General features: G+C 40.5%; 2 protein-coding genes across 3 annotated transcripts; one reads left to right on the top strand and one right to left on the bottom strand.

The window, feature by feature from the left end:
* The first annotated feature begins 35,961 nt into the window (after positions 1–35,961).
* ralgapa2 (Ral GTPase activating protein catalytic subunit alpha 2) lies at positions 35,962–93,951 on the top strand. 2 transcript variants are annotated; one of them, XM_055231272.1, is made up of 41 exons: positions 35,978–36,228; positions 42,326–42,433; positions 42,837–42,886; positions 48,189–48,246; positions 48,657–48,700; positions 48,781–48,961; positions 49,046–49,161; positions 49,315–49,453; positions 49,764–49,969; positions 50,140–50,376; positions 50,547–50,729; positions 51,130–51,261; positions 51,972–52,120; positions 52,191–52,302; positions 52,461–52,698; positions 52,771–52,950; positions 54,478–54,600; positions 54,671–54,756; positions 54,860–54,950; positions 55,041–55,214; positions 55,539–55,700; positions 56,226–56,419; positions 56,491–56,589; positions 56,705–56,860; positions 59,924–60,052; positions 61,339–61,467; positions 61,601–61,659; positions 61,732–61,840; positions 63,001–63,111; positions 63,457–63,525; positions 63,698–63,835; positions 65,654–65,831; positions 67,171–67,978; positions 68,602–68,673; positions 68,780–68,903; positions 68,991–69,146; positions 72,361–72,519; positions 73,707–73,834; positions 87,016–87,137; positions 89,789–89,826; positions 91,615–91,753. In XM_055231272.1, exons 1-40 carry the CDS (start codon positions 36,123–36,125, stop codon positions 89,791–89,793), a joined length of 5,820 nt encoding a protein of 1,939 aa, XP_055087247.1. In that variant the 5' UTR covers positions 35,978–36,122; the 3' UTR covers positions 89,794–89,826; positions 91,615–91,753. The 2 variants fall into 2 exon arrangements, with proteins under 2 accessions (XP_033844187.1, XP_055087247.1); XM_033988296.2 differs by lacking the exon at positions 89,789–89,826 and having other exon boundaries at positions 35,962–36,228; positions 91,615–93,951.
* A 1,493-nt stretch (positions 93,952–95,444) lies between these two features.
* Positions 95,445–97,983, bottom strand: insm1b (insulinoma-associated 1b). Its single transcript, XM_033988299.2, has one exon. The coding sequence runs from the start codon at positions 97,776–97,778 to the stop codon at positions 96,354–96,356; it is 1,425 nt and encodes a 474-aa protein (XP_033844190.1). The 5' UTR covers positions 97,779–97,983; the 3' UTR covers positions 95,445–96,353.
* Between the last annotated feature and the right edge of the window lie 10,541 nt (positions 97,984–108,524).

Raw genomic sequence — 108,524 nt, 5'->3', positions numbered from 1 at the left:
CAAACTGCTTCTGAGGAGACATCAATGCAAATAAAAAACAACTAGCAGTGTGGAGGGAAACTCAAGCTCAAGAACAACCAAATTACCCGTAGTTAATACGTCTTCATTACAATTCTCGCTCTCTGCCGCTCTCTCTCGTACCCAAGATTCGCGACGCTAATGATTTTCCGGGTATTAAAGAGGCGCCCACTGCTGTCACTCTGAATATGAAACAAGAAAACAGATTATTGTCAAGATCACCCACTGTGAACACCCAAATGATACTTAAAAAATAATGACGTTCTTAACCATACTCATTAACTGCACAGCGCAGGAAAGAACAATGCACTCCTCCATGCAAAGACAAACACATTTCAAAAAATTAGAGCGTGAAGCAGAGAGAGGCAATCAATCTGTAAAAAACAATAAGGACAGAAACCAGAAGGCGCGGTGATACTCTGTTCCCACACACAGGGATTTGAGCAGCGCTTAAAAGTTACCCAACATTTGGTCACGCTTATTGCTGTAAACTTTCATGTTTTTTCTTGCTCTTTTGTTACTTTTATATCGAGAACAAAAAAAGATAATAATGCATCTCAGAAACTGTGGCTTACATCCAATCTGCGTGAAGCTCATGTACACAAGCACATCAAATCATAGTGCTAATTGTGCTCCCCTGCTGTTCTTCACTGCTAACATCTTTTGTATATGTACTGTATATTAATTTATATCTGTTAGTTTATTCCAGCTACTATAATGAGCTCCATATGGCTAGAACACAAAGTAGCTATTTCCGTAAACATGTGCTGGCATTTTTTATGTGTGTAATTAAAAACTGTACATTTAGTGCTCACAGCTTTTGCGGAAGTTCAGCCTCAACAAGTCTCCATTGACTACAAGTACAAGCCTGATTTCCAAGACATAGGAGCTCTATTTGAATGTCGACCCGTGTAAAAACAGTAACGGAAGTCCGGTCGTCCTATAACTCTAGGCTTGTCATTTCTGAATAGAACAAGCAGGGACACAGTGGGATTGTTCAACGCTCGCCAAACCAAAACGATTCTTTGTCAGCCAGGCATAAATAACATAGTGTTGATTGTTCTGTCAAAGTTAATCTGACAGCCCCGGGAAACAGTCATTTATCTAATGACAGAGTTTCTATGACGACAATCGATCCATGCACAGCCCCAGTGTTTGTGAGTATAAACAAGTGTGTGTGGTGTGTGCCTGCGCTGATGGGGTCTTGTTGTCTTAAAGATAGAACAACATACTGCGGGTAAAGAGAAGCTTCGTGCAGGTAGTTCCAAACATTTCTTAGCTAATTTTAATACAATAACACAGATGGATATAAAATTATTATTATTATTATTATTATTATTATTATTATTATTATTATTATTATTATTATTATTATTATTATTATTATTATTATTATTATTATTATTATTATTATTATTATTATTATTATTATTATTTCTACTGATCCAGTCATGACCACAGCAAGGTGTAATTTGTACAATAATTTAAATGTATGTTGAACCACTGATAAAAACTTCAATTTTTGTATGTAGGTGTAGGTGTGAAATTACATGACTTTAAATATAGTAATATTTTAATCTTGTTTGCTTTTTTATTCGAACAAACTCACATTTAGTTTAAAATGAAATAAACTGTCATAGAGGTCTTAGACGGATATTACGACCTTGATTTGGCTACTGTAGTTCTGGTACAGGAGAATATAGAGCAGACTATTCTTGGAGATGTGTCCTTGAGTCTGTCCGTTAATGAAGAGCATTTGATATGAATTCTTCTTGGAGTCCTCTTCTGGACTTAATGCTTTTCTCCAGACCTAGAATTAATGACGACTGGAGGAGGCCCACAAGCCATTCTGATGATATACTGTACAACCCTCATAATGAAATAGATTTCTATGGCAGGATTGCAAGACACTGACAAATGTATTTGGGATTAAAATGAGTTGAAGGACATTGTGGAGATCTGAATGACCTAGGAGAACTACAGCCGCAGAGACATTAAATATTGTGATAGAAGTTCTGGTGAATCTGCTTAACTCTCATTATTCTAAAGTATCAATTTGAATTCACACTGGCTATTGTTGCAAATTATTTGGCTCCTCCATTAAGCGAGAAAAAGAAGAAACACTCTGGATCTTGATGGGTTTAGCTCATGTCCAAGAGTACTGATACTTTGACAGAAAATTGCAAATAGGTTATGGCTGGAAAAAGAGGCGGTCGGAAAAGAATGAACCTTGACAAATATCATCCATATCATTAAAATAGCCCTTATTGTTATTACGTCCAGTGAGATTAAATTCATCTCATCACATGCAAGTATGACAGGTGCCTCAATAGGCTGATGCCAAGCAGCAAGCCCAGCAGATTAGCAGGGCACTGATATCATTATTTCCGCCTATCAGGGATTCAGCAGGGAGGCAATTGTCATTTCTAGGCTTATTAGAGCACACTCGCAGGAGAGAAAGCCCAGTGATAAAGCTGCCTGTGACAGCCGGCCATTCCCCGCGCAAGTATAACACTTTCACTATGACCAAATGCCTGAGTCCATGTAATCCTATCTAATGGAGGGTAACTCAAAATACACAGAGGTCCCTATGAACCACCACAACAATTCACATTTGCATTTTAAGTTAAGGGCTAAATCAAAGAGAAAACTAAAATATGGTAGCCATTTGTGGTTGAAGAGTGCGTTGGAGCCAGCGACTACATACAAATTCAAGCGCACGCATAACCACATTCACATGGAGAGCATTTTAAAATTGTGTGGAGAAGTGGAGCAGCAATCTTGAGGGTGGCAGGCAGGCGCACTTGGCAATTGGAGACATCTGCCTCTACAGCTTGGGCAGCCTGTGCCAATGGCGGCCCCTGGAGAGGGTCCTGTTCCCAGCACACTAAAGCCCAGAAGTGTTTGTCGAGCCTAATAAATATTGCACAGCGCTTCCTCTTAATCTCATTAATGTTTGTGCATGTCTGTTGGTAGCCGTTGATATAAACAAGGGATGAGCGTTAAGCCCTTAAAAAAAGACAACAGTCATTGACGCCACCAGTCTTCTCCCCAGATATAACACTGCCCGGGTTCTTTTAAACTACTGAGACATAAACAACTGCAAGCATAAAAGTATTACCAATCCATCGGCTCATAAGCACTTTGTTTTATTACCAGTTAGGTCTGCAGATTCATCTGAACGATGTTGGGTGCTGTCGTATTTGGGCCTGATGAAGATATCTGCGCTAGTGTTTGGAAACATGTCACCTTAATTATGCCTAATTTGTAGACCAAATAGCCGCTTATCACTGCCACTGTCTGACAGCTCAATAATCTCTAGCCAGCCTGTGTGTGTGCAATGAGGGAGCAGGAGCGTGACCAGGACCTTAATATGATTTGTGTGTTCTAGTGTCATGCTTTAACAGTTTTATATGGGTGCCCAGTGATAAGTATCATGTTATTAGGGAGTTACATATTTGACTTTATTTTTCTCAAAGGGAGACACACTGTGACCGATTGTATTACAATAATGGCATTAATCAGGGTCTCCAGGGAGAAGGAAGCTAATTTGCATTGCAGGAGCTGACAGTTTCTGTCCGTATCTTTTTATGCAGAGTAGACTCCTGGCATAAGCTGCAGGAAAGGTTACCTTGTAGGAAAATAGAAGCAAAGTGAAGGGTTTGGAGGGCCTTTTTTCAATCCACAAAATGTCAGTGAAGCTATGTGTGAGGACATATAGTCAAAGGGTCTTGTGATTGCTCAGAAAATCATTGAACATTGTTGTTTCCTCTCCTGATGCATTCCTTCTGTCTAGACTGGTAGAGCTGTGATTGGCCATGTGCTTGTATTCATGTTTTTCACACAAGAAGGGGCTACGAGAATGAAGCAGTGGGCGAGAAGGCCTTGATGGCCCTGCAGTGAAATCTGAACTTACCTCTACCAGCTGCAATTATCATTAAGCCTCTGATAGAACTGCTCCACTCCAGAGACACCTAAAAGCTGCTGTGGATCCACACATAATATTGTATTAAATGGGACCAAAAAAATCAATACACAATGCAAATGAAAAGCAGAGGAGTAGGATCCACTCAGTATGCATATTTTCTGTCAAGTACACTTTCTGACCCGCTGAACGCCATTCGCAGCGGAACTCAGTACTTCTGAAAATTACTGATGATCTCTTGTTATGAGCCCCTATCTGGATTCCTGGCTCTATGTGTGATATGCTTGTCTAGCCGTGCACACTAAAAACCTTGCTTGCTTCCTCACTGAATTAAAGAGTTTGTCCATGAACTGAAGAGAATGCTGCTTGTATCCTTTTTGTACACAGTAAATGGAAATGCTGATAAATACCTCCTCCCATGAAGCACTTGTTTTGTGCTGGCTGTGTATGGCACACAACAGGACAAGAGAGCTAATTATGAGGAGGATGAGCTGGGCTAAGGAGCAGGGTGGGCAGCTACTTATTTTGCTGCCTTTCTCTCTATTGTATGAAGATATTATTGTAAACATAGTGTTGTGTGTTTGCATCACTGGAGGGTGCATAGCACATGGGAGAAGCGTTCCAGCAGCAGGATGGCCTGAATGAATGCATGCGCTCTGTTAGTGGAAACAGATAAGTGCTTATCATATACTTGTAGCCAGAAGGTCATATCCAATATAGCCCAGCAATTCCTCCAAGCCCACTTCCGGGATGGATTTGCAATCTGAACAGGTAGGGCGCACTCTCCTATTGTCAACAGGAAACAGGCTACTGGTTCAAGCTATTGTGTCAGAGACCCACCTTCACTCTCAATTTTCAGTCTCTGCTGTGTGAACATATTTTTGATATACTAGGCATATAGACGTACATTAGCCTAAAAAAAAACATTTTAAACTGTTTTGTTTTTTTAAGATACCTTCATCCTACTTAAGCTCTTGCATTATAGTGATTTCTCTTTCTCTTCAATTTCTTCTGTTATGTACATTATAATCTTATCTTGGTATGTACTCCATTTGTAAATTAGTTTTAGGTACAAGCTTATGAAGTGAACTCATTATAAAAAGGTCAGACTACATGAATATATCCATAAATATGACACTAGGCCACTGCCTCAGAGAGAGGCAGACCTCACAGGACGCTGACACCAGTTCCCTGTCTGTCACTAGTCAGGCAATTGTCTGTGCTATGTACTTCACTGATTATGCCCATTGCCCAGACCCCAGTGTGCGTACGCCACAGGGGAAGGGCCAAAGGAGCAGGATTTTATAAGCTGTTGTTTAAAAAATAATGATGCCGGCCTGATGAGCAGGAATCCCTGCTGTTCCCTCTGGAGTTTTGGTTCATGACCTGTTGATTCTTTGCTCTCTAGTGACCCATGTCAAAGAATACCTCGCACAGTAATGGCATACTATAATTCATCACTTGCCCCTCAAACTGACAATTATAATCATATATATGATATAGTCTTTGAAATAAAGTGTGCTGATGGACAGATGGAAGAATATGGCCGCGACAGAGGAATTGCAGTGTCTAGGTTTAGTTACACATTTCTTCGTTTCTCGCTCAGATTATTGTTCACTCACCTCTGTGCCCCTTGAAGAGTCATATCCTGCCCTGGTGGCCAGAGAACACTCTGTGTCTGTATGGATGCTGTCACCCCCCTACTTGTTTTCTTACAATGAGGGGGTTTAAGCTGCCACAAACATGTAAAACCCTTCCCTGTCTGTTTGGGTGAGGGCAGAGACCACCAGCATACTTGGCCCCTTTGCCCCGTGATGCACCCAACACAAAAGTGTATTCAAAGTCTCCACAGTTTTTGTTCCTCCACTTGGACGTACCAGTATCCACAAGGCTCTGAACACACTTCCGGCTGCTTCTCTGTTGTACATCTGTCATGTATTCTGTCAGTGCCTGTTCAAGCTTCAAAATGGATGCTCTTGAATCTTTAACTTTGGGGACAGGCATGGCACCAAAGATGCCTTTGTTCTTGGTTCTGTGCCTTCTCTTTGTGCCTAACCATCCTTTATTGTGCCATAGATAATACAGTGCTTCTAAGAGAGCAGCTCTCTTATGGACAGGCTTTACACCAGCACCATTATATATTTCTGTTACTTCAAAATTTTATTTAACTTGCTAGGCCTGTCAGTCCAGCCTTCATGACTCCACTATGCATGTCCTGCAGCAGGTTTAGCCTTTGTTGGCCAATATTAATAGGATTAAAATGGGTTACCAGCTCAATCACTGTGAGCTTCAACTAACACTAAACAGAAACATCTCATGGGGGTCGGGGGGCATTGTGGCTCTGTCTGTCCAGCTTCTGCAGACCCCCAATCGAAGAAACCTCAGGCCTAAAGGGAGTGGCAAAGGTTTGGCCCCTAGGAAAATCCGCCGGATTATGTCAGCACTCATTACAATGTACACAAAGAGCCCAGGATCAGTGGGAGCACAAACGGAGCAGTTAAGTCAGATAGTGAGGGCCATGGGATTCTGCGCTTCCAGCCTGACATTGATTAGCCTTTGTGCTGCATGATTCCCCATATTCAGGCCACAGCCGCTGGGATACTGATAGGAACGTCTGCTTAGAGCCCAGAAGCGCTCCAGTAAATGTTCTATTTCTTCTGTTTTGTTGTAGTGCATATGACATTTTTCATAAAGCAAAAAAACTGCATTTGAGAGGTACATTGCAGCTGTAAAAGCATTGTGTCCGATACTATACTTAATTAGGCAACAGATGAGAATAGAAGAGAATCTATTGTGATAATGTGAGGTCATATTGTACTTGATGATAATGAAGTTGCATCCATTAGCCATACTGAAGTGTCCAGCATTTGCACAGCCCTGAGACAATGATGTGCATGCATATTATTCCCCATTTGCATATCCCTCAAACAATAACTGTAAATAGATAATTAAAAATATAAAATGTAGAATTAAAATTCTGCCATTAAAACATGCAGAGAAGCATCCTGGGCGGAGCTTGTGTTGACTACTCAGTCCCTATTCAAGGCTGGACACACAAGGGGCTGCTATTAGTGTTTGTGCTCGTTTGAATGGGTACTCAGGGGTGGTGTAACACTCCCATCCACATATATTTTCATTGGTGATGAAGGCACACTCCAGTTCCACAGACACACTGTGGGCTGTGCACAAACACATCCCCTCCATGTATGCAATCATAGTCGGTTGGAGTGTTAAGCAATGCCAAATAGCCACATTTGCTGCAGCTAATTTTCATCTTCAACCATGTGTGATTGTCCACTAGGACCATGTGCTAATGTTAGCGAATATATTAGAAAATATATTACCATTTCTTTATGCATCAATATTCTAGCGACTGCACAAATGTTGCATTGGCTGCAAATGATTGAGGGGATTTTGTTTCCATTTCTGCTGCATCAGGTCATAAAACAATGTACTTGGTTTGCACATAGAGTGCACAGTGATGCCTGTTAAAGCAGATTCTCAGTCAAAATTGCTGAGGTCCTTTAAGAATATTACAGCTATATGGGTTTTCGCTCTACACATATCGGTTTATTTATTTACCTAGATTAAATCTTAAAATTACCCTAAAATTGCTTTTTCAAGAATGCATATAGCATGTGTATTTTGCCCCTATCCTCTCCTGTCAGCGTATTCATGAATGTTGCTAGGAAATTTCTTATTTTAGAAATCCTCCAGATAGCCACAGCCCATTTCCATAGCTTTAAATAATGTCAATCTGGGCAAACCCTGGATTGAAGCCCCTGAGCCGGAAGGCACAATTTCTCCTTTGCCTTCAGTCTGATAATTTTAGAGCTATTGGCAACTTGGGAATTTTGCTGCCTTATCACTTGGGCTCAGTGAAGTTCACTGCCACTAATCTGTACTGGGATCACTCATTTAAGGACTCCATGATCATGTTTTTTTCTTGTGACAGCTGTCTGCACGAAAGCATTAGCAATGCAGATGGACCAGTCTAATAGGTTAATGTCTAACACATGAAAATTAGGTTTAATCCCCAAGCGAAATAATCTAACATTTACAAATTCCTTGATCTGGGAATAGAGACATAGCTTTTGAATCAATTAGGTGACACATGGATCAAAGCAAATTTACTGTGCCCTATATCTCAGCAGTAGCAGCATGTGTGCATATGACAGTGAGGAATATGTCTCTAATGCTGTGGGCAAACCCAGGGTGGCAATAACATCAGCATGACAGGATCTGCTGCTTATTTATTCCCTTCACTTACCTCACTGCTCACATAATGTCAGCCATCACATGTGCGCGGACATGCACGGCCCACTGTAGACGCATGCACGTTACAGAATGAATAGCCTTCACTGTGAAACCTGCCGAGAGGTAATAACTGGTCCGGTGTGAGCAGCCTCTGTCACAGCAGCTCTGTTTTCACTCTAATTGGAACTAAGTAGTGGACACATGTGGGAGCAAATATATGTGCCAATTCATATGCATGTGGTCAGGTTGGGATATATTTCTTATTCAAATCTAAATTGAATAGGGGTTGACTGAATCCTATCCAAATGTAGTGCTAATGTTGGACTGTACCCTGCATCATGTCCTGTCATTACTATTAATAAGCTCGTGCATGTGTACATCGCATGGGCCCGGCTGGAGACTGCACCGGCTGCTGGTCCAGGGCTCTGCGTGTCATTAGTTGTACAGCTGGCCATTAGACTTTTACTGTGCCTGTTGTTTAGCTCCCCAGCACACTGGGTCCCCACTGGTGCTTCTGCAATGTGCTCTTCTGACCACTACTTTGTTAAAGGACAAAAACATTTCCTCATTGTCTCTCACACAAGTGCGTACGAGTGAGGTCGAGACTGATTTATCAAAGCAGGTAGTGTGTAATGAAAGGCACACTCTTAGCCTTCACCAATTGGCAATCGAGAGAGGAGAGAAGACTTAAGAAATAAGCACTGTTTGGGGACAGGAGGCGTCAAAACACACCAATTACTCTCCCCAGACAGTTACCCATCCGAAAAGCACACGCACTGAAATCAATGAGGACACAAACTGAACAATCAGCCAGAACTAGCTATCAACAATAGAGTGGAATATGCAAAAATGCCAATTAAATGTGTTAGCATACGCACAGTTTTTTTCCCTACAATATCCCAACATCTGTGGCATTAGCTGTGGCTCTCTTTATGTAAAATAGAGACAGGGAAATGAATACGCAATCTACCACTGTGTTTTCATCATTAGTGCGCTCCAACTCGCGGCTCGTCTGCCTCCCCAGCCGCCTGAGTGGGAAGCGAGAGGAACATTTGTGTGCCCTCGCTTGCCAAATTAATTCTTGTCTTGACATCTTAATTCTCAGTTCTTGTGTGTGGTCAAATCAGCCTACTATAGAAAAGCAATCAAGCAATTATTCCCAAATTATATTTGCCCAACACACACTGATTGGTTATTCTTTTCTTATTGAGTAAGCTCATTAATTCTGAGCAGCTTGCTTGTTATGCCTCTGCCATTACTCCTTTCGCCTCTCATCGCCTCTTTCTCTCTCCATGTCTGTCTCTCACCCTGTGCTCTTCATCATGCACCCTCCTCCTCCTCCGTTCTCTCTCCAACAGATGCACCCTATCTTCCAGTCCCAGCCTGCTGATGTTTTGGAGATGACATACACTACAAAAGCCCCATGATCTGTGGCATTGTCTATTCGGCCAATTACTATTCCCATCTCTGATTAACTTTGATGTGGAACCTAATGAGATAAGGCAGCTTATCAAGGCAGCAGCTGATAGCAGTCTCATTTATTCTGCTGGCTGGCACCATGCACAGAGTAAGTGACAACAACTAATGAGGAGGAGTTTAGTATGGGCGCTCAGGTCTGAGGCAAGATGTGCAGTTCATCAGCGTGCGTCTCAAATGGCCTCGGTGTGGTTAGCGCGGGGCCGAGACACTCCACATAACAGCACACTGAACAAGAGGAGCTGACTTCCTCTCTCTCTCACGCGGCTGCCTTTTGGCTTTAACAGCTCCTTTCGCTTCTCAGGCTCTAATGGTACAGCTAATTGCTTAGGTTGTTTAGGTAGAATGTAGGAGTGTGTATACAAAGCATCTCCCTTTTGCCTCATCTGCAAGAGGTGAAACCGTCATTATCCTCTTCTGCCATCTGGATCTGTTTTATTTTATTTTCCACACCTTGCTTTCCATGTTTTCTACTTAATGTTGAAGTGTTCAAATTTATTACCTGCACTGTTTTGTTTGCTAAAAATAAATGATTTATATATCATATATTATTGTCTGCAAAAGTTAAACAGTTATCAGGTGATTCATTTAAAAGGCATTCACAGTAATTCTTAAATAATATATTCCAAATACCTGTGAATATCTCCAATTGTACTCTATTCTAATAGAATGACAAAGAAAATATAGCCCGTAGTGAATTGAACTGTGAAATCTCCAGCATGGACTGTGTGCAAAAGAGGAAGAGGAAGTGTGTGCCTTTTGATTTGAAGTATAAAAGTAAATAATATTTGTACATCTAACACATACTCGAAGTGAATGAGCAGCCCCTGAATGTGTTTCTATGAGCAAGTGGAGAGCTCTACAGACTTTAAAGCCGGAGCCCAATTAAGCCTCGCCTCATCGGGAGAGGGAGAGGAGCTGAAAGCTGAATACATAAGATAATGCAGCCGCACTGAAGCAGCCGGCACGCTCAGTGTAAAATTAGAGAGGGGAGAAAAAATCTTGATAAAGAAGAGAAGAAAAAGCAGAGGCAGTAGGGGGAAGAGGAGGAAAAGAAGTTCTATGGGCCTGTTCCCTTTGAAACTGTTTAACCGAATCCAGCTATTCATAGTCAAGACAATTAATAGTGTCTCTTTCTTGTTCATACAGCACTATAACGGGCAGAGGGGAAGAGAGAGAAGAGGATTCATTCTCCCGCCAAATTGTAGCCAATTTAAGGACAAAGCACTTCCCTCTACTTGCCCAGAATAGGAGTCGCACTCATAAAAGAAGACTGACAGTCGACATCCAAATCTCATTCAAGGACACAATTTCCAAATGCTAATCATAATCTGCAGATGTTGGCCACTGATACATCCATTAATTTATTTATTTTGGAAGCATGTCTGCGCCCATTTGGACGGCCTGTGAAATCTGAAACAAAGAGGGAAAATCCCTTCTTTTCTGTTGATTTTGAACAGTGTGTGAGACTAAGCACAACATGGACATCTGCACCATCTTCAGATAGGATGTGTTGGCCAACTGCACACACCCACTGCCACTCATTTGCATGCACTGATGCTCAGTGAAGCGTGAGACCAGCCAAACCAGCGCACACACATTCCCATCTACCTTGTTTTTTTTTTACCTGTCGTGCTCTCTTTCTCTCTGGGTCATTTTAGAGTACCTCAGATGTGTCATCACACATTGGTTTCTATCTGAACCTCAGGGAAAAGAGAAATACTTGACAGAAAGATATATAAAAAGAGGCCACTCTGATTTTTTGACATTCTTTGCACAGCTGCTTCAAAATGAGTACGATGGAGAGGCACGGCAATGCAACTCCAAGATGTGTTTTTGTTTATTTGCTGCCTTTTCTCCCTTTCCTTTTGCAGAGAGAGAGAGGCAAGCGCGAGGCCACACTCACTCATCCTTGTATAGAGGGACTCGGTGCAGGGCCGTGAAAAAGAAATAGACTTGGCTAAATGAATTCTGGGATCTGTTCTATTCAGCCCAACTGAAAAGGATAACCCCTCTTTTTTCTCTGTCGCTACCAAATGCAAGGTGAAACTCAGCTCAGCTTGTCAATTAGATTGCATTAAATATGTCGCTTCTTTTGAAAGGTAAATAAATACATGTTACTGTAGCTACTAACTAGTAATTAGATTTGCTGAAATCAGGTCTGGTGTTGAATCAGCCCCAGCTTTGTTTCTCTGCACCTTTAGATTTGAATTTTTTTTACAATGCCTTCCTTTTACAGCTTTTTTCTGTCTATTTCACATGCTAACGTTTTAATTTATGCAGAATTTCTATCTTTTATAAATCAATAAATAATTGTCCTTGATAGGTAATGAATTAAAACTTCCTTTTTATAGCTGCCATTCAAAGACAGACATTCTAAGATTCTATGTTAAATATGAATATGGCAGCACACTTGAATGAGCGCATTGAGAACATGGCGACCTTAAGCCGTACATGTAGTCTTGCAGCCCTGAGCCACAGCTCATAGACTATATGCATTTTCATCATTCACACTTTGCTTGCTGCTCTGATGTTATGTAGCCTATTCTGGACTCAGTGGGACTCACACTCCACAACAAAAGCCAGTGATTGAGGCCCCACCAGAGAAATTAGCATTCTCTTACTCCTTTACGTCTAATATTTCATGGTGCCTTGGAAGTGCTGTAAAGATTCCTATTCCTTTGAAGCACGTCTTTAGACAGTTCCACGTGACTATTGCTACTGTTTTTGGCTAACTGGCAGCGCTTTGTAGACTCTGTCCTGCCTCTACCCCTCAATTAACAATCCTCCCAGCTGATAGCCTGCCAGGTTCGCCTTCAAAACAATCAGTGCTTGTGCCCCTTCTCAGGCATGCCAGGCTAATCAAAGGCACAGGGAGACAAACGGCGACAAGCAGCTGTCCTCCACACACAAAATCGAGCACTTCCGGGGCCAATAAGTAACACCAAGGCACTGTCCTCTATCCCATTGTGTGTGCATAAAAAGCATTCAGTATTGAACAGTGCCCAATTGTTGGCATACTGACACCCCTTCTAACCAAGCCACTTCCTGTACCTACAAATCATGTCTCTACCTTCATTCATTTGCTTCCCGCTGTTGAAGAATAGGCTGAACCAAATCGTTCTAAATGGGAAAAGAAAAAATGGTTCCAGTATCCACACCCACTCTTTTCCCAGTCAGACTCGGCATGTCTAGCCATCAAAACACTCAAGATGCCACAGTAGTCTGCCCGGGGTCCGCATTTTAATATCCTCCGCACCAATTCATTAACATTCTATTGCTGTGCACAATAGAGACTGGAGAGGCTGTGACCCTGCAGTTCTCCCGATCAAGGTCAGTAACTAAGAAAATAAAATCTGAATTGCTTCCTGCCACAGAATTGGAATCCTCCAAGCCTGACATATCCTCGCCTAAAAAAACAAAATGACTCCCCCGCACTCACCTCTCTCACAAAATCAACACATTCATTGTGCGTTGAGGGTCTCTAAAATGAAAAGACATCAGAAGAAAGTTTTTTTTTTTTTTTATCTGATCTTAGAATATGAAAAGCAAAATCATCCAGGACAATTATTCTGCAAGGTACTCAACCATTGGAGTGATCCTTGTAAATTATAGCACTATTTTTTATTTTTTATTTTTTTTTTCATTCCAACATGCCTTGCCCACACTAAGATAAATTCACCAAAAAAATAGTTCACTCTAGAAACTTTACAGCTGCACTGGAAATAAAAGCCACAAAGGCAGAGCGCATAAATCTAGCTGAGCAGTCGATGATGCGATTGGGTGCTGTGACAAAGGGCGAGCATGTTGCTAACACGTTGGCTGTCAGCAGAGGGGCTATATGTGGGCAGACACAAAGCCTCATTAAAATACATACAGAGGGTGTATGGCTCCGGTGGGTGGGAGAGATGCTCCATCAAGATGTCGTTACTACAAGACCATCTCCTCCCAGTGGCATGTATCTCCCCTAACACTGTCCTCCCCCATGCCTGGGCCGCACAATGGCCAGCTCCTTTATAGCCTCCCTGGGCCCGTCCCTCCATTCCTGGTGAGGTCAGGGCCTAATCCTCAGGGAGTTCTCACATTGTGTTTTAGCGGACTAGGGTCAAACTGTTTCAAATGAGGGGGTTTAGTTAAACATCTATTAGGCAGGGCTCACTAAGATGGGGCTCGCTTGATTTATGTGCAAAGCTGTTGTGCTCCGCTGTTCGCCCGATACAGCCTTCACAAGTCCTGCCTGTGTCACTAGCAACAAAAAACGTCTCCAAGGTAGCATCGCTTTTATACACCCCGACCTAGTGTTTGCTTCAACACATGTCAAAATGTACAATCTATCTAATGCCAGGACCAAGTTTTTAAAAAAGATCTTGTCATGCTTGTCATCTTCTTTGCCACTGAGAGGCGCTGTGCTGAGGAGGAAAAAGCCTGTCCAAAAGAAGAGAATGGAAAAGTTGAAAGTGGAAGGGCTGTGTTGTCTGCTGTAGCATGTAGGCCAACTGCCCTGTTAGTGAGGCTGACATTCAAAGGGAGTTGGGACGCCAACAACAATCCCACAATCCCCTGCTGCGTCAAGACATTTCGCATGGCGGCCGAGCGCTTTGATACGGCTCTTGTGATCCTCGCTGGTGCAGCTTTGAGACACAGACACATGCACAGCAAAGAGCCTAGGACATCACCATTATATACCATTTGAACACCCAGGCTTTTTATTTATTCCAGAATCTTCCGTTATTGTCTCTGCTATACCGGTCACTGTTTGAAATTTGGCCCAGCTGCCTCACTTTTGGTCATTTTTGCGCATGCTATGCAAATGTATGTGGACTCAAATTGTGGCACGTTACAATAGCCTATGTATTTAGAATAATTACCATACATTGTCAACTTCACAGTGTACATTAATAGTGTTTTATAATTGCAAAATATGACTCTCAAATGTAGTAATAGCGGTTGGTGAATCCTTTTAAGTCGGAATGCAAACATGCTCTCCTAATTACCGAGGTGCTATCAAGTCATTTTTCAGTGCAAGGATTACTCAATGGTAGGCTATTACTTCACTCTCCCTCTGCACCAAATGCTTAAGATAATGACCAGTTGCTAATTGGTGCTTATACCTTATATCACTTTGTGCCGAATATAATTGCAGCTATTATGCTCCTAAATAATGATTGGAATTAACGAAAAACTATGCTCAGTGGAAATATGCAGTGTTTTTCCAGAAAGAGGTCTTAGTGTCGATGTGCTACCAGTTGATTTGTCATTAACTGGAGACATCAGGGCAGAGGGATACTGAAAGGTGAAACAAGTACTCAAAACAGTACTCAAGTGAAAGCAGTGTCATATTATTATTAAGGAAAAGTAGACGAATGCAAAGCTGCACAATAAATCCCAAATGAGCAGTTTTAAAAGGACATAATCAAATATTCTCATGAAACAAAATATCTGTTCTGATATTGACTGAGTTTTTGTATTTGTTGGAAGTCCATATGTCAGTGTTCTCTTAAATGTTGTTGCCCCCGGTTGTGTTTAAAATGTGCACTGTGAACAGAATCTTGATTGTAGACTAAATGTAACAGCAATACATCTGCTTGTACTACTACTTTTCCATCACTCTCACTCTTGCGTCTACTACAACTACTTCTACTACATGCTTAGTGTATTATGGCTACCACTACAACTTCTGCTACTACTATTACTACTACTGCAAATATTCTCTACAACTACATACACTTGTCCTCAAGGTCAAAGTACAGAAAGCATTTAAATTTATACAGATTTGAACCTCTGCTTGACACAGCATCTTTAGAGCTAGAGAGCCTGATATACTTACATGGTGCTAAAGGGACATTGATCTGTGTTGAATGCAAATCTAACTTTTCTCAGCTGCTCATTCACAAAAAGCGATAAAAAATACTGTTTATACAATGACTTGAGTAAGCAATTTGTTTGCCATGTAATATTGTAATAACAGTCCAATAGTCGACCTTTATTTACTGAAATGCATGTGTAATATCTAAAATTTTGAATGTTTCTGTCTGCATGTATAATAATGTCTGGCTCGCTGCATTCATACAACTTCATGTCATGCCAGTGTGACAACCACTCCTGTGTGCTTGTTTGAACTGTCCTTTCCAATTAGCTCTAATAAGTCCCTCTGTAAGGATGAGCAAGCATAATGCAGCCAATCACCTCCATGTTATATCCACATAAACAGATTTGGGCACAAAATATCACATACACACAAGCTCTCTTCTCCCAGAAGCTTAGCAGCCCATGAAAATCCCAGGAGCGCAACCTCACTAATAGACAGAGAAAGCCCAAAAGCATCTCGTCCCTGCAAACAAGTGCCAGTAAAGAGGCAAATTAATGACAAGTCGTTTGAGGGGCTTGCCCGGGAATAATTTCACTGCGGTGTTTCACCACCACTGAAGAATTGATTAGATCCCTGCTCAATCAAAGTGGCTGAATCAATAAAGAGCGAAGCAGGCATGCTCCAGGCCAATTTATTCACAGCATCACTCCGACCTGAGAGGCACCGGGGAACAGAGAGCCACAGATCATGGCTGACAGGTGACACTGCACACGCTCCTTTGAAACTCCACACTACCACTGATTGCCAAGAGGCAGGTGTGGCCAGTTCACGACCGCACATTACCCTTATTATACTATTCAGTTTTTGCTTTATAATATGATGTGGGTAGAAAGTTGCTAAGAGAAGTGTTCCAGTTTAGTTTTTGAAAAGACTAGTAGTATAAGAAAGTAAAGTAAGAACTGCCGTAACGACTTGACTTGTGTTTTGCCACCACAGTGACTGAAGGACTTAGTCAAGCTCGGCTGTGCACGCCTGTTTATTGTTGCCTGTCAGTTTATTGTCATGCAGGAAGCAGAGGAGGCATTAAAGGCAGATTTCGCCCTTATTTTAAAATGTGGTGTGGAAGATTAGAGTGCTTGCCAAACACCGTGGAAACACTTAATTGATTTCCTTTGGACTGTTTACCTCTACTGTAGCCCTCCTAGAGCCCACTCGCACACAAACACATAGAAACACACCGAGCGTACAACCCTGGCCCCATTGACGCCAACACAGGCCTGCCAAGAGCCTCATTACTATTCACAGCAGTGGCATTTGCCAGCCTGAGCGTTGCCGTGGTGATGCTGCCCACACAAGTGATGATAAATGGTACTTTCAGCTCCTCTGCCTTCCACAGAGCCGAGCAGGGAGCTGAGGAGCTGCTGGCCAGGACCCAGCCCTGTAGCTGCAGCAAGGAAGGCCTGTCCTAAAACGGGCGAGTGACGCATAACCACACTAACTCAGGGCTGCTCAGAGACTCGGGGGAACGGGGGATTGTGGGTAAGAGAGAGGGGCTGCCGTATGGACGCTGCGTGTGGATATGGAGAGAGATTTAGGTCCCAGTGACCGTTTGTGTGGAACAGAGGGAGGAGGGGACATGTTGGGAAGAAGTGCGTGCTTGAACTTGTTATTGTTGGCTGAAAAAGTGATGTCAGCTTTAGTGTTTCTCGAGAGTGTTTTGTCCTTTGTGTTTTTCATTTGTACGATTATGTGATCACGAATCACAGAGAAAAAATATGTATTGTTACAGTTCCACATTTTGTATGACAATATCTCATGGAGCAAACATTTTGATTTCATAAAAAAAAAATTAAAAATAAATAAAATAATAATATAGAATAATGTGAATCAGTAATAAAATATGAAATAGGCTTGTATGATTTATTGTCATATTGAGGACCTTGATAAATACATACATTATTCAGAAATGACCATGGTAAAATTGTTAAATCAGTTCACACCATATCCAAATCAACATATTTATACTAAGCACTCATAACAAGCCAATAAAACAATTTCACCCTCCAATGACTATTAAATCCACTGTTCTCCCTCTCTCACAACTCTTTCTGCTCGCGCAGGTGTCGCAGCGAGAGATGTTTGAGCCTTAAATCAGCGTAGACAAACAGAGAGTTAAGGTATCTGGATACACTGGCTTTTCCCATCCGCCACCACGCTAAACACATGTCCAGATGTGTGAGCTGTGAGCCCGCTGACACCCAACTCAAATCCCCCTGATCCACTGTTAAACAAAGAACGAGCACCTTAGTCCCACATCACGGCGCTACGCTATCAAACACATTATGAGAAAACGCGCTATATGCTCTCGGACATACATGTATATCTTTAAGATGCAGCTTCTGGTTTTGTGTGATCACCTAATTTATTTTTATTTATATTTTAAACACGTAGTTATTATTTTTGCTTTTCTGTTGTGCATTTAATAGTTACTAGGGGTTACTTACTTGTATAACATAAGCAGCTTAAAATATATAAATAAGCTGAATGTTTCCTGTTTAAAATGTATTTATTTATTCCAGTATTTAAAAAATACCCCAAATTAGCAAAAGTAAAAATTCTAAATAAATCTGTGAAGAATCAGTAAATAGAGGGGGAAATGTGTGCTTATTTTAGTGGTGATTATTATGTCATATTTGTGATTTAGAATTTGTTTTACATGATTTTTTATTTCTGTACTGACCTTTAATCATAACAAAATAATAACATTAAGATAAGATTTGTATTGATTTATTTAAAATAGCCATTTTTTTCCCTTAAAAAAAATGTGTAATGTGCATATACTTTGCTTTAATATTTATCAATCATATTTGTTTTAAATTGTGCATATTTAATAATGATGATCATCACCATCATCATAATTATAAACCATGGAACTCATACATTTCTTAAAATATTGTGAAAAAGTATAGCACTCAAAAATTACACATAAAGAATATTTATGTGTCATTTTAATTTTTTTTTACACTTGTTCCTGATTTGTGTATATATTTTTATAATATATTTTTTTAGAATTGCCGCTGTTGCTTTCACCTATTATGTGTATGACTGATTTTAGGTACTGTATTACAAAATGACAATCATGTTTGGGCAGTACACATAAACGGCACAACTCCGAGCTGAGCGTAGTCCTCCACACACAATCGAACTTGGGGTTGACCGCCTCTTCAAAGATGGCCTGACCCTTCCAGAATCAAGCCTGATTACCCATCTCTAGGACACTAAGAAGCGCCTGACTTCAAAAGGAGCAGAGACAATCACTGGTTGGGTGGTGGCTCAGGGAGGGGTAACTTCTCAAAAACTCCAACCCAGGACTGTGGCGGTTCGGGGCGCACTGAGCACTCCGCGCTCAGAAAGGGGGCTGGAGCTATTAAAAGATAAATGTATTTCTGTGTTCCATTATTCATGATGGGAGAACATGGGGTGAAAGCGTGAAAGAGGCAGAGGCTTAGCACAGCAGTGGACCCCCGTTCACACACACACACACACACCACTGCACCATCAGCCGAAGTCCGAGAGTGCATGATCAAGAGACAGGGCTGCACTATGTTCTAACTAACTGTTTAAAATTATGCTGCTTAAACATTAGCCATTTTTAGATAATAGTCACTTGGAATGATCAAACGTCAACTCACTTGGATGAGGACTAACAATTTTAAAGGGCACAACATTACCATTGAATGCAAGGTTGATCCACAACCACACTATTACACCGCCCTTAGTGTCACCCATAGTTGTACCACTCTATTAGAACTGCTTAATACATAAATTGACATGTGCTTCATAGCTAAAATGATATAAGAATGTATTGTGTATATGCGGGGAAATTACTGCTTTTAGAATGTATAAGAGTAATAAAAGGCCGACTGAAATCAAAAACTTTTTTTGTATTTCCAAAATAGCTGGATGTAACTTCAGACTCTAAAATAAAAATAAATTCAGATTGAGGAAGAATCTCTATAATGAATAAGCACTCAGAGGCTGATCAAGTAAAGTGTTTGGGTAAATATTTTGGGACATATTGGACTGAAAGACAACTGAGCTTTTGTTCAGCTCAGCTGTGAGCAGAGAAAGCAGATTAGGACAACTCTAGTGTCAGTCATTTGAAGATGTCTCACTGTCAAGAGGACAAACCCGGGAGCGACCACAGTGACATTTCATGCTGTTATTGTCATCTTCAGTATATTTAGATTAGCTATGGTGAAAACAGAATTGACTGACAGCATTATAATTGTTTATTTTTTTGAGTTGCAGGCACAACAAAAAAAATACTTAAATACAAAAATACAAAATTGAAGCATTTTATGATTGTTTTACAATTGATTCACATTATAAATGAACTACAGTTTTTCACAAAGTAAACTAAATTTACAATAATCTATTTACAACAGTGCATGTGTCAAATCACAATATTTGGTTTATATGGTTTTTACTCTACTTACTTTTAATTATTTTCTACTTTAGAAACTCAAACAAATGTCGCTGTTTAGTGTTTCCTTTGAAACTTATCTGAGATCTGTTAAAACTTGCTTTTCCCACAGTAGAATTGGCCCCATTTGTCACGTTGTGAAATTCTCTGGTCATTTTAACGGCAGAAAGTGCACACCAGTGTTTGGGAGAGCAGAGTGGAGGGTGGTCTGAACACATCAGTACTCCTGACTCCATGCTGCGATCATTTGTTTGCACACAAGAGGGCACAGGGCTGGGAAGAGCAGCACAGGACTATAACAGGAGATGTGGGAGGCAGCCTGTGTGTATGTGCACATAGACAGATGAGCAAGTGTCTGTGTACTTGTTTATATGGCGGATCACTAGTATTGGTGTTTGCCACTCTACACATTCTGCTGTGAATTAGACACAAAACACAAAGGGCCTAATATTTGTGCTTGCATGTCAAGGATTACTTGTTCTATTGAATGTGTCCTGCTATTATCTGCTTATCACACTCTGTGCTCTTTAATCTCTTTCTTGTCTCTGCTCAATGGCTTCCTCTCACTGTCTCCCCATCACAAATGTAGCCTTTCTCTCCTTCTATATTTTAGCACTTACAAAACTGAAAAGGCCAGGCCTGGTCCGGGCCACCTGGAAACCCCACTGCAGCTTTCTCACAGGCCTGGCTCCCTGCCAGTAGCCAGCTGTAGCATTGTGAGTGGCCCATCTCAGTTAATTCCATGCATTGCAATTGTTGCTGGACACTGTTTACAGCCACCTCCTACTCCGCCTGGGCAGCCTCTCCGATTGTCTTGGGGTCTCCCTTGTTTAATACTGTTTTGCAAGTTATTAAGCTCTGGAAGTCCATTAATCACAGTTCACAGGCTGTGTAAGCCCACACAAGGCAGCCCGAACTGGGGGATGGGGAGGCACACTCGCTTCCCTCAATGGGCTTAGACGGTGGTCCATTCAGATCCCTAACGAGATCATTACCACTAACTAAATACAAACCTGACCCCACGACCTGCTGGGAAATTACGTAGGAGCTCCCTGGTGCAAGACATGAATATACCCGCCTCCTCTGTGATGACCCCTCCTTCTCTGCTGCAGCAGTGCGTGAAGGCCCACCCCCAAAGTCCTGGTGCAGCCCCTCGCCCCCTGTACCCCACCTCTTGTCCATTCTCACTTTCTTTCCAATGGACAGAAAACTAAACCTGTCATCAAAAGAGGTCTAATCACTGCTGTGATTGTGGTAAACCAAGCCTGACAGACATTTCACTGCGGCCTCAATGGCCACAGCAGCACTCCTCCCTATCCTGCCCCTCTCTTTCTCTCAACCCGGCTCTGTCTCTTTTTACCAGGCCCCCGGCCAATGGGTAACAAACACCCAGGGGGCTTTTCAGATTACTTGACACACTGTGTCCACTTTTGGGAGGGAGACCACCTGGTAAGCTCATTTTAATACAACACCAGTCCAGTCTTCTCACTCTTTTCCCCACTCCTCTAATTCCAACTCTCAAGCCAAGCTACCACCATGAATTCTGTCTAATCCAGTGACCCCACACAGCATTCCTGGTTTTGCACTCTTCGGAAGAGGCTGGATTTTGGAGGATTACATGCGTCTAGTTCTGTTTGCAGGTACCTGAGATTGGAGAGAGGAGGAAAGACGGGCAACAATGAAATGTAGAAAGCGACTTAAATTCTGTATAAACTTTTTATCATTTAATGCATTAGGATCCATTCACCTGCTCTTCTTCCCAGTAAGACAAGAGAGGCATAGGCAGCTGCTGTGTTGTCTAAGGGTTAAGAACGATGACAGAGTAGGAGTGATGTGGGAGGAAGAAGAGAGAGAGGTTGTTGGGGGTCTGCTCTGACTTTCACTTTAGCCCCTCAGCTTATGTTAAGATGTTGTCACTTTCACCATCTCAAGTGTTGCCACTTCAGATGCCGGAGCTTAGCGTTTGCAGTGGGGGTACTGGGGGGTGCAGGGTCGCTATAAAGGCCAAGCGGGAGGAAGTCTGGGAAGATTTCCATTTTGAACAAGCACAACTTTGTTACACTGTCACCTGACAAGCACAGGACCTCCTTTTGAGAAGACTTCCTGTCATGTCTTTTCTTTTTTTTCAAGCCCTCTTTGCAGCTCTAAATTCTTCGTCCTGTATAATGGATTCTCACATCACATCCCTTTCAGTTTTAGGCCATAATTGTCTCAGTGTTTTTAGTGCTATGGTGAATATTTAAGCTGTTGCTGTACATGTGCATATTTTAAATTAACAGTAGTATTCCCCTCTTTAATCTGAGATAAGATCTCAATTGTTCTATGATATGAAATGGAGATGCGTTTTGAAGCAGGGTGGAATAAATTGAATCTTAATTTACCTGGATATCACTCTCCACTGAAATATAATAACCTAATAACTGGGCACACTAGCAAATTCTTGATTGGCTTTTAATGAGTGTCATGTCACTTTAGACTTTTGGACTGATGCTGCGATTAGGACAAGACTGCGGGGGCTTGGCTTCAGAAAAAGGAAGCGCATAGTCAAACCTAGGGACAATATTACAGATGATTTGTTGTAGAAAATCGACACTGTCTAACAAAATTCATGACAGTGAAGGCTGTTGGAGAGTCTACCTGGTGTGTCACTGATTGTTTCTCAACACTGACCAATTGTAAGCTCATAATGATGATCTCTGGCACGACAAGTGATTTTAACCTGCCTGTGTGCCGCCTCCGCACGAGTCACAGATCAGCTGCTCCACATAAACAAAAACATTAGGAGAGCGTTCCACATTTAAGAGCATGCTAATTACAGTCATTCCCATGTGAAGTACTTTCTGCTGCAATTTGCTCAGATCACCAAACCTCCAGTCCCTCTCATGTAAACAAATCAACTCTCACGCAACAAAGAGATAAAGCAAATAATAAAATAGACACTGGCGCTACCAGAACTCGCCAGGGGCACTGTGTTTGAAGTAGGCTTCAAATAGTATCATACAACTCTACAGCAGAGTCCTAGCTCTTCTCCACATCCCCAGTGAGGAATAATTACAAGGGCTATTGTTAATGCGCTCAGGAAAACAAATTATTTAGTTTGAAAGGTGAATTATAGAGGGAAACAGTTTTTTTTTCTAATAAAAAAGATGCACCAACACATTCTATAACAGGTGTTGAATGATTGCTGTCTCTTTGCGTTTGCTCTTATTATTGACTACTTAATCACCCGTCATTTAGCTTGCTGTTTTGCTGATGTAGCACAGGCGATCAGTGTGAGCTGCCACAGTCCTCATGAAGCCCTCCAGGTGAGTGTGTTCCTTTGGTGCTGAAGGAAATGAAGCAAAAATGATGGAGTGTTTGTTTTCTGACATTTTGTCTCTCTTCGGCCTCATCAGGTCTGAGCCTTGCAGACGTCAAGTGTTAATTTAGGGCTCCTGCCGAGCGTGAGCCTGTCAGCAGTCAGGCTGGGAGAGGGAGGTGAGCTCTTGCAGAAAATGACCCTTCTGGTCTGATTGTCTTCTGGCCCGCAGACTGGCACTGAGAGGAAAAACAAAGACGGAGGGATAGAAGGTGAGAGAAACCGGAGTGCTAATGCACCTCGCAACAATTAGAGAGGGTTACCTAACTGTGTGAGCACAGCACGCAAGACATGTACACAGAGGTACATTTAGTAAGTTACACACATGACCCCCACTCGTCCCACCCCCCCAACACACACAGACGTGCACACACACACATCTCTTCTACTGGGCACAAGGGCATCTGCTGATAGCAGAGCTCAACTGGCTTGGAAGAATTTTATGACCCTTGTACCTATTCAGAACTACTTTTGGCTCCACATCTCTGCTCTCCTTACTACGATATGGAATTAGCTATTCTAACTCCAACCACATGGGGTCAGTGGAAGAACAAAGTGGTCTTGTGGTATAATGGTGCTTTGTTGTTTTATTGATAGAGAAGTTCCCATCATCACTTTAAAGAGTGGCCTTCTGACTTCCTCTCAGTTTAACATCATCACCTCTACAACATTTTAGTGTATAAAACTTTTAAAATGAGACCGGGCTCTCTAGACATTACAGTAGTACATTTAAACAGTTTTCTTTTGCAGAATAGACTTTAGTCAAAGTGCACTGACATTTTTCTTACCTCACTGCACGTAACTGCTGTAGTGAAATCAGCTGACCAGCAAGGACTAATCACAGAGCAGGCAGGCATTGTGCTAGTGATAATAGGTTTTGGCGTATGATTCTTAAAAGGGTCAAGTTTTCTCCGAGAGCTCTATGCATCAGATTCACTGTGATAAAGGAGGTTTGAAGGGCCGTCACTGTGGAAAGAAAGGTTAATTCTGTAATTATTTCAGTGTGAAAAATAAATAATGTACCCTTTGCAGTTCCCATCGTTTCTTAATTCACTTGGAAATTCATTTTCTTCCCTTTTTCACTCCACCTAGCCCAATTCAATCACTTGAGTTCATCTGTCTGTGTTATGCAAATCTGAGCCGGCGAGATTGAACCCATTTGAATACCTGGTTCAACTGATGAGCAGAGAGGCTGATAGAAAAGATGAATTCTTGCGTCTCAATGTGCCTCCCTTTTTCACCCAGCCGTGCAATATCAAGGCTACATTTTTACACGGAGCTCTCAGTTATTTTAACCCGCTGCACAATGTTGCTCTGGTAGTCCATTGAATGAATCAGGAGAGGCTACTCTGTTTCTCTCTCCTGTGCTCTACAGAAAGGAGAGCTCCGTATCTAAGATCATGGACACGAGCTTTAGGGAACATCATTTTGACAGAATGACAGGCATGCTCTGATAAGTGCCAAACATTAGAAGTCACACATTGCAGGGAAAATAAAACATTACCATAGAAGGAATAAACAAATAAACAGTTTTAGTCAGTTAGTTAGTAAGTACAGTTTGGAATCACAGGGAACCTCACAATTCAATACAATGTACAATATATGACTCATAATACTGAGACCTCTTGATATGGCGTGACACTTATCAATAATTTGCACATTATAACCTGCCATATGTCACTATTTTTAAGAAACAAATACATGTTTACTATAGTAAAATAACTTCATATTTCTCAAATCCATTCATTTTAATAATTAGCACAGTAAAGTTTCCAACAGCATTACAAGCAATAAAATGTGACATTTTTATTTTAGTGAAAACTATATGTAAACACCGATATCAATGTCTGACAATACCACATCACCAAATATATTAATATAAATCTAAATGTTGATTTTTTGTTACACCCCAATTCTGTTCTTATTCCAACTTACCGCCCTGGACAGCAGTAGGAGGCTAATAGACTGCCCCCCCTTGATGCTTGGTGCATTGTGTCAGGGGCTTGTCTACTTCACGCACATTAGGGATCACATGCCACAATTTCACAGTACAGCAGGGGTGCTGGCCCCCGTCCCGCACCCTGATAGGCCAGTGATGCATGTGTTGACAGTTACAAGCCAAGTAACAAGTGGAACAACACAGAGGTCAAGGTTGAGGCTGCTGGTGTGGTCTGGTTAACAATGGAAGGTCTCTGTTGAGGGAAAACAGTTTTGCCAAACACTAACTAGGCATGGAAACAAAGAAGAGGTTTGTCATTTAAAGCCAGGGTTAAAAAGATGGAGCAGCATAGTGCATTATATAGACTACAGAGGCAATATGAAGCATGCTACTGTGTATTATAATATAAAAGAAAAGGGTGCATTTGCATGTGGAAATTGCTTTGTTTCTTCAACAGATAGCCACAGACAATTGATTGGATGCCACATCACCTCTTGCCGGGATTGTTCCGACTGTAGTGTCCTGCAGGAGTGAATTTTTTCAATATAGCACTTCAGGTTGAAGACATTTCTCCCATCATTTTCCCTCAGTACTTCAGTGTAATTCTTTTTCTCTCTTCCCCTCCATTTTTCCCCGGCGACTGCAGTATGTGGCAGGCTGAATTGTGTGTTATTACCCAGCAGGAGACAATATCATTACCACATATTTGCTGTCAAGGGTCTGCAAAGAATGGTGCTGTCTTGGGCCTCAGTGATCTAACAACCTCACACAGGGCTCCAGAATTACCCACTCCTGACTGAGGGAAGTCAAACACTACCAGTTAGAGAAGAGAGAGCTACTGTCTCTCTCTCCACGATTCTCCGTCTGTCCTCTTGTGAAGATGGAAGTGGACACACCTCCTCACCGTCAAAGCCAGGATGCTATTCTCTTAGATAGAACTATATGTTTGGTTCAAGTGCCGAATGATACAAGGCTGCAAGGTAGATGGGCACTGGCTGCATGTATGACAAGTCTGTCATTTCAGATAAAGAGGCAAATTGCAATCTCAGCAGTGTGCTATTAGTGTTGGCTGAGCAGCTCATAATTACTGCCACTCAAATCAAGTTTTCCTATAGCATTCGGCATCGGCATTCTATACACTACAAGTACATGTGTCAGCCAGTAAGCTAGTGAAAACATTCATACAAAAATGTCAAGTTCCTGTTCTGTTTTCCTCTTAACATATCACATTGTGACAGAGGCTTCCACAGTTGAAGTTTAGATATGTCAAATAATGTCTGTGGGAAATAACTTCTTGAATGGGCAAACAATCCCTTTTATGAAAACCACAATTCCGACTTTGTAACAATGTCTTTCTCATAAGACAAATAGGAACGGTTATCATTTCCGTTGACAGCGTACAACAAACAGACTCAATGGTTTATGCATACTGACTGACAAAGCCATCTATTTTCGCAAAAAAATAAAAAAAAATGAAACAGGCAATACACAGCGAGGCAATTGAAGCACAAATGAGAAGCGGAAACTCAAACTTCCTCCTCTATCCTCCGTCATTTATACACGCCATAGAAATATTTGATTGCTCTTGCATATCTCTTACGCTTAAGAAGGCAGCCAACCAAACCCATGTAAACAAAGTCTGGGCCTCTATATGAGTCTATCATTTAGGAATTCAAGCGCATCAAGTTGGCAGACAATCAGAAAGTGGAATGGTAGATTCAGTTTCCAGTTCTTTTGAAGATGTAAACATTGGTCTTTTATTTAACGTGATATGTGTCAGTACATCCTTGATACGAGCCTGTGCTAAGACAAGGTATGGGTCCTTGATTTGTCACAATGAGAGGCAGCCCTTGAGAAAGACACATATATTCATATTAATAAATGAAGAATTTATGGTAAATTAGGAGAAGCGTTTGTATGAGCTTGGGAACAGTTTAATAATAACATGTGAGTACAAAGAGCATATTCCTTTCAATATTTCTACTATACAGACGTGGAGCGTTAATTAAGATGCAGAGAGAGAAGTGTAAGATGAACATGAAGGCATAGAAATAATCGCGTACCAGCAATATTGGCATGTTGCTCACCTAATACAGCTTAAGTTAAACTAGGATACACAATTAAAACAAATTAATTAAAATGATAATTGTATTCTATGTTCCACAAATGATATCCCAGATCATATAAAATGCTATCTGGTATCTACATTCAATTTGAGAAGAACACCAAACACAAAGTACTCAAAGTCATCAGCTGATATGAAAATGGTTTGAAATCGCTGCCACTAAATTAACCTGATTCTAATAGGATTGGAGATAGATAACATGGAAAATGACTGCTCTGTTTTCAAGGCAATATACCAAAATGGAAGGCTCCGCAAAATTGATTTGTGTTTTCCGTCCTGGTGCCTTCTCTTGGCCAAGAAATTTCATAATTTGAGATGAGGAGATATAGCCTTAATGTTTCCCATCTTATCTTGTCACATCATGAAATTATTTGAGAGGACATGATTAGCTGAACAATAGCATGTGAAATGCTCTCTATGAAGGCTACCCAGGTCTTTATAACAAAGAGAGTGGAGAGAGCAGAATACTGATCCAGGAAGCGGAAACAGAGGTAATCAAATGCCCCTATTGCTGGATCTCGATTTGTCAAAGAAGCCATTTAGAAGAAGCCAGGGTTTAGCACAACATGCCTGCCCACCCCTTTTCCTTTTCATGTACAATTAGCATTTTATGATTGTTTGTAGGTCCTCTCGCTAACAGGAAGACAAGCTCGAGCCAATAGTGCAAGTGCAGCTCCAGTGCACCGTGTTTTGGGCCGCTTAAATGCACCATTAAGCCTTTTAAAATGAGCTCCTCCCGTCAGAGAGTAAAAACAAACGTGGCTTTCTGCTATCAATGGGCTCCACTTAGACGAAACAATGTCCTGTTGAGGCCCAGCAGTTTCCTCATCAATGAACATCAAAGCTGAATGAGCCCTGGCTGACAGCTTTGTTGTGAGATACCCAGTGCCCTGCTCACTGTCATCCCGGTGCTGCTCCTCTGGGCCAGCCGAACAGGTGCGCAGCCTCTTCTCAATATAGCGCTTGACAAGGCCTCACATGGGCAGGGTGTGTAAGGGCTTTGGTCCACATCCGCCTTAATCCACCCGACTAGAAAACACATTGAAAAACAAATGTTTGTTTGGATGAAGTCAAAGCCCTGGAGGCTGTGGCTCATCTGTCTGTCTGCCCAGGCTTTTCCCTTTTATTCGTGGCTATTTTGTCCCAGCTCATTTGGGCAAAGCATTAAATAAGACCCAAGAGGTTCTAAGTCTTGGCCATTTCCCACAAGAGGAATACATACAGTCAGCCAATTGCCAATTGTTTGGATTATGATAACAGTGCCTGAACAGAAGAACAGGGGAGAATGGGGTTAAGTCCAATAGTCCTAAACATGTAGAAACAAAAAGTACAAGTAGTGTCAGAATTTACTTAATCTTGAGCACATCTGATAACACATAACAGGTATATACTTTACCTTAGGAGTGATTTAAACTGGTTAATTTCTGAGATGCTCTTTTTGCAGTGAGGCTTTTGTCAGTGCCGATGATAGGCTTCTACTACTTCATGGAGAGATTAGGGCTCCTCCACTCAGGCATATAGAGGGGCCTTCAGCCTGCCAGGGGGAGCAGGAGAGAGAGTGTGTGTATAGAATTTAATGTAGAGTCACACAGATAAGATGCACTGGCAGATCAATCAAAGTCTGGTCCATGTAGTGAGCGGCCGTTACCCTGTGTGCCCCATGGCTTCATTTCTCCACACCCACTATCTCCACAGACTGTCTGCTGGTGACATCTCGCACCAGGCCATGTTTAACCCACGCGCTGCACAAAACCCAATATCTAAATGGGATCACCTGTGAAATTTGTTATGATAAATCTCTCTAGGAAACACCCAGTTTGAATATTTGATATCACATCTGTCTTTAGCTACCTCAGGGGGGAAGCAGCTCTGATAAGGAATATTCAGAGGATTGATGAGATAAAAAGCAGCTAAATTCCTTTTTCATTGTGGGAGATGCATAGCAATAGCATTCTGCACTCTGCCGTGTCTGTGTGACTGAAGCTAAGTGTATAGCTTGCATTCAGGATGTCATTTTTTTTTACTTAATTTGCTCTCCTTTGCATCAGTTGTGGCATTCCGGCATTCCACTATCATCAGATGCACTGTCAATGTGCTGAGGCATCACATAAAGATGAAATGAAAATTCTTATGCTTTTCAGAATCTCCAAGCTGAAAAGTGTGACGCCTTGAACTCCTTTAATTTTCCAAATGATAAACCGCTCCAGCCACAACCGCTATTATGTTTTAAGGGCATAGAAAACTCTCATTGGCATGCCCTTACCAAGATCCTTAGCAATGCATAAGTACGTAGGTGACAATTTCTTTAATGTTATTAGAGGCATTCTCTCCGCCTTTCAGTGTTTATGCTCGTCCTTCACACTATGTATCTTCTCTTTGCTAATGGTTTTGACAAGGAAGACTCCAAATGACAAGCTAATGAGCAAATTTTAGCCAAATAACAGTACAAATAATATTTGTAACAGTAAAATAAACAAAAAGCATTTGTTAGCTAGCAAAGTGTTACTGTAAAGGACAACCACAGGGCTTTGGCTAAGGGTTGGTCCACTTGTGTGTCCATGCGTGTGGGTTGACACTAGGCCGCGTTGCCGAGAACTAGCAATCACTTCATTCAGGCAAGCGCCCGCCTGCCACACAGCTCATATTGTCATAGCATGGTTTAAAGGAACCTTGAGCGGGCTTCAAAGATCTTTTCAAAGCCTTAATCCTAATAGGTCGTGGTTTGTTCTGTCACATCAAAAGCGTGAAGGGGAGAGAGGAGGTGGAGGGGAATAATGCACCGGACAGGCAGAGATTCTTAAGGGCGGAAGATTGGCAGCGGATTTGCAGTGTAGGGAGGACTGAAATCAGAAATATCGGACATAGAATGCCTGCTGTAATAGATATGAAATAGGTCTTCTCAACAGCATGAAAGGATGACATTTCCAGAAAGTTTTTTCATAACAAGGCCCTTTTATTCCCCTTCATCTATCTGCGTTTGTACTGCCACCTTGTCCATAGTGGGAATTCGAAAGTGTCACTCTAGCAGATTATAGAATAGAATTGGACATTTTGGATTTTTTCCCCTCAGCTTTTATTGAATGTTTAGAATTTGCTGTGAGAGACCGGTAAAGTCAGACCCATTTTCGAAAACGGCTTTCTGCAAGGCACTCAAGTTTGAAATTCACTCCCAGAATGTTCCCTGACCTGGTGTAGCAGCAGTCAGCAGAAAACCACACAGCTATGTCTGCTGCGAAGAGGCACTAAATACTTTTACTCAAATGGAGGGGTACATGAGTACATTAGGTGCCCATAAGCAGTAATCATAAGTAGAAGTAAATAGTAGAAATAGTACTAGTAGGAGGCAGACAGTAGAAATAGTAATAATAGGTTGTAGTAGCAGTTCTAATAAGTAGCTTTTTTCATTTTTTTTTCATTTATTTATACTGGCTAATATTGTTTACTTTTAAAGTTTCCTGTTACATGTGTATGTTAAATATTTTATGATTGATGTGGTAAAACATTAAATGCCAAAGTGTAACATATTGTTAGTTTTAAGAGTATTCTTCTTTTTCTTCCTCAGGTCTGACGGCTCATTGTGTATTCCACCCAGCGTCCAGCGGGGATGTGCCTCTGTGTTCCAACTGTGTGCAAGTGTCCAGGCTAATCAGGTGCTTGTGGGAATCTGAGCATTGATTTCCTGTCAGAGTATCCATTCACCCCCCAAAGTAACTGGCTGTTTATCTTTTCTAATGATGCAGCTTGTACCATCGATAACAGCGATAAACCAGACCAATCATGTAACGTAAGCCAGGCTAATCACACTCTACCCGTGGGAACCCATATATTTATGCAATGATTTTAATTGTGCTAACTAGGTAGAGCCGTGGGAAGTAAGTTGATGTGTGGTAAAAAAAAAAAAAAAATAAAAAAAAAGAAAGAAAACAAAAAAATAGGCTGCTGTATTGTAAAAGAAAACATATCTTTTCAGCTTTGTAACGCCACGAAATCCCTCTTGTGCTTGTTATTTCACACTCCCGTGGCTCCAAGTTCGGCTAGTAGTAGTACGGTAAACAAACAAATAATTCAGGAACACACAGCATTATTGAAGTGGGAGGTTTTGCCACTCTTAATGACCTCATATTTACAGTATCTTTTCCTCACATAGAATATAAATAAATTCAGGCTTTTTGTGCAGTATAAACTAGCCTTAGTAAAACTAAGAATTTTAAAATAATCAGTTGCTTCCCATACATCACTAGGTTAAGAAAATCCCATTGTCTTTCATAGAATAGATTTACTGTTTTCTTTCTTGTCCATGCTAGCAAAAAATTTGAAAATAGCAAAAGGCACTTTCCTAGGATTTCAAAATAGCACAAAAATACAAATATTTCTAAATAGCTAGTCCTTTGCTCCCCATACATTCTCAGGCTGCCAGGCACCGAAAAACTGTCATGTATAAATAATGGTTTCAGTATCATACTAGCCCGCGTGCCAACCACCTGCTGATCCAAGCGCACACAGGTAGAGCCAGCGCAGGTGACACCGGGGTCTGCAGACACGGGCATTCAATCTGCCAGCAAACTAATCAGTGAAAAGGAACCAACTCCAGGCTTATCACAAGGGGTCATGCCTGTAGGTGGAGGAGCAGCAGTGGGAGAGCAGGGATGTTTTGCGTGGCCACAGCAGGGTGATATAGGCCCTAGAATGGGAAAAAAAATCACAAATCCTAAATAGGGAGGGTTGGAAGAGCGTAACCCTCGAATAGGTGAAGAAAGCTTGACTGGCTAACACCCACGTATTACCTGAATGTGTCAAAGTCAGATGCGAGTGCCCGCAGCCTGGTTATGATATCATAAACCAACTTTCTTGAATAGCATTAGATTGTATATGACACTGGTAATATTAAAAAATGAATCACTAATTATGTCTAATTAGGCACAAAAACATATTTTTGTATTTGTTTCTGAGCCCTGGACAAAATAAGACTAATGTTGATATGTAGTTTGTAGTTCTTGAAATGGGCAGTGTTATGCATTGCATTTCTGCTTATCATTCAATGATGTTTATTAATGGTATAGTCATGTTTTTGAAAGTGTGCAATTATAGCATGTGCAATTATAAACTGAAAAAATAAATAATTAATTTGGTTTAGTTGTATTTATTTTTTAAATCTGATAATATTATGTTGTTATTATAAACTGCTTTAGATCCCTAGTCTGATACAGAACCTGGCTGAAGTATTGTATTGTCTCTTAAGCACTGCACTGTTAAATCTATTCTATTTCATTGAGATAGATGTCTGTCTTTGAAATAAATGCGCTAGGCCAAAGACTTTTTTCTTTCTTTCTTTAAATGCACCATTTGTTCTCTTTTTCTCAGTACGGGGACACAGAATTGAATGGAGGCATTATTTCAACACCTTAACTGATCACCACTGGAAACCGCTCCTGTATTTGCTGTGAAGGTGCACCACTGTATTTCAGGAGGTAATTTCACATCTTAACAGAATCCAATTAAAGGCATAGACATTTCAATTAAACGGCCCCCGCGCTTGTCACCAAACCGTCTGACCACAAGTTAAATTGCAATCAGATTACGGGGGAGGGAGGGGGGGGGCATTTTCCAGTGGAAAGATCACGCATTTTCCAGATAGGGACCCTTATTATGCACACGGCAATAGCTGTCTTTTTCTATATTACTGATTTCATTCTGTCTTATTATTAATTTCACAGCAGATTACCTGAGAAGATACTAAATGCTGTCAGCAAAGAGTTTTAATTAAGTATGGGGTTTGTTGCCACGAGTGCCTTATGTGAAACTGCTGCCTTATAATGCACTTGTTCTAATTACTTCAGAGTGCTCCCTCATTAACCTCTATAGAGATGTGCTCCAAACTACAGTTCGCATTACAAACACTAGACTCACAAAAATGCTTATATTCTCTCCCCCTGCCTATTTGTGCACTGCAAAAACAATTTAATAAATACATCAATGTACAAATATTTTTCCTATTTATCAAATATAGCCTGAAATTTACTGATTTATATAAAAGTGCCAGAACTTTAATTGTTTGAGCTATTAAATTTGTAAAATTGGGAATTACATTTCCAAAATATATGATAATTGTAGATTTTACAAGAAATTTTAAAACTTATTAAAATATTAGCTCTTGGTTCTGTCTATTTCAAAAAGAGCTTCGGTTCGGTTTAGAGCTCGGTCTGTAACTGTGGGTGGTCTCATAGTGAGAGAAAAAAAAACACACACACACACAGTGGACATTTCCTTTGATTCCATTCATTCTGCCTCCTCTGAATGTCCAATATACATTTAGAAAAATGTCTCTACTGTTGCACCCATTCACATTACACAGACAGATAACTGTGCAACTGACCACCCAAACATCTTAATGTGCTATAACAGAATATATTAGTTTTTAATGGCACTTAATTGTACAAAAAGGAATACTATAACCACATAAGGAGAAATGTCAAGTATTTCCAAGCTCTTTATAAGAACAATTTAGACCAGACAAGTGCTTTTCAAACCTTGGATTGGAAACCATCCGACACCTAGCCCATAGTCCATAAGAAGTGCCCTGTACATTTGTAATGCTCCAGTGCCACCTTTTGGTCAAATTGTAATTTGCACATGCATGGTTAAAGCCAACTCTTACCCTCCAGAAAACCTTATTGTGTGTTTTATAATAAACTTCATATTTGACTAATATACACTCAACTAAGAATAAGTAAACAGATGTATTTAAGTTGAACTGCTTTATGGTATGCCTTTTGAAAATGAGCCAAATCCGGACAACTCCAGGTGCACATTTGGAGAGGCCAGAAAGCTCCTAGAAAGCTATATTTTTTTATTATTGATAGATAGTTGTAGGTCTTTGCCATCTCAGATAATGAGCTGTAACCTGCACTTCAAGAATAGTGGAGGTTTGCCAAGAAGGAATGGTGATTACAATCAATTAAGTCTGATGACAAATCACCAACAATATCCTTGTCTACGTCTGTGTGTGTAATGTGTGTAGGCTCTTTTATTTGTGCATCCTTCCAAACTACCCTGTTTTGTGTAATCAACATCTGTTGTGACAGGCATCCTCCTCCTCTCCCTGAATGGCCCACTTCAGATAATGAATGTCATACCAAACTGCAGGCCAGAGGCTGATTTCACCCCTCCTCTTTAGCCTCCTCACTCACTATTTTCTATTACTTCTGCTGTTATTGAAAAGTATCTATGGAGGAAGCCAATGCAATTTTGTTCTGTTCATTTGATTTTAATGGTGTTTTAATGATCAGTGAAACACCTTACCACATGATCATCTCTTGCATATAGGTTACTACTTTTACTATTTTGGGCACCGTAACCAAGATAGTGATACAACATAGTGGTGCAAATGTAAGGTCAGAGGCTTAGGGATTTTTGAAGAGTTTGAAGTGGAGATGTTTGGCTCATACTAGGCTTATACGTTATGTCGTATTTGAAATTGTTAAAATAGAACCAAGCAGTGACATTTACTAAGCAAATAGCCTAAATGGACAATTGACAGTGTAACTGTGAACATATAACCTAAAGGGGCATGTTTCTTATTTTTTATGTGTAGTTGTTGGACATTATTTAGAGAGGTTTGTTGTTGTCTTATTCATTTAACTATTTTACTCTATACTCGTTAAATAACCGATGTGGCTTTAATTGTGTGTCCATTGTTTCGTAGCTTAGGTTTAGGCGCCATCTTCTGGTGACTATGGCCAACTTCAAACGATGTCTTGGTTTTCACATTTATGTAATTTAGTCCTACACTTTTAAGCACGAGAACAGTCCATTTAACGCAGAGTTATGTGTGTTTTATTATTTACATACACTGACATAGGTGAGGGTGCTGCAAACGTATCTCTGTGATTTTTTAAAAGATCATTAAAAAAGACTTGTGAAATAAGCACATCTATATATATTTATTGGGGGCGATTAATTAATTGATATAATTTTGTCCAACTTTAAAATCAGCTCAGAGGTTCACGCTGAGAACAATTCAGTCAATTCTAGTATGCATATAGTTTATGATTGTTTATTGGTCCAGCAAAACACCCAGATAGGCAAATAGGACTATAGTGGGAGTACAGGTTGAATTTCCTTTTTAATTATACGGAAGGTGCTATTTTATGTTTCAGGGTTTTGGTATGTTGATTGGCTATAGCTTATTTTGCTCGTTCAGGGGCTTAGTGGTGTAACTGTTGCAGAAAACTCACACTTTTCTCACTGAGGCACCTGCTTAGGCTATGCGTACACCAGAGGGCGCTAATGAGCCGATAGAAAGCTGGCTCTGTCTAATCATAAACTAAATTGTCTTAAACTCATAGACTAACTGTGTGTGTGTGTGTGTGTGTGTGTGTGTGATACGCGCTCATCCACATTGGATCTATAGCCTAATTCCCACATTGCTAGTTTAAAACGCCTACATTATTTAAGTGGCCAATAATTGATGAAAATGATCCGGCCGGCGTTAGCAAGAGGTAATTGGATAAATACTTAAAAACAAGAGGGCGTATTTCATCTCATTTGACCCCTCCTCTCTTTCAACCTGCACTTCCGTGTTTACACACCCACAAAGGCAGACTGGAGTCCAGCGGCTGTCGGGCGATGTTTACCCTGCGAGCGTAGAGTGGTGGTGAGGAAAGTGACAGTCACACAGGAGAGGTGCTGATCACAGGTAATTAGGTTCTGCTGCCCTTTTCTAAAGCGGAATGTTCACTCGAAGGGGGCATGGAGATGTCAAGAAATCTACACAGAAAGTTTTGGACCCAAGGAAGGATGTAATGACCCGGCTGAAACACCTTCGGGCTCTGTTAGGTGAGTGAAGTGTCACAAGGCTTTGGATGTGCTTTGGCGACGTTTAGCTAGCCGAAGCGGCTAGCTTACAATCAACCCACAGCTAACGTCAAATAAGGCAATACATTAGCCGGGGGTAGTCACACTTACTTCACAGAGCGATCTATGGAAAAGACAGTTGTGGGAAACGTAAAGTTGCACTTGCACGTTGCAGTACCTATGTGCTGCATCGGTCATGTGTTCGGATTTTTTTCCTGACCAGTATTAGATAATGTTAAGATGTATGCTAGCTACCGCTAGTATTGCTAACTAGCAGCCACTGTTAGCAGTGCCTGTGCTGATGCTGCCTTGTCAGAGCATCTGCCGCTTAGAATATAAATTATATACTAAAAACATGCACGAACTATTCTGTTGTTTTGTTGTTGTTGTTTTTTTTTTACAGAAATGTTATTATGTACTTTTTTCAATTCCAAAATAAATGTAAATAAATATATATATATATATATATATATATATATATATATATATATATATATATATATATATATATATATATATATATATATATATATATATATATATGTGTGTGTGTGTGTATGTATATTTAGCATTTACAAACATTTATAACATATTTAATGTAGTTCAGGATTTTGGATGTTAATGAATCAGTCAGTGGGTTTGCCTTTGTCATTCAAATATATTAAGTTTCTAATGCTATTATTTCGTCTACATACATCCACCTGTACAGTAAATTGGCTAACTTGCACATGCTCTGACACTTGTCATTGTGTCTCACAGTGGACCATTAAATGTCTCGAGTTTTTTTATTATTATTATTTATCAGACAATTTTGATAACGTTAATTTTAATAGAAAGTCTTATTTAGGTGATCTGTTACAGATTGCATGATATAAACATACTTGGCTTGATACCTTTCTGCCAAGACATCCCTTTTCTCTTGAATGCTTCTTTAAACCACTGTTTGTGAACTGTGCAGCAGAGGTTTTCCACTTATTTTAGTGAAATAGAGCTTAAATTTAATTATTATCAGAGAAGTTGAGAGAGTGGCACGAATAAGGCTGAGGAAGCTTTTTCTCTGGTTCTCCATTGAGCAAAATGCACTGTGGTAGGGAGAGATTTGTGTGTGTGTGCTTAACAATCTGTAGTTTGAGAGTAGTAATATTTACTTGAAAAATGTCTTCAATTTGTACATTATTATGTGGCACTGTTGCCAAAAGGGCACTCTGTGGTCTGGACTATTTTCAGAGTGTATTGATTTTCTGCTCACTGAGCAGATCGGTGGATAGAGTGTGAAAGCTGCCTCATGTTAATTTTCTGGTCATGCCTGACTGGATTTGGCTGAGGTTGTTAATTACTGGAGCCCAGAAAACCACCTGATCACTCTACTTTTCTCTTACTAAATGCACAGTGCCTTTTCTACTCCTTTGTCCTTCCAAAACATCCAGAAGTAACTATATTGTTTCTAAAATATTCTATATTGTTTCTAAACAATATAGAATATATTGTTCTAAAATAACTATATTTTATATAAAATAACTATATATTGTTTCTAAAATAACCTTTGAATCTATGGCTTAATCTGTGTCTTAATTGTTGTAATGGAAAACAGCCTGAGGACAAGAACCGTATTCTGTCTATTGCATTATTGAATCAAGGCATGTTGCACAGCAGTTGATGATCACAATACAAAATGGTATTTATCTGAGTGTTGTGGGGTCAGGGTCAGCTCAAAGTGCTGCTTTGAGAGGAAATCACAAGGTGAAGCGGTGCTGGAAACAATGAGGAGCACATTGTGAGGGCTCTCGAGAAGGTCCTCCGTTTGGCTCAAGTAAAGCTCACATCACTCCACTTCTGATTCGGCCTTTTGCTAAACACTTGGCTGCTACTTGTGAAAGACTTCAGCCTCTTTTCATCTGTTCTTCTACACTGTTTACCCATGATATTCATACTCAAAGGGTTGTGGATGACAGGAACAAATCATAACTCTTATACTGCTTTGGTGGTAGAAAGATTTGTCTTTGCTCTAAAGTTATCAGAGTAAATAGACTTGTGTTAGACAGTGTTGTTCTCCTATCACTATTTAAACATATATCATAAATGAAAACAAGTTCTGTGCCACCACAGCCCAGGGATATTAGAATTGCAAATAGTGGCTGGAGCTGTGCTGTGGATGTGCTGGAGCCAGAGCATTCGCTACCACTCCACTGGTGTAAGATTAAAATTGTTTACATTGAATATAGCTCTTACTAAACTAAACTTACTTAGTAGTCAGTTTTTTATTGTTGTATAGGTATTACTCTTAAGCATTCTATATTATTTATGCAGTGGACATTTCTTTCCTAACGTTGCACTAAAGACATCTTGTTTTTTTTGTGTTTTTTGACTCGAGAGTACTACACGCATCAATCCGGCTTCTCTCAGATTATGCTGTGCTGTTTATAAAATCCTATTTTATAAGCATAGCCCAGGTTACTGGCCTTGGATGGTCTCACTTAGTTAGAGTCAAACCTTTCCTAACTTTTAAAACTAACTAGAAGCACTGCTCTGTTAAATTAGAACCTGAGTTTTGTATTGAGCAACAGAGCTTCTGACAGTCTGTCCAGAAAGAACTGACATAGTTGGCACTGCAACAGGTGAAATGATTGAAAAACAGTTGGCTAATGCTATCTTGAAATTAATGTTATTTGAGAGGGATTTGTTTAACAATGCCAGTTAGTCACACTCACCCTTTTTGTTGAAAATCAAGCATGAAACTTAATAGTCATTACTATAGGCCATATAATGAATTTATGTTCTAGAATCTGTTTGCACTTATGGAATAGAAGGTCCATGTGAATTTTATGCATTAGAAAACCTGTTTGGCCAGTTCCTCTGTTTGCTTGTCGTGTCATCTCAGGGCCAAAGCCCTCTTCTTCAGCACTGCATCATTTTACTAATTATGTCAAAGTATTTAAGTATTAGTTCTACTTAATCTTTTGTGGGCACATACAATGCCCTGTTACAAGGGTGGCCACTAGTTGCAATTACACTGACATTAAGGTTTCTCTCTGTATTCTTAGATGTGTCTGTTTTTTAATGGCGAGCGGTGCTTCAGGACAAGACAGCTTGTTTTGAAAACACAAGGATTAGTTGCAAATGTTCCACTCTGTTATGTACATGTCAACACTGATGACAGTTTAGCTCTATTCAACACTGCTCTTTTAAGACATGAAACCATAAAGGTGTTTTTGCTCCTCCGCTCTGTGTTCTAACACTGAGATAAGCCTGTGTAGTGTTAGCGAATGATAAGGTCAGGCTGAGCCCTGACAGTGTCACACTGTGAAGTGTGTCCTCAGACCAATCTGCTGCTCAGTGAGAGACCACAGACATTGTATCACAGAGGACCGCTAATGAAATTAGGCATTAGAGCTTTGGCTATGTGGAATAAATGCCACACTGATAGAGCTATTCATGTTTTTTTACTTCCCAAAGTTGATCTGAATTTTGAATTCAATCTTTGAGCTGTTGTTTTTAATTGTTTTAATTATAGACAATATATTCAATATTCAAATTTTGCAGTATTTGCAAAATGTGTAGATTTTTCGATATATCTTCCACACCTAATGTTTGTCTTGGCTATTACCACACATATCAACTATGCTTTCTTCTGAGAGTCTAAACTTACAGCACTTGACACACAAAATCCTTACATTATTTTACAGTGCTCCTATCGTCCTCCTTTCTTCTGGGTCTACAACATTTGTGATAACTAGACTTTTTATCAAACTGTCAACCATCCACTATTCTCATCTCTCATATTCACCAGCTCGCACTAGACTGCTCTTTGTTTTCTACTTCCTTAGCCCCTATTGCACTGACCAGACTTGTGACCCTGGCTGCTGGCTTTGGGCCTACAGGAGTCCTCTGTCTCACACGTGGCTCTTTCTGCTCCTCTCTGCTATGACTGTAGAGAGGGAGTGCACCTGCAGGAGCTGGCCCAGAGCTATGCAAATGAGTGTCTGTGATCAAAGGGCCCATTAAAGCTCGTCCTAGAGTTTAACGTGGCATGGTAATGACTGTGTGGACTGGATTGTCTAAGTGGCCCATCTTTAAAGGTTAAAGTCAGTTTGACACCTTCAGATATTAATATGTATGTGACAGCATGTGTTGTGTACTCATGAAGTTTGAACAGTAAGTCATGGAGACATCAGCCCAATGGTGAATTTGCCTGTAAATTTACCTTGGACTTTAGCGTGCATGATGACCATAACCCAGTATATAGTGGGACTGCTATTGCTATAAGTCATAACATTTTCTTACAGATTCATTAAATTAAAGGGCGGGGTATAGGTCTGGTCAATAAATCACAATGCATTTTATGGTAACTTTTTGTTTAATATTTCATAATCGTGACCTATTTGTGTTCACAGATATGAGGTTAGGCAGAAAGAGCCTCACATGAGTCTCTCATTTGGGTTGCCAGTTTCAGTGCTGAAATCCAGTTATCCTAAAAGGACTCTCTCTGATCTGAGTCCTGCCTACCTAAACCTCAGCACCTGCAGCCAATGATTAATCTGTGCTAGTGCTGCCTCTGCAGCTCAATGAGTGAATTCAGGAGGTTCTGAGGCATTTTAATGAACATACAATGTAAGTACTTAGAAGGTGCAAAGCATGTTTGTCCTCAATATGCAGGTTAAGGCACTGGCAGCCCAGATTCAGTTGTGGTTTTTAAACCAGCAAGAGTGCAGGCTACATGATCTCCCTTTAAAGCTCACAATATTTATTTGTCACCTCAAGTTGTTCAGTCTAATTTATGTCTTGAGAAAATCGGCTTCTACAAATAAATAAAACAAGTATTTTACTCCCAATTGGATGTAAATCTTTATTTTCAGTGATATATTTGTTTTTTGCTTTTTTTTAAGTGAGTAAGCTTTCTTACTGGTTTTGAGATTTACTGTTTTGATTTTTTTTTTACCATTCCTAACGGAAATATCAGACTAGTGCCAATAACCACTAGTCTGATATTCTGATCCCTCAGCACCAGTCACAGTTTTTCTAAAGATTATAGATGCATTGTTCTTCTCCCCCCACAATTGTTGCATCCCTGTTAGCAGTGAACACTCTATGACCAGCTGGTGTTTAAAAGGCGGCACTGGCTCCTTTTACCAGACAGTTTAACGGAAATTCAATACAATAGAGATCTGTGACATCCAACCTACCCCCTTTTAGCCTGTTAGCCACCTGCTTTATGGTCCAATCACAGTGTATATAATTTACTACTAGTTTTACTACATGCAGCTCTAGATAACACATTTTAGAGCAATATATTGCTACCAAAAACGTCACAAAACTATTGAAACTACTTATTGCCACTGACTCAATAATGATAATAAATGTAAAATATAATTTAAAAAAGAAAAAAATGAAAAGACAGAGCTGCAAAAAAAAACTCTAGTATCTAAATATTAAATATAAATATTGTATTCCAAAAACTATTGTTCCATCTATCGTGTATTGAATGATAAGTTAATAAAGCAATTGTGACATGCCTACTTTCAGCATTTGACACTATTTAAATGTAAAAATATGACAAAATATTAAACTTTTAAATCTGCATTTTAGAACATGTTTGTTGAGGTCTAAACTAAATTTGAGCAAAAGTCTGCCTTGTGACCTTTGCAACTTGGAACCTTTTGGGAATCTAGGCAGTCTATAGACTAAAACCTGTGCATGAGAGGTGTCAACACAAGGGCAAGCTTATATTTTTGGCATCTACCTTATCTGGGATAAGGTAGATGCCTCTTTTTTCTGCTACATGAGACATTACTGATTCTCAAGGGACTTAAACAAATGGGGTATTTGTGCTATGTTTGTTATGTTTTGTGTTTCTTAAAAAAAGCATTTTAGAGGATCTTATCTCACTGTGTACATGGTTTAGACATGTGCTTCTATTTTTCTTCTCCAAAACACCATAGAATTCCTGAACGTGTACTCTTTCTTATCTGCATTCTAGTGGTACTTGGTATTTCAAACTTTACCTGCTGTTCACAAGTTTTAACTGCGCCTAATGAAATTACATGAAGCTAATACTTTGTTGTTTTTTTTTTCTGTTTTGTAGATATTGACAAGAGTGAACTGAAGGCATTCTTTGAGAGTAACAGCTCTCAGATTTATTTTATCTTCTATGAAAATTTCATTTCACTGGAAAGCAACTTAAAACAGAAAGGTAAGCTCTAATTGTACTGTGTAAAACCTCCTTCTCACTAGACACTTGCTGTTATGCCACTTACAGTAGTTTAATAATTAACTGTTCTTGTGCATTACTGCTATTAGAGTGCCAGAGGACAAATGCATGCGTTTGTTGTACTTCACAAGTTTAAAGAGCCATTTGCATACATCAGAGGCTACTTTGAGGTCTACAGAACTATAGATCTATGGACTGTGTCTACCATAAGAATAGGTTTTATTCCCACAGGGAGCATTCTTTCATGATAACACACATCACATCCAGAAGTGGTCACAAAATGGCCCATATGATTGTTCCATTATTCATGAAGTGACTGCAATCTACCCTCTGGTTATGTGATTAAAACTGTAAGTTTTTACTATAAGTCTTTCTTGTCTTTCAGGGAACAAATCTCAAAGAGAAGAGCTGGACTCTATCCTCTTTATTTTTGAAGTAAGTTATCCTGTATCTGTGCTGTTGGCAGTGTAGTTGTCAGTTCCATGTTTACAAAACGCAGTGGCAGCATGGGGCGGGACCACAGTTTCCATGGTGGCACAGTACATCTCCACACTTCCCAAACCTGTCCTTCCCAAACCTGTCCTTCCCAATGAAAACAAGATGACTTTTTCAGAATTGAAATGCTGCTTAAAGTTTGGGCTTTTTTTTTTTACTTTCTGTAAATGTTTAGCTGTTGCCTCCCACTTGTGTTGCAGGTTAAAGTCCCCTACCTTGTTTTCCCGCCTGACTACTAACTGGAGGCAGCTCCAGTTTCCAGTACAAACAGCCGGATCTCCTATTACATTTGCTCAGGGCAGGGCTATCATAATGGCAGCAAAACACAGACAGACACAAAAATGGAGGACAGCGTTTTTTGTCTGGCCCTGTCCTAGTTTTTCACTTGAATATGATAATAGACTTACCTTTGGACTTATGCCAGTGTTTGAGATTAATATTTGGAACATTTAACGGCACATTTGGACACATAGTGACTTCTGAAAAGTCATCTCGTTATAGTTTTACCATAGTTTTTTTATTAGTGGGACATATAAGTCAGCAAATGAGCTACTACTAAAAACGTTAGTAGTAACTCCACTCCTGTGTGATTTCTTCAATCATGTGATTAGTAAATGTGCTTTTATTTATCTCATGGTCATTTTCAAAAGAACTGTTATTGCTTAGCTCTTATTTGTCCCTCTTTAGCCTCTGTTGATGACGGTGTGCCTTTCCCTATGCTCTCAGAAGATAAGCTTGTGTTGACTAGGCCTGTCATGGTAACACATTTTGAAGCATGATGTATTGCTACAGAGAAATATTGCTACTTTATGCCTCATACAAACCAGGATAATCCCATTAAACCATGTTTAAATAATAGTTATCATTAAAAGGCATGAAATGCAACAAATAAACAGCAAAATTAACCAATAATTAGCCACAGAATATATATTATTATTATTATGATCATTATTATTATTATTATTTGTTCAACTTTCTACATCTCAAATCGTACTACAAGGAAAATACCCAAACCTCCTCACTTTTACAAAGAAATTACATACACAATAAATATTGACCCCAATAATTGTTCCAGCTTTCATATATGGAATGATAAGGATTGTGACAGGCCTGGTGTTGACTGTGGTGGACAGCAGATACAGTGTAACTGAGCCAGAGCCACACTTTATACCACATTGCATTAGACAAAGTCAAACACCTGCATATTTACTTTGGACAACTATAGGTTTTGTTTAATACCGCAGTCCTTTGTTACAATTTATATGTAAAACTCCATCTACCTCACACATTATTTACATATGCAGTTAACTGCAATTTTGGTAGATTTGGTATTAATGACTCTCTTAATATGCACCAAGGAGATCACTTTCCTGTCATCATGAGCGGTATGACCTGTTTTATGGTTTTCAGGGGCTTAAACCCCCCCTACTACTGTTCTAGTAATGAATGTGCAGGGGCTCTTTGTGGTGGCTCCCCGCGTGTCACCCCACCCCCCTTTATCATTAGGCACCATCACTGCTCCATGCTACCATCTCTTTGTGCTTGCTCCACATATAACATTCACAGCAATGTGCCCAAACAGAGCTGTCTAGACTATGCAACAACACCCAATTTTATTATGCCAAGTTTTCATGTTTGCCTTTTCTATGTGTGTATGAAATTAATTCTGACATGATTGAGCTTATGTCCACCAGCCACAGGGTCATTAACATTTGCTCAAATGGTAAAGCCTAGTCCAGTGCATTCTACTGTTGTAATAATGCATTATTGAGTGATTTTTTTTTTTTTACACATTCAGAGGCGCTTAAAGCGCATCATACATTCACATCATACACTGGTAAGATACTACTGCACCCACAGCTACTGACAGAAGCAAGGCTCCCAATCTGCGCCATCAGCCCCTGTAACAACCACCAACACTCTCTCACACACACACCATATAGTCATATCAGGCAATGTCGATGTCTTGTCTTGCCTAAGGACACAACAACAGTTTGCACTAGACCACTGCTGCCCCTGTGGCTGCAACACTGTGGCGTCCGGTATTCTCAGCAGTCTCCTATCCAAGTACTAACCAGGCTCTGCCTTGCTTAGCTTTTGTGATTTGATGAGATCAAATATTGACAAGCAGGTCGTGTCCTTGGATAAGTCTTTTCACTCAACTGGCCTAAGTATGTAGTTTGTCAGTGTGTGGTAGTCAGAGAAGCTGTGCAGAGAATTAGCAGCAAAGTATCTGGTCTTTGCTTCAGTAGCTTACAGCCATTGTGTCACAGGGCCTTTTTTGCATACATCAGGACAGTAAGTAGCTTGTTACAATTGGAAGAGCAGCATAGAATTTCCTGTTTGGACAACAAGAATTTTAACAAATAAATAGGTTTAATAATAATAATGATGATGATGACAATGATAATAATAATGATAACGATGATGATAATAATAGAATTTTAGTAAATGGCTTTAATAATAACAATAGCTTTTGTCATTATTATGGCATGTTAGTTTAAGCATGTGCTGAGGCACTAAATCATTAAAGCATTGTTTTCATGGGTTGAGCCATACCACCCCATCTACGGGGTCCAAAGCAGACCCTGAAGGGTACTAGCTCCCAGTGGGGGCCATAAAGTTGCAGACAAATGGAATAAATTCTGAAAATACTAATGATGACACAGAAGTAGTTTTGTGTTTATGCTAGCTTTAGCCACATTTAACTGTCACAAACCAAACGTCTTTTTGTGAATTGCTGAAATCGGCGTTATGATTACGAGTATAATTGAGATATGATCTGCCAAAGGAAAAGTGTCCTTCCACAGGGCTCTCTGTACATCGCTGCTTTGCAGGCACATTTTGTGCATTTGCTCATGTGTTTGCAGTTGTTGCTGCTTCTGGCGCTCGGACATAAAGCAGCATCTTCTGTTGCTGTTGGCCATGTTCATGAACAGAAACATGTTGCTCATAAACTCTGCTCATTGTTATGCCGCTGTCTATCAGTGTTGAAGCCTCTTCAGCACCTGTGTTTTAATAACTGTCCAGGGGCTTGTGGCAGCACAAGCCTACGTCACACCATTGGGTGTCTTGCTGGACCTGTGTCACGCCTAAAGTGTCCAATTGTGACTGGCCTGTGCCAAGGCAGCCCCAAGCGAACTGTGCCAGTGGAAAAGAAGCTTAACATTCAGCTTGATGCATTGGTAAATTTTTTGATTGAGCCAGCAGCTTACTATGTCAGGGTTCCCAAATCACTGTTGATGACCTGTCACTGAGCAGAAGTCACAGGGCTGTGGGACAGGTTATGAGACAGCTATGGGACACATAAGAGTCAGAGGAAAGCCGAAGCCTATCCTTTTCCTCAGACCTCTTTACTCAGGATATGACCTCTCTGTGATCCTTCTGTCTGTCACCCGGACCTGACTCAGCACATACAGTTTTCCTTAGCCCCATCATTACTTGTGATTGGGCAGTTAGGTCGCCAAATCAATATTGCATCATTTATACATCTTCTTTTTCCTTCATTTAGATGGTTAGATCATCAAGAGGAACAGAAAACCGCTTCTGTTTTCAAACAAGCTACTCTGGCCTTTCTTGAAATTGTTTATGCACTGCTGCTGCCATCTACTGGTGGTTGTACTGTATGGATACTGTCAATTGTGCTGTGTACAGCACAATTGTCTTTTTAATACAGTTTTTAAGAAGTTAACAATGATTATTTCATAATCCATTGTGCTTTATAGAAGCTGTTTATATACACATTTTTAAAAGATTTTTTTTTTACATTCAGTACTTCATTAATTACATATTTAATTACATTTTCAATATTACAGAGTCAGTATTGATCTGTCGATATAATCTCTCATTCATCCAGGAGTGTGGGTAGAGTGAGTTGGCACAATGCATGGTGAGCAATAGAAGTCATTAGGATATTAGCAAGCAGGCTAGCCATCAACAAATGTTTATTCTGTGTTTTGCATCTTACCTACACCCCTGAAGGTAATGTCTTTTCACTCAACAAATCTGTTTTGTCCAACCAATTGCATTTTGATATTATAGTCTTCATTAGATGGCTCAAAAAGTTAGTTGGTTTTTTTTTGTGAGTACTCAACAGCTAGTGATACCATATGGTGCATCTGTTTTACATAACACTTTTGTTTGCTGCTGGTCAAGAAAATGGAATTGCATATTCTTAACATGTTAACTACCCCACTTTGTCAAAAAGTCTTTTCTGTTTTTGTTTTCTTAAGAAAGCCCTTGTAGACCACCTTTGAGAAAACGATATTCTTTGTCATGTTCTAGGCTTGCATCCGGAAAGCTAAGTACGGATCATGTAAATGTGTGAAGGCTGCAGATCTACCACAGTAATGCCCCTATCTTTATGCCGGAGTATGGTCGCAGATTAGAGGGACTCCACTAACCTCAGTCTAGCTCTCTCTGCGTTTGCCTTGTATCAGCCAGTAAATTCCTCATTGGGACTATGACCATTACACCTCAGCAGGACGTCTTTCAGAGCTAGCTTCACCATCTCATTTCTACCCTCCCACACTATTGTGTTCACAAATACACACAGACTAAAGCTTAAGCTGGCTCCCCTGTTGTGTTACTGCCCAGCATAATGTGTTGGCTACAGAGAAGAAGACATTCACATCATGTACCGGAGCTGCATTAAATCTAGGCAAGATCAAATTCAACATTCAACTACATTCAAAACTTGTGCTGTTTCAGGAGTCTATGGAGTCTTTCAGGGTCACTCAAGTTGCTAATACCAAAAAGGATACAAATGAAAATTCTGTTCTTCAACTGTTGAGAGAATTGAATTTGAATCTTTTGCTATGGGACCTATCTGGATGGCTGAGAGATGACACAGATAATGCAAAAACGGCTAAATATACTAAATATGGCTGTCAGATTTGTCATGGGTTTTCTCGTAGCAGAAGCATGGCTCAAATGAAAAATAACCTGTTTTCAATATTTTAAGACGCATGACAGTGTTGTTGACAGTAATGTCTAATTTTGTGTACCAGATACAGTCCAGTTACTCTGAAGCTGTAGGATATTTTCCAGTTTAGGTTGAATATTTTTGCAAGGTGCTGACATTTTTCCAATGGCTATTTGATTTATATTATACAAATGATCAACAAAAGTAGCTGCTGTGCTAGTGCTTGGCCAAACAAGGACACGGGTGATGAATTGCCTATTTTTTTATTCATTATGGAGTGATATTAATAGATTTTTTTTGTTTGTTTTATTTTTACAGAAAATTTTGCAGCTTTTGCCTGAGAAAATCTACAATCGTTGGCAATTTCACAGCATAGGTGAATCCTATTTCTTCCTCCCTTTCATTCCTATAACCCTTGAAATAGCACAACATCAAAAATGTAACTTCAGCCACTTCAGTTTAACTTAGGTCTTTGTGTAAAGTACAACTTATTAATATTTGGGTGGTTGCAGAAAAGGGTAATGGGCTCTTAACGATTTTATAACCATAGCAATATTGTGTTTGCTCATGTAAACAAGGTGCCAAGATTATTTCATGTATGTTGCTTAATTAATTGCTAATTTATTCAGAGATGGAAATATTATAGTGTCCGTAATTACCGTTGGCTTTAATTTTGCATATATTATTATTATTATTATTATTATTATTATTAATAATATCTTATTTGAGCAATCTTTATTTTAATACAAGCTAATGCTGCTGTCTCTCATTTTTTCAAACATATAGGATCCATACTTAAAAAACTTCTACACACTGGAAACTCATTCAAGGTAATGGCTATTGATCCAGAGTTACTTACTGAAGTACTATTAAATTGAAGATGAACATTTTTGTAAAATTTTGTTTCTAGATCCGTTGTGAGGGCATCCGGCTCTTCTTGCTGTGGTTACAGGCCCTGAGGGAAAACTGTGCTGAAGAGCAGTTTCTTATCTTTGCCTGTCTGGTACCAGGCTTCCCTGCAGTGCCCTCCTCTCGAGGACCCTGCACTCTGGACACCATCATCTACAATCCTTTCTCTACCCCTCCAGATGGTGAGGCATGCAGTGACAGTGTGTTTTGATTCTTATTTGTTATGTGATATGAACTCAGTGTTTACTCTGTGTATATACAAACAGCAAAGGTGGTGCCCGAGGAGATAACACCACTTGTACCAGCTGTAGTGGGAGAAAAGGTTGCTGACGATCAGACCTGCTCCATTCTTGAAACATTGCTCAAGTTTATGGTCATTCAGGTAACGTAATATGAATAGTGAGATTCTGCCAAACAGATGCAGCATTAACTATTTTGTTGCTGACAATCTATTTTCACTGAGTGCTACTGTTGAAAGCCTCCTCTGTATCTGCTGTCTGACCTTGCTGTGTGCTTTGTTTGATCCACCTGCCAGGCAGCCAGTTTAGAATGGAGGAACAAAGAGAACCAGGACACTGGATTCAGGTTCCTCTTTAGTCTGTTTAAGAAGTACTACCTGCCACATCTCTTCCCCTCTTTCACCAAGCTCACCAATCTGTACAAGCCTTTATTAGGTAAGGTTATTTGCATTATATACTTCCTCAATAATTAAAGGGACTCTATGAAAACACATCAGATCTTGATGTAAGAAAAAAAAATCTATATGCTTTTTTGAAAATTTAATTGTAGAGCCCAATCAATCCTTCCTTACCTTATAACAAATTCCTATAAATTGTATAGTTTTATTGTACATTTCAAAGCAGATAAGAGTTTGCACATAAGTAATTATAGCAAAGGGCCGTATTAAATATAAAATCTAAATCTGAGTAATGGAATAGCATATCAAATTAGATTTTTTTTGTCTCACTTTTGCTTTTTTATTAGAACTGCCTCACCATAGACCTAAACCCCTGTATGTGCCAGTCACCCGGAATAATGAAAGCACCTTCTGCACAAGGGACCAGTACCTGGCTCCTCGTGTGGCCTTCATCACCTGGCTCGTCACCTTCTTTCTAGAGAAGAAATATGTCAGCAGTGCTGCCACGGTGCAGAGCGCCAAGAATGGCACAGAGGTTATTAAACTCATCCAGGTGCGGATTTGTTCTTTTGTTACAATAGAGTTGTTGTTATGTCAGGCTATATTCATTTTTTTCAAATTCTTCTGATCGTTTTGCGGTTTTGTGAACAAAATAAGAGATAAAATTGCATTTCTAAAGTTAGAATGTTCTTTAGCTAGGTCTGATTGTCTTTGTGGTTACAGACTGTCACTGCAGGCAGTGGCAGCCAAGAGAAGGATAAGACTGATGGGGACACAAATGGACCAGTGGGAGAGCCTGAGAAGAGCCACTCCAACAGCAGTACTCTGTCCAACAGAAGACCCAGTGACTCCAGTCTGTGTAGCATTGAGGAGGAGCATCGGCAGGTCTATGAAATGGTGCATGGAATTCTGCTCTCCACCAGGGAAAATGTGAATTTTGTTAATGAGGTCTTTCATCAGGTACGTGTGACAAGAATTGTGACAAGAATTGGAAAAATAAATGGTTGTGCATATGGATGTCAGGCTTCCTTAATTAATTTGATGACTAATATGATACTTTGTTGCCCCCTAGTGGTAGTTTTGTTTCATTACAAGTTATTTTTCACCCTTGCCTTTTATTCCGCTGTCAGGCCTTTTTGCTGCCATCCTGTGAGGCATCTGCTACCAGAAAAGTAATCCGTGTGTATAGAAAGTGGATTCTGCAGGAAAAGCCAAGCTTTATGACAGAACCTGAAAAGAACACACAGGGGGATGAAGTGGATGAAGGCACAGCACAGATCATCACTGCAGATAATAACAGCATGCATGTACAGGTACACTCCTGCAGTATTAATATAACCAAAAGATGTTTTACTTACACTGGATTTTAAGTAATTGATTTAATGCATTTATTTATAGTTATTTTATGGATGTTTTTAGGTAAAACACAAGGTGCACTGTAGATTCTATAATATATTAACATATAACATATTCCTAGGAAAAATTTTACTCGCTAAATTTAAGCTTAATTTCAGTGAAATGTGTGGCATTACTAATTTGTCATCTTAATTTTTTTAATATTTTGTTCCCTGATTCTGCTTTAAATTGCACTTATTGTCTATATGTATATTGTATGCTGTAAGTGGCTAAACATCTGACTCCTTCCGCAGATCACTATGCAGTTCTATAGTTTCATGAAGTTTATTTTTAATATCTTGCATTTTGGTTGTGTAGGTGGAGAATCTTGGCCACAGGCGCTCATCCAGCTGGGGCAGAACATATTCATTTAGCAGTGCCATCAATCGGGGTTTCCTCACTGAGGAACAGAACAGAGACATCAAGGCTGGTATCCAGCCCACACTACAGGTGGGTACGGTTCATGTAAGCATATATTTGGAAATACAGTTGTCCCTCACTATAATGCGGTTCACCTTTCGCGGCCTCGCTGTTTTGTAGATTTTTTTAGTGCAATTTTGCCTGCTTTTTTTACACCGTATGAACACACATTGTGTTCTGCGTCCGGATGTCTATCAACCTCCTCCGTGCCTTGTCTCCTGTACAGTACAGAATGCATTCAGCTTGCCAAATTTACATAAATGTTTGGTTGCTAGCAGTGTGACTCTGAAGTGCTGTATGTTTTCTCCCCAACAAAACCTACAGTGTCAATGAAACGTTCTATTTCTAAAAGCTATCATTTTTATTTACAGTGTAGGAAAATGTTTATATTTTTATTTCTCAAACATGTTTGGGCCTGAAAACAGGTCTTGATCTTTGGTTTCATTTTATAATACTGTATTTTTTTTTTTAATCTACGAAGGTTGGAACTTTGAGAGTATTTAAACAGGAGAGAAATGTGAGAAAATGTTCATGCCCGTCTGTAAAGTGTATAAAGTTCGTGGTGAGGGGTTTTACAGCCTTAAAACATATATAATAATTATAAAAAATAAAGCTGACTTCTTTGCAGATTTCGCCTATTGCAGGTTATTTTCAGAACATAACCCCCGCGATAAATGAGGGACCAGTGTACTGTGTTTTTGTTATTGTTTATTACACATTGCTTTGTAATGTATCTCTAGGTCTTCCTGACCAACTCATCTAATGTGTTCCTTTTGGAGCCTTGTCAGGATGTCCCTAAACTGTTGGAAAACCAGGTGGAGGTTTGCAAAGGAGTTTTAAGTATATATCGCCACATGATTATGGAGCACACGATGAACACACAGACATGGTGATTAACAGATTTGATGTTTGATTCAGTAATTGTTTCAGAGATTCAGAGATGTGTGTCTGCATTTTAGGGAACAACTGCTGCAGGTGTTGCTGAGAATCACAGAAGCCGTGATGAAAAGGCCTCATGATAACCAAAGAAAAGACTGTTTTGCTGAACGTTTAGCATCTATTCTTTTCAGAGTATGTATTCACTTCTCAACTTTTCCTGTTCTATGTTTTAAGATTATTGAATTTCAGGAGGAAAATTTAATATTTGGCAGATTCATGGAAATTACTAAATTGCACTACAGTGGTTCTGCTTATGCTTGGTTTAATGCATTTCTTTAATTTGTTTTCAGACCATCATTGTAGCATGGGTGCGAGCCAACCTGTGTGTATTTATTGCCCGGGAGTTATGGGACGAGCTGCTGGCAGTCTTGTCCTCTCTCACCTGCTGGGAGGAGCTGGTGACTGAATGGGCCAGCATAATGGACTCTCTAACAACTGTGCTGGCTCGAACTGTTTATGGTCTGGATATGAACAACCTGCCTCTGGACAAACTCAGCGAACAGAAAGAGAAAAAGCAGAGGGGACGTGGTAAGAAAATAGGATGAGACCTGTGAAAAGTATGTGAAGACTTATAATGTAATATGTTTTTTATTGTGTCAGGGGTTGGCCATGACTCTCAGAAGTCTGCAGCAGTGGCACGCTCCTTCTCTCTGAGCTGGAGGAACCATGGTGAGCAGAGCGTGCCGGGGGCCCAGGAACCAATGAGAATTCGCTCTGCAACAACATCAGGAGCTCCTGGTGTGGAAAAAGCTCGCAACAATGTCCGGCAGAAAGCCAATGGTAAGCATTATATACAATTTGTGGTGCCATGTGCACTGTTATATTGTACATGTGCCATTATTTATCCATGCATTAACAGCAACTTTTATACGGCAGCCAAACTGGCATGATTATTGAGACCCACACTTTGAAACACATTGACAAGTACATATGTACTTCTGTCCAGGTGCTGCTGAAAGCACTAAACCTTTGGACAAAGGCCAGCAGATGGCCTATATTGTTCTTATCTCGTGTTCCAGACCATGTTTCCCTGTCAGCTCCATTAGTGTACAGCACAATGCCCTGATGACATGTAAGGGACAAGCTTTGGCCACTCATTGTTATTAACTCAATTCCAACAGGGCAAACTGCTCTTAACTTTGGTACTGGCCGGCTAATTAGGAGTTAAACTGGCAGTTCAATGGTTTCCTACTGCTACCACTAATCTGATATTCAATGCTTTCACCGGCTCTTTGGTTATTGCTTATTTTCTCTAGGGTCTGTGTCTGATCTGTGGTGGGTGATGTTGACTTAAGTGTGGATGTTTTTGCACATTGTTTGTGCATTAACAACACAGAACACAACATGCCACCTTCTCAAAATTCACTTTTTTCCTCTAATTGATTTTCCATCACATTAATCTTCAAAGGCCTGGTAGCCCTCCTTCCCACTCTTCAATGATACAAAAAGACACATCAATAGCACCCCAGTTTTTGATAGTTTCATTAAGAATGTAAGTAATGCTTATTAATATGCATACATATATGTGGGTGGCAGCACAAATTATTTATCTTGCTTACTAAAAGACTTAAAGTGCGCTGAAAGGAAAGAATAGTCTTTGATTGCATTCTTTGAGAGAAACTCAAGCACTGTCCAAACCCAACAATGATGCATCTGAATTGAAAACTAACAAAGCTTCCTGATGCAAAAACAATAACAATAGCTTGTCTTTACACAAGACTGAAGATGAGACATTATATTTCATTATTTATTATGTTCCAAGATCGGATTGAAAGGGGGGCATATTTGGTATTTCTTATTTGCAAATCTGTTAGGATTACATTTTTACCTCCTTGTGTGGAAGAATAAAAAAAAGTTAGTTGTTGTTTATAGGGTGGTATTATATTTTTGTCAGTAAATCTCTGTTTTACTATTTACTTTCTTTTTCCTATTCCTATTCCCCCATCTGAAGCTAAAAGAAGCCAATCTATCAGCAACTGTGTTCATCTCTATGAAGCTTTGCCCACTACTAAAAGTGTTCCTATGCTGCTCCACACTGTGAGCTCTTTCTTGCCTGGTATCTCTTCTGGTAACTCTGCTGCTTGCTCTCACAGACTCTCAGGTAAAGTGTATTCTGAGAGCTAGGTGTGTTTGTATGTGCCCTCACCATGCCTCCTCCACCTGTTTCTCTGATTTGTGGCAGTTTTGTATGCTGCACATCATGTCTTATGTATGCATGTAAAACACCTCTGTTTCTTCATCATGTCACATTGTTCATATGGTCACTGTATTGAATATTGTTGGTAATTTAAATTGTATCCATGGTAGACTTGGAGGAGTGTCAGCTATCAGAATGTGGTGCCGAGGAAGAGCTTGAAAACAACGAGAGTCCACTCCCACGAAGCAGCAGTACTTCTGATATCACCCAGCAACTTTCTGAATCTATACAAGGTATATTTAAGAGGCTCACAAATTTACAGAATCAAAGTTATTAAACTGCTTTTCTTCCTCTGTCCCCTAGGCCAGAAGAGAGATTATTCCCCGCCTTCCATAGGCTCTGAAAGCAGAGTGTCTGACGGCCAGAGAGAAAACAGTGACCCACCCTCGGTAAGGAGTGTTCAATGAGCATTACCGGAATTTATCAAGTTGTCTCCAAATTATATAAATTTTAATGTAAAAAAAGCAACTTTTTACTTGTTCTTGTGTCTAGATATTTATTCAACTGAGTAGTAGCCCAGCCGATACAGAGAGCAATACAGATGATCATACAGCTTTTATAAGGCCCAAGCTCAGGGAGAAAAGTAAAACAAATTTAATGTTAATTATAAAATTACAAATTATAGTACACATTTTTGTATGTTTACAATTAAACTACATTTTCTCAACTCAAGGTGAAAGTGTCAGCAGTGAAACATCCAATGGCTACCTCAATGAAGCCGAGGTGACATGGCAGGCCTTTGATGAGGAGGCTGACACCCAGTCCACCCAGTCCACACACATGGATGTAACCACAGAGCCACAGAGCCAGGGAAGTCTGCTCCTCAGCCACTCTGAAGCTCTAGCAGGTAGGGAGCCATGTCTATAGTCTTTTTATTCAGAAATGTTTTCATAATTACCAGTTATTATTTGACATTGTTGATTTCCATACAGATTGTTTAAGATGGTTTGGAATTGCATTTTCATGTTGGCTAATCTAGTGTTCCTGTCCACTGCAATTCTCTAAGATATTTAGGATTAGTTTTATTCCTTGTGTGCATTATTTCCTCCTGCATGAATCTCCCAATTGATGTTTCCCCTCCTACTGTGACATGTGAACCTGTCTGTGTTGCCTTGGTGTGGCGTGTGTGCTTCTCAAACCTGATTTGATCCCTGTCCCTTGTTGTTTATAGGACCTGAGTGTGCTCTCCATTCTCCCTCAACCCCTCAGTCCTTCCACTACCCTCTGAATCCCCCTGCCTCACCTGCCCTGTTAGTGCACCCTGAGTGCCCACGGGACTGCTCCCTGGACAACCCCATGCATCAGTCTGTCTTACACATGCCACATCATTTGGGTACTGCTTTTAAGCTGTTACTCAGCCATTATTTCTATGCTCTCTTCTTTTATACTATACTATACTACTATACTATCCTCTATGGTAGTTTCTACAAATAAATCTCAGCATTATTACATTTTTAATGCAATGTTTAATTGGCAATATTGGCAGTTTAAATTGCAGGAATGTATGCTGGAATTAAAACAAAAACAATTCTTTCAATGAAGTGCAGTTAATATTACAATATACAGTTAGTATACAAGATCACATCTGCAGTGATTTGTGATTTTAGCTTTCTGCCCACTGGGCGGTGCTGTCCTCCTTCAGTTTGTTGTTTGTTAGTTTTTGTTCATTGCATGTACTTCATCTCTCTTTCCATCTCAATTAAAATTAACTATAAATCTGTTCTACAATGTATAACTTTTATATGTTTAGAATAATTCTTCATAAAATATGAAATGTGATGAGAAACAATGGGAAGAAATGTTTGAGCTTGTGTTGCTTAAGCTTTGAAATGTTTTTTCCTCTTTATGTCTCATACAGACAGTAGTGAATGTTTAACTGATGATGTCAGCATAATTGCTGGTGGTACTCTCACTGGTTGGCACGCAGATTCTGCCTTCGTCCTGTGGAGAAGAATATTGGGCATTCTCGGTGATGTAAATAATATTCGATGCCCTAAGATTCATGCCAAAGTCTTTTCTTATCTTTATGAACTTTGGCACAAGTTGGCAAAGGTAAGGTAGAAATGTACCTGTCAAATGTACAGTAGTTTGTTTGCACTACTAAATTTTAATTTCACTTGAAGATTCGAGACAATCTTGGCATTAGTGTGGACAACCAGTCTTCCCCTCCACAACCACTGTTCATCCCTCCTCTCAGAATGATGGCATCATGGTTGTTTAGGGTAACAACAAAACAAACCTGAAATATATACATTTATTGCAAAACATGTCTAGACAAAAATAATGACACAATCACAGGTGTAATTCACTTAAAAATGGTTATGATCTTTCTTACAGGCAACCATGCTTCCAGCAGAGTACAAGGCGGGGAAACTGCAGGCCTATAAGCTCATCTGTGAGATAATGACCAGGCACCAGGACCTGCTTCCAAACAGTGACTTTTTGGTGCATCTTTACTACATAATGCACAAGGGTTTTACAAGCGATGACCAGGTACTGACACTAGGTGGCCCTCTTTCAGCAATAGTTTTGTAGCACCAGGTGGTGCTGTAAACAATATCAGAGTATTATATTCAGTCATTTTGAAAACTATTCTAAATGGGTAACTTTGTTCAAAGACACCCTAAACATGTAAATCTCAATCAACTGCTATATTCTGTATTTGGTGGTTCTGGATTTAATTGTTGGGGACACATTTTTTAGACAACTGAACAGTTAAAGAAGAGTAATAATGTTTGCCTCACCAAATTTCAGTTTGTTGCAGCTCTGTTGCTATCAAATGAAGCTGAGTGGAGATGAATGGAATCTCTAAAACAAAGACCCAGGACAAAAGCTTGCGTGCGCGCGTGTGTGTGTTGCCCTCCTGGCTTGATTCTTTAGCGTCTTGGCAGTGCGACAAGCATATTAGAATGTTTTCCTTGTTGTTAAATAATGTTTTGAGCCCCCGCCGCGTATACGTGATTAATTAAGGACTGACGTCTGTCGTGCTCCGTTAGACTGACACGTCGGCTGTGGGCCCGGAGTACGCTGGGCGCTTTGACTTTGTCTCTGATTGTGTAAAGGAGCGGGAGGGGATCTGTCCAGGGAGCGTAGAGTAGAGCAATGAGGGGGGCACACTGAGGGATGAGGCAACATTCTCCAGCTTTTGTTGTGGCTCTGTATAATGCGTCGGGGGCCAGAGCCAGGCTGGCCACTGAAGCATGCTCAAATTGGCTGGAGAAAAGAGTCCTCACGCCACACAATAGAGGACAGCCGCACGCCTGCTTAACATAAGAAAGTCCTCTTATTTTTCCCCTCCTCCTTCACCCCAGCTTTCACCCCTACCCCACAAAAATGCATATACATTATCAACAATTTGTAAACTCTAAATAATTTGACACATATGCATATGTTTAGTTACTCATTATATGTGCATAACTAAGCACAATGGTCGAAGACAATATTATTGTATTTAGATTTTATTCTTAAACTTAAATTTTCAACTTTTGAATACTGCAATAGTGAATACACTACTACTACTAAACACATTGCAACAATTCAAACATACTATTTATGTGCGTTACTGAATATCAAACTAAATTATGTCCCTTTTACTACAAGAACATTTCAAGACGATTTGTTTCAAATTGTGTTAAAATACAGAGTGGAATGTCCATCACTATAAATTATTACTGCTCTATTCATCTAAGCTTAAAGAAAATAACAGTTCGCTGAGAGGTCTTATTTCAGCTGAAAGAGTGCCAAGGTCGGCGCTATTGTCCTGATTGTCTGCCTCTCACTGGTCACTGGTCTCATGAAGGCACGTCCATAACACAATAGTGGTAATCCACCTAATAGGTACAGTGTCTCCTCTGCTTTGAAATTACTGTATTTTTATTGACACAGCACAAAAAATATCTGCTTAAAAGAAATTTGGAATGCATTTTGAAAGAGCCATTAGAAATACTATTTTAATAATTTATACACCATAATGCTTACTTGGGGAAGTAGTTTAATTACATTAGGGGATAGGTATTGAGGATTACATATAACACATATACATTCACTAAGCAGAGGCAGAATGTTCTAGTGTTTGGTAAATGATGTAATGTTGGAGTGAACTCTGTCACCCCCGGGGTCCAGCAGGTGGACAGCGTGTGCTTTTCTGGAGATGAGGCCAAATAAAAGGCCTGAGGTGGCTCTATTCAGACTTGCGTTAATGCACCTTTTGTTGATGTAGGGGCCATTCCTACTGCCAACACACAGCCACATGCAGGGGTCTGTTCCCATTTCTATACACACACCTCAATCCAGGTTCCCTCTACTTACACGCACAATGGAAAACACTTTGCATTTTATATTTGTGTCTTCCTCTAAAATGCTCATTTCAAGCAATCAAGCAACAGTTTGTTGTCTGCTAATTACCTCTGACTGCACTGCACATTATGTTTCAGAGGTCAATTACGAACAAAATGATGGTAAAATAGGCCCTCAGTCCCGGAGCTCTACCCACCAATTTTCAACATCCATTGCAGTGTGTTGGTTTGACTTCCTACTTATTGCCTGTGCGTGTTTATTCTATTTCTCTTTTGTTGACCTGCGTTCCCTGTTTACAAAGCCGTGGGTTATTAATGTCCCAGATAGACGGGTAGTACAGTGTGTGTATGTGTTTGCTTGAGAGAGAAAAGGACCAAGGAAGATTTGTGTGGTTTTGTGTTTGCTAAAGTGACCTTTAGTTTAGCGAGGAACGGGCTTGTGTTTGAACTGGACGATTTACACATGTTTATGGCCAAGGAGGCAGGTGTTTGGAGGCTGGACCTTGCCTTTGTACACAAATGTCAACACAAACGTCTAAGATAACAGCCAGAGTAATTACTTAAAAGCTACATTGTCATGCGATTATACTTGTTATCATAATATGAGCATACAGCATTTACTGTAGGCTATATCATTTTAAGATCCAAAAGCAAGGGTGCTATCACTGCATTGTAAGGAGTTCAATGAAGAAAAATGTCATTGGTAATTGGTCTGACTCAATAGGTGTATCTTTGTGTCCAATAGATTTTAAGTCTTGTGTAAATAATGGATTTGGCCAAATATGTGTTATGGAATTTACATATCTTCTTACTTGGCTTTTACATATAGCAGGTTTTTCACTGATGACTTCTCTCACACTGCTTGCTTACAAAAATTTTGATTGAGCACTGAATTATGAATAGGTGTGCCACAACAATGTAATGTGATGCAAAAGTGTGAAAATTTGCAACGTGAAAGAGTCACAAAGTGAAATTCTCATTCAATTAATTGGCTCTCAATTTCAGCCAAAACAGCTCACCTATTTACCCTAAATATATATATGGGCTTATGGATTTATTAAATCTATAAGAAATAAACAATGTTTTGTTGTGATTTTTCTTTTTAGAAAACAAGTTAAAACAATGAATCGTGTATAAACCATATCACTGCTTATTTTGTTACTCTACACTAAAAGCAGTTTCAGAATTGCCACAAAAAAACTGCATTGTGTCTTTAGCGTTCTGTCTATTATTCATGCTTCTCTTCTGTATGTGTCATCAGGATGTTTTGAACACAATCATTGGATTTTGTTCTCCTCGATTCTTCTTTCTTGGACTGCCAGGCTTCACAATGCTGATTGGAGACTTCATTATGGCTGCTGCTAATATTCTAGGTTCTGACTCCCTTGAGGTACCCTTGACATGGGCTTATATATATATATATATAACTAAAATATTAATTATTTGTTTTGTTAACTGTACTATAAGTTCTGCTGCCTGTTTGTCTCCATGGGGATGTTACTGATTTGTCTGGAATCTTCCACAGTATGACATTAAACAGGTCAAGTTACAGGTCAGCTCTGTGGAGAGGTGACCCTGCTCACAGTTCAGTTCATGCATATTTTTCAAGGTGTTTTTCAGCTATAAAACACCCGTGTTGAACAAACGTTAGATACACTTACTACCATACTTAGGAACATTCTGGTCAAACTTATAACATCTCTAGAGGGACAAGCAGATGGCATAAATAAGAGGTGATCTGATCAGTTTTTTTGAGGCTGGTACCAATACCGGTCATCTGAATTTTTGATTGGCCGATAGCGATGACAACCGATACCGAACACATGGACATTGATATTAAGATGCTAACTACACTGCCTGGCCAAAAAAGTCACCACCTGGATTTAATTAAGCAAATAGGTACAGGTTGCTGCAGTTGGTCAGGTCTTGGTTCAGCAACAGTCTGTGCTCAAAGAATGAGGTCAGCTGACACCTGAATACACTGAATGACCAGATTAGTCCATCAATGGATTTTTTTTCTTTCTTCATGGCACGGGCATATTCCAAGATGACAATGCCAGGATTCATCGGGCCCAAATTGTGAGAGAGTGGTTCAGGGAGCATGAGACATAATTTTCACACATGGATTGGCCACTCTAGAGTCCAGACCTTAACCTCATTGAGAATCTTTGCTGCACAAAGCCTTCTCCAGCACATCCCAGTCAGACTCTACCATCATCAACGCAAGATCTTGGTGAAAAATGTATGCAACACTGGATGGAAATAAATCTTGTGACATTGCAGAAGCTTATCAAAACAATGCCACAGCGAATGCATGCCGTAATCAAAGCTAAAAGCAGCCCAACGAAATATTGTGTGACCTTTTCTTTTTTGGTGGTGACTTTTTTTTTGGCCAGTCAGTATATTTATTATTTGAAAAAAATTATATAATCTTTTGTTTATATGAAATTCAACCAAAATGGGCAGTTTAAACAAATAATGTGCCTCTAGTTGGCCATCAATTACCTATGTGGGCGATCAGTATGGCTGATTGGCCATGAAAAGTGAGTGATCAAACTGGGCCAATCAATCAGAGCACCTCTATAAACTGAAAAACTATACTGTAAAAAAAAACTACAATTTATTATAATTATTAAAAAATAGGTTTGTATAAACCTTTTTTTTCCCTCTCCTCAGGCGCCCAGGGTGGAGGCACAGACAATCTTGGGTTCCCTTGTGTGTTTCCCAGACCTTTACCTCCAGATTCCAGTACTACAGAGTATCAGAGGCTCAGATGATATAGTAGTTGGGAAAGAAGATATCAAAGTTAGCAAACCTAAATTGCTTATGTGTCTATTCCACATGAAAATACTTTTATGTTTATGAGCTCAAGTACTTATGTTATAAGATTCTAATGTGTTTTTTTCATAATTTGTTTTATGGAAATTCTACTTTTCAGGATTTTCTGGTAAACATCCTTCTAGAGTCTGCCAGAAAGGAGCACTGTGAAGGAGCAAGGTAAGTGCATGCATTTAACATTAACATTAAAAAAGACTTCACCTCTTTTTATACCTTCTGTCCATTTTCCAGATGTATTGCTGTGTGCAGTTTGGGTCTGTGGATATGTGAGGAGTTAATGCAAAAGAAAATACACCATCAAGTCAAAGATGCCATCAACGTTTTGGGAGTAACACTAAAAGTACGGATACATTTACATGATGTGCCATTTACAAAGATGAATATGATTAAGAACCAAAATGATAGATGGCTTTTAAACTAATTGAATCTTTATTATAGTATTGTCACTGATGTCCTATAGCATTTTGCTTTGAGAAAGATTATGGTTGATTACATTTAAGGACTACAGAACTATTCTAGTGTAATGAAGGTAGAGTAATGACCAGTCCAGTGATGTGACTTATTGGTGTGTTTTAAAGCTGGTGTCTTTCTCTCTGACTGAAGAGATGCAGAAAACCAGTGGTGGCTGTTTGTTTTGGGATTTTTTCCGTGGAAAAGGTTTTGGGCGGTGGTGTAATTTCCAGGCTGCTCACTCTCAGTAGATGTGGGCCAATTTAAGTAGCTACATCTCCGAGCTTCCTGCTCAAACTACCCCCCACCCCCTTTCTCTAATGGAGCCGTAATCACTCCCCTGTACAACTTGACACACGGACTTGGCCAGTCCCAAAATAGTGGGTATAGGCTGGGTGGGGGATCCAGGGGGGAGAGTGGCACTGAGAGACTCTTTTCTAAAAGCAGGTGCTGAACTCTCAGGGCCCCTTTTTGTGTTTGGCCATTTCTGCACTCCCCACATTGTCTGCCCTTGTTACATGTTGAGAGGCATTCAGCTGGAAGAAATAGGAAATTCTATTTCTCCACAAAGAATTTCAAATCACTGAAGAAATCCACATTTGAAAGAAAATTGTCAACAGCTCAATTCTTTCCTCCAATGAGCCCAGAGAAAATGAGCCATGGCTTGAAGTGGAAATGAAATTATGCTGATTATCTGCACAGTAAGTGAAAAGCTGAATTTAAAGAAAATTACACAAAATTTCATCACACTTGGCCTAAACCTTCTCTCTTGATCTGAAGGCAGTAATGTTTTCTACCTTTTCTTTGCCAACATTCTTTATGTATTTGAAGAAAAGTCCTATGTCCCACCCCTAGGGAGTGTTTCTTCCTGTAAATGGCAAGATTTCACTGATTATTAGTTCTTAGTCTTGAGAGGGCAGACACTTTGATGAAGTTCGTTACCATATGATATATATCTTGCGACATTATTTTATAATGTGTAAAAATCTGATTGTTTATGCTCGCCTCTTAAATGTACATTTTAAATGACTTTTGCTCTGTCTTGTATAGTTTGGGAACAAAGCTGTTGCACATGTAGCCTGCGATGTACTGCAGTTGCTCATCTGTCACTGGGAACATCTCCAGAAGTTGGATACTGCACTGCCAAAGAAAATCATTGAGGTAGAAACGAAACACACACACCAACAAACTGACACAAAACATTATGCTAAATTATACTAGTTTATTTTAAAATGCTGAATAACACAATAACAATAAAATATATTTCTACAGTTTCTTTAGTATATACCTAACATAAGTATTTGACATGCTTTTATTTGGTAGAAGGTTGAGGCATAAGAAATTCAAATCTTCATATGTTTTTGATTGTTTATATTATTATTATGTAATTATTCCTTATCCTTATGTTTGTGTGGTATTACTTCCAGTATGATTAGGTGTCTTGCTCTGCTGATGAATAGGAGTGTGTCATCCAATTATTTTTCTCCTTGTTTTGTCCCACTACAGATCTTTGTGGCCACAATAGCCTTTTTGTTACCCAGCGCAGAGCACTCAACAGTGGAAGCAGACAAAAAGGTACCCACTTAAAAGGAGGGCATGTAAAATATCCAAGATCTAAAGGCCTTCATAGCGATCATGGTGGAATGGTGCATTTGTAGTGGAATGTTTCTGTTTTAGTCTTTTCTCTTTGTAGTTTTTTCCACAATTAGTTTAACTGTGGGTTTAAATCTCAAATATTCTTACACAGTTACTGGTGTCTCTGTTGCTGTGTCTGTTGGACTGGTGTATGGCTGTTCCCCTGAGCCTGCTGCTTGAACCCATCACCATGCCAACATTAGATGAGTGCAATGCTCAGAAGGCCCCCATTTTGGACTACATCTACAGGGTAGGTAACCACACCAGCATTTTAATATGCTTTTAACAGTTTTTTACAGAACATTTTAAGAACTATTTAGTATGTTTTTGCAACCCCAAACTTCACTTCACAAATGTCACATTTAAAAGAAAAAAGTGATTACATTTTTGCTACAGGCCATTTATATTTTTCCCTTAATTTTATGGTCTGACCCTGAGGATAAGGGCCGACACAAATGAATGAGGTATTATCCAATCCCTCCTCTCTGGACAAATGCGGTCAACAGCAGATCTTTGTAAGGATGTCACCCCTGATAAGAAATGGTCCAATTATTCAAACGGGACCTATTGTCCGGTTGATAAGCTCTGGCTATAAATGCTTGTCCTACAGATCTGAATGGAATATGTTTTAATATGAGAGTGACTGCAGCTGTTACAAAAGCAAAGAGAATTAGCCATGATTAGTTATCAGAACACCAAAGATTTTGGCCCACCAGGATTTACAGGAAATGCAATCAACTAGCATAAAATGTGGATTAAGACATTCTTTCATTTTATTGTCTATTATAAGTCAAATGAATTATTGTGTCTGCACATATAGCTGGCTGTAAACATTATGTTCCTCATCGTGAGTTCATACAAGTTTAGTTCAAGCTTGTCCATCTGCTCTCTCTGCCTCCCTCAGTGGCCAGCTGCATTACTTGTGTGTGGAGAGCTGAGGGGGGTGGGTAAGCTAAATTAGTGCACCGTACATCTATTTTAAAATTGGTTGATTTTTGTTTTCACATATGTTTACTTATATATTGATATATTGTTCTGTCCACTGTGTTGCTTTTGCTATTTGTTACCTTGCAGGAACTGTTGCTATGTGGAGTGCAGTGCAGTCACTTAGTTGTCAAGCACAGCCGTGCCCCCTCCTCCCCTCTGCCTCTCCACCTCTCCACAGAGGAAGCTCTTTGGGCTTTCGTGTAGCAGCTGTTTGGTTCAGGTCTTTTTAGCATCAAACCTCTAGCCCCCCCCCCCCCCCCCTCCTCCAACCCCCACCCCATGTGCTCTGAGGTCCGCTTGGTAGAATTATCCATACTGTCTACATTTCCCCACACAATACAGTTTCAGATGGCAGGGCATGCCTGCCTCTCTGAGCATCTCTCAGCCAAGTGTAAGCGCATGGTTCTTTTGAATAGGATTAGCAAGTGCATGGCTCTACCCACATTGCTCCTCCCTGAATAAGAGGCCCCTTCATTTACATATGTGGTACATTTATTTTGCCCCTTCAAACTTGTGTCTAATGAGTTCGGTATGCAGGTGTTTCAGACTCGGCTTATTGGTGCATCTCTATAGATGTTTATGGCTGAGGACATGGATGATTTCTTAATTAAATCAGTGTAAACCTTTAATCAACTACCCCAGTGCGTCTTATCTAGCCCTGCCAACGGTTGCTTCACCATCTGTTGTGTTGATCAATACACTTACACATTTCAGGAGCAATGGGTTGGTAGGTCCACTCCTCTCTCTATTGCTCTATAAACATATACTGCAATACCGCACCCAATCTTGAATTATAGATCTTGACTTAGAATCTTAGTCAGCACCAATCTGGAGAATTGGCTACCTATACATGTTTTTTTAAGGCTGACTAGGGACACACACAGATACTGACAACATGCAAACAAGGACTTCACACGATTTAGGAACCAAACTTGGGACCTTTTTGCTGTGAGGCAAAGATGTTCTGTCAGTCACTGTGAGATGAATGTTACAATAAAATGCAGTAGACATTGGATTTATGATTAAGTATCAAAAGTTACTGATCAAGTCAGTCAACAATATCACCATGTTCTTTTATTAGGTACTGCACAGTTGTGTGTTCGGTTCCAATCTGTACACCCAACAGAGCCACTACCTCCTGAGTTTGTCAGACCTGTCGACTGACTATGACCTCATGTTGGGTCAAGTTAAGAGCTGTGAGCCCGCACCCTCCCAGGCAACCACCACAGATTTTGGAAATCTACTGACTGTTGCAGAAGGTAAGAGCATGTGAAAATTCTGTGTTTGTACTATGGGAATAGTCCCTGCCTCTAGTGTATATGTCTCCAGTGGTGAAAAATATACCTTTGTGCTTATATTGAATAAAAGTAGTCAGGTTTTATGTGACTTACTAGCATACTGTATTTTTTATATATGTTCCCTGGACCTACTGAAATATTCTACAAACGAAATGGAAGTCCATTTGGAGCCTTTCCATTAAATGTTAATGTCTTATTAAATGTATGAAAAGGAAATCAAGCATCAGAGGGAGAAGGATTCACATTCACATTAGTGCTCATCCCTTGAGAGAAGACCCATTATGGGGTTTAGATAAAATGTGATTTTTTTTTTTTTTTCCTTCTCTTTGCGACCTTGTGATTCCATTAGGGAAAAGAGTATATTTTTCTCTATGTAGTCAACTTCTAAAATACATTTCTCACATTGTTTCAGTGGTGCAAGCATGCACCATGTAGTTGTACTCAAAAGATTTTAAGTATTGCTTTTAGCTGAGACATTTTACCACATATCTGCATTTTGGTACACATCTGCAGTCTTAAATGAAATAACAAAACACTATCAAAAGGGCAAACCAAAGAGTGCCGACTTGGTTATATTCATGCCCCTACCTCATATTGATCAAGTCACATCAAAAGGCCAGTGCATCTCTAATGCAGCTTGGCCTGCTTTCTGAAGAGCTTTTTCCACTTTGATGGGGATAATGGTATTGATAGCACTGTCACAATGCAGGAGCGCATCTTGTTTTTCCACATCTCTGCAGAATAAAGCATGGCACGATGTTCACTTACGACAAAAAACCTGTACATTTACATAAATGCAATTCACTAAATCCTATTCATAACCCCCCTGTAAAGACGGTGGTTCTCATTAGCACTCAGCCAGTCTTTGAAAAGGCTCTTGAGTTTTTCTACAATGAACATATGTAAAGTTATATTTCTGTCATGATTAGATGATGCTCATTTGCCTAATGTTACCCAAGGCCCATACTACTCATAGGGCAAATCTCAAAAATACATATTTCTACACTTAACAATAACATTGAGTAAACTTTTTAAGACGAGACACTGAGTGAACCTCGGACCAGTTTTAGAAAAAAATTTAAAGCATATTTGCGCAGTTTATCTATGAGGATTCTAATTTATTTTTTTATATTTGTCAATCTACAGGAAAAAACTGATATCTTCTCATACTTTTTTCATGTTCACCTGCAGTGTCGCAAATAAAAATTAATGACACACCATTTACCCTAATTTATGTTTTGTTTATTATTACCCTGTTCTCCTCTTGCTTCATTGTCTTTATTTCTGCTGTTTGGGACAGAAAAACGTCGGCGAAACATGGAGGTGATTCCTCTTACCGCTCGCATGGTCATGACACACCTGGTCAACCATCTTGGCCACCACCCTCTCAGTGGTGGCCCAGCACTTCTGCACAGCCTTGTCAGTGAAAATCATGACAACCCGTTCGTGGAGTCATCGGAGCTCTCCTCTGAGGTCTTCAAAAGCCCAAACCTGCAGTTGTTTGTCTTTAATGACAGCACTCTGGTGTCCTATCTACAAGTCCCTGCGGACGAGCACACCATTGGCCAGCCCCCAACTTCCTCCTCCCATGTACGGGTAATTGTTCGGGATATCTCAGGCAAATACTCCTGGGATGGTTCAGTCCTTTACTGCACTAACTATGAAGATTCTGTTGATATAGGCACTATAAATATCCCCCTTTCACCCACTACTAGACTCAGTCAAAGTTTGTCTCATTCCACATCAAGAGGAAGTTATAAAAAACAGCATTCATTTTCGAACTGTAGTGACGACCAGGAGCTAGACATCCTTGATAAGCTTTTGGAGGATTTAGGGTACACCAGCCCAGAGTGCCTGCCCCACCCGCAGCTTAAGCTCAATCAGCCTGCTCCTTCACCCTGTGGCATGAATCTGGAACAAGAGGGAGCCATTCTAGAGGCCATTCTTAAGCAAACTCAGCAGGAAGAGGACCAGGTGAGAAAGTGGGATGCAGACGTAAGCTATAGGGCCGCCTTCCAGAGAGAACCCTCCCACCAGGAGCCCAAAGCTCCTTTCTACTTCTGCCGGCTGCTTCTCAATGACCTTGGCATGAACTCATGGGATCGCAGGTATTCTATACAGCTTTGATATTATAATTAATCTAATAAAGATTTTTTTCAAAGGAGTTTGTGCAGAAAAACTAATTATACAAAATAACAAACTACCTCAAAATTCAGTGGATACTTTTGTTTAATATAATCACTTTTCTATAGTTTTTTTGCATAGTTGGTATCTATGTTATGAATGATAACCGGAAAAAAAAAATACTTTAAAGTTTTTGTTTTTTTCTTTTGCTAAATTAATTGTTTTAAAGAGAAAACTCAGAAAAAAATATGTTTAGCTAGTTTTATTTAATATAACTGTCTCTTTATTATATTAGAAAGTCAGAAAAACAAACTGCAGTACTGCTGTTACATTTGTTTTTTCATGGCAAAAAGAGTAGAGTTGAAAGCCCACTGGAGAGATTCTTAATCTTCTCTCCACAGGGTAGAAGTGCCCAGCTGTTTTTACTGAGGTCTAGCAGAGCCACTCTTTGCCATGCTTGCCCGTAAATTAAAAGCTTACACCTCTTAATGGTGATAGTCAAGCAAGTAAAAAAGGAGGTTGCTGGTTGCACCTGAACCCTTTTGTCTTTGATTATCTAGGGATCTTTGGGATAATTTAAATAATTTTCCATTGTTTTTTTTTTAAGGAAAAGTTTCCATTTGCTAAAGAAAAACTCCAAACTGTTGCGGGAATTGAAGAACTTGGATTCAAGGCAATGGTAATTTTTTTTCACTAAAAGCTTTGTAAAGTCCAATAAGAAAACCGAGTTTATTAATCAAATCATGCGCATATTTAATACTATTGTTTAAATTTATCAAATGCAGTCGTGAGACGCACAAGATCGCTGTGTTTTACATCGGTGAAGGTCAAGAGGATAAGTGCTCAATCTTGTCTAACTGCGCTGGCAGTCAGGACTATGAAGATTTTGTTTCAGGCCTTGGATGGGAGGTATAACTTGCCTTAATGTGAAGATCATTTTGTACTATTGTCAGACTGAAATTAATTGTTTCTTGTATATAATGTTTCCTATCAAAGGTGGACCTAGCCACACACTGTGGCTTTATGGGTGGGCTTCAGAGGAATGGCAGCACAGGTCTAACAGCTCCTTACTATGCTACCTCCACCATGGAAGCCATCTTTCATGTCTCAACACGAATGCCATCAGATTCCGATGATTGCCTCACCAAGAAGGTACATTTTCTATTCAGTACTATTTTAACTTTTACATCACAACAATTAACAAAATTTCTAAAAATCAACTTTTTTTGCCTGACCAAAACCTTGTAGATTATTTTTGTGTTTAGGTGGATAATCTTAAAAAAATAACTTTTAGAAATAGTACAGCTGTATTACACTGAAGGGATGTTTATGCCTTCCCTCTAACTTTTCTTTTGTCTGCAATATATTGGCAGCCCTAGTGTATCAATCAAAATGATTTAATTCGACAGTTATTACAGTTGCTCACAATTATCAAATGACAAAGGCTGTGATTATTTAGTAACTGAATGTCTTATCCAAAGATCTTGTACTTGAAGTATAGCTCTTTACAAAAGTGTGTGAAATGCATGGGATTCTTGTATTAGTTTTGCAATTCATATTAGGGCCTGATCCATATGGATTTTTGGGGGCTGATACCAATATAAGGAGTGTTGGAGATGCCGAGTGCCAGTATATTTAGTGATGTAATAATATATTTTAAATCTTCAATTGAGATTGTTTAGATTTAAGTTATTTATTTAAGTTGAAAGTTTAAAGTTATTTTTGCATAACACTCTACAGTTGACTAGCCTAAATGAACAACGTAATAGGAGTGGTAAGCCTAATGCATGCATGCACGTGGTAATTAATATGCGTCAGCTAGATTTTGATTGATAACCAATATTTCCCCAAGTTCCCCAATATCAGCTGATAATTTTGAACAATCAAGATATTGGTTGGGACATAGTACTATATTTTAATCTATCAAATGTTAATGCTCCTGGAGTTGTTTGTTTACAATGTGCACAGAACAGAATCTGACTGTTTAAACAAATCTAAACGCAATCACAATATTAGTTTAAAAAAAAATCTAATTGCAATTTCCCAAATTTGTGTTACCCTACTGTACATTAGTGTTAAGGCTTTACGTTATATATTATACATTTTCAACAGGGAAAAGTTTGTTACCATAAATGGATGTGACTTGGGGGCTGTGGGTTTAAGAGGAAAAATGCCTAAAACTCCATCAAATAGTAAAGCATTCAATTCAAGACCAATGCAAGATAGAGTTCTTTTTGTATGCAGTGAAATGGCTGCATAGTTCAAAGTCCTGTGTTGCTGTAGGCTTCAGTTCTGTGTTAAACTGTGGTCAGGAGGTGTGACTCTGGAGTGCAGGCATTGATTAGTGACCCTGGCCAGGCCGGCCAGTGGAATAGACAGTTGCAGGCGCATGAGTGAGGAGAGGGCATGTGCTGCTGTGGTAATGACTATGATTCTGCAAGCTCCTGCCCCCCTCCCTCAGTGCTGTGACCAGAGCCTGGATTCAGCCATTAGCTTTCCCTGCTAGGGCAGGCGCCGGCCGGATGCCGGCAGGATCTTTTTATCCAATTCCTGCTGCCGCCACAGGAACGATCGATTGGGTTCTGCCGTGGGATTCTGAACTGTGGAGCACCAGTAGCAGTTAGCACAAAGAAATGAACTGCAAGGCCCCTGCCAATGCTGCCAATCTTCTCATACAATATCCTGCTGGGAAGGAAAATTCATCAGGCCATGCACCTCAGATTTGTCCCCCTCCTGTCTTTTTAAGCCCACCTTGTTCCCATTTAACCACTATTTTAACTTTTCTAGCATCATCCTTATGCTGTTAACATTTTAGATTAAGTTTGTCCCAGACCCAGTTAGATGCAGAGTTTGCTGTCAACACAGATTAGATAAATGGCACGAAATACTATCTTGAACTTTCGAGAATTGGGTTACCATCTTTGTAGACTTACTTGGCACTTTCACCACAGCAGTCGGCAGACTGGCTACTTGCAGAGTGTGAAGGGGTAAAACTCAATGGGAAAAGAGCAAGCATAAATTCCTCAATTCAATTTTGGGCATCCAGTATTTTATGCTACAAGTAGCAGCTGACTCTCCTGGTATACACACTCAAGCATATCTTGCTAATAACCAACCTATTGTTTGTGCACAGTCTAGTTCAAAAGAGGCGGCAGAGAAGTCTTTTAAATGCAAAAAAACTCAGAGCTAAACTACTGTTTTTATTGTTAATAGCATCCCAAGTTGTAACAATGCATCCTATAGAACCTGAAAGAACAGGCTAGGCATTGTATGTAATTATCAAAGCGTGTGATGAACTGGTCCAAAACACTGACTGAAGCATCAGCATCCTTATTAAGCATATATTTCAACACCTCCAAATACTGAGATTTTAGCCCAAATGAATGCCCTGTAGGTCATTGTTTTCAGCTAATGCGTATTTAACATTTTCTATCAAATTGCCCCAGTGACTGACCCGGATACTGTTGGCACGGCTAATCCTTGGACAGACAACCTGTACTGTTGTACACCAGTCATCAACATGCAGGGGTTTGTTTAAGATTACTGTCCTAGCATAATTAAGGGTTTTAATAGAATGTGCTAATTACATTTTTGGTGACAAGGGCATGTTTTCTAATGGCTCATTAAGACCCAGTACACTGGCAGATGTTTTCTCCTGAATGGAAACCCGCTTGTCATTGTAAAGGATATCTTAGAAAAGGTTAAGCTTTATTCATCAGCCAAATAGTTGTTCAGGAGTATGTTCTGTTTGACTATACAAAGTAGCTCTGTCCATGTATTATATTCCTTTAGAAAATAAAAGCTGCTTACGTTTTTGTTTTGTTTTTTACAATTTCCTGCTATTAAAGTGTATCTTGTTTTGACCAGTCTCATTTGGGTTTCTGAATAGAGTGGTAGTGGGAAGCAATTTAAACTTTGATGGAGGAGTTAATTGGATTTGAATTATTGTTTTAAATGACCAATTTTGTGCATTTGTGTCTGCAATTTGAATGTGTAATAAAAAGGCTATAAAAAGAGGTCAATTGTGCCAAACCCCTTATTTAAATTACTGTTTACCTAACACTGGGTTTCAGTCAGGTTGTTTTTGCACCTGCAGTGTCATTGTCAAAATATAGTGGCATAAATTCAACATTGAAATAAAAAAAATTATGTAAAATAAATGCCAAAAAATGTGTACGCGATTAAAAGTCTACTTAAAGACTATTTACAGTATACTGTGCTTGTTTATGTATTCTCTCTGGGATTGTTTAAACCCTTTGCCTTATCCTTATTGCCATAAATTTGCATTCTTATTATTATCACCATAGAGATGAAAATTACCTGTTTTGCCAGACCCTTGATTAGGCTGATTTTGTTTGTTTGGCAGCTGCGTCACCTGGGAAATGATGAGGTGCACATAGTGTGGTCGGAGCACTCCAGGGACTACCGCCGCGGCATCATCCCTACCGACTTTGGAGATGTGCTGATAATCATCTATCCAATGAAGAACCGTGTGTATTTCATCCAGATAATAAAGAAGCCACAGGTAAAGAAGCTATAAGTATAGACTGTACGTACACTGTGGGAATGTGCTCTCTTGGATGGTGTCTATGCTTTTTAGAGCTACTTTCATCTTGGTCTTTCACTGAGATGCTTTTTGTTTGCTTCTTTGGTTAGAAATAATGGTGAATAGCTCATACATCACTTGTGAATATGGTGCAACATAATTCCTAACATTTAATATACTTTTATACATATAATACTGTATGGTATTAGACTTAGTTTTTCTCATATTTTTGTAATTATTATTCAGTACCCACCCAAAAATGCTCAGTATAATAAAATGCATAACAGTGTATTACTGAATAACTTCAACATTTGCATTAACTTCCAGGTCAACGATCACGGAGCTTCAATGATTAAGGGCCCCTTTCCAATATGCATGTGCCCACACTTAAACTCTGTCTCCAAGTTGCATATTGTCCTTTTGTATTTGTTCAGTTGCTCAATATGAGGACATTGCTTTGTATTGATTGTCATCTTAATTTCTTTCACCTAACGTTGATTGGCATCAGATATATGTGGTTGTCATGCAAAGTTGGGAAAAATCAAATTTTAGCTTGAACCCTTGCCCTAAACAGATGGACAAACGGTTAACACTGAGAGTAGCAACAACAAAAAGGTTTTAATCAAGCCCATCTTGATATATTCAAGGGTGCTGGTTGTTGTATGATCCATTTTCTGTTTATGATGGTGTAGAGACAATTACAAGTAATTGGTCTTCTGTCTTTTGTACCCTTGCCGGCAGATGGCATTTTTAATGTTAAATTTACTACAATTTCTACAAAGTCTGACACATGTATGGATTGTTTTTAACCACTACAGACTAATGAAGGGGAGTTAAAAGGTAGTCCAGTAAAGGCACTTTACAGCTGTGAAATAAGCTAACGAGCTAGTGCACATTGGGATGTTGTCATAAAAGATATGTCCACACAGCTGTATTGGCTCCCAGTTATTTTATTTTTTTGCATACACCAAGTGATGACTATTCAGGCATCAGCAGCATGCAGTCACCTCCCTAATTTTGTGATCCATTTATTTAAATATTTTATTTGACCAAGTCATAACTAGATATTTGCATATTACATAATGTTCTTCAGTCATTTGTTTTGTCATTTTTAAAATGCCAATATACTGTTGCATTTATTCACTTATAAACAAATTGTTTTGCAGGTTCCGTTCTTTGGCCCCTTGTTCGATGGTGCCATCATTACTGGGACCCTCCTGCCAAGCTTGGTGCGCGCAACGTGCATCAATGCCAGTAGAGCTGTCAAGTCTCGGCTCACGCTCTACCAGAGCTTGTATCCTTTCCATACCAACTTTTTTTCTGTTTTTACTGTCTTGTTTTCTGACACATAGACCTATTCATGCCATTGTCTATGTAGTTTATATGATCTGTTTATTGTAATTTTGCTGATTTTGTTAAATCATTGCTGGCATAGATATGTTTATGAATGCTCACTATTTTTGTGAGTCAGTATTTGAAAGTCAGTATGGTTGTGTATGTTATTTAAATTTAGTATGTTAACACAAATATGAATAGATAATATCGGTGACAATCCCTACTATGCGATATCATCAAAAGTTCATACAAACCTTCCCTACACAGGAAGCTGTCAGGGCTCCACCCCTCTGTCCAATCGTGTGCCGTTAAGAGTCTGACTCCAGCTGTAGTTGTCAGTTGGTTTAAAGGGAGTGTAATCACCAATGGAGATTAATTAGCATGTGAATGCCAGCAGCAGAGAGTTGGGGTGGTTAGATGGGGGGGTCGAGTCAGGATGCCCCTGGAGGGAGAAACCTGATCTCCCTAACGCCCAACTCCTTTTGGACAACAGTGTACAGCACTGCCTCGCCAGAACCACGCTGCCCCTCTGGCGGTTGCTATAGAAACCTCCCCCAAGGAGACTTCATTTGTCAAAAAGTGTAATGTGTACACTAGTCTGATGCAAAGGTGCAGTCTGTATGAAATTTTATAATGGGTCATTTTAGAATCTAATCAGCAAATGTTATATTTAGCTGGTGTAGAAGCGTGCGCCTTGCTTTTTGTGTTATAAAATGCATCACATCCAATGCCCTCCCCACTCACTTTCCAGGCCTTGTCTGTGTGTCCCCCAGGGCATCCTGAGTGACAGATGTCTGTTTACCCACGCCAAGTGAATTAGCCCCAGTGTGCTACAGGGGGGACAGGCTGCCTTTGAGCCTCGGGCTGTGAGAGGGGGACACTATGGGTGCTATGGATGCACAGGGCCACTGAAGCTTCACCTGGCATTCCTCAGCAGTGAGGCTGTCCTCACAGACACATCCTTATGAGCAACAGAATAAGCACGCCTCTGGAGCTCTGGCACTGATATGTTGCCAACGCTTATGCACTCCAAACTAGGAGTTGAATAATGTGCACAACAAAACACACTGCAGGCGTTAAGTATTTTAGGACTGTCTACTGGAGCTGTTAAATGGAATATGTTAAAATTATACATTAAGGACAATTCCTCTTACTCACTGCGTACACAACACCACAGCTACTATTTTGAAATCCCAATTTACTTTGATACTCAGCTCAGTGCAGAATTCAATATCCACCGAGTACTCAGAGTTTTTGACTTGACAAAGAATCCAAGTTAAATCATCAATTTGAACATTTCCTGGTAATTAATACTGCTATTTAAATTCTTCAAACATTTATATTTTCTGAATGCTCTTAAATATTGAGGGCGAAGAATGACAGTCATTTTGTAAGTATGCTGGATAACATAAAAATCCTTACCCTTTAGTTCATCTGTATAAGCTTCAATAATCCACAGTCTGTTCTTGCTTGTGGAACACTCTCCAAGGTAATTAGTTGAATATTCTTCAAAGAGAAGATATTATGACCCCTGTGTGTACAGATAAAAGGCCAGTATGGACCTGTTCCCTCCTCTCTCTCTCTGTCACAAAGCTCAAGAGGACTCCAGCAGTCCACTGCATCACTCACCAAATCTTTTAGACTAATAGGATTTGATATTGAAAATGGCCAAACAGCAATCAGCAGAGATTCAGTCAAATACAGAAACCACTTTTTTTGTATCTTCCTCTCAAATTACCCTTTGACCCCCACATTATCTAAAACAGGGACCAGTTATTTTTATTATATGTTTTACTTTTTTAACTCTGAACAGCATCATATTTCAGGCTTCTTTTCAGACGTTTTTTAATGTAACATAATTTATTTATGGTGTCTGAGGGAAATTGCAGCTGGGTCTGGCTTTGTGTGCAATAAGAGAATTTTATGCCCAGCACTTTGCGTCTTGAACACTAGAAGCCACAAAAGGTACAGTCAACTGCAATTTAGGCATTTATTCAGCCATTATTGTGTATTTGTTCACAAGCAAAGTATCAACTTAGAAGTTGTTTATCATTGCGCTCATTTACTTGTTTTCAAAGATTGTCACATGCTAAATAAAATGTCTCTATCAAGCTTAAAAGGAACTTGTGTATATTGACCAGTATTGTACAAATGTCAAATGTATGTTGGAGGTAGTAGGTTTCTAATAGGTGAGGTGATGTGAAACTGACCCTGATTTAGAGGCATTGTTTCCCTACTGGTCTAAATCAATGTTTTTCACATCCTTAGTCCCGTACTTGTAGTTTGACTCACACTCAAGCTTACACACGCGCACGCATGCACGCACACACACACACACACACACACACACACACACTCTCTTTTCTACAGGCATCAATCAATAACCATAATCTGTTTCTGCCCATCACCAGTCATGCAAGCCAGGCTTTTAGGAACTGTGTGACTGTGTGTTTATGTCTGTGTGCAGATGAAGGAAGCAGGAGGTGGGTTTTGAGCGAAACCCAGAAACCCCACTGTAGTCTGCGGTGTTCCAAGCTCACGTGAGATTGTTTGCACTTTCCAAACTCTCTTGACAAGATGCAGTTTTATCAGAAAATACAATGGATTTGTCTTCCCATTATAGCACCCCTAACATAAACAAATTCGTATTGTTCAATAATATTATTATTAACATTTAATAACATTTAACACTTTCTTTCACAATATTTTTGTCCTGCCAAACTGGACAGTGACTGTAAGATTCCACACCTCGCAGAGTTTAAAGTGTTTGTATGCATGATTGGATGTCATGAATAGGATCTGCCATGTTAGTGTTGTCTCACATGAATTATTTAGCATCGTTGATAGGTCTAATTTGCCAGCTGTTGTGCCATGACTGTCAGCAGTCTAATGGATAATACTCAGCAGTCTGTATCACTGAGGACCACGGTGCTTGACTGGGCACAGCGAGATGCTTGGGTTGTCATTTAATGCTTCGCTCTCATAGTTTTAGCTAACAGGGGCACAAGTACCTGACTTCCTGCTTATGTAAAATTGTTTTGTGTCAGCTGGAAGGGGGAGGAATATGTAGTTGGTTGTGCTGCCTCCTTTTGCATTTGTCTTTATAATTGACAGTGCTTCAGCAGGTATTGGTTTGTATTTTTCTTGGAGCTGACAAGGGTGACTAGTTCAGAGGCTGCTGTGGATTTGGTGGAAGAGTTAAGAGTATACACAGTATTTGGAGACTGACAGGGAAAGGAACCCCTCTGAATGTTTTAACCTAATCCCATTATCAGTGTAGCGCACTGCCTCTCTTCTGCCCCCCTCCTTATCCCTACTCTCCCACCCCACTCTCCAGCTGACCAGCTGTTCCTGCCGGGACTCACCACAATGTCCGATGTGTTCAGATCACTGAGTACCCCCCTTAATATGCACACACAAGGTTCACTGCACACAGTTCATGTACAACCAAAGCAATTGCCCTAACCCTTTGGCTGGAACCAGTGAAGACCCAGTGGGAGGAGGGTGTTAGTTTGGGAGGCAGGGGTAGTTTTGGGGGTGTGGAATGGGCAAGCACAGGCTTGTCAGACCAAGAGCCTTGACTCAGAAGGCAGTTCTGCTCGCATGGCATATGGCGTCTAGCTTCATACAACATGCAAAAGTATTCCCTCCTCCCTTCATCCCCATCCCTTTCTCCCTCCCCTGCTGCTAATGTAGAATGACTCATAGCATTACTCATTTTTTTCTTTAAGCCCCCCTCAATACACACACTAGGGTCCTCCTCCTCTTGCCGCCCTTCCTGCAACAAAAGGCTCTGGCTGTATGGCACCAACACCCTCAAAGCCCTTGGGGCTGAGGCTAGCCCAGTCTGTACTCTCTGGTCTGAGCATGGGGCCTCCCCTTCCGCCCCTTTTTAAACACAGGTAGAGCAGGCGTGGAACCAGACGGCCAACAGCAGGGGCCCTGGCCCCGCCTCACAACCATATACACACTGCTGGTGTCAAACTGTTGTGCTGGTCAGCCTGTTTGGGTGTTTATACACTGCTATAGCAAATTGCTTGTTGTAAGATAATTATTCTTGGCTTCATGACTAAATGAAATACAAAATAATGCCAATTTCATCTCTGTATGTTTTTTGCAATCTGCAAACATCTAATGATTTCAGAATCTAAACTGGATTTTTAACTCAATCCCCCACATATGCACCCCTCCTCTTTCTCTCCGTCTGTTGTATAATTATATCTTACGTTTGTGTATTTGTGTGTTGCAAAGTACCTACAATTCTTCTATTTGCAATGGATGAGTTTGTGTGGTGATTAGGATAATTGATTGAAGGTTGCAATATGTGCAAATTACCTCTTGTATGATTTATTTCTATTTTTTTTTTTTATATATTTGTTAGATTTCCAACCTCAAGCGGCTGCACTGATTGGTTCCTCACAAGTAATTGTGTCCTGCTCACAACAGACTAGGTGGAAACACCTTTGTCCATTGGAAAGACTTCATGATTGCTATGGTTTTGCTTCTATTAGCAGGGGTGTAAAAACCTGTCTGTCCTGCTTTAGTGATTAGCATCAAGCTAGCCATTCCATCTGTTCCCTCTAGCCCTGTTTAATTAATGAACTTTCTTCCTCCGCCCCATTGCCAGCTACTGCAACACAGAGTCAGAAGCTGTTACTCCTCTGTGGTTACTCCATGTTCTTGCCCCCACACCACCACCCCTCCTCCATGGATGCGTTCTCATTGATTAGTAATGTTTTGTTTTCCCCTCTTTTGTCTAAGAAGGGTTTTTGGAGAGGGGTTTCATAAGCATCCTAACAAATTGGAGTATTAAGTATCTAAACATGGGTGATAATTATTTGTTGTTGTCTTTTTAATGGTACATTTTTAAATAGATTTTTTTAAAGAATATTGCTAAAGGTCTAATTGTTGTGTTTCTAATGTCCCTATTCAAATCACTTGAAAACTGTTTATATCATCCCTGATTCTCAGTAACTCTTTTCCTCTCCTATACTCACAGCATCCTATCTCTCTGTGTCTCTTGGTACAAGGCAGAGTGGACAGCTCTTATGTCCAGCTAAAGCTGTCCTCTTTTTGTCTGTGCGGCCTTTTTTTATCCTTTGCTAATCGCCATGGCGTGTGCCTGAGTTGGACCCCATATTTCACGCTCGGCTCTCTTTTGTTTGACACACCGCCCCTGATAAGAATTCCAATTCTAGGGCCTCTCTGATATTGAAATCCAACAGCGGCTAGAAAGGGCCTTCAATCATCCATTATCTGTGCTCCAGTGATTACCATTCAATCTCTCAGGCCCCAGACTCCTCATCACTAGCCCCAGAGCTCAGACCGTCCCCTGAAAGAACCTGCATCCCTTAACGCCCGTCTCACATTCAAGCATATCCATAGATATTTCTGACGCCGACTTAACACGCTTTCACACTGAATGCTACTGGGAAATGTCAGTGAAATGTCACTCAGGGCCACACCACAGTCCAGGAGACTCCAGTGAAGAACGCTGAGTCTCCAGCGACCTATACAGACATGTTATGACATTATTAGCTGCTTTTGTCTCTAAACGCTGTTAGGATTTGAAGGCAGGACTTACTTTTAAATATGATTCGCTCACTAGGAATGAGTTGATTATGTATAAGTTGCTGAATATTGCCTCTCTAGTGGTTCAAAGGCTGTGTCTGCTTCTGCGGTGTCCTTACACCATTGTTGTCTTTTTAAAGGGTGTCCTTGTACCTCAGCATTTGCATTTCACCACTGAATCACATTTTCTGCATGGACTGACAGACAAAAAACAAGGGTATGACTTAAATTAAGGTCCCTTATTCCTGAATTAGCCTTTGATATGATAATACTAATCAGTATAATAGTGGGTCAGGATAAAAGGGAGGTACTAGGACATACATGTCTTCTGTTTCGAAAGTTGATAACACACTAAATGCTAATAGTCTATTGAAAGTTATTAAAGCATTAATGAATGGGTTACTGATTTAGCTTGTTTACTCTGATTGTTCAGTCTGATGAGAAGCCTTGCAATACAGACGTCCACTTATCCCCACACTAAATTTAGAAACACCCTGCACTCAGTACCTTTGTTTATTGTAGGCAACACATCTTCATTAGTTATGTATAACCTCTAATTACTATTGATGAGACTCAAGCTGATTTGGGTACAAATCTATAGCTTTTGTTATTCTAATGAGAGTTATTTACCCTCAGATCTTCAAGCCAGAGGGCTTTGGAATGGGGCTTTATACAGATATAGCATGGGCCGCTCTAGCTACACCCACTTGTTTTTGTATCTGACGATGCGATACCCCCCTTTTTTGCACCCTCTGATGCTGGCAGTCCTGTCTGAGTGGATGTATAGCACTTCCTGCTCCTCCATCTGTTTTCGTCCACCCATAAAAAGGTCCATTATAATGTGCGAGATGCACAATCGCCATGCTGGGACCTTGGCTTGAACTAGCCCAGGAGTGTCCTGAACTTCTTATTTTACAGGTTGCACAACTTTATTTAGGTTGTTAGTGTGTCTGAGAGAACCGTTTTTATGGCAAAACCCTCTTCATCTCATGAGCTATATGAATGAAACTCTGCATATAGCCATTGGATATTAGTAGGCTCCTGATTAACCCTGGAGTGACTAGCTAATGTTATTGAAGGAGGGCCACCTGGCTATAAGACTGTACAGTCAGCTGCCACTGAAGGGCCAGAAAAGGAGACGACCAGGTGTTGGGCTTCAGCCCCCCTAATTGTTGCCATGTAATAGCCTGCTTGACTGCACAATATAGCCTAGGGCTGAGGATTAGTAAAAAGCTGTTGCCAACACAGTAATCCATTTTCTTTTTTCGTCTGTGGTTTGTATCTTGTATACAGGCATACAACCTCATCCCTGATCCTCCCCATCACATTGTAGCCGGTAGAGGCCACAATAATGGGGTTCTTTCTTGTCAGTATTTTATGCAGTATGTCATTTTGGCTAGATTCACTCTGCTTGTTCATTATAAGGCATCTGGAGAGTAGATCCTCTATACTATTGGTTAGTCCTTCACTGTCTCGTCCCTCACACATACGATTGTTATGGCTCCCTGAAGCATTTATTTTTATATATTTTTCACTTTTAATTACAATGACATTACCTAAATATGCTAAGAATGTGTTTGAGTACAAATGAAGGCACTACTCCCCCAACTCTGTACCCATGTAACCTGGTGCTAATCATTATCATTCTCATTAAATGCCTGGCATTTTGCATAAGGACAGGCAGGCTAATTGGCCTAATGAACCTTTCATAGAGGGGGCAATGGACTTTATCAGCCGAATGTGTTGGCTGAAAGGTGGCCAGTCATACTTGCCTTTAACGCATTACAGATATTCTATGCCACATGCCACAAACATCATTAAAATTGCAGAAGCCTTTATTCATTGAGTTTTAATATTTCATCAGTGCTCGTCTACTGTGTTGTTTTGGGGTTCAAATCAAAGTTACATGTTTGGCATGACAGAATTGCCACATGTCTGTCAATTAAAGTGTCAACCTTGATTCCAGATTTGTCAAATAGATTAGATTATCTCCTGACCCACTTGACTAAAAGACATATTTCAAGACGAGCTGATATTACTTTTCAGTATGACAGCCTCCCCTTGTGTCTGCTTTAACAAGGGAAGAAGACATGGAAGGGAAGAAGACATGCAAAATGTGTATGTAATCAGATGGTCCACTTTGCTCTTGTGTTTTTCATCTTCATTTGACTTTTAATAAAAAGTTCAAGTTGGTGGCTGCTGAATGCGAAGGTCCATTGTCTCTGCAATTCAAGTAACAGGAAGTAAAGTAGAATTGTGCTTCATATTTGTTGGTGTGTATGATGCACACCTTTGTCCTATTCTAATAATAAAGTCAGAGGCTGAGGCATTCATGTCATACTGGCCATCGTCATTGACAAAAGGCACCTTTAGAAAACTCGGGGCTGCTGTCATAGAAGTGTATCTGTTCATCTTCATCAGCTCAGCCTTTTGTGGCTCATCTTATTATGACTTTCTGTTAATGCACCGTGGAGGCCTGCGCGACTGTCGAGCCATAATGGACCTGTGTTTGATTAATCATGTCCATCTATTGTGTTTCACATCTAAGGCAGCTCTGTCAGTCCTCATCATGGAGACCAGGCGTCTTTTGAAAAAGAGATTGGTAACAGGTTCAGCTAAGTTGAATGCTCAAGCTCAGTGTGCTTGGGAGACAGTTATGTTTTGATGCAACTTTAAAAATAATAAGTTATATACAGCGCTTTTCAAATAAATCTCAAAAGGCGCTTGCATTTTGCATTTGATTCTATGTTTTGTTTTCATCAGACATTATAATTGAAGTAAAGTAAATTATAAGAGAAACAATCAGGACACAGGATTTACATCAAGTTTTAGAGCTGACACTGACTTTAGTTGTAGGTGCTCATCTTATGATTTGTAGTTGTACAAAAATCAATTTTTATAGCTCCCTAGAGGAGAGGTGACCTGCTGGGGACTAGTCGGGCTTGAGAAAATGGGAGACTGCATCCTCCTATGAGCTCATAAATAACCTGCTCATGCCAACTTGCAGACATCAGTTTTTAGTCTGCACCTGTGGCAAAGCCGAGTGAAATCACTGATGGGCAGTGATGATGTCATGGGTTAGGAGTGATGTCACAGCGATAACTCCCTGTGCTGCTGTCTGAATACCAGATGGACGGTAGAGAGGTGTGGAGGTTGGAGCTTAGAAGCTCTTGCTGTGGGAAAGTCACCCCTCTGGAGGTGTCATTAACCTGGGCTTACTGTTTGACACAGCTCCTTTGGGGCTGCTGAGCTCCAGTTTCCTGGGCCAGCTTCTAATTAGACTACTTGTTAAAACTTGGTGCATCCAGCTATTCCTCTGGAGCTTCTGGTGTTGTGTACTGTATGTATATGCACAGCCAGCACAAACACCTCTACTCATCATAATGCTGCTGTGACTCTGACACATTCAGGCATTTTCTGCCCTGGTGTGGTTTTGATGGCACAAAGCTGTTTAATGAGACACCAGTTTGAGTGGCTGACATAGAGGATGGGTGTGGGACATGCACCACACTGTACAATCAGCCTGCGGCTTTTACACTTTTACTTTATCCATCTCAATCTGTTGTTCCTTCTCGTTTTGCCATTATTCCCACAGCCAGCTTTATTGCCACATTCACTCTCTCTGTTCCTCTCTCTCTTTTTGCCTGATGTCTCTCCATCTAAATGTCTCTGTCTGCTTCCCCGTTTTCCCATAATCACCTCACACCTCCAAGGGCCTCTGCTGAGACGAGGTTTACACCTCAGGCCTCGCTGTGACAACAGGTACCTCTGGCACTCACCGCCCGGCCTCCCTCCAATCAACACCTGCTTCGCTTTATCCTTTCCTTTGGCTCTGTCTCACTGCATCCCCATCCCTGCCACTGTCTCCAACACTAATAATTTTTCTGTACATCCTCTGTTCCCTTCCACTTTTCCACTCTTTTAGTGCATTGTCTTGAAGTGTGTTTTATTTTAAAGTTACATTAAATTCCCTCCTGCCATGTCCTCTGCATAGGATTACAGATATACTGAGAATACCTCAGAATTTAAGAACAGCAACCCTGGCACCTCAGCAACAATGCACGCCCCAATGTCCCCCACCTCTTCCTCTTAACAGCCCAATTATGTGACTGCTGGGAGTCAATAGCGCTGCAAGCTACTCCTGAGCTTCTCTTCTAACCAAGGTCAAGCTGATTGGCACAGGTTAATGGGCAGATGTGAGGCTAAAAGAGGAGGGGGTCAAGCACCTAGAGGCACCCTTCACCTCATCTTTAAACTGTCCCTCTTCACCACAAGAGTCCCTATTAGCACCAGTGCTTCTACAAACTGGATTAACCTTGGCAGTTTTCATAGAGGGCGGAACTTTTTATTCCCATTGTGAGTCCCATGTATTTATTTATTTTTTTTATAGTTTGCTCACCAAGCAATTTGTGGTATGTGTCTCTGGAAAGTGACTGTTTGGAGGGTGTAACAGATATGCCAAAAGGTTGTCTTCAGAGCCTGAGTAGGATGATGTTACACTTGTACCTGACTTCTCTGACATTATTAGTATATAGAAGTACTGTTTAAGCAGTCAGATTTGATTATTGTGTGCCTGAAATCTCAGTTTTAGTTTATCACTTACGTTGGCATTGAAGCATCTAGCCAATTATGTCACACTTGTTTGGCTATTGTCATAATATTGCATCAAATTTATTTTGATTCAGTGACTTGACAGATACTGCACTAAAGCTTTTCACTCTTGGAGAAGACAAGTAGTCAACGGTAAAGTGTTTTGCAGAGCTTTTGAGTAAGAGCTGAGTGAAAAGTCAAATGCTCTCCTCCAGAAGGGCATTAGTTCAAAGGTCAGCATTGACTGTGCATGTTCTAATGCTGATGTATGCACAAAGCCACAATGTGTGAGCATGTGTGCGCCTCTACATGCTCCGGTGGGGTGACACAGCCCAAAATGGATCCCAGTGGACAGGCGTTTTCAGGACAGGTCCCTGTGGACTGTGGAGAGGGATGATGATAAGGGTTGGTGGCGGTTGGCCGATGGGCTCCAGCAGAGATGGAGCAGCCTGCTAATGAAGAGCCATCTGAGGCCTCCATTCACCTTGAACATGGGCCACTGCAGCTGCCCTGACCTTGGCTTTGATCCACAAAGATGCTTGACCCCCACCATTCCCCATGAGTCTCCCTCCCACCATCTGGTCGGCATGCATGCATATGTATACATTCATGCATACACTCATAGATACATATGCATGTACCCATTTGCTGACCCATGTGCTGTCAAATGTATGAGCCTAATGGATTGCTCAATAAACCTCTTTGATTTACATTTAGATGAGAATGTTTTATGGTAGGGGAATGTCTTAGGGGTATATACTATGCTTGGTAATAAGGAAATGTGTCTTGTCTTTTAAAGGTATTTTACTTTCATTTGTTGCTGGTGTGTTATGTGCTCCAAAAACATTACATGGATTTGCTCCCATCTCCCTAATAGGAATTCAACCACTCGGAACACGCTGGCTTCTTTGGAATTTCCCAAAGTGCTTGAACATACGCTTCACTCATGTGAAACAGTTGCTTGGACAGCTCAGCTGTAAATGACAGTTATGTCATGGTTGACTTACTCCTCAGACCATCAGTGGAGATGTGGACATGTCTATGCTTTATGGGAGTCTTAATTTCACTGATGTGGGACACATTTTCTGTTTCACTGCAGCTTTGGACTCACCTGAAGCTTTAGTGAGCTCTTATCTCCTGGAGCAGCACATTGTTTGTCCCTGAAAGTATCCAGGCTTTCCTCTTAAACATTACAAAACAGTAGTGTTTGTGTCAGTCCTGGACATTACTCTTATGTTAATACATCATTGAACATTGAAATAGTTACTTTTTCTTATAACTCTGCTTTTTCTCTTTTAACTCATCAGTTTGTCCTAGATGGATAGAAGGCAGGGGAAGGAAGTGTTAGAGGAGCAGCATGTATTGGAGTCAGAGAGCGCCTGCTCCAGCTGGAGTCAATATTTGCTTTAGGAATCTCAATAACAGGCCTCCAGTCATCTGCATCTCTGATAATGGACAGCCATATGGCTCTGTTGACCCATGCTGTGCTAAGGTTCGTCTAGCCCTGCATCTAGCACTAATAACTTTTTTTCAGTTTTTATGTGTTTTCCCATTTTACTATCAGTTTACTGACACTTATTGTGTATGTATTCTATGATTGTGTCTTTATAAACTTATTTTCTGTGTTTCACATCCCTTTAACCCTAGATGTGGCAAAGCTGTGACCCAGGTTGCTATAGCAGCCAAGCCTAGGATGCTGGTCTTTTGTCCCACACGTTTCATTCAAGTGACTGTAAATGATAACATTGTATGTTAGTGATACTACAGCTTTAGATTCTAATACATGTATCAGTAAGTAAACTATGATTGTATCCAGTCATGTGTTGCATTTTGAAATTCTATGAAAACTGGCAAAAAAGTAAATAAAATATTTATTATGTAGGCGAATCTTGTGTACAGGATTGGCCGAGAGTAAACTCCAGCTACTAGTATGTTATTGTCTTGTGCTGTTGACCTCAGTGGGTCTCTGTGCGTCCATGTGAACAGCTTGTTCAGCCTACCCTCTGGTGTGTCCGGCTCAGGTGCCTGTCTGCCCCACTTCTCCACGCTTCTCTCAAAGCCATTGGTCATGGCTTACTTGGCCCCTGCTGTGGCGGCATGTGCCCATAGCAGGCCACCTGCCCAGTCACTGTCTTGTCCTATCTATCTAACGCAGACGAGAGCCTCCCGGCCCAGTCCAGCCTATCCTAGAGCAGTCTGTCTGAGTACTGGCCTCAGCTCCAACATGAGGCCACCTCTCCCTGGCAATCAAAATGAATCAAGGAGGGCTTCAGTGCCCAGTGTCTTTACATGAGTCTATTTCTATAGATGAGGGAACTGAGAGCAGACTTTGAGGCCAAGTCTTAAACATTACCTGTCTGCATGATACAGCTGCTATAGCTTTGATAATAATATTATAATCGCCCTCTCAATCTTTTCATTGCACACCCAGGTGCTATTTTGCCACATTATTTATTTGCTTATTTATTTGCGCTTTCTCATTTTAAATTCAGTCATCTATCCTGCCTGTGCCCCAGTTACTGCTTGTCACTCTGAATTTCAAATGGCTCCAATTTTCCCCCTGATGGCACGGAGAAGTGGCAGGCAGCGGATCGGGAATGGTGGTCTTAGACATGCAGCCTGCAGCAGGGCTTGTGTTAGAGAGAAAAGAGGGATGAGGAAAGAGGAGAGGTTTAAGCACCATGTCTGTGCTGGGATATTTCTTCCTTTTTTGTGTATTTGGGGGTTCAGTAGCAACACTGATTGTTCTGACTACAGTTTCATGTGCTTATGTTGATGATGTTGGTACTGCTCCAGTCCAGTAACATTGCCCAACTCACTCATCTGTGATTAGTAAATCCCAGGCAGCATTGAAAGGACAAAAAAGATTTAGCTACTGGTGTTTATTATGTTGCAAAAGTACGATATTATTAGAAAATAGTTAGTTTTTTTGGTTTTCTTAATACTGTTTGTTTGAATCATTCCTTAATCTGAGCACAGTTATGAGGAGCGGGCACTCTACCTGGAGGCTATTATTCAGAATCACAAAGAAGTCATGACATTTGAAGACTTTGCATCGCAGGTGTTTTCGCCCTCTCCTGGATATCCAATGAGTGGGACAGGTAAGTTGAAACAATTGCATCTACATATACTTTTCTCTATAAATAATTTATAGATCTCATTGTGTAACCCTGACAAAGTACTACCTTTTTTAACTTTGGGTTTTGTTTGTTGTCTCATTGACATTTAGTGGTTTAATAACAGTTTCGCCATTTATTGCATATATTTACAATATTTGAAATGTGGAATTGTGACTACATTGAATACGTGGCCGATGTTATCAAAAAGGCTGTTGCCAATTTATTATTTTCATGTTATAAAGTAAAATTTGTTTTGCCCCAATACAGATACATTTTAAAGCAGCATTAGCTTCAAAATGCATGTTGTCTGTATAATTATAAATAATGTTTATTGTTTATCATTTTATCGTCGCAAACCAGGAAGTAAACCTGGTGCGCTGTTAGCATTACAGTGATGATAAAACTCCGCTCTGGCTTCTGGAAATTGTCAGATATGCTTCTGAACTCATTGCCGTGAATAATTCGGATGCTGGTGTGTCGAGAAAGTGAAGAATAGCATTCATTTTGTTTAAAGGGTGGTCTAAAGTTAAGTACATGAAAAGAAAAAAAAGGAATCCAGAAGACCAACTAACATTTTGAGGGTTTGTATTCTCAATCTTATCTCAGGACACATTTAACTTGCCATTTGCCTCACCTGTTTTTCCATATTAGTGTGTTCTCATTGTTCAGCCACACACCTGTTTGCTCCCTTATACTCTCTCCTTTCCTTCTACGCCTACACTCTGATGAATATCAAAAGACTATTCGGCCAGGCTACTCAGGATGTCCAAGTCACTTCAAACACTCCTCTTTCTTTACTTCCTTGTCTTCAGACCGCATATATAACCATGGAATTGCTTGATTAAAAACATTAGGAAACTGGTTCGCCTGTGTGTGCATTGTGCCATCATAAGCTCAGCAACACTTAGATGTACCTGACAAACAGCCGCCCGCAGATGTCATGACAGCACCTTATCAGCTCGTGATGAATAGAATGGAAAACGTGTCTTATCTTGTTTTTCCGACTCATACCAGCTCCGATCGATCTGCAACAGCACTCCAATCAATACAGAACTGCACTTTTCCACTCTATCGGATCCCACCACACTTTCTGTTATGACAAGAAAAGCACTTCACAATACAACACTCACCAACGTCGTGCCATTTACAGAGCTGTCAAATGTTTCAGCAGTGTTATGTGCTGGATTTGATGGCATTTAAAGGTCCTATATTATGCATTATTTGTTCTTCAAATACTACTAGAAATATTAAGGCTAAGGTGTCCACAGTAATTTACTTAAAACATTGTGTGCGTTTTGGAAATCCCTTATCGTAGTTGGCATTAAAATCAGCAGTAGGTGCTAGACTTGTATTTGAAGAAGAATTGTTTATATTTACCCAAAAACAATCATGAGGCTACAATGTGGTTTAAGGTTTAAAAAAATAAAAAGTTTATAGACGCTTTTAAATGAACGGCCAGATCTTCCCGTCTTGTATGGGAGATGATGGGGCTTTTATGTTTAATCATGGGAAAGTCTGCAGGTCCCCACTATTTGACCTTAGATTATATTGCCGTGGGTGTTTGCAATGCATCTTTAAAAATGTGTGTGTAAATATTTTCCACCATTTTAGCTTGTCATGCCTGAGTATTGTGTGCTCCATCAAGCATCGATGTGTCTGGCTGACACTTTTCCTCATTCTCACCCTGAAATGTGCTGCTGCTCCACCATCTCTGTTGTCTCTGTGTCAGTGTGTGTCAGTGTAAGTGTGTGTTTGAATGCGTCTGCTCACACTGCTCTGGCTGCCTCTGCTGCCACTAACATGTCATCCATGCTCCATGACAGCGTGCAGGCGTTGGCCGGGGATGGTTGGGGACATGGAGTACCCCTGGGCCAAACTGGACTGTAAGACTGCCTGCTTCCTTCGCACTAGGCATGAAGCCCTTTGCCCACCTAGATCCATTTTACCCAAATAGGACAATAATTTAGACCTTTATGCAACCATAATCAGATCTGCATGACTAATGATGCAAACTTCAGTGTAACCATCTAACCTCACTCATGATGCCCTAACACCATCCTTGTGCTATTATAGAACCAATTCATTTTAACAATTTACATCCAACAGCATGGCTTCCTGCATGATCTAACACATCATCAGTGAGAAGTGTGATTTTTGTGACAGCTTTCACCAGAAACTTTCTGTGTTTTTGCCTGGTCTCCATTTTTTTCTTTTTTCAAATAAATAACCACACATGCAGTTCAGCTCTCAAGAGTCTAAGAGCATCCTCGACCTTTTGAGGTGCCTCTGCTGTGTGTGTCTTGCTCCCTCTAACCCTCCCTAGGCTGCAAAAAGTCTAGTAAGTATTTTCACAGCCTGTTGATTCCATGTGAACTACACAATTTTAGAGAAATGGTCAGACTTTACGAATCTCTAAAAGGGGTAGATCGGGTGTCAGCAGCCTTCACAATGCTCGGGGTGAAATATTTGTGCCTTCCACTGAGGACTAACTCCCAACCTCATACAAGCTGCCTGAACGTCCCATTAAACCTTGACCCTGGGTGTGTCTGATTCAGGCATTTTGTGTAGAGTTGAGTCTGGTATGGTGTGTCCACTGGTCTCATGTGATGCTTTACTGTGTTCTTCCCTTTTAGATTAACATTTCTTAAAGGTCCAAATGCTTTGTGAAAAGGTAAGCTCCGCGTCCCACTGGAAGCCTGTTTTTGCGTCCAACAGCCTTTGTACCTTCCGCCCGTTTTCCCTCACCCTCCTTTTTATCATTCTGTACTAACCAAGCTTTATTTACTGGACAAAAGGGATGAGGCCAGAAAAAACAGGCTGTTTATTTGGGTGGGCTGTCCTACTGTTTAGGGCAAGCTGGTAATTGAGAGTGATGCACGGTGGGGACAATTAGCACCTGACTAAGTAACAGCATGAACAATACGGCTCCACTTCTGGCCCTCGCTTGTGCATGTGGCGCGCCTTCTCCTCTCCCCCAGCAAACACTTTTCTTTTTTCCTTTCTTCTCTTTATTTCCCAATCCCTGGGCCCCCCTCCCGGTTTCCTCCTGTTGGAGTGTGCCTGTTTGCCTGGGGCAGACTCTGAGACTAACACCTGCCGCACTGAAGACGTCTTTGTCATCCACAGCCTTGTTTGAACTGCTGCATTGGGGACCAATGGGGGAGAGGGGTCATTTAAAACATCTTTTTGTGTCTATCCTTTGTGTTTCTATCTGAAACAGAGATCAACCATAAGGCAATTATGTATTTGCAAGTAATTTTCTTCTTTTCTTCATTCTGTCAGTTTCCATAAACCCATATTGTGTACTGCCTACTTAGGAAAATCAAGCCCAGTCATCATGTGGCGCAGTGGAAATGATGATTGCAGATTGTTTTAATGGATGCTAAAGTGGAAGTCTGTTGAGTGTGTGGTGAGCTGTAATATCTGTGTTTTCACAGAAAATTAACTCAAATCAATATTTGTGGTTTACTTTTGAAAAGAAAGTGTCTTACTGTAGGAATGAGTACAACAATACGGGAATGCAGGCCTTCTGTGTCTGTCAGACCAGCCCATATTTTAGCCAGGCCCATTCGTTTTTTTACATTCATATGCAGATTGGAGAATGCATGTAGGGAGCCCTCACCTCCCATTGCTCCCTGTACAATGCACACACCCAGTGCTCTGTCCCAAGCCCAGCCTCTGCCTGTACGGGATGCTGCCGGCTGCACTGTGCTGCTGAGTGTCTGTTACTCCAGCCATCTGCCATTCCTTTTAGCGCCTGCAACTTGAGATGCCTCCGAAAAATGGCAGGAAATAAAAGGATAGGAAAGAAAATAGGCAACCAGATGCCATCTCAACAAAGCATCGAAGTTGTTTAAACTCAAGGCATGGTGCAAAGATGGATGGGTGGGGGTCTTCAGTTTGGGCCTGGTGAGAATAGCCACCAAGTGGAGGCTTATGATATTTAAATGTTCTCCACACCTTGGTTTATTTCTGTGTGACATCCTATGACCATGTATTCAAGTTTTCTGAAAAGCCACAATATATGACAGTAGGGCAGCTCCATATGTTCAAAACAAGCATAAAACATAATTTGGTTTTCATTCAAAACACTTTGCTGTTATGCTGCATACAGAATACCATTTTCATATTCAACGGTAACCTCCATTACACGTAAGAAATAAAAATACGTTGGTAACCTATAAGCATGTTTTAACCAGCTTGATTTCCTGCAAAAATGGCTTTTGATTTCTGTAATTTTCTATCTAATGACACCTTTGAAGAACTATTATACTTGTTGCTAATTTTTTCTTTGCTGTTGGAAAATGCTAATGAAATAATCTCTGAATTGCATTGTGGGGAATCTGGGTCAGTGCAAAAGGCACTTGCATGACAAAGCATGCTGGGAAATTCATAAGCCCTTTACGACCTGTGTCTAAAGGTCTTAATTTGTTCATTGTGCACACTGTATCTCTCCTAGGCTCCTTCACTGGCAGTGCGAGTACTGAGGCCAGCTCTACCACTGCAGCCACAGACTCAGTCTGTGACCAGATGTCACCCACTCTGCCCCGTGCCACAAAGCATCGAGTTTCTGGAAAACTCCGCCGCTCAGCCAGCGCTATAAGCAAATCATCTGCCTGAAATCATCTTCTAACCCAGGATCACCGCCTTTACTGTCATGTTTAATAACCTCACGAGCGGCGACTGCAAGGCATTTTGTGTGCTATACATGCTTTATTATGTGTCATATACAACTGGAACTTTATGCAATTTTTTTATTTATGTGTCAGTCACTGGATTTGTTCATGTGTTGGGGGTAATTTGGGATGCTTAGGATCGATTGAGAGGTCTTGTACCAAACATTCTAACTGATGCAGTAAAGATAATTTAGACTGTTTTCATGCTCACACACTTAATCCATCCCATTTACAGTCAGAGCACTGAATGACACAGGTAAATGGTGAAGTATGGAACTGCACAAGACTTTGGTGTCCATTTAAAATGTGTCTTTTATACCTCTCTTTGCACTTGCCATGGCCCTTCTATGTTAAACACACTTGTTTATATGTTTGGACATTTTAGTAGTTTTTTTACTGTTCATTTGCGTCTGTTGGACCATATTTACGGTCCATCCTGCTGAAAGAAGTGACTTGTGGGGACTTCCTCCCCAGACCCATTTGTACACTGGCACAACCACACAGACTGCCTGGCTAAAGTGTGCTGCCAGGGCATTTTTAATTGTTTTGAACCCAGAGTGGACAATCAATGATGTCTTTCTAACTTAACCTGAGCTGAAATTTGTTAGGGGCTTTTTATCACTAATTTTCTATTTTAAACGAATTCCAATGGATTCTGTCATGATTTGATTTATGCAACTCTGCTGGAATGAGAAAGTCTGCGTCTGTAATTGTTTTGTGATGTTGTTAACACAGACTCATGTCCGGTAATAGGATAAGTTCCTTTCGTCTCTTTCCTCTGCTATCGGTTTCATCCTGTGGAGCGAAGGCATTGACATTCCAACATTTCTGCACTAACTGTCATTAATTACCTATCACTGAATGTTTGATTACTGTTTGCTACAGTGTACTTTAATTATTTTGTTTGTCTGTCTGAGATGTATGTATAGAGGTATTTGAATTGTTATTTTGTTATTATGATTTCCTGTGTTATTAAGATTCATTGCAATGCCTCAGGTGACTTTGAATCCATGCACTGGAGTGAGTATGTGTGCGTCATCTCCCCAATGACTTTGACTGTGCCTCTGTCCCATCTGCCCCTTTCTGCCTCTGCTAGTAACCATGATCACCACTTTCATTCTTTGTCCCTTCATTTTTCTCTCACCCTGCCTTCTGATTTTGCGTTTCCCACCAAAACAACAGATGGGTGAAATTGTGGGCTTCTGATATTTATAAATACTCTGCCTTGTTTTAAACTGAAAGGATAGACACCAGCTCCTCCTCTTTCCCATAATCACCTCCCCATTTTGCCTCCGTACAGGGGCCTCAGGGCCGTACCAGGGAGTGCTTTTTAGGTGGCATGCCAGTGCTCAACTATCACAACCTTCCTAGCAACAGCTACTGCTCCTCCAACCTGCCCTGCTCCGGCTCCTGTCGCCATGGCAGACAGGTGTTCTAGGCAAACACACACACATTACTAGCACCTTTCTGAGGGCTCCACCCATAGCTGCAACACTAGCCCCATCTGTTGCAGCACTACTATGCCTTATTTTCCCCAAGCTCACCCTCCTCCGATCGCTTTCACCCCGCACTCATATGCCGCCTGCTACCTGTATGTGCTCCCCATGACAGAAAACTAAGGGGATTACGAACAGTGATGGGTGATGAGAGTAAAATCCTCTTTTTGTGCTTTGTGGTTTTGAAGAATGTATAAAAGCATAGGCCTGGATGGTATCAAGGGGTTTTAATTTTCCCAAAGCCTCTAGAAGAAACCACCCAGGACGCTGATGTAAAGATTGTAGGTTATAGATCATAATTGTGAAGGGGTCTGTAATTCCCCTATGCTGGTTTAGTTACTGGAGTTGTTAGTCTGGATCAATATTTCTTAATGTGTGAAGAGAATGATCAAGTCTTAGCCCTAGTATGATTTTGTCTTTTTACTCTAAAAATTCTTGTACATATGTCAAATGTTAGGGCTCTGTCCCCTTTCCAAAAATTATATGAATGCCTGTGCTATATTCTTTGTAAGTAAAAAAGCTTGAAAATTCTACCATTACTTGTCAACATATCAGACTGTTTTTAATGCTGTCTTTATTAGAAATGTGAAAGTTGAAACATTTCATTAAATCAAATTGAAATTCTCTTTCTTGTTATTTTCTTCTTTGACATCCTCATCAGCTAATTGTTTAACCTCAGAGCTTGTGGATTACTGTGGCTTGGTTTTATGTGGAAAAACGTGGTGGGTGCTCTTTCCACGGGGCTTCCTGACCCTGGTCTGGCCTTGTAGCTAGCAGCAGCAGGGGTAACCTGACCCTCCTCCCATCTGTCACCCCTGCTGCTCAGTTCATCTTAGAGGAGACTAGCATAATGGAAGCCCACCAGGAGGTACAGGTGCAATGGTCGCTGCACCTCTGGGTTGAACTGCCTCGCCTTTCCACATAAAGACACAAGGACAGCACTTGAATTTGTAATTGGAGCCTAAAAAGTGTGAGAAAGAGCAGTCATGTTGCCTCATTTTTACTCACTGCTGCTAAACTCTGGCATGCTTCTTTTACCAGACCAACAGGGGCTGGATGTTCAAGCTCCCCTAACTCCCAGAGTGGATCTGGCACACTTTTCTCACTTCAAATATCTCCATTAATGTAGTCTGTGGTTACTGGAAACAATTTGTTATTCTTGACACATCCAGAGGTCTTTTAACTGTAAAGAAAAGTAAAAACTTTCATCACACGTAAGATTGTATAGTGCAGTATTACAAGTTTTAGCCTGGCTCTAAGCTCCTGTCCCTGATGGTTGAGATAATCAGCCGCTGCTAAGCACAGACCTGAAGTGAAAGCTAAAGCTGACCTAATGCTTTCATAACGTAAAAGTCGGATAGAAATCCTGGTGCGTCTTAAATCAGCGGTGGACAACCTAAATGAAGCTCCAAGAGCAGGCAGATGTTTTACTGCTTTAAAGGTGAGCGCAAATCCCTAACCTTGCTGTCCCCTGCCATGTCCCGACATGGCACCTGGGTTAATTTATCTGAGGCATCTTAAGTGCTATTGTGTGCGTATTGAGTCGATTCAGCCATGATTTAGGTCTGCAAACAGTCTGTGTTTTAATTAGATATGACTGAAAACCAACATCGTACAGATTTAATATGCAGACTACCCCAATGAAAATGTTCCATTGAAGCCAGTGACATTAAGCCGACTGTACTGTGGACCCATGCATCGCCTACCAGCCCATGTAATAGCCAAACTTTACCTGAGTCTAGGCCTACTTCTACAGGCCCAGCCTATATCTGCAACCCTGGCCTATATTTTCTATAGTGTTCCATAATTAAACAAATTATTGAGCCAATTTGTTGTCATCTGATGCGCGTCTTAAAGGCCTACTTAAAACTGTAACCCTTTTAGGAAGGCTCAAATATTATTTGTCAGTTTTAAATTGGTTTTAAAAAAAACAAAAAATAATAAAAGCTAATGGACAATCTGTAGAGCAATAACATACAGAAGACTTCTGGGTTCAATGCACCTCTTAAAGTGCGTGTTTTAGTCTTTAGATTCACACATAGATTCACTCGAAACGGTTTCTTCTTTTGAAAATATTTTTTTCTTTATTGATAGACAACAACGATATGCACATACAATCAAAGCGCTATAAAAGCCAACATTTAGGAAAATAACTTATCCTTAAAAAAGATTGCATCTAAGGTAAGAGCTTTACGTTTTTTTTCTTTTTTTTACAAGAGCTGTGAAGATTGAAGATTTAAACCCGACCCACGACATTGAGCACAACTCATAAGTTTGACAAAAAAGAAAGAAAAAAAAACAAAAAACATTTTGGCTATACGACATGTAAACTGCCATGACGATTCACAGAAATCACAACAAACACAACAATAAGTTACATAAAATAATTAGAATAAATAAATAAATAAACTTATGATGAAAAATATTGCAACAATCTTCCATAATAAAATATGTGCCAGCATTCAAATGAGATCATCTAAGTGGACTTGTTTAAGGCAGTTGTACAGCGGGATTTGGGTGTGTATGTAGACTATGTCACTAGGCATTGATACTAAAGGCATTTGTGGTTCTACTTAGCAGGGAATGTTCAGTCGCGCTTCTCCACCACACAAAGTAAAGTTCTGTCATTCACAAACAAGCGTAAAGCTGCACGAGAGCAATCACGGTCGGTGAATTCAAAGGCTTTGATGGGAAAAAGGTTACTGAGATTTTAAGACATTTCTTAGGTCTAGAAGCTATCATTGAGCACACGTGCTGTTCTAGAAAAATACCCTTCAACAGTCAAACTAACGCTTTGTATTTTAACTTGATAAACTAATTTGAGAATGAAAATCTCAAAATAGGCCTATATGTAATTAGAGAGAAGCATTCGACAATCACTGATTGGAATGAAAAAGAAACCGACTAGGCTACATCATCCGCCCTGCCTTTCATTGGCCTAAAGTTATGGCAGTGAGCATCACAGACTCTCTCATCCCACTTTTGTTTGCTTTTTCTGCTTCAAAGGCACGAGTTGAGTGTTGTCTCTAGCAGGCTGGGCGCACCGGCATCTGCAGCAGGATGACCTGCCTGTTCTCCGAGGGGTGGCACTTGTTTATGTGCCTGGTGAGACCCGGTGAGCTGTAGAGCGTGGCGGGGCAGTATTTGCACGGGTAAATCTGGGATGAGTGCATGAGGCGCAGGTGTCTCTCCTGGCCAGCCCTGCTGGTGAAACTCTCCCCACACACGGGACACAGTAGGCAGTCCACTGGGCTCAGGTTGAGGGGGCTTTGGTTTGACGCTTCCTCTGAGGAGGAAGAGGAGGGCATGGGGGGCTGCTCTGCTGCGCGCTCGGCCGTCTGAAAGTCCTCCAGCACTTTCTTCTGCAGGGCCTGATGTCCCATGATGTGTTTTCTTAGGTATGCCTGGCGCTTGAACCTCTTCCCGCAGAACTGACAGTCGTACGCGCCGTCTTCAGACCCGGACTCAGACAGACCTGGACTGGGGGTGTCTCTGTCACTTGTGTCTTTGGCTTCATCAGACTTGACACCCAGGGGAGGCGTTTTGGCCATGTCAGATTTGATTCCGTGTGCAGGGGGCAGTGCAGATGCCCCCGTGGCAGCGGCCCGTGGTTTGTGCCAGCGGCGATGAGAGGCGAGATTGGCCGGGCAGCTAAACATCTTGTCACACTCCGGACAGCGGTACTCGACACGCACAATGCGAGAGCATTTGTGTTGTGCGAGAGAGAATGGATCCGCGTACGCTTCTTTGCAAAGCTGACACACAAACTCCCCTAACGGTTTGTTTCCCGCCACAGACAGTGACCGTGGTTTCATCTCCACGGGGCCCTCTTTGATTTTGAGCCCCAGCACCGGAGAGGTCGTCACCTCGTCCTCGAAGTTGAGCTTTCTGATGGCTTTGGGTTTTTTGGCAGCGGGTTTGGGTTTGCGCTCCGTGGCCTCAGCGGGTCTTTTGGTGGCTAGGCGGTTGTTTGGTGCTGGGAGGCTGCTACTGCTGCTACTGCTGGTGGATGAGGTGGTGCCGCTGCGGCTGCTGTTGCTGGTGCCGATTTTTAGATCAACTGGAGCGTAGAGAATGTTGTCCAGGCCGGAGAGTGACGCGGGTGTAGGGAATGACTCTGCAGATATCGGCGAACCTAGATTGAAACTTCGCTCAAAATAGCCCCGGTCGTGCTCCTTGCTGATTGGCCGGGTGGGGCTGTACAGGGCTTGGCACGCCGTCTCCGGGTTGCCGAACTGCGCCGGTTTCTCCAGTCTTGGCACGGGCGCATCAGCTGCTGTGAAATCCGCGCGGTCTGGACTGGACGCCACGGACAGTGGCGGGGAGGGGTCAGCCTGACTCGGCAAGGCAGCTGGGGTGGGAGGCTCCTGGAGGTCATCCTCGTCTGGGCGCGTCCTGTAGGAAACGTGTGCCGATTTCTTGTTTCTTTTTACCAGGAAGCCTTTGGGCATGTTGGCGAGTCGCTGCTGAAAGGCACTTCGGGGAGGTGAATGATGTCTCGAGGATCCAGGTTGGTTCAAAATATGGCAACACAGAAGCGTGTGGGACTTAATCTCCCCTGTATTTCGATCCTTCTGTTCCTGAAATGTTTTCGTCTCTAAGGCATAGCTCCACTCTTTTTATGCCGGAATGATGCTATTGTTCTGCCCCCCCTCTTCGCCGCATCCCCAACCAATCGGATGAAACTAAGATCCCAGTGGATTTGATTGTGGGAGGGCTCAGAGCCGGGCTTTGGTGGATTTCGTTGGAGGATGTGCAGATAGCTTAGCAGATGCACTGGCGGTTTATTACATTAATGTGTGCGCCTAGCCCCTCCCCGACAGAGGCACACGCCGGGACCCTCCTTTTTACGGTCTGATGGGCCCCTATACAACTGCACACGTGCCACGGCTTTGTGACTCTCCTCTGGGGGGCCCCGTTGCTGCCAAAAGAAAATGTGTATCACTACTACAACTTTAGAATTTGACAATTAGTTAATATTTTCTGTAGGATGTTTATTTAGTTAAATGTGGCAATTTTGCTGCAGCACAACGTATTGGATCATACTTTTTCAGAACAACCTGTGCATTGCGCTTGATGTTTGTTTTTGTTTTTATTTAGTTGTTGTTTTTTGTTGTTGTTGTTTCATTTGAGAGATTATTGATGCTTCCCTCGTTCCACAGTTGTTTATTCTCGCTCTTTACGCACAACGTTTACGCACAGCTCAGCGCAGCTCCCCACAGAGTAGCCTACTATTTATTTTATTTTATGACGTCTAAAGTAAACATTGTAGAGGGAGTGCTTCTTTATTTTAGGGCACGTGTCTGTCTCGGTAGTTTAACTCGACATATAAATCAGACATCTCGGTGCATACATAAGTAATAAGAGAGCCCTCTGGCCTTTGTGCACAATGGCCACGTCTGCCCCAGCGTGGGGATCCCTGTCCTTTTTTTGTTTGAAAGGCAAATTGACCTCTTGACTGTGACACAGGACTGGACAATCTGGTCCAGCGCGACACGCGTACTGAGCGGAATCAGTGCTCCACACAAAGACCATCGCCCTGAGACGCAAAATCCTGTACTCAGCCCACCACCCAGTTTTAGGATATTGAATAAATAAAGTTGTTGGCTGATTCAGTGTTGACAAACAAACACTCACACAGCCTATAGGCTACACTTCTTACATTTAGTGTAAGAAGCGTAAAGTTTGTAAGTGTTTGCTTGAATAAACTCTCTCTTTAGTTTAGTCTAGTAGTCTCTCTCGTTTTTCTTTAGCTTCCATTTCTGTATACAACCATTTTTAGACGCCTAATTTTGGGTGAAACTGTAATGTATAGGCTGCACTGTGCCTCTTTGTAGAGGGTGCATTCTCCTTTCAGCCGCAGACCAGGGAGGAATTAATCTCCATCGTCGTACATTGTTCCTCTCATTTGCATAAAGCTGCAGTATGACCAAGTCAAATAATTACACAATCGGAGCTGAGCCGCAGGCCTGCCCCTCTTTGAATAGGCCTCTATGTCCCGGTGCCTCCTCACCTGCCGGCAGCACACCGTTATTTAGTCTACACACTACGTAGGTAGAATTGTACAAGTTTTTAAAAGGTTTAATGTCTTGTTTGTGTAACTTTTTTTGTTACAAGTTTGATTTCACAACTAAATATTATGTTTTAAATCATAGGTTAAAACAATGAAAGCATTCTCTTTGACTATAAGATAAAGAAAGTGTCCTAAATGAAGTTGTTGTTTTGTTGTTTGTCTATCGTCGTGTTCACTCACTATACGGTTTGTTGAGCCTTAAAGCTTTGATGGCATTTTAACGAGTTCCTCTTTTTCCGTGATCGACGCACGGGTCGGTATCCTGACTGTGGATACGTCTGCGCATGCGCGTGTTTGCTCAGTGGCGCGTGCTGCCCCGCGCTGATGGGAAGCATAGGCGCCTCATTAGCATACAGCTGCAACTTCCCTGCTGCAGCCTCCAACATGTAGGCAATCTCCCCGTATAGGATTTCAAATGTTGTCCCCATTCCACCCTGTTCTTTAAACCGCATTGTCATATTACTGCGTGAGTATTTCTTTAGGAGTAGACATTTTTATAACCATGATTAAAATGAAATAACCTACATACATATGTTTAATATACTTTGAGTTATTTCTATGCTCTGGAAGTCAAGTTAAAAATAATTTTAACCATGTTGGCGCCACCTGCGAAAGGAAAGATTATGATTTTGATTTTTGATTACCGCTGTAATACGCGCTAAACACTTCAGTTTACTGAGATTTTTTCCAATCTCTTCCAGTCAAATATTAACTATGTTACCAGGGGGACGAGTGGAGCAGTTAGTTATTACGCAGTGATTAGACGACCTCTGTCCCGGCCGCAGACACGCAGCACCTCCTATAAAACTTCCAAAGACTGATTGGCTCCATGTGCTTTCACAACTAACGTTAATTTTAAAGAGGAATACGACATGACTGTAATTGGTGTTCACTGCAGGTCCACCTTGAATGCACTGTCAATCAATTATTGTAATGGATTAGCTGAGGTCCTATTTTGGCAGGTTGTAATCTGATAGAGGGTTCTTTCAGCACCATGGAGAGAGCCAGCAAGGGACCCAGATTTAATCAGCCTGGCCATGGACGCAGCACAGACGGGACTTCAGCTTTTGTCCTGGGGTGAGCACACACCAGTAAGAGAACAATGTCAGACACGACAAAAGTAACACCATGTAATCAAGCCATTTTGTTTAGCATTCAATGGAACAATGATGAAATACACATACACACAAATATGTAAACTGTCGCAATTTTATAACACTTTATAAAATTACACATTGTATTCCTACTGTTTAATAGAGTATGCTGGACTAAGTCACTATACTGTGTAATAGAGTATGCTACACTAGGCCACTATTGCTGCCACATATACACAGTGGTCCTTTCTCCAGTGTTGACTACTTCAGTTATTGTTGTTTTGTTTTTTAATTTGTTTTGAATCAGTTCTTAGGTAAAATTTGGAAACAAAGAAAACAAAAATGTGAAAAACCATATATATAACCCTATTGGCTTTTAATATGGAGACTGCATTTAGCCTAAATATGCACATATAAATAGCTACATAGAAGTGAGGGGGCTCTGACTGCCACATGGTTAAAATAGCTGTTTGGCCCTGATCATGATGTCTAGACTTTAAAGTGTACTTTTAAGAGTGCATTTGTCTAGGGGAGTTGGAGTAACTCTGGGACAAGACTAATAGAGGTTAGCATCAGATGGCCCTGATTGTAAATTTAATGTCCCTCTGAGGACAGTTGAGCTTGGTATTTTGCAATGAAATCTGTGGCCATCAAAATCATTTTTCATAACATTACAGTTTAAAAAGTGGGAATTTTAAATATAATTCAAAATAATAATAATAATAATAATAATAATAATAATAATAATAATAATAATAATAAGAAGAAGAAGAAGAAGAAGAAGAAGAAGAAGAAGAAGAAGAAGAGGAAAGATTTACTCTCAACACTTTTTACCTTTTCCCCCAAAAGCTTTATTGAATTATTAATTAGCATGGTATGGCATGTGCATATACGCTGTTTTCACATATTTTATAAAGACACAGCATTTTCATAAACTGACTGTGGATCAATCCAGGGGGGGGGAAAAAAAAAAAAAAAACTCATCCAAAATAATCACATTTCCATTAGAACATCCACACTGTCCTTTTTACTCCTTATGCCATAGGTCTATAAACAGATCAACGACTTCAAAGGCACATTACGTCTAAATGTCTTCTTTGGTGATCTACGGTGCTTCTGTATTTCAGTGCCTTTGGTCCCTGGGGTATGGTTAGCTCTAATTTACTCATCAAAAACATCAGAGCATCTCTCCGTCATCTCTGCAGTCCGTTGGTTGTTTTTGGGGCGGGGTCCTCTTGGAAAGCATGCCCTGGAATGTTAAACACTCATTCACCTCTGGGGGCTGCCGAGGTGGATAAAGTGATTGTTCTATCTAAGGGTTGATTAAAACGGCTGTGGTCTGTCTCTTCCCCCTCCTGCGCGCACCTCTGACGTCCATCACATTCATTTCTGTATTCATGAGCACGGATCCGGCAGGGGGAAAAGAGGAGCGGATGCCATATTACTGTTAATAAGAGCAGCGGGCTACCACACTGGCCGCTACAGGTTTCCCCCACTGGTCCAGCTCATTCAATTACTTGACGAGAGTTCTCCGAGGCACAGCTGCACTATGGGGGTGAAGAGCGGTAAATTGAGGTACATTCATTCATTCTCATAGACGCACATGCACACAGCAGAGATACAAATGGACAGGGTACAGTATGACTAGATAGTACATGGGTTGGGTCGGCGTTTAGTGTAACAATATTTTAAGTGACAAACACACAACAAAGACTGCGTTATAGCAAAATCATTAGAACTATATGAGTTAGCTTAATGCAGGGTAACTGGTAGTAGATTGTTTTAGGCCAGCTATAATTCAATAAAAATACAATTAAATGAAATCTGAAGATGTACATATATTATAAAATTTAATAAAGATTGACAAAATGTGAAAAGTATATAGTATTGTTACATATTTTTAGTACCACTTTAGTACTTCAATACACTTTGCAATATATTTCTTGTAGCAGACTTTGCAAAATATTGTTCAGCCATAGTCCAAAGCAAGTCATGCATTTAAATTCAACCTGTTTCTTTCAACCAGACGTGTTATTGCGATCTGCCGCATACCGCGTTGCATGTTTGTGGAATAACAGAACCCTAGATACAAATCTCCAAGTAAGAAAAAATGAAATCATGCTCATAAGAGGCTGTGTGTGAGGTCAGTGCTATCTTGATGGAAGTGGAGACATCAGTTGTTTTATCAATGGGAAGAAAAATGGCCTGTGGCAAACCTAATGAGCCCTATCTTTAATCCCACAACGCTGCTCAATTTCTCCTTTAAAAATATTGGTCAGTGTAAATCACACATTCATCTGAGGGCAACCACATGGACACTTTCATCAATAGTATTTTTCATTCAGTTTCATATTTGACTTTTTTTTTAAGTAGAAGCATCATTTGTGTGGCGAACGTGCCGTATGCTGTCCATGGTCCTGAAACAATACCAGCATTGACTGCGCTGTGTAGTCTAAAAAACAGCCACTGCTTGTTATTATATTGGTTGCATTCACGGTCTAGGATTTGATGGTGATCATTTCAGATGGAGGGCAGGGGCATATGTAACTTTATGGGAGTTTTACTGTTTTGTAATATAAATATCCAAACTGGCTCCACAGATTTGCCATATTAATCTTATAATCCTTAATTGCAACAGACCAGCTATTATGAAAATGGTTCACGGTTGTATTTTTATTGTACTGACAGAGAAGATGTGGAAATTTGTGGCAGATTTTGTTTCATATAAATACAAAAGTTTACTGACCATTAACCAAGTCATGCAATTTGATAGTTAAACAGCATATTCTGTCATATAATACTGACCTGTTCTCCAGCTCACTATTAAATTATAGCTATTACAGAATTTTATGTCAATGTAAATGCAACTTTTCAACAGCCTAACGCTCAACTTCATTCAATTTAATAGCATTTTTGTTATTCTACTGTTAAATACATCGTTAACATGTGTGCAATAAGCAAGCTGATTTTCCCTGACCTTTGATATAGGAATGTCAAATTTCCCCAAACAAAGACATCCTTGGATTGGTCCACTCTTCATTAGTTGGCATGATTTGCATTCTTTGATAATTGTGCTGCTTCCTTGATTATTAAATGATCACCCTAATTAGGCAGCATAATAGGGTTAATCAGACTCCGCTCATCACACTTATTACTATTCCTGCAAAAATGAAGGAAAACGATACCCTACTTGATTAATTATATCGGCCTTTTCATCAGCAGCGCTACCATTCCCCCCTCTGAAATTAATATCATGTTGTAAATGGAAGGAAGGAGCTGGCCGGACACAGACAGATGAAAGATTTCACTCAAATTAATTAAGCGCTAATTATGCAGCAGGAGTTGGGAGCAGTTTGCATAATGAGGAGTATCAAAAGAGATCAGTGGCAGAGAGGAGAGCTGTGGAGTTTTCTATAAGGCCCTGTGATGCAGTGTAGTGCATGAAGAGCCCGGAGGAGAAGAGGCTTGGAGCACTCGGGTATCGTGAGCCGGACGAGTGCTTTGTTTGGTTTGTCAACAGCCTTAGGAGCAGAGGCTTTCTCACTTGTGCTACAAAAGTGTATTATTCCACCGTGCTCCGCACTTGGGTAGGGATTTTACATTTGTCCCGTGACTGGGGAAACTCTTCTTTTTTATCATTTAAATATTTATTGATTTCACAAATTAACAAAAATAGCATAACAAAATAAAATACTAAATAAAAAAAGGAAAGACAAAAACAATAACTGCAATAGCAATAGTAGACATATACAAACCAAAACATAGCACCCTTCCCAGCGTCACCCTTACACACAGCATTCTCCACCACGCTAGATTCTTTCCATATTACCAGAGTCTTCTTGCACAGGTCACCATTTCAGAACTTTACACTCAAAAATCTCTGACATCTGTCTTTTGTTCCAAGTAGACACAGCCTAGGTGACTTGGGTGGGTCACACAGTAACCAGCCCTGTGTGTAGTCCAAATACTTTCATCCATATCAGAGGGACCGAAGGGAAGTCCCACAGCATGTATCAAAGTACCTAGTATTCTGATAGAACGTAGATCGTTTTTGCTTTTTTATGAAACCGTGGTGGGTAAAATAATACCTTGGCATAATATATATCTCATAGTAAATCCACTGCTCTAACTAAAGGCAGTTAGATCAGAATGTATAGCTTGAACTGGTTGCCAACAACCTGCATCCTCACCCCAGGGAGCAGTAAAGAGCTCATTACCTCCCACTCTGATTCTTACAGTGTTCTGGGACTGTTCTCTGCTTACAGAGAGAAAAAGGATTAAAGCTGAAATGCACTGTGCCTTAATCGGCTGTTTAATCAAAGCCACTGTGTAGTATATGGAGTCGAGTTGTGATGATTTGTGCTATATTCACTGCAATCACACATGGGCTAATCAGCAGACCCAAGTCCACACTGGTCTTCAGATGCTCTGAAGGGAATTACAAAGACTATGATTAGTTAATCAAATGAAGCACCCACTGCCCTTTCTTTATTTGTGTATACACCTGATCTAAATGGAAATTGTATAGTGGAGCCACTTCCAGGAGGATACATCTACATGTGAATGATCCTCCTTCAGTCCACAGCGCTGAATGCAGAATAAGATCTTTCTCTCCAAATCATCCTGTTACAGCATTGTGGAGACTTTTACATCTATGAATGATATTTGTTGTCAATGCCTGTGTGAATGATCCAATCACTCTGTCTGCTGTGGAGTAAATCAGAAAACACTAAACCGGCGCCCTTCAAACAGCCAGCGTATGATGATGGGAGGCAGAATGTCAAGACTATTATTCTCAGAGACGAGCAGGCAGACGACCTGTGGACTAAAAACACAACATAGCAGTTTTTATTATATTATAATGAGACAAGACACAAGATCTGGTCCACGAGAACAATAATAAATAATGTGCAGTTTGAGTTATAATTAGCTGTCACTGTTGCACTGCTTTTTTGAACTACAGCTTCTCATGAGGTGTAACTCATCAAAGGCAACTGTTTTTGTCCAAGGCCAATGTAACATAGGGTTTACATTTTGAGTTGAATTTCTAGAAGTCTACAAAATCCTATGAAATTTCTCATGTGGCATAAGGTTATATCCCATCTGTATTATATAGGAAATTAACTTTACTTTCCAGAGTATTTCATCTTCAGTGACTTTTGTTACCAGATACCTTGTTTCTGTCATTGCTGTTCCTAACAATAGTTAAAGAGAAAAGAATATCCTCCATTGGTTTGAGATGACTTCCTTCCAAGGGCTGCAGACTTGACCCCCTCGCACGTCCTAAAACTCTATTATGTGCCAGTGACAGCAGTGCTTTGAGGACCCCCCCCCCCCCATCCTTATGAATGCTACAGGGTCGTGGCCATCCCAATCCATCTCTGTCTGCCCTAGGATTGATTGTGATTCAGTGCGCGAGGCAGGAGACGATGGGGTTCTTTTAGGATGAGCGATAGGTGGAGCCCTTTGACTCCCAGCACATGGCAGGCAGAGACCGGCTTGTGCTGAGGGGTCACAGGCAGCTGGTGGTGGGGGTATCCCGAGTGGAGAGAGGGACAAGACACATCAGATAGAAGGTGTCCCAAATAAAGGACAAAGTAAAGGCTGAGTCTATCGCTTGGGTCATCCATCACACATTCAGATCTGGGATATAATGCAACAGTGTGGGTGTTCAGAAGAATAAAGCAAATGACAGTGAAATGATGGAGTTTATAGACCCTTTAAAATGTCATCAGAATCTTCAAAATGCCTGAATGGAGGCAGCTGGAGGAAAAAATGAAGTAGTGCAATATACATTTTCAATAATTACCTAATTTCAGAAAAGTAATGGTAGAAAAGTCAATTAGTTTGCTTTTCTTTTACAAAGGGGGAAAAATAATTATGTCATATTCTGTGTGAAATCAAGTTACCTCCTGTCACCTCCTTAAATCCTTAATATGATCCCAAAAGGTGTATATCAAGTACTTAATGCTGCATGCAGGATCAGTATGACAATCCAACTCAAATGTCATAATGTTTACAATCTGTATAATTGTAGAATTGAAAACAGATGATGAAAACACTTCTGAAAGAGTAATAATCTGTAACCTTTATATAAAACGTTTGTATCTATCTCAGCTAATGTTGCTACAAAACTGCTGTTATAAAAATAAAGAGATCATATCAGTAAAAGTTAACTGAGAAAGAAAATGTGTATATTTTTGGTGAATTTGAAACATTCAGTCAAGATATATATATATTTTTTCAAATACTGATTTAGATAAACAGATAATGAAATATCCATGTAGTGTGCAAGGACAGAAGAGAACAACTTGCTTTTTCATAATAAAATAATCTTTAAATCTCTTTAGGAGCACAGGTCTTTTCTTTTGATTCTGTCTGATTCCCAGTTGTAGTTCAGAAGCCGGCTGCTCTTGTTAAGCCTGGCCTTGGTCCCGCTTCACTGGTCTGCTCCGCCAGCTTAACTCCATAATCAACCTGAGGGGCTTCATTTTGCACCATTTATTTTCATTCTGGGAGACAGGTGGGATAATGCTGTGTAAATATGTGCCATAAATGTAGCTGTTGCTTTGAAAGTAAATTTTGCACAATGCATATATTAAATGTGTGAAAAAAGGGACCTCAGTGTCAATCAGAGGAAGTTGATTTAGTCTGGTGAATATGTAGCCAGTAACCTGATCCCCTGTTGACAGAGCAGGGACAGGTGCTCCGGACAAACTAATCCATACGTGCATGCTAGCCACTGGTCATCCATTAGGCTAGATTGATTCTGAGCTTTAAAAGAGTCCTCCTCAGCCATCCCAGGCCTGCTTTAAACCCTGCTGTTGCCATGATACCAAATTGCAGAATTTCAAGATGGCCTGCCCTGGAAAGTGAAAGGAATGTCCAGTGTTTGCCAACCCAATAGTAGAAACATTTGATCACAAGAGAACATTTTCAAAAGTCATATTGGTTTGACAATAGAGGTAATTATTATAGTTTATCAAGTATGTTTCTACTGCATCAAAACACACTCTGAAATGTGAATCTGAAATGGCAGCATGATGATAGAAAATTGTGATGGGTCCTAGTCCTCTTTAATAGCCACATATAGGCTATAATAAATAGGCCAAAATCCACATTGATTCAGTGTTATTACATTCCATTCCCTGAACCAAAATGAAATGCCAAATAAAGGTTTACAGGATGGGGCCAGACATCTGCTGCTCTCTGATTGGTCCAGACACCGGCGGTCGTCTCACCTGTTTTCCACAGCCCAGCGCATGGTAAACAGCCTTAGTGAGGGCTGCGGGGAGAAGAGCCCATCTGGTCAGCAGCATTAACAACCATCTCTTTAACAATAGCTTCCAGGAAAAGGAGAAGGGCACAACAGGCCGTATCAGCCAATAAAAACAACCTATGCATGACATTTAGCGCCTGATGCAGGGCTTTGCTGTGCACAGGTTACCTACTGTCCGCATCAACCCCAGGTAATAAAACGGGAAGCAATCTCTCAGAGAAAAGGGAGAGCTGCGCGTAAAGCTCTTTGGTTGATCTCGTAATTTCTGTGTAAAAATGTAAACGAGGATGAGTCAGAAAGGTCTGAAGGGAGTCATTTTCAGGGTTGTTTCTTCCAGAAATATTTTTTTGTCTACCATGAGAACCATGTGCCTATCACATCCATATGGGCAGGTAAAGATATTTTCTAAAATGTTTTTGAAAAATCAATGATTTAGCCAAACGAACCTTGCGCAGACTAAACGAGGGACCCACGGTTGAGCGTTGGCTTTGCAGAACTACTGACAGTGGTCACTGACTAAACAGTGCCCTCTTGTGTCCTGAGCAGAAGATAACGCCAACAACCTTCAACTTTTGGCTTAGGACACAATGGTTGTATTGACTAGACTAATACTTTGACTGGGAGCAAGGTTTGTCTTCTGAAAATGATTAATAAAAAGCCATCACATGCAAATTAAATTATTTCTACAATATTTGTGAATGTTTCCTCTCTATAAAAGAGTGAAAGAAGTGCACTAGATATGAGCTATAGT

This window comes from Periophthalmus magnuspinnatus, chromosome 22, assembly GCF_009829125.3.
Source record: "Periophthalmus magnuspinnatus isolate fPerMag1 chromosome 22, fPerMag1.2.pri, whole genome shotgun sequence".
Classification (NCBI taxonomy): Eukaryota; Metazoa; Chordata; class Actinopteri; order Gobiiformes; family Gobiidae; genus Periophthalmus; species Periophthalmus magnuspinnatus.
This window is presented reverse-complemented; position numbering and strand designations above follow the sequence as displayed.

Excerpts from the sequence above, each read along its gene's own strand:
- insm1b (XM_033988299.2), bottom strand. The coding sequence starts at position 97,778 with ATGCCCAAAGGCTTCCTGGTAAAAAGAAACAAGAAATCGGCACACGTT.
- ralgapa2 (XM_033988296.2), top strand. The coding sequence starts at position 36,123 with ATGTTCACTCGAAGGGGGCATGGAGATGTCAAGAAATCTACACAGAAA. Across the intron at positions 42,887-48,188 it reads CTATCCTCTTTATTTTTGAA|AAAATTTTGCAGCTTTTGCC; the intron begins GTAAGTTATCCT and ends TTATTTTTACAG. Across the intron at positions 72,520-73,706 it reads AGATAATAAAGAAGCCACAG|GTTCCGTTCTTTGGCCCCTT; the intron begins GTAAAGAAGCTA and ends ATTGTTTTGCAG.